This window comes from Bombus vancouverensis, unplaced genomic scaffold (genome assembly GCF_051014615.1).
Source record: "Bombus vancouverensis nearcticus unplaced genomic scaffold, iyBomVanc1_principal scaffold0027, whole genome shotgun sequence".
In the NCBI taxonomy this organism is placed as follows: domain Eukaryota; kingdom Metazoa; phylum Arthropoda; class Insecta; order Hymenoptera; family Apidae; genus Bombus; species Bombus vancouverensis.
In genome coordinates this window covers 752,564-894,889 of record NW_027468918.1, presented here as the reverse complement: position 1 = coordinate 894,889, position 142,326 = coordinate 752,564, and the positions used below count along the sequence as shown (strand labels likewise).

Sequence of the window (142,326 nt, the reverse complement as noted above, 5' to 3'; positions counted from 1 at the left end):
CGAATGGAAGAATATAAATGCTCCCTTCAAAATCATCCAGTCAGTCTAATAAAAAAATTCTTAACTAATCCAAGTATCGAAAGTGTATCATCGCGAACCGAAAAAATTGTATAAATTGAGTAAAAAATAAAAAGAACTTAATCTCCTTTTCGGAAATTAACAAGTTCCTTATTTTTACCTTAATTTTACACGACATTTTTGGCGATCCGTGCCAGGATCTATTCACTTCAGTGCAAACGAAATTACGATTTCGGCGTACGCGCATCATTGAAGATCGAAGGATCAACGGACCCAGTGCGAATCTTTGCTACTACGAGGCCCTGCAGCAACTTTCAACGTTCCATTACGGTGAAACTAGACGAGAGGACTACGGTCAGCGCAGAGCAAGCCTACGAATAAGATTCGGAATCTAAAACCAACCAGAGAGGAAACATCCCTGAGACTCCTCAACGGCCATAGCTACTACGGTAAGCTGAAGAATCTGGATTCATTTTCACGATACCGTGTGAGAAAACCCAGTTTCTCAAGCGCTTCGAGTCCAAATAGCAACAGTAGTTCAGACTCAATAAGCTCAATTAGAATCATGCCCACATCACGAAAAGACAAAGTCGAAACTATTGAAACCGTTTCTACAAACGGAGGTACGGACAATTCGATTCGTGCCATACTCGACGTAATTCAAAAACAAATTGAAATTCTTGCGCAACGTGTAGAAGAGACACAACGGACGGCCGACAGTGAAAATAAGAAGCGTGCAGCGGAAATAGAACTATTAGGCAAAAATATCTCTAAAATAAAAATAGGACGCGACGCTACTACAGAACTAGGCTCCCTTATTACTATGGACGAATCTGTTGCCGCGAGAGATAGAACTTCCCCACCATGCGTTCCAATTCGAACAGAAGAAGACAACCATCCCTCTTACGAAGACCGTCCACCGCAATTCGCCTCTCCGAGCTTACGGGCCAAAGACGCGATAGTATGTATTCCGCAATTAAACGGCGAAGACAATATCGGAGTAGAAGAATTCATACGCGAAAATGATTAAAATCGGGAAAATCACGGGTAAAGCCGCAATGGCCATCTGCAATATATCGATATACGAATACGGACACCTGTACGATGCCCTAAGACGAAACGTAGCCACCCAAGACTCTGTTAGAGAACATCAAGACCAGCTACGCGAAACGAGACAGCGTCACGACGAAAGTGTGCAAAGTTATATCATCAGGTTCCGCAGAGCACTCAATAAGTTACAATACAGTATAACGAACGAATACCGTGACGAAATTACTAGACGAGCTATGAACGACAGGATTTTAAAAGACTCCGTGATCGATTTTATCCGAGGCCTGAAAGGCGAAATAGGACAATTACTACTCGCCAATCCACCATACAATATCCTTGAAGCCGAAAAGAAAGCCACCGACATCGAGCGATTCTTCAGGGAAGATCGAAATCGACGACCAAAACCAATAGAACGATTACGACTCCCTGAGCAGCAACGACTAACAACCAATAATCCTAATCTGATCACTAAAAAACCAACTCCAACACCCAATCCAATGCCAAGAAGCTTCCGACAAACCGAACAAATACCACTTGCCCAAAGGACACAATTAAAATGCTTCAAATGCAACCAGATCGGACATGTCTCCAGTCAATGTAAAAATTTTCGAACACCCAGCCAATTTCCGAGACCACCAGCAGTCCACAATCTCGAGACACACAAGGAAGAAATAGAGAAACCAATAGACCAGACCTACGAATTAACGCCACAACAGGAAGACTACCCACAGTACTTTTACGATCCGACGGACAGCGACATAAATTCCTCATTGACAGCGGAGCAGGAATTAATATACTCAAGCGAAGATGCGTATTACGACCAAGAATAACAAAAGAACGGAAATTCTCGATGGGACACTCTAAATTTAAAACCAACGAACACGCTTTGATAAAACTATTTGGCAAAACTCTAGAATTTTTTGTGGTAGAAGACAACTTTCCAATTATAGAAGACGGCATATTCGGTTTGCCAGCCCTATCTAAATTCAAATTTGAACTCTCGAATCAACAATTAAAACTTGACAATAATATACTTTTATTGCAACAGGAAAACGACGTACCTCCAAAACAAGCAGTGTCAAAAACAGTCTACCTGGAAGGAAAACCGACAACGATATGCTTTATCAATGGTGGTGAGTGCCCAGCCAAAATGACTAATTTTATCGAAAATTCAAATACGTACGATCAAGTCTCCACGTTTAAAGATTTAGTTAGACTTTGGCATATAGAGAAAACCCTCCGTGAACCAATCGAAAAGATATTGCTGTTCTACCTCGACGTATTCAATCTAGAGACCGACTTATTACCATGCACTAACCTTGCTAAACACACAATAACGTTAAAAGAAAATAAAATCATTAACACAAAATCTTACCGACCGCCTGAATGCCATAAAGAAGAAATCAAACGACAAATGGACGAAATGCTACAAAAGAACATTATAGAACCATCTGATTCTCCTTACAATTCACCAGTCTCGGTAGTACCAAAAAAGGCAGACGCCTCAGGGAAACAGAAATGGCGAATTGTAATAGACTTCAGAAAAATAAACGAACTAACTGACCAGGACGCATATCCATTACCTGACATATACGACATACTATCCCAACTAGGCAACGCAAAATTCTTCTCAGCCCTCGATTTATCCTCCGGATTCCACCAAATCCCGATGGACATAGACTCTAAAAAGTACACAGCATTCTCCACACCACAAGGACACTATCATTACAGTAGGATGCCATTCGGTTTAAAGAATGCACCTGCAACATTTCAACGCATGATGGATACCGTGCTAAGAGGACTCATAAATAAACATTGCTTCGTATATGTAGACGACATTATAATATTCGGACAGTCGATTGAAGAGCACAATAGCAACCTCGCGATAGTATTGCAACGCCTACGCGAACTCGGACTCAAAATACAGCCGGACAAGTGCGAATTTCTCAAACCAGAATTAGAATATCTTGGACATATAGTAACCGCCGAAGATGTAAAGCCAAATCCCAAAAAATTAGAAGCCGTTAGCAATTTCAAACAGCCACGTAATCCCACAGACATTAAATCGTTCTTAGGACTAGCAGGTTATTACCGTAAGTTCATCAGAAACTTTTCTAAGATCGCGAAACCATTGACCGAACTTACAAAAAAGGAGACACCATTTCATTGGACAGATAAAACCCAGGAAGCATTCCAGACATTAAAAGACAAACTCTGTTCATCACCCGTACTAAAATTCCCAGACTTTGCGAAACCATTCACATTAACGACTGACGCTGGTAACGAAGGTATAGGTGCAATCTTATCACAGGACGGACATCCATGTTGTTATATCTCGCGAACTCTGAACCCACCGGAACGAAATTATTCCACTACAGAAAAAGAACTTTTAGCAATAGTATGGGCCGTGAAACGCTTCCGACAATATCTGTTAGGACGGAAATTCCTCATCCGAACCGATCACCAAGCACTAAAATGGTTACAGAATTGCAAAGACCCCTCATCACGCTTGATGAGATGGCGATTGAAACTAGAAGAATACGAATACGACATAGAATACACGAAAGGAAAAGATAATACTGCAGCCGACGCACTATCTAGAATACATGTTCTGACCAGACGACGCGAAAATTTGAACATAGAACTCGATAAAAAATATCACGATTGGGAAAAATCTACCTACGCGTTACCCAAAATTCTCAAAATGACTCCGAACCGTAAATCTTTCTATCAATTATCCAAAACAGAGCTAGGAAATTACGACAGAATCGAATGGTTAACCAAATTAAACGAAATTATTCATATAAACGAAAAGATAGGTATAGGCGACGACAGTTTCACAGAGACCGAAAAGAACGCGATCAAACAAATTTTACTATTCCTGAACGACACCGTAAAAGAATTAAATTTTGCATGGGAACCAATTCAAACATATAGCGACGAAGAAATAGACGAATTATTGAAAGAAAATCACGATTTAGTAGGACACCCCGGTATACAAAAGACATACGACCGCATTCGTGAACGGCACAGAGTACCAGATTTGATGAAACGCATACAACAACATATAGAATCATGCGACACCTGTCAAACATCTAAAACTACACGTATCAGACCGCGCGAAGAACCTTGTATCACCGACACACCCCTCGAACCAAACGATAAAATTGCTATGGACTTATTAGGCCCACTGAAAAAGACGAAAAAAGGCAATCAGTACATTCTATCCATACATGACGAATTGACAAAATACTTAATACTCGTACCACTAAAAACTCAGCAAACGGAAACAATTTGGAACGCACTCTTGAATCATTACATTTACATCTTTACCGCTCCAAAAAAGATATTAACTGACCGCGGACAGAATTTTATATCTAGTTTAATGCAACAGTACGAAGACGCGTTCAAAATCAAACATATCAAAACGACATCCTTCCACCCACAAAGTAACGGATCGTTAGAACGGACACACGCAGTAATAACAGACATGTTAAAATCGATACAGCGAAATTCGGATGAAGAATGGGACGATCAACTTAACTTTGTATGCCTTGCATATAACACAATGATACACGACTCTACTGGTTACACGCCATTCGAACTCACATTCGGACACCAAGCCAATCTTCCCTCCACAATATCCAAGAATCCCCAACGCACATACGCAGACGAAGTCACGTTCCGCAAAAAGGAATGGGACTCTAGACTCCGACACGCTCGCGAAACATTGATCAAAAGTAAACAGCGATATCAGCGCGATCAAAAACGTAAAATTATAAAACCTCAATCAGTTTTCAAAGAAGGAGACTCTGTTTTAATACATAACGATCATAAAAGGCATAAACTTGATGTGGAATGGTTAGGACCGTACACGATTGATAAAGTATGTACTCCATACTATCTGATTCAAGACAAAAAGATACACGGTAATCGTTTAAAACCTTACTTTCCAGGTCGACGCTCCTCTTTGCCGGAATAGTATCCGCGCAAATAAATATTACACCATTAGAAGGAAACTCTGTATTCGTAGAAAACATAGGAAAAGGATATTTATACAGCGACACTGCCAATGTAATAGTAGGATTAGACACTAGCGACATATACGAACAGATAAGCGCAATAGAATCATATAAATTAACAATAGACTCACGTGCAATCAGCAAACAATACGTCGAAGAGTTAGGCGGATTACAAAATCGCATCAATAACCTAAAATAACTCGCAAAACACTTGAAAGCGTTAACACATACCCGGAGCACACGAGGTTTGCTTAACATCATAGGTTCCGTATCGAAAAGTCTGTTCGGGACTCTCGACGATGATGATCTTACGCTCATAAACAAAAATATGGACAAACTATTCGATGATAATAATAAAATCAAGACCATAATAGCTAATCAAACAGCACTTATTAGAAAAATTGTAAACTCAGAAAACCTAAACCACTTAGAGAGATCATATAGTGATATATTAAAATTACAACAGCAGGCAAATATCGATAGATCTATGCTTAAGATGATCATGAAAGTCGACACCGCGATGCAAACTTTACACTTCCAATTAGATGAAATACTTAACGTCATGATATTAGGCAAACAAGGAATAATTAGTCCACAAATACTTGACCCCAATGAATTCATAGAAAATTACGCCAAGGCAATAGGTAGCCAGATGTACAACACCGCGATTTCTGCCAAAACCGAACATTTTCAATTCATACTCGACATCAGTGATCTTAAAATCTTCACAATAGATGACAAAATATTTTTCAAAATCATAGTACCTTTAGTCTCTAACACAGAATGGAACATATTACAAGTATATCCTATCCCGAGTAAAAGAAATGGAGTATTTTTGGCTCCAGTAGTCGAACATCAGATATATTTAACTTCAGGTCTTTCATTTATAAACGCTGATATCGAGTATTTCAACAAACTTTGTAAAAATCGAGCCGGAACCACTATATGCAAACAAACACTACCAATCCATGACAGAAATTCAAGAACCGATTGTCGCAGCGAAATAATAAATTTCAAACCACACATTGAACATTGTCAAATAACTGTACTTAAGATTGAAGACATTAGCTTTATACCGCTCAAAACTAGCAACTGTTACATTGCGATACCAGCAAATCCGATAGAAATAGACACAATTTGCCAAACGAAACATACCTTACAAAAACTTGACAAGCCTTCCATCATAAGAGCCAACACTTCTTGCGATATATTCTACAAAGACGAACACACGCGTAAGGGCGAAACAACAAACGAAGTCAAATACGAAATCAAAACAAAAACCCTAGCGCTCAAAACAAACGACAGTTTCACTCATCTATTAGATAAACTCGAGCGAGCACCGAAAATAATAGATAATTTACAAGGCTATAAAACAACGATCGATAAAATAGGCGACGAGATAGAAACTCTTAATTTCGAACACAGAATTAAAAATATACAGTATTGGGGACTAACCACGCTCCAGATATTAGGGTACATAGCATTAGGCATACTAGGTATATATGGATTAAACAAAATAGGGGTATTCAAATGCATCAGGAAATGTATACCGAACAAATTATGTATCAATTTATTTTGCTGCCGAAATGAAACTGTAATCAACAGCCAAAATGCGACAGCCCCACCAGTACCACTCACCCTGGGCTCAACACCCAACATCTATATTCCAACCAACACATACCACTCAGATGAAGAGGAGGAATCAGCTGTAATTTTCAAGCCACGTCAAGTCCGATTCCACAAAAGTCTTCTGAAGAAAACTTGAGGGATCAAGTTCAATCTAAGAAGGGGGGAATGTCACAGACAAAATTCGAGCAGCTGTATATAACAAACCGAAATTCCGAACGCCTTATCGCCTGTGACCGTCCGGTCAGCATCCGTTCTCAGCCGTCTGAGTGGCATTCGATCACTCCAGCCGTTCTCCGAATTTTACACTAAGTATAAACAAAACCTTCTCCCACTCCAACGAATGGAAGAATATAAATGCTCCCTTCAAAATCATCCAGTCAGTCTAATAAAAAAATTCTTAACTAATCCAAATATCGAAAGTGTATCATCGCGAACCGAAAAAATTGTATAAATTGAGTAAAAAATAAAAAGAACTTTATCTCCTTGTCGGAAATTAACAAGTTCCTTACTTTTTACCTTAATTTTACACGACACTCTTAAGCGGTCGAGTGCGCGCGAGAATAGCATCGCGGATCGGCATTTCCACGGTGAGGATTGTAAAACGGTTACGCAGATGATGAATCATACGCATGGACCGTAGAGACTATCGTGAATGATGGATCAGACACACATACGCGTTCTTCGCTCTTCCGATATTCTTCGTAACAACTGCTGCGATCTCGTCATTGGAAACGATCTCGGGAAATTCAATCGAATATCGAGGAAATTTATAGAAAGCTACAGCTGTGTTCGAGTATTATTCTAGAGAAAAGTGCTTAACTCTATGAGACTAACGATACAATACGTCTCAAGATAACTTTTAGGAAAATGATTGTACCTTTAAAATTCTTTCGACACTTTTCGGTATATTCTTGTCATTGATTCTGAAAGTATTTGATTAATTTGCTGGTTAATAGGAAGTTGGTTAAAACCGAAGTTAGTTAAAGAAATAAGTAAACACGAAACCCGTGGGTACTCTAGACATATGATTCTACCTGCACGCGACAAAAATATTCATGATCTGAACAAGGAAAGAAGTATTGTTAGATTCGCGTCATGCTGCAAATGAAAGATTTACAGCTCGAACCCAATTATCTGTCACATTACATTCTCGGGCACGTGTAGGCTGAACGTCATGATATATGAACACAAGTATAGAAAGAACAACATGGATATTTCGCGCGAAGAAAACGAAGCTTCACATATACAGTGTATAACCACTCGACAGTATTTGCTCACGAAAAATAAGAGTTGTTAAAGTCTAACAAAAATTACGTATACAGTGGCAAAGAAGAAAACTGTTATGCCGTTTACTCTTATTTCTAATTGACAGAAAGTCGTCAACGAACAAAGAGCGCTTTTTCTTATTCTCTGTACCTTCGCGAAGCAATCACAGAAATTCTCCAAAATGCTTCGTGTCGACTAAACAAAGAAAAAAAAATGGCAGCTGCTAAGAGCAAACTACCTCCGGAATTTTCTTCGTTTCTAAGTGAACCAAGAAGAAAGAAGGGAAGGGTTAATGACGCCGAAACTGAAGGGTGGCCACGGATCGTTTGAAAGGGGCCACGACAACCGTTACGATTCAGTCGCACCTGTTCCTCTTCCTAGGTTACCACGCCGAACCATTGCGCGCTTTTACGAGCGTTCCCGCGATAGTTTCCTGGCACTTGCTCGTCCTTTCAACGAAGGGTCGATCGGTTAATTTAAACTCTCGAAGGCTTTGTCCAGTCGGTAACATCGATAAGCTTATGTCGAAATACGGATTTCTCGTAAATTCAGAATTTTATTGCCACCAAGATGTATATGGAGGCGACAGATGAAGAACACGATGTAAATTAGATTTCTTGCTTTTATAGAGAAGCAATTTTTAAATTGAACACCAGTCGTCGATCGGTTCTGTAGATCGCTTTTAATAACAAAATAAATTTGGTTAGTCCATAAAGGTTTGTTCGTGTGAATCTTCCCATAGATCATCCGTAACGTAAATACCGCTATAACCGGCTGCAGATACATTTTCCTTGAACATGTGGCGGCACTTGACAGTAAACTTCCCAACAGTTTACGTCGCGTGACGCACGACACAAAGACCCTATACCTGCGGACAAGATGATTGCCAGATGTCGATACATTCGTATCGAATATTCCCAGCTAGCCTAAGGACCGCTATAAATCTTAGGATTTATTTTAGCTAAGGTCCTCCAAAGAGACAAACAGTCTTTGTTTATCAGTCTCGAAGTCGACCACCTACCACGGGGACACACGAGAAATCTGCTATCTCTCACGTACGACGCTGCCCGCTAGCAACACCCTCTCAAGGGCAGCTAGCATCCTTTTCCAACGACCAACACGAATTAGCCAATAAACATTAACGTACATTTCCCTCACTTTCCGAACCAAAGCTTTTCTCAACGAATCCGATGCCCTCGCATCCTTAGACACATCCCAACGAGTCTTCCTCCGCAGCAGCATCGCGACAAAAATGTCAGTCTATTACCGCGAGTTACCGCAGTATATCACGATCGTTATACTTACACGGTTCGAGCCGAATAATTATCTAAGCTCTCGACATCTCGTGCAATCATTGTCCGCACTCGCAGCGTATCTCGAATCGTAGCTATCCAAGCTCTATCTTATAACCGCGCATTCGCGAACCGAATACAATCGCGAATCCTGCATCAAGTGTACTCATTGACATTAGAGTGAATAAACATTTATCGTTCAAGAAATCTGAGTTTTCCTTCCGACCCTATCACGACATACCACCTCAAATTAGTGACCCCGACGTGATTATCCCCGAGTGCTCGTGAAACGTAACACAATGAATCTAAATCAGTTCTAAATGACCAATAACGCCCACTCCGCACGTACGAAGGCCGGCGGGGACAACGCAGACTCGATTAGCGCCATTCTCCGCGTGCCACCGTTCTGGTCTGACGACGTCGACTTGTGGTTCAAGATGCTGGAAGTGCAGTTCGAAACTGCCCGGATCACTAGTGACCAAGAACAATACCAGGTCGTCATCGCGAATCTCGACAAGTCGCACGCGAGATTAATTCGAGACGTATTCGACGCCGCACCGGCGACAGAGCGTTACGAGTACGTCAGAAAGGAGCTCATCAAGCGATTGGGAGAGTCGTACGCCAAGAGACTCCGACAGGTAATCGAGAACGAGCAAATGGGGGACAGGAAGCCCTCTCAGTTTTACCGTGATCTCAAAAGCCTAGCCACCAATTCGTTAGCAGACGATGTCATTTTCACCGTCTGGGAAGGTCGACTTCCACAGCGCATACGGAGCATCCTAGCCTCTGTACAGAACAACGATCCGGACTCCCGCATACAAATTGCCGATAACATTTACGAAGCCACCCTGGAATCAGGGCAGATCGCCGACTGCCTGCGATAACCCTCCCACCTGGCCAGAATAGCGGAATAGGCGACGCCATGGCAGCCTTCGCCAACTTGGTCACCGAGCGGGTAGCGCGAATGGACGCCCATATGCGCGAGATGCGAGCGCTAGTAGCCGAGCAAAGAAGCAATGAACACCGTAGGGCACGAGTACAATCACGCTCGCGTACACGATCCCGCCGCCGTTCGCGCCCTCGCGATACGCTGCGGCAAGACGGGCTGTGTTACTATCACACACAGTTCCGAGAAAGCGCGAGAAAGTGCACACCCCCTTGCTCCTGGAACTCGGGAAACCGGACCAGCCGTCCGTAAAAGCGGCAAACGACGACGGTTTGGCATCTCGCCGCATATTCATAACGGACAAGAACTCGCGGATCTCCTACCTCATCGACACCGGCACAGATGTTTGCGTATACCCGCGCAACAAGCTACACGGACACGTGAACAGAAGCGAGTACGAGCTGTTCGCGGCCAACCTGTCCCTACCTAAACCTGTCCCTACGCAGAGCATTTAAGTGGGATTTTACCGTAGCCGACGTCAAAACACCCATCATCGGCATGGATTTTCTAAGCCACTACGGGTTGCTCGTGGACCCGCGAAACAAAAGGCTTATGGATACGATAACACAGACGTCATCAAGGGGATACACCGCCACAACAGACGAAGCGTCCGACAAGACCGTCATCGGCGAATCACCATACCACCAACTCCTGGCAGAATTCCCGGTCCTCACCCGCCCACCGATCTTCGGAAAAGAGAGAATTCGACACGGTATGCTACACCACATCGAAACTACACCTGGTCCACCAGTCTACAGCAAACCGCGTCGGCTTGCACCTGATCGACTTAAAGAGGTAAAAGCGGAATTCGAACACATGATCGAGCAAGGCGTGATGCGACCACCGAAAAGCCCGTGGGCATCACCCCTGCACGTAGTGCCGAAAAAGGCCGGAAACCTGCGACCATGTGGCGACTACCTTGCGTTGAACGCCCGCACCGTACCCGACAGATACTCACCGCCACATATCGAAGACTTCGCGCAACATCTGCATGGTAAGCGAATCTTTTCAAAAATCGATCTAGTCCGCGCTTACCACCAAATTCCGATTGCGTCCGAGGACATTGAAAAAATCGCGATAACTACGCCTACCGGACTTCTCGAAACAACAAATATGATATTTGGACTTCGGAACATGTCAGCGGTTCGTCGACGAAATCATACGCGGGCTCGATATCGTCTACGCGTACATCGATGATTTTCTCATAGCCTCGGACGACAAAAACCAACATCGCGAACATCTGAAAATCTTGCTCAACCGTCTCAATAATTACGGCGTTGTGATAAACCCCACGAAATGCGAATTCGGCGTGCACGAAATCACATTCCTCGGATACTCGGTAAACCCCGACGGAATTAAGCCGCCGCCCGAAAATGTCGAAGCGATTGTAAAATTGTCGAAGCCCGCGAACGCCAAGCAACTACGTAGGTACCTCGGTATGATAAACTTCTACCGACGTTTCATACCGGGGGCCGCAAAAACACTTAAGCCGCTCAACGACCTGTTAAAAGGCGCGAAAAAGGGCAACGCGCCCATCGAGTGGTCGGAGCAGTAGGAAAACAGCTTTCGCGAATCGCAACGTGCACTCGTGGACGCCACGATGCTGGCGCATCCGATACCAGGTGCGCCTATCAGCCTCACGGTAGATGCGTCCGACTACGCAATGGGGGCAGTATTACAACAACGCGCGAATAACCAATTACAACCGCTAGGATTCGCAACGAAATCTTTGACCCCCGCTCAGCAAAAATATAGCGCGTACGATCGCGAACTACTCGCGATATACACCGCAGTCAAACATTTTCGACACGCCTTAGAAGGCAGAAACTTCACAATATAGCGACAACCGTTGCCTCGGCCCTCCTCTCTACATAGATAGCTCGTTTCGGCGTACCTTCAAAAATAACGACTGATCAAGGACGCCAGTCCGAATCAAACCTATTCAATGAACTATGCCGGTTGCTCGGCATTAAGCATTTACGCACAACAGCCTATCACCCCGCATCCAACGGAATGGTAGAGCGTCTACATCGACAATTAAAAGCAGCAGTAAAATGTCACAATACGAGCAACTGGGTATAAGTCCTACCAATTGCTTTATTAGGCATAAAAACCGCTATCAAGGAGGACCTGAACGCAACGGTAGTCGAAATGGTTTACGGTACTGGCATACGATTGCCGACAGAATTCTTCGTACCAACGAAGCAACAGGCCAACTCGGAATTCGCGAACCGTTTAAAGGAGCGAATAGAGAAAATCAGTCCTCACCCGATTACGCGACAGGGCGAGAAGAAAACCTTCGTGTTCCGCGAGCTCGAAACATCACCATACGTATTTATACGCCATGACGCTCCAAGCTCTATCTTATAACCGCGCATTCGCGAACCGAATACAATCGCGAATCCTGTATCAAGTGTACTTATTGACATTAGAGTGAATAAACATTTATCGTTCAAGAAATCTGAGTTTTCCTTCCGACCCTATCACGACATACCACCTCAAACAAATAAATCAAAATCGTAAAGTATGTTATAAATAAAATCTGACTTCACGAGGTGTTGAGCCCTCATAAAAGAAGTCTTTTATATCTCGCAGATGATTCATAACATGACGTCTACTTTAACTTGTTCCTTATACCTCCTTGTCGAAAAAGTTAATAGTTTACAAATTCGAACATTACATATGTGACGGAAGAAAAGAGAGAGAGAGAGCGTTTCGTCCCGGGACTACCGGTGGACTCGTCAGTAAGGCTATGCCCGGTAGTCCCTGCCTTAGACGTAGAGGGAGTCTCGCTAGGTGCGGTATTTGTATCAATCGCTCGTATATTCGACCGCTAGCGAGTTAAACAGATAGACTCGTTGTCGTCGTAGCCCTCTGGTGTTGGCGGTTGGTACCCGCGGATCGCCCGGGAGGTGTTGCGCCGCGTTGATGCCTCGTCCAGTGAGCGTCCTGTTGATATCGATTCGCCACACAGCCTCCCCCTAGCGCTATAGCGTGACCTCGAAGCCATATAGCGCGATACAAGATAGAGGGAATGGCCCGTCGTCGATGATGGAAGGCTGATCGTCATGGGGGGGACGAGGCGGCTGGCTCCTTCTGACTCCTTCTCCAGAGGTGCGTGTTCGTCGTCGGTGGTCACCAATGAGGCGGATGAAAAGAGAGAGAGAGAGAGCGTTTCGTCCCGGGACTACCGGTGGACTCGTCAGTAAGGCTATGCTCGGTAGTCCCTGCCTTAGACGTAGAGCGAGTCTCGCTAGGTGCGGTATTTATATCATCGCTCGTATATTCGACCACTAGCGAGTTAGACAGACAGACTCGTTGTCGTCGTAGCCCTCTAGTGTTGGCGGTTGGTACCCGCGGCTCGACCTGTCGGCGTCCTATTGATACCGATCCGCCACACATATCTACATAACATCGGCTATTATATTTGCCAAACCAAATTTGTTTTCTTGTAACATTCTGTGATTAATTAATGCTACAACAAACTTAATATAGAGCGTCACGTGCAAAATTTGCACGATAAATCAGATGACTACGATACAATCTTCAAATACGATCGTATCTTTCGTATACAAATTGATAGTTTCCACCTAACTGACAGATTTTTATACCCTTGGAAAAATAACGTCTTGACGAACAATTCACGCCAATCAACGCCAAGAATGAATCACGCAAATTCTACTGGAAGTCCTCTATTCACTTTTTCGATTTATCATCAGCTGGAAACATCAAAATTATCGGCTGGTGATTGGGAATTAATCGAAAAATAAATTACAAGCATTGAGATACGAGAGTGCCCGTTTCTTTCTCTATTTTTCTGTCTGCTTGTTGGGATATTAAGGCGCAGTCACGGCCCGCCAAATTTATTCCCGTTCCGTAGTGCCCTGTGTCGGTGAAAAAATTTGAAATGCCGGATTCGAAGGCGTGGAATGCCAACAGCCACGACAGAGAAGCCCTCTTCTCTCTTTCTGGTGGAAAGACGAACGGGTGCACGCGTATGCTCGGACGCTCTGACGCACGAAGAACCGCCCGTGAACAGAAACCAGACACGCGTGTAACGTTAAACCGGGCTGTCGATGAAAAACGAACAAGACTTTCGCGACCGATGGGCGTTTTCAATGACAGATCGAATCGTTCAGTTTCACGGTTCGTTCGGGGTCACAGTAGCGTTCATCTTGGCATAAAAACGTGCTAGAGACGATTTCTCATACATTGGTTAAAGTTGATGTGTGTTTCGGCGAATTGTCGTTTGGAGGAGCGATACACCTAAAGAAACGCACATATTCATAAGAATCTACGTTTCGTATTCTTCGTATCGATTTATTTATTTTTATTGGTCCTATCATGTTCGATGTAATAGTTGGTTTTTTAGCTAGTGAATTAACAAGATTTAATAAGAAATTTAGTACAAATGCTCCATGCGTCGTGTTTGACACGTCGTTGTTAAACTCTCATTTATAGGAAATTCAAAGCTGTATTTTCTCACCTAGCTTAAACCTTATGAACTCTTTTCACGCGTTTCACCCGTCATTGAACGAAACGATGAAAACGTTCATCCATCCACGTCTCTCCAGTAATAATCCAATTAACCTGTTTCCCCAATAAGTCGAAATCCGCGATCGAAACGTGAGATCGCGAAGAAAAATGCGCGCCTACTTTAGGATCGCGCCATCTAACAACGAAAGAAGAAAACTTCGTGAGCCAGCAACTACTTTGTCCAAAAGTGGCTTTATTCGAAAAGTCTGTTGTTCAGCGTGTTCGCGCCAGCAGCACCAGAGATCCCTTATCACGGACCATTTAAGTAATGAGCCGGCACTTAGCAGCGCCGCTTGTCTTTCATTCTTCTCGTGTCTCTGTGATCGTCGTCGCCGTCGTTGATGTCGTCGTTGGTGTCGTCGTTGGACCTGTGTCATACTTCGGCTTTTTTTTCTTTCATCCTCGCGTCTCAGACTCGGTAGCGTGGTACAGAAGGAGGGACGGGCACCGAGCTTCGAGTGACAATGAGCAAGCGAAGAGGAACGGCCGTCTACTACTGGGACCCACCATTAAAGTTCGTGCTTCTTTCGGAGCACGTCTGCACACCCCAGGGCTCCGTCTCCTTCGCTAACAATGCCACTTTGCAGACTTCGCAGTTATCTTCAGCCGGACGACCTTCGGCTGAGGCTTCCTAGCTGGCGTGCACCAGAGACACTGACCGAGAACCCTTTTGCTTTTGGTCTTTCGTTGCCAGTTGACTCATTCATAGGGAACACCATTGTCGGAGAATTAGTTTCAGAACGAAGGAGAATTGTTGGTGATCTTTAGTTAATTTAGAGCGGAAGGTTTCGTAATTTGTAATTTGTAGTTTACAACAGAAATTCCTATTGTTTATTAGGGAACTTATGCCGCAGTTCCTTACATTTGAGGGAGGTCTATGGTAGAAATTTTTATGGTAGAAAAATATCGTAGGAGTCAGCCTCCATTATTAATAATACGGATACAGCTGTGCATCTTTTACTTTGTAATTTTAACACGAAAATATCCGGTAATCTTCGGAGTATTTGAAAACATTTTGGAAACAATTAATTTGTTAACTGCGGAGTTTATTTCCTTACATATGGGGGAGAGGTCCATGGTAGAAATTTTTCAGGAGCGCGAGTAACCCGGAAAAATATCGTAGGATAATTAATTGTTAATAATACGGATACAGCTGTGTATATTTTACTTTGTTATTAATTTTAACACGAAAATATCCAACGATCTTCGGAGTACTTGAAAACATTTTGGAAACAATTAATTTGTTAACTGCGAAGTTTATTTCCTTACATTTGGGGGAGGTCTATGGTAGACATTTTTATGATAGAAAAATATCGTAGGAGTCAGCCTCCATTATTAATAATACGGATACAGCTGTGCATATTTTACTTTGTAATTTTAACACGAAAATATCCAGTGATCTTCGGGGTATTTGAAAACATTTTGGAAACAATTAATTTGTTAACTGCGAAGTTTATTTCCTTACATATGGGGGAGGTCTATGGTAGAAATTTTTCAGGAGCGCGAGTAACCCGGAAAATATCGTAGGATAATTAATTATTAATAATACGGATACAGCTGTGTACATTTTACTTTGTTAATAATTTTAACACGAAAATATCCAACGATCTTCGGAGTATTTGAAAACATTTTGGAAACAATTAATTTTTAACTTTTTAAAGTTTAATTTCAAAAATGCCTCTATGGGGTGAGCAGGTAAAATCAAGCAATAACGAATAAACACGTCGAACGTAGTTAAGTGGTTAAGAGCACAAGAAGATAGTTCTTCGCATACCCGTCGACACTCGGACTATTCCTTCTAGCTAAACAGCTCTCTAGGAGAAAATCGAGCATTCCAATTCAGCAGAATCTTGAATTGTCTGGAAGCCCCGGAAGCAAAGCAGGGGAAACAACCGTTGAGCGAAAGGACGAGGAAAAGAGAGAAAGAAGGCAAACGAGAAGCGTCCGGTGACGTTGCAATTTTAATCGTCCTCCGGTTATCTCTTCTGGGCACACTGCGATAGTGTGACACAACCGGTAATATTAACTTGGCAGACAGCTGTAAAAGTTAGTCGTGGTGATAACGTAGCATAAAGAATGGCTGTGTCCTGTGTCATCGAACGATCGATAAACCGCTAGTTATCAATGTCCAAGCTAGATCTATTGTTCAGAAAAGAAAACAAAGGATGGTCGACCACAGAAAACGGTACACTTTCTTCCCTAAAGGCCATTCTGCCAGATGTGGTTAATCGAAGCAGTAGCTCAGATGTAAACTGTCCTCTTCTCTTTACTCTTAGTTAACCAATAGTTGGGCGAATCACCAGAAATTTACAACAGGGGCCCCAATCGGTGACCTGGAAATTCTGGGGCCTGAATACCTGTCTAACGAACACCTGTCTACTTCGATCAGTGTTTGCGTTACCGTTGCTTACCACCAGCCAAAATAAATAATTACAAAGCATGATTTAACACTAACTCTACCAGGCCTGGTCAAAAGGCCGTGTTTCAACATTTAATTTAGAATTGTACAGTCATTGTTGTTTCTTCTCTTCTTCTAACTTTATGTAGATTCTTACGTTAACAAAAATTGAGAAATTGATTAGTCGGATAATATAAGAATTTACATAAAGTTGGAGGAAGAAAAGAAACAACGACGAACGCACAATTTCAAATTAAATTTTGAAACCGGTCATTTGACCGGGTTTAGCAAGGCTAGCCTTAAGATAATAAATTCGCACTCTTATAAACCGATTTATAGAATACTGCTCCCACTATAGTAAAATGAAATATACTATAAATAGACGAAGAATTTCATATGTTGCTTAAAAACGTTTCTCGCAAAGAACCAATCTTTAATCTAAATATATATATATCCAAACTCCGGAATATACTCTGCCCGTTCCCAAATCTCATTCTATGCTAATTTGATTATCTGAAATCGCAGTGCACGAGTTTCAAGATCGACAGCTAATTTCGTCCGTGTCCAACCTTCATTATTCTCTTCTTCTCTGTTATTTGTTCTCGAAACAAAAGTTACGATACGTCTCTGTAGTTGCATACATTACAATGTTAACGGCTCGTTCTCCAACATTTCGAACAGCTTGAACAAATCTCGTTCCAACGGCCTGCCAATCAAGCCTAGTTGTGGAATAACGCAACACGCACAATATCAGCCGCATCTTCGTAGTTTGGTACATTAAAATAGTCAGTGGAATATAGTGGCATAGATTTGACTGCGAAATCCTGGGACACTCTATATAAGGAAAGGACCCTATCAAGGGAAGAACAAGATTCGAGTAAAACCTGATCGAACAGTAATATTCGTTGGAAAAACTTGTTAGATGGTAATATTTGCAGGAAAACATCGTCGCACAATTGCGGTCACAAGGGAGACATGGTCACACGGTAACATTCGCAAGAAACTTTAATATGCCAATCACGCACAACGTCTGGATGCTTTAAGAAACAATGATCTTTCTATCTGCCGAAGAGCACACGACATTTTCCCACGCGAATCAAACTCGCCACGCGATAAAAGACCCGCCACTGGCCAAAAAACTGAGCGAAAGAAAAAGGACGGAATTAAAGAACCGAAGAGAAAACTTAAAACGGCGTGTCCGTTGAGGGTAATCACAGTGTTACGACCGTTCGCGGAGAGACGCGGTAGCGAGGAAAACGCGTCAGCGAGAGGCGTAAATTCTCGCTACGATTCGGTGAATCGACGCCGCGAAGTAGTCGTTCCCCTGTTTCGGTTAAGATAACAGAGGTGGTTAAATGAATATGACACAGCAGAGTAAGTTATATTTCACCGTTTATTCCAACAACTTATAACGAAGACAGTTACGCTGGTGCGTATGTACGAGATGAGTGAGTGACTGATCTATGGGTGTGTATACCCGGTTGCAGGATGTTGACCGTTCGAAGGATGTAAAATCAGTACTGTCTTGGGAGACGATGCTGTCTCGGAGGAAAGCTAAGGATGGGTGTGTCTAGCGCACGGGACCATCGGATTTGTTGGTGACGATTTTAGTTAGGAGAGTGAGGGAATAGGCTTCGTTGTTAATTGGTCACACGAAGGGTCTTAACCGCCCTCGAGAGAAAGTGGTTAGTGGGAGGAAAGTTGCAGCGTACGTGAGAAAAACTAACTTTCCCTTGTCACGCCGTGGTAGACAATAGTCTTTGGAAATTCTTCGGAAACAGACGTTTGTTTGGTTTGAAGGACCTTTACTAGGAAATCTATGAGATTTATGGAAGGTACTTGAGACTGTTGAGGGTACGCAGTGAGTATCCGAAGACATCTGGTTGCCATCTTGCCCGCGGTGTGTGGCCTCGGCTAGGTAGAGTGTTACGCGACGTAACACACAGTGATTTGGCCGACGATTTCGGCCAATCTGCATAACTTAACGCGCGTTTCCATTCGCTAGTAATTAGAGTCGGCGATGCTTACTTTGTCTCGGTCGGCAAAGAAAAAGATAAAAAAGAAATCCGATTGACCAACGATAAGGGAACTTCCGAGCAGAAACCACAGATCCCATCTCGAGGATTATGTATCGTCTTTAACGAGCCTTATTTTCGCTTTCGAGTTGCGTGTCACGGGAGGCGAGCATATCTATATTCCCTTTGTAACTTGATCTGCACTGCACTGTGTGTATTCGATAATATTTTTCGCGAACGTGCGTGCTGAATTTGCTGGGAGAATTACTAGGTAAAACGGAGAATATTGCAATTTCTACACAAAGGGCGTGTCACGATCTTTCAGCTTGGTCACAAATTAATATAGCGTAGTCTATATAAAAAAAATCTTACTAATAAAATTATTATACGATTTCCTGCGTGCACGACGCTCGAGGAATAAACGAAAGTGTAATTTTCATTTTCAAGGTTCGCGTCACGAAACATACGCATTTACGGATACATCTCACCACACAGTATCGTATTGTGATTGCAGACACGTGTTTGATCAGTAAAAACGGGACATGTGGTCGGTGAACGCTTGCACGTCAAGTACAGGATGTGAATTTTTGCGTTTCGTCCTCCAGGCCGCGTGAGAAGAAACACTAGACAGGCCTCTGATATATCGCACGGGATACGGGACACTGCGTTTGTTCCAGACGCACACAGATAGGCCACGCATGGACGAATGAGAACTTATATTCCGGCACAAGGATAATGATTGAGGATAGCGTCGCCAGATTATAGAAATTAATGGTAATCATCGTTCGACCGCGAATCCCGCGAATTCCCAGCTACCAGGAAAATGCTTATTTTTCTTTTCTTTATCAATACCTAAGTAAGTTTGAAAAGTTACATGTACAACAGCAACAATGTAAATATGGATGCTGTTGACATTTAGGAGGGAAAATGTCGATGACTATGAGAGTCCTCTTTCCATCATATGTATAGTTCGGATTAAAGGATATTTGTATCTCAACGTTTATTTGCACTTTTAGAAGTTTCTCTTTGTGTATTTTGTTTGACTTCCGGATTTTCAAAGATAACAGTATCTTAAGGATACAAACTTTAAACGTATATATTTTTCACACCTTGTTCGACCTTCGGGTTAAGTAAAGTACGGATTATGTACAAAGGTATTTAAAGCGTTATAAATCACAGATTTACCCAGCGTGGCATAAAACGAAAACTCAACTCACCAATGTCCTTGATACGAAGTCTTGACGAGTTTCACAGTGAAGAGGAACTGTATAGCGCACATGAGAAGACAGCAGAGGTTTAGGGAGAGGGCGAGTGCGCACAGCGCTAACGTCACCTCGTAGACAATCGTATACTCTTCCGGGCTGATCAGGCTACTCGGCGTCACCGTTAACGGTGAGATCTTCAGCAAGAAGATCAACGAGAGTAGCGCCAGTAACAACGACACTAGACACAATAAACCCAAACTGATCAACGTCTCTTTCGCGCCAACCTCGTGGTCCTTGTGATTCCTTGACAGGGACGACGACCAGGAAGCGTTCAAGGGGTACGCCGTGGAACCGGGACCGGTTAACTGTCCCCCGGTAGTCGTACCCTGAAGAGCAGGTGCAGGCGAAGATGTCGCCTGACTGGGTAATCTGGACAGTCTCGAGATATCAAAGCCTCCATTCGCTTTAGGTCTGCTGTCCTGGTGCAGCGGCGCCGGGGATATCACCCCCAATGTAGTCGACAGATTATTATTATTGTTATTGTTATTCCCACCGGCAACAGGACTGACGCTGTTCACAGAATGCTTCGACGTGGACAACGTGGACAGATTAAGAGCGTGCGAGTGATTCAATCGTTGAGAAAGATTGTTCACGCTCAACTGAGAATGATTCAAAGGGTGTCTGTGAGTGGAAGATGGCGTGGTGGCAGCCTGATGCACGTTGGCTCTTTGATGCACCACCGAGTCGTAAACGTCGATTCCCCGTCCTTGGCTGCCCCCTGTCGTTCCACGAACGTTGCTGTTTTGGTTGTAATGATGGTGTTGCTGTTGATCCTATTGGTGACCAGAATGATGGTGGTGGTGGTGGCCGCCGTGCAACGAGCCCGAGCTCGCCTGGTAGTCATTGTGCTGGTGCCTGGAGCCCGCTGACGACGGTTGCCCCGTCAGGATATGCTTCAGCATTACTCGACGCTGGAATGCCTGAGGAAGACTGCGCTTCTTCCTGCTCCTCTACATGGCGCTACGCGGGACTCGCTTCTGAGCACGTCTTTCTCGTTGGAGGCTTAATCTTTCTTTTCTTTTCCAGTAGAATTTTTACACAATTCTTTCTCCCTTTTATCATTAAATTACCTGTAATTCTTAACGATCTTTAATCTTTGTCGCTTCTTCCCTATATATATATTTTTGTTTACTTTTCTCCGTAGCGAATTTTGTCTTTCTGACGCAGGATTAGGTTCCTGGACTTAGGGAGTTGCTACACGCCAGCTCCACCATGGCGACGGCATTCACTAGGCAGCCTAGATAGCCACCTTTCAGCTCACGCTTCGGGACACTTTTTTCGCTGAGATTCTCCGCGATGAGGCATGAAAGCAGAGACCACCGTCTGCGGAGGCATGATTATTCTATTGTTCCTTTTAACGAGTAATCGTTTTACTCGAGTCCTCTTACTAAACCGTAAGTACAAAAGACTATTATACTTAGATAGGTACTTGGTCTCAAGAACCAACTTATTTTGGTCTTTCGATTAAGTTCTTAATTAAATGCTCAATTAGATATTCATAAATATATCTTCATAATATTTCCCTCATCTATTTCTTTGACATTCTAGCAACCTCGTTAAGACGTCCGCCACTTCAACTTCTATCTACAAGTGGCAAAAACTGAAGCTGACCTTCTTCATGGAGAAACATGCCGGAAATGGCATCCGCACGTGTGAATAATTATACTCAGTGTCCAGGTAGTTCTTTCGATCATCCGATAGAAGTCGTTTCTGTTTTTCAGAGTTCGTTCACGCCTCCAGAATGTAAAAATATCCAAGGAAGTACCATTAGGAAGCAATGAAATTCAGAGCTTCTGTGGTTATTCCTTTTTCTGATTGTTTCTTTTCTTTGCCCAAAATGGATGATTTCTATATCAAATTGTTTATTCGTATTTTTTTTAATATTCCTTGAGATTTTCAATCAACTCGATTTCGAATTTCTTAGCACCCGATCTTCTGGTTGACGTCGTTAAGAAAGAGGAACGAGTGCACAGGAAGCATGGTCGGCGTGAGCATGATTAGATCTGCCCGATGACCTTGCCAGTGATAATAGCGGTTCGTTAAGGTGGTTGCAGTCTTGGTTTGCTTCTGTTTCGATTTCCAGCGAACTCGTCAGCCGGCATGGCTTCAGAGATGCTCCCCCTGAAACAAGTCGAAGGGAAATAATTAATGGACTCTCTGTTCGATTGTACGTGGATGACAAGCTGACCGTAAAAAGAAATATACAAATACGATTAGAAAATATAATCCGAACCCCTTTCGGTTTGATCTGAAGGTTTCTTTTTCTAGACGGAACCAAAGATTCTTATCTGGTTTATGGTGAGCTAAGGAACTCTTTGAAAACAGCATTTATAACTTTCGAAAAAGAGACAGGTATTTCTTGCGCGAACAATTGAATAATTAATTCGTTCTCTAAATATCCTTATTTGTTGTTCCTAAAATACATAATGATTGGAAGCTTCTTACGGGAAGCGCAATCAGCCGCTGATATCATTGAAGTCGAAACGCCATTAAAACCATATTACGATTCGCATGCGACATGCTCCATTCATGAAAACACAAAAGCAATAAACAAGTACAAATCAACGAAATAAATCCTCCGAGAACGAGACGTTACAGGAATTATACCATTGCGAGGATACAAAAGACTTGCTCATGAGCTACTTCCTTCAAGTAGTTGAGCGGTGTATTTTCCGGTCGTTAACTTCCATATAATGGGATATTAAAGAGTACGGACACAACGCTGCTATTTTTCAACTGTTCATTATCAAATTACGCAGCGGGAATCGTTGCAACGACAAAACTGTAACGACTCGTACCTGCGTATCTTCCATTTAGCTACGGTAAACGCTGACTTGTCTGCGTTTCTTTTTTCACTTCCTCGTTACGGAAACCAGGAAAAGTGATTCACAATACAGTTTCTAACTGTACTTCTCGCGATTCTTCCTTAGAAACAAGCAATTGCTTCTTTTCAATTTCCTAAACCTATAATAAAACAGTCCATTCCTTGAATAGAAATTAACTTTAAAACTTTAGGCGCATACATTGTACGTATCGTATGTATGTATTTTGATTTGAAAAGAAACGCGGCAAACGCCTTTGAAAAGACGTTAGGTTTTCAACACCTTAACTAACTTAATTCCAGCGAGTCGTAAATCTGCTGCATCTCCAACATCTGAATATCCATCTTTTACAATGACTTGTTCTCCAACTTATTAAAATTACATCTCCCCCGTTGCACCGACCTTCTTTAAAGGTTCCCGCGGCAGGTTGAACCCGCATCACGTATCTTCCCTCTTCCTTCCACCCCTGTTCCCTTTCTCTTTCTATCGGACGGGAAGAGCGGGAACGCTTAAAACGCGCGAATCACGCGAGCGCCTCACGATTTGCGAAACATCACGTGAAAATCACCGATCCGATCTCCGTGCGCGCGGTGCACCGTGGGGGTAACGATTAAATCGACAGGATATACTTTATTGGCTATTCCGTTATTACAGGCTGTAGTTGGCGGGGAAATAGTCATTATGGATCGATGAACTCCATTGTAACAACGCACCTTCGAATTGCATCGGAAACGCTTCTGTATTGCGTGCACCGTATAACCTATCATCGTCTGTTTAGGGTAAATCAGTGGATCGGAAGTTACGTTTCTATGTTTCTCGCCTGTCAGTATAACACTGTGCAAGAGATACAGCAAGATCCTAAAATCATTCGAGTACAAGTAGCGTAAAATGGTCGTTTAAATTTCAATAAATTAACTATTCATACGTTAATTGTACGCGGTCAGGATTAAGGGGTACGGCGATGGAGAAGATTTTGTTAGCTAGATGTTGAGTAAATAATCGAAGATGATAATTTTATAAATGTTTCGTATTTATGATGATGGAAAAGATTTAATTTGAGTTACGTTACGTTTGAATAAGATAGACTTTTCCAAGAGTGGAGGATTTGTAGAGATAGTGGACGTAATAGTAGTATGATTTAATACTTGATGTGTCTTTTTTTTCTTTGACATATAGGTCACTGTGGGGAGTAATATTGATCTAGATATAACTATCTTTTCTGAGAAGTACGTATATGCTTATGGGAACTATGTTTGGTTAATCAATAGAGCCATTCTTTTGAGAAATTGAATCTAGAAGAATTCGACGATACTTTGCCTTGTTTCAATAGTACATCATTTTAAAGAAACGCCTGCGATTATAGTATATAATAGCACATAGGTATATGCAAAATTGCATTTTCAAATAATTAAATCAAAAATATAGGAATGTATCAATGGGAAGAATATTTGTTAAAGATCTTTCCTTTTTAATCAAATTCGTCCAACAACCCCATTCTCGCAAACATAAAATGAACGGTGCCTTTCTCAAAGAAACAAGAAGAAAATTGCTGTCGTTCTAAAGTTCTTCTCCATTGCTAAACTACCGTTCGTGTTTCTAGTTACACTCCAATTATTCGATTGTAAGAAGCAAGCAATCCCTCCATCCAAGGGCTAGATATAGTTTCTCGAGTAGTTCTCTTCAATACCGTTATATCGATGAACTCTTTTTGAATAAAGTTCACATTTATAAAGCAAACACAATAAAATACGACAGGACAATTGTAATCGATAAATAACATTTTATTAGGATATTATAAGAAGCTAAGATATCGAGTTCTAATTGTGAATATCAAGCGCTCGTCGTTCGAGGAGATTACCAATATTTTCTTCCTTAACAATATTAATTACGAAGTTTCGATACCGTTTATGACATTAAGATCTCTTAATAAAGTTGTATCGTTAAAATCTTACTGTTCCTAGGGAAAATATATAGTTAATATATATAGTTAAATATATGTCGGAGATGAAAGGACACCGGAACCTTGGGATAGCCCTGCAACATTGCAATCTAAAGGCCACTATAACTGTAACTAAACTATTGTAGTTATTCAATCCGATTGTAATTGTTCGAGATTAGTGACGGTGAGCTTTGGCTCGAGGTGACAGTCTGTCGCCCAACGTAGCCGCGGTCAAGGGATGAACGCTTTGCCTAACAAAGGTATGGAGTAATTCTATAGCTCTCCTTAAAAGAAATATTCGTGGCGACACGCGACAGTAAACATTCCAACGGTTTCTGTCCCGTGGCTCGCCACACGCAGAGCCTATTCTTCGAGTAAGATGATTGCCAGATGTCGATGCGTCTCCACAGTACATGTTCGGCTAGCCCGAGGGCCCGTTATAAATCTTAAGGTTTAGTTAACTAAAGTCCTTCAAACAGACAAACAGTCTTTGTCCTAACTACGGGAAGATAGGGGAGACATATTTTTCAACGAGCGGCGTCTCCCACTAGCAACTTTCCCTCGAGGGCGGCTAGCATCTTTTTCTAACCACCGATATGGAGATTGACCAATTAGCAGCAACGTCAATTTCCCTTACTTCCTAAACGAAGGCTTTCCTCGACGAATCCGATGATCTCGTGTCCTTAGACACACCCCATTATAGTTTTCCTCTGTGGCATCATCGGGACGGGACGGGCATTCTTTTACGCGCTCCCGTCGACCAAAGAGTAACGTCTTTACGCTCAGCAATTATTTTTACGAGTCAGACTTAGATTCAGCGAGAACGCCCATCTGTCATCCCGTTGGCCGCGGATTCGTTATTGAACCGGAGACCACTGTCACTAGTGCCGCGGACGTCTCACCGCCGTGGTAGATTGTCAAACCTGTGTTATTCATACCTGTGTCAATAAATCGTATCTTCGTTACACCGCAACGATGGCTACCTTCAACGAAGACTCCTCAAATACCGACAACCCTATCCCCCCTGCTTCTCCGACATATAATTAATTAAAAAGGGGGAAATATAATTCTGTAATATCGTAGAATAGCTTTGATTGAAGATCGGCTGAAATTAGAAAACACCGTGTACGTCGTCTTTTTGTAGTTTGTTTACATCCAAGAGCGCCTAGTAACAGTGACGCGAGAAAAGATAAACAGCGTCAAAACAGAAGTACGGTTTCATATTTCAAGGAGTGGCAATCGAGAGGCCAGAGCATGTGAGCCAGAAAGTGTGTGCGTGTGCGTGTGCGTGTGCGTGTGTGCGTGCGTGTGTGTGTGTGTGTGTGTGTGAGAGGACGAGAGCAAGAGCGAGCACGACCGAGCAGGAATGCATTGGCGAGGGTCAGAGTTGATCGAGACGTCGAAGCATAGAGTCGTTAGAATTGTCGAGTGTTAGAGTTGCCAGTGAGAGAGAGAGAGAGAGAGAGAGAGAGAGAGAGTTACCAAATATAAAAAATACGAGCGTTGCATTTAGTTTTCCTGTTAATCAAACATCGTTTCTCTGTCTAACTAATATCTGTATTTTCAATCCATTATTAATAAATTATAATTAATCGGACAAAATTACACCTTTAATATATTCCGATATTACAATAACTTACCTTTTTCTACGTCAATGGACACGAAAGACGTTGAGTGAGGAATTAGAACAAGTGTGGATCGTTGGAAACCACTATGCTGCGGTCTACCATTCGTTTTACCCTATATATACCACGGAACAAAGGATAATTTTCACCGGCTTGGCTATGGCTACTGGTGTGGATCCAAGTATCCGGGCCATACTAGACGCTATGCAGAAGCAGAACGAAATCAAGTTAAGAAAACTGTTAAAGGAGACTATTAAAGCAGCGACTGATTTCCGTTGAGATAATAGGGGTGATTGAGTTTGTATAACACTGTGATTCACTGAATTATAAATTATATATTTCCAACACTTAGATTACACTGACGTAGAGAAATAAATAGTTAACAACTTGTCGCACGAAGATGTGATAGATATGTACGCTAGAGCAGGGCTCTTATAATGGAAATTAATGTATTAATGGACTTAGCACTATAATATATTTAGGAGAGAAGATGTATGTTCGACAACACCGAGAACCGACAAAAGATTTTCGTGAAGTATGCGACTCTCGCGCTATGTGTAGACTGCCGCGTTAGGCGTTAGTTTTTAGACTGTCTGTCGCTCTTTTTCTAATACGGAAGAAAAGTTCGGTGTGGGTGTGCCCCTGTGCCTAAAGAACGCGGATTCGTTGTTCCCACTTTCGTTAGGAAAAGTGAGGGTAACGAACCGCGGTGTCGATTGGTCATGACCTGCACTACTGCTCGAAGGGATGAGTAGGAAGTCTCCTACCATCGTGGTGGATAGATGACTGTGTGCGTGAGGAAAACATAGCTTGTTTTATTAGAGGGCTATTCGGATTTTCCTAATGGGTGCATACCCGCTTTCTCCGTGTTTTAAGTACGCCTAATAAACCCAAGGACCTCTCTAAAAACCGACTGTGTTTCGAGAATATTTTTAAGCTTTAGAAATTCTTCAAGACAAACGGATTGAAGACACATGGCGAAACAATACAGGGAAGTGAAAGTTATGGTGGGTCCTTAGGTTTATTGAGGGTCGAAGTGACGTTACGCAGGCTGGTTGTTGTCCGGTGGCGCGAGCTGGCGCGGGCTGGCGTGCAGATGTTTTAGGCGGCGTAACAACAAGGAAGATCCTAGAAAATGAGAAGGGTGGATTAGAAGAACGAAGAAAACTATTGATCTATTATTGATCAATCATGCGACTCGTTCAGAGGTAACTCGAGTTGTAAAGGCGACAATTTATTAAAAATGGTATATCTGACGTACGATGCATTTGCTCATGTTAAACTATTTAAATAAGTATAAAAATCACGCGAAAAAAAAATCTACTGAAAATAATGTTGAACTAGTTAATAATAATAAATCATATAGTGAAACACAAACCTTAAATCAAGATTTTAAGTTCAAAAAAAAAAAAAAAGAAAGAAGAAGAAAGAAGTTGATAAAATGACAGCAATAAAATGACCAAAAATTGAATTACGATCCCGAGCATCAACTCGCTGATCTTCAAGTAGAATGTTCCGACAAAGACAGGACGACACAAGAGTTCGAGAAGCACATAGAGGACATGAAGGAGGAAGTGCAAAAATTAGAATTGCAACTCGACGAATTACAAAAAAAAGAAAAACACACACGCACGTAAAAAGAGTTCAATCTTTTGGAATACAAATGGAAGAACTAACAATAAAATTAGAAGAAATAACACAGAAGAAATAAGTCACCAATATGAAATTGCCTGATGGCTGATGTTGATCGTTGACGTTTATAATGATTGAATTTCGTCCACGGCGCCATCTGGATCCTTGTTGAAAAATTCAAATAGCCGCAACAGCACCATTGAGCTCATCACGTTTGTTGGTGAGTCGAGGAGCTGGAGGATTTCTCATCCTCAAGGACATAAATTTCACCGGTTCCGGTAATGTTTTTTACATGGTCCAAGCATTCGAAATCACAACATCGCTTTCCAAGACGAAATTTCCTGCATGGCTGTAGTAAACAGAAATCGATCAATTGTACAGATCAATCGTCACTCGACTGCTCGAGAATTCAGGTCATCCAGAGAATAGAATAGAGACGTGGAAAAATGTAGTGCGATCATCGCAGTGGGAGGAAATAGGGGGATAGGGACCAAATGAATGAACGAGATGTTAAGGACAACTGACGACAAGTTCTTCTTTTGTCGAGAATTGCATGTTTGTGAATGGTTTGTGGGTGGTTAGGTGGAGAGAATTGAAGAGTTTGGAGGTGACTGGAAGAGTGTTTTGGGCAAGGTAGATTGCAGAATGGTTGCGGTAGCATTGTGTTAATTATGGGTTTGTACATGTAATCTTTGCATGTATCACTACATAGAACCTAACGTATATTTTTAATAATACATCAGAGTTTTAGTTATTTCATAGCTATGAATTTTATACTCTATAATCTTGACGTTTTATTTCACAGAAGCGTTTGAATATCCATAAAAATTAAATGAACCAATGTATTCATTATCTTATAGAGAAGATATATTATTTTTAATTATGTTCCAATTATTTATCATGATCCTGATTTCCTTATTCTGAAAATTTGAAAGGAAGTTTTGTAGTTTGATACTTTCAGCGACAAAGGGTCAATATTGCTTTAGTATATTTCGTCACATATACATGTATATCTATATATCCACCGAAAATGCGCTCTTGTAGACAAACGCTCGATTCGCGTCATAGCTTTTAAAGCTTGTCGCATCTCAATCAGTTGGAAAAAGTTTTTCCTGTAGCATATTTTATTTTTACGAACCAACAAGGTCTTTGTTTATTTCCTTCTTTTTTTTGCTCTAATTCCCCCATTGTTTTTTCAAGGATAGTATTTCAGAGCCATTAGTCAAGTTCATTGTAACAATAAACGTACGTTTCGGAAACATTTTGTGCTGTGAAACAGAATACACTAAAGTTTGAAGGTCACATCGATTTTCGAAAGTTTATAAATGGAGGTGTATGACAGTATCACCAGCTGTTGCGGTCCCCAAGCGCCAAAATACGTTCTGACTACTATTTTATGTATCTCACAGAAGTATGTCTTCATTCATCATCTCCCATGCCATCCACCAACGTGTTCTTAACATGTTATCTCCTAGTAAAATATTGATGTTGAGTCAGATATCCAACTGAATAATCTTTTCGGTGTCTACTATAAGACATTTAAAACCAAGGCTCGTACACACGTGTGCTTATACGTCAGATGTAATACTTAACAGGAAACCTGCTTATATTAATATTAAATTTATGCATAGTAGGATGTTCGACCTTTGTAAAAATGAAATTATAATACATACAGTTTCACCGTGGAAAAGTGAATCTTTCTAGCATGTCCACGCAAATGCAGGGTAGGGGAGGACTGTGCATGCACCAAACAACTTTACGTTCGTAATTTTTCACACAAATGTACAACTGTAGGGAAAAAATTATCTCTGATTTTTCGGATGTTAGGAATCGACAATATCGCATAACGGAATGCTGTGTTCTACGTATTCTATTTTTGTTACGAAAGTGGTACAAACGAAGTCCACATAAGAATAGTACAACAAAATCGGTTGAGGTTAGGTTATCGTGCAGATATCGCGGCTTTTGCATTGGAAATCACGCAACTGCCAGTCTCGTCGTTCCTTGTAAACGAAAGAAAGGTATTGTAATCGGTCGGAATTAACATAAAACTAGTCGCATGCGACCATATGGCCTGAATGGTGAATAAACGAGAGTAGAGCGCGAGCTATGTGATTCTAACCGTTTAGGCGGAAACTAATGATTGTAACCAGAGCCGAGATATATGCCAATATTACTTTGCTCGACAAAGCGTATAAGATGAGGAGAGAATCGCGATAAGGTAGAACAAGAGACAGATATTCTCTACGTAAAGCAAGTCTGTCAACTAGATTGAAATCCTATAGCTATAACTACAGTGAATCCATATTCTGGCGAATTGTCTTTTCACAAATGAAGCTTCTGAAGAACGGAATTGATACAATAACTACTGTTCATTCGTAACTACTGTTGTAAGAATCTATATATTTGTCTATCTATATCTATATATATCGATCTATATATATTTGTCAGAATGTCATTTTATCAAAAAACCCATTCTCTGTAATCATAGTTTAACGAAGCATAATTAATAGAAGAGGTAGAGCGTTAAGTGGAGATGATTTAATCACAGTTAAGTAGATAAATCTCTATATTAGTCTCTTTAATTAAAATGTTCTACGTTTTATTTGCGTCATTTTTTTCCTTCATCCAATTTAAAATGTTTAAATAACAATAGCCTATACAATATAATTTTATGTAAAAAAATTGATTGTATCATGTTTATTACAGATATTTAACATTTTTGTGTACATACAAAATTTAAATTATACCTCGCTTGAGAACAAAAATTCTATTTGTTTTCCTAACATGTACTAATAATTATTGATCAAAATAGAAAAAGCTGGAGGAGATTACTTAGGAAGATTACTTAGCATCTCATATTCCTGTCAAGGCTCGAACGTTTTATCTTCCTTTAGATTTTCCTAAGTTTCCATTTCTCTGACTTGCTATTTGAGTTAGCTTAGTATACGTGCTATACATAAGTATGTATAGTGTCATGATCGCGACAGTCTTGAGTTACCCACGCTTTATCCTCTGTAAACTATTTATAAAAGAAGAACAAATTACATGTTAGAACTTTCATTCAATTTACCAATACAAATAATTTTAAACAAGAAAAAAGACCTAATGCAGTGGTTTCAACTTAAACATATCCAACAGTTATTTACGAATAAATAGTATAAATCTTTTAGCAACATGAAATTCGCGATATTTATTCAAATATTTATGTTTACAGTGCGGCATCAGCAAAGAAAACGTGTTTATCGAAACGTGCGCTATCGATTTTATGATTTTGCCACGCAAACAGGGAAATTGCAACTCAAAATTGAATTCGCACTGCAAAGCGTTGACGTTACGATATCAATTACATACTTCAAAAACACCGAAGGTATCACACGGAATCAGAGAGATTCTATGAGAAGTTAAACGCATAGTCACCCTATTGGGAATAGGATTGCTTTGATTCGAGCTCAAACATAGGGAAAGCTGAAAGAATCTTTTGCGGATCTTCCTTCTTCTCTACATTGGATTTTATACAAAACGACTTTAACCTTTTCAAGGAAATACGGAAATAAGGATTTTAGATAGAGAGATTTATCTGGAAGGAAATGGATAGAAAACGTAGAACCAGTTCTTGTTGGTTGAAAGATTTTTTCTCTTCGCAGAGATTCAAGCTTTAAAGAACGATCAAATATGTGCGCAGCTGACTTACGAGTGAAGTTATTATTAAAAAAAATTGTTAGTTCAATTATCATAAGTTTAAAGATATGTAGATATTGTATTTACATATCGAAAATCAGACAGCAATATTAATTAACACACCTAGTCAAACGCACACGTACTTTAAAACCGTGCTTTAAAATCGATATTCGCTGAAACAATACATCGCTCTGCGCTTCCAATTTGTTTTCGCACGAAGAATCAGTCCACTCATTGTTACCGTCACCATCTCTACCGTAATCTATATTACTCGAATAAATTCTATATCTTGATTGGAAAATCACATATTTTAACGAACTTCCCTATTTTTTGTTTTTTATGACTTTAACTGGCAATTTCCATAATGTTCTATAACTTGACAACAGACTGATAATATTTCAGGATATATATACATACATCATGTTTTTGAGGATTCTGTAGTAAAATAATTATAGTTGGGGAGTCCAACTTCCCAAACCGCGACAAACATATTTCACACATCCACGACGACTTTACAAGCAGACCCCTCGCGGTTTTGGGAAATCGATGAAGGACCCTCAATTAAACATATCTCAGAGGGCAGATCGACGATGCGAAGAACACTTCCAAGCCCACACCCGACGCACCAGCGAAGGACGATACATCGTCGCTCTACCTTTCAATGATCAGCTTCAGTCACTCGGATCCTCTAAAACGCTGGCAATTAAACGACTCGCCTCACTCAATCGCCGATTCCAGCACGACAAACGCTTCGAATCAGAATATCGAACGGTAATACAGGAATACCTGGCATTGGGACACATGACGAAGGTCAATGTCAACCACTCCGACGACAACGGATACTATTTACCCCATCATGGCGTGACCAAAGCATCGAGTCAAACCACCAAACTCCGTGTAGTTTTCGACGGATCGGCACCAAGCACTGCCGGAACCTCCCTAAACGATACACTTTACACAGGACCCAAGTTACAGGAAGATTTATTTTGTATATTAATTAGATTCCGCGCTCATCAGTACGTACTGACTGGCGACATCGAGAAAATGTATCGGCAATTCCTCGTACGACCAGAGGATCGGAAATATCAAAGGATATTATGGCGCAGCGCGAGTGGAGAAACAGAAACATATGAGCTTAACACCGTAATACTCTTATCATAGAAATAGAAGCAGTCCTCAATTCCCGCCCGCTAACTCCTATCTCCACCGATCCAAATGATCTCCTAGCCCTCACTCCCGGACATTTCCTCATTGGCGATTCATTAATGTGCTTACGTGATCGAGATTTCAGAGACATTCCATCGAACCGACTCTCCAAATGGCAGCATATCCAACAGCTTAAACAACATTTTTGGAACCGCTGGCATAAGGAGTATTTGAACGAGCTAACCAACCGCAATAAATGGAGCAAGGGTGGACACAGCATCCAAAAGGGCACAATCGTCATCCTCAGAGAGGACAACGTTCCCTCCATGCATTGGCCTCTGGGCCGAGTTATCAAGGTTCATCCAGGCGCCGATGGTGTCATCCGGACAGCTACAGTTCAGACGGCAAAGAGCATTTTGGATCGGGGCGTCAAAAGGCTTGTCCCACTGCCAATTCAACCCGATCTCGAGAAACCCGAACAACTAGCCACCGAGACGAAATAAGATGGGAATTTCAGCCACACCTCGCTAGTTTGATCGGTACCCTCTCAACGGGGGGAGAATGTTACGCCATGCGGCTTACCATAGGTCATATTCTTAACTATCGATAGCGCCACTATAATGTCGCAGACGGATCGTCGCGTCTGCCCGGCAAACAAACATTGTAGTGGCAAGCGCGTGGTTCATTAAGCAGGGCGACTTCCAGAAACGTCGACTCGTGGCCCGTATTTTACCTCGCAGTAAAAGAATGTGGCGTGATCCGAACGTAGTGGGGGTCGCCTTCCAGAAAAAACGAAAAAAATCGAAAGGCGTTCAGAACTTTTCGAGAAGTCGAACCGTCAACACATGTGGTATGTCGCGCATTACTTATCAACCAAAACGCAGTTACATTTTTTTTGTTCCTTTTATATCTTTCTAGTTAATAAGTTGTTGAAATAAACATTAATTTATTTGTGTTAATTCTGTGGAATTTCATTGAACTACCCTTATTATCATAATCGAAATAAGGGGATCGATCAGTTCGTGGCGTCGATTATTTAATCGTAACGGGAACTTACAACTCTCGTTGACGTGCTATCTCGCGATCGCGTCTCTCCGCGAACGGTCGAAACAAAATGATTCACTAAAAACTGTCCTGAATTCCTAAGAATTTATTTACCGCAAAACTGACAAAGTGTTTATTTAAAAAATGAGGTTGAAGGTAGTCCTTTTCTTTCATTTCATTCATTTTCATTTTCTTTCTTAAGTATGGCTAACACAATATCTAATCAATTAAAATTTTATATTTTCACGTGGAAAGTTTCTTTAGATAATTATTATCAACATGTTGACTAACTCTTACGGATTAATACGTGTCTGTAGGGCAATCCGGTGGACTTGATCGGCTTTTTACTTCGAAAGTTGAGTAATCGGTGTCGCTTTCTTACGCATCTTTGAACTGTATAAATGTTTTAAAATTGTTTGATCCAGAATGTACCACACCGGACAATCAAGAAGGCAGGTGCCTTGACTACAGAAAATGTAAACCTCTGCAAGAAATATGGCAGATACAGTACCGTACAGCCACCGATTTTTATAGACGATCAGTGTGCAGATACCAGGGCAATGTTACGATCGTTTGCTGTCCGAACGATCCAAACAAAGAGAAGAGAGAAATTTTAATAAAAACTGTGTACAAGTATAAGGCTTTGCGACCACCATACTGTGGTTTTAGCAACGTCTCTCATACCAGGCTGGTCGATGGTAAACCAGCTGAACTTGGTACGTTTTATGTCTTTCTTTCCGATTAATAATAAGCCATTTACTGCAAAGAATGAACTTTAAAGGCATTAAACAGCACATCAATGTACATTTCAATTAGACTAAATAATAATGCTATGATTTCATCGGTAGTAACTTTACTTATTAACTTGAATTATTTCTTTCTTTTACTTCATGTTAGGAAGAGTATCTTTTTGCTTGAAATAAAAAATTGATATAGGAGTAATAATATGGATAGAGATCAAAAACTGTTAGGGCAGAAATTACACGTTTGAACTTTATAGTTCAGTATAGTTCAAATAGAAATTATATAGAATTATTTGATAATTTGTATTTCACTGGAATAAAAATTTAATTTCTGTCTTTATCAAATCTCTATTTCAGAGTATTTGTACGTATGTACTTATCGTCTGCTGTATGATCGAATATCGAATAGGTAATAATCGTTGTTACTCGTTATGTGAGAAAAAATTATGTATATTCACAACTATGACTATTGCATTTTAGGCGCTTGGCCATGGATCGCTGCATTAGGTTTTCGTAATCCCCGAAACCCAGACAAACCACTATGGAAGTGCGGAGGTTCCCTGATATCGGCTAGGCATGTTTTGACCACAGCACATTATGCACATATGGATGGAATAGAAAACATACACAATCATAATATTGCCATTCTTAGATTGGTGGAGGAATTGCCATTTTCGAGTAAGTCCTCAAATATATATATATATATATATGCTATTGAGTATTACTGAAGTATCATATCCTGAAATTTCTTACTGTACACATATATTGTGTCATAAAGCATGTACAATTCTTTCTCATACTTTTGGTCATTCGTTTCCTGCATTTTCATTTATTCTTTTATTTTTCAGGGTACGTATATCCCATTTGTACGAAAGAGCCCCTACGAAAGAGCAACTTCGTCGGCTATAACCCCCTTGTTGCTGGATGGGGAGCATTAAGATATAGTAAGTGATATCAATTTTATAATAAAATTAAACAGTTCCAGTCTTAAATATCTTTCTTATTTTCTTCGTAGGACGACCACGACGTAATGCATTAATGGAAGTACAAATGCCAGTGATTAAGAACGCCGAATGCAAAATAGCTTATTCCAAATTTCCTAATGCACCTGATATCACTGATGGTATAATATGCGCCGAACATGCTCAGGGTGGAGAGGATTCTTGTACGGTAATTAAGTTACAGAGTTACTACAAACTATACGGTATCTGAAGACACGTCAATTCGAATTAACATCAAATCGACGTCTTAAACATTAGAAATAATAGATAAACACAATTTAATAGTCTTGCCCACTTCTCACACCTCATTGTGGTATTTAATCTAATTTCCTTCTAATCTTAGTTTTGCTCAAAATACATATAACATGTACATTATAAATTGGAGTATTTCAATACACAAATCAATAGAAGATTATTACTGTATATAAGTATAATTTCAATACAATTCGATCGATATATTTCAGTATCTTTGATTAAAAATTTAACGATCCTTTCAGGCTGACCGCGGCGGACCACTGCTGATACAACATGAATGAACCTCGTATTTAATAGGTATTGTGTCTTATGCTTATAAGTGCGGCACAGCTGGGTATCCCAGCGTTTACACTAGGGTCACATCGTACCTTGACTTCATTCTCCAAGCGATGCAATAATATGATATTACTGTTCCATAAATATCATTGTGTAAAAAACGTAAAGTTGGATTTTCTTATTGTGGAGATAAGAAACAGCTCAAATTTACATTGTTTTGTACGTTACAAATTATAGGCTTAAAATGTACGAAATGTAACTTTGAAACGACACTAATTTTTTACGCACGATAAACCTCCACGACTTAGGTATGTAAAGATGATAAACGTATATTAATTCTATTAATTTGGTAATAATAAACCAACTTTCTGAGAAGTTCTGTAAATTTCGTTTCTGTTGTATCAAGAGAATAATGGAATATTCCACTTAGATCGTATACTTCTTGTATGTACATACAAAATTTTCCGGCTAATCTAAAACACTTCATAAGATAGAGAGCTTCTGGAAATTCGGACACAGAGAGTACATAAAATACAAGATAAGTCTCGTGTCTTTCAAAATTATTTTTTATTCGCTAAAAACGTCCTGTGTATTCATGCAATCACATGCAACCTCGAAACTTCACTTATTTTTTATCACTTTCCAATTCAATACACTGTTTCTGCATTTTTGACTATATGTAAGAGAAATTTCCATTCAGCCAAAGGTGTACTTACAGATTATAGATTCCTATACGACTCTCGGTAAAAATTTATCCGCACTCCAGATAGTTAAAACTTCTGTCGACCGTATTGATCCATCTGCACTCTTCGTATGACGTCAATATCTGTTCAGTGCTGCTGCGTAGGTTTCATTGTGTTACGTCAATTCGTTTGTGACCGTTGCGCGAGTAATGGCGCTTTGCAATGGCGATTTGCATGAAAACGGTGCAGGATGCTGTGATTCGTTTCTTGCGGTCGGAGGTTTTGTTTGATGCCTATATTTATCAAAGATTTAATGCACATTATGGAGAAAGTGTTTTGTCACGAAGTGTGTTTGAATGGGCACAAAAGTTCAAAGAAGATCGCACAAGTGTTATGAAAAAACAGCTGGACGCCCGTCCACATCCACGATGACAACATTGAACGTGCTCATGAACTTATGCTCTATGGAATAGACGAGTGACGCTGGATAATGTGGCAAATCATTTGCAAATCAGCCACGGCTCTGCTTATGCAATAGTGCACGACAGATTTGGGTTTTAAAAAGTTTGTGCGAGATGGATGCCGAGAAAGCTGATGAAAAGGTGAAGACGACGATGCATTCGTGGTTCGCAGCTCAGCCCAAAACATTTTTTAACGAGAAAATACGAAGGTCCTTCAGCAAATGGACAAAGTGTATACAGAAATTGAGTGATTATGTCAAAAAATGATGTATGTCTTTTTTGACAATTGCTTAAAATAAATTCTACACCGACAGAGCGGGTAACTTTTTACTCACCCTCGTAAGACACTTAAATTTCCAATCTATTATGATGAATAAAAGAGCTTATACTATTAAATCTAATTGTATTTTGTTGCATGAGAGTACACGTGTATGTGATGTACATTACCTTTATATCCCCTTGAACGCTTCAATATTGCGCATATATACTATATTTTGTACAGCTTCTATAAAATTTTGTATGTTTGTTTAGGCTGTTAATCCAGAGGCTGGAGTACAAAGAAGTGACACAATGACGTGGGCTGATGACATTTATAATTATCAAGGAATCACCCCTACATTCGCTCAGGTATATATCGTTGACTATAATGTATTTAACATATATGATTGTTAGAATATTAATAATTAATTTTTAATTCTATCAGAATTTTAATGAAACTGTCCCTTGGGAAGGAAGAACTGATACCTTGATATCACGGTTTGTACATCCTATATGTACGACAAATTTTAGAACATTATATAACGAAGAACCAGATCGTCGTGGCCATGTGATGTGAATAAAAGGACTTGAATTTGATGATATTTTTATAATGTTAGATAACATAACTAAGTATCTTCACAGTAAGATAGGATGACATGGTTTACATGATCTTAATGTTGTTCACTTGAGTGATGATATTATAAGGAAAAGTGTAATATCACAGGTAGGATGATTCATAATTTAGAACTACTAACTCATGTATGTATTAAAAATTAAAGAAATATATTAAATTTTATAGGATATTTATGTTTAGTAACCAGTAATTCAGAGATTGGTATTCATTACTATATATTGGTATTCGTTACTATAACGAGGCTGTAGAAACGCACCCTTCCTTCTTTGCAAATGGTCCTGTATTTATGTCTAAGCCGAAACTGGAACCTCTGAATAATTTAGATTTATTCTTGTCATTTTCTAAAATACTTATCTACAGTATACCATAAGGAATGATACCGTATCACACCTAATCAAGTGCCTTAAGAAACATCAACAGGATATCACAGTAATCCCTTATCGACTGATATGTAAGTAAAAGTTATGTGTCATTGTTATACACAGTTATGTGTTAGTGTTATACACAGTTATTTATCATTTTCTATTAATTCAGTTGTAGCCACTACAATATCTATGACACCGGTAGTAATTATAAGATCAATAATGATGTTCTATAAGAGGAAATGATGATTAGGAACAAAAACTTACAGGTAAGTCAAAGTATATGTTATTTGCCATTTGAAAAGAAAGTTACTAACTTAGAATTTTTTGATAAATAACAATTGTGCAAAATATATTGGATTTCAAATTTGTCAAAAATTGAAATTTAAGAAGCATTGTAATAATATAACATTAATATTTTGATTTTTCAGGAGATATCATGCGGTGGATGGATAATATGTAAAAAATATTAAGCAGTATATGAATTTTCATATTGCGTAGAGATAACAAAATGAATTTTAAAAAATGTCGACATGGTAATAAGAAATAGCATCATGACAAAGAATATATAAACACAGTTTCATTTTTTATAAATAAAAATTTGTTGTTCCAGATTTTGAAATATAGTGAAACGTTTAATTAGTATCTTAATATCTTTAAATAATTATTATTTTAGAATCAATTGTAATTGTATCATACGTACTTTTGAATTCGTGCAAGAACATATGTAATTTTGAAGTAGTTATTATTAGGAAATTGTTAGACGCGAACAGTATGCGAAAAGTTAGTATGCAGTGTAATAATTATCAATCAAAACACAAGAATTAAATTCTTGAGGAAAAAATTTCCGGAATTTCTTATTTACATGATTATAAAGAAATCCATAATAAAAAGGAGCTGCTTTCTAATACTTCTTTTCCTTGTAGTGCCTACGTTAATAATAACGAGGTTCGACTTTTTGTTTTTAGAGGGATACTGGAAAATTTGAAAGTACAGTACCATTGGGAAGAAAATCACGATATTGAAAACGATATTTGCAAGTAAATTTCCAAAAAATCTGTTTTCAAATTTTCGCTTTCTATTTCACATTAAAAGAAAGGGCTGCCTTCTTTCTCTGCAAGACAAAACAAACATTCTGAATCTCGTATCAATGAATGATGTCAATAAGTTATTTTTCTTTTCAGATTGAACAATATTCCAGATTTATTCATAACTTCATACTACGCGAAGAATAGACTTTCATAGGTATATAAAGGAAATATTAAGTATAGGGAAACTCTTTTTCGTTGTAAGTGACATATGCTTCACGGTTGAACACATGTATTTTTGAACACATATAAATGAAAAAGTACTCTTATGGAGAAAAAGAATTGATACCTTCGATTGACATTAGATAATGTATATAAACTTATGAACAATCACTATCAGTTTGTATTTTAGGTGCACACGCAGATTTGTTGGAGTTCTTATAAAATGTACATCCTGTACGAACGTTTTATTCTTCCAAATTTTACGATACTATGTCTCATATAATAACTATATGGATTAAACGTAATATAAATGATCCGAAAATAGACTCGAACGACATTAATTGTCTTTCTATTTATATCAATATCGAAAATACAAGTAAAGCTGGAACAATAGTATGCAAGAATGGACTATTTATTATTTTAAACCAAATCATAGCATATTCAGAATGCACAGTATTATCATGAAATGTAAATGAATCAGTTGTAAACGAACGATTTTACTGTAAAATCGTTGCCTCCTTTTTTTCATCTGAAATATAGCAGCAATGAGTACATTCTTTTAATATATAATAAAACGAGATATCTTTATAAAGTTACATATGTCATCACTGGTAACTGTTATCTCGTATGACACCAAATATACCGTTAGTATGGAATGATATTTTTATGAAGATATACTTTAATGATAGATTTTATGAATGAAACGTTATATAAGAAAAATTATCTCTTGTTATTCTATGATGTGTAGTAGCTAATGAAGATTAATTTTACAAAGTATTGGAGCAAAAGAGAATTAAAAAATTAAAAAGATCTAAATAAGATTGTTCGTGTGGCTTAATTATCTCAATTCTGGTACACCACTTGTTACATTCTAACTAATTAGCGCTAAACAATAACTTGCAAATATTAAAGATATTAACACCTTAATATTAACACCTAAAGGTTTTCAGGAAATTTTATAATATTTGATTATTGTATATCTAGTCATTGATTGATAAAATTTCTTGTATAAGCATAGATCGAGGTTGACGTCATACGCAGATTGCATATCATTGACAGGTATCGTTTTAATTTATTTTATGGCTAGAATCATTTGAATATTATACGAATAATTATTTCCATTCGAACGATTAATAAATCACGTACCTATAAAAGATATATTATGAAAAAGACGTGACGAAACAAAAAAATATTGGAAATTCCGTTGTCATTAGATCAATTATTTTTGCAATGATTTTTATTTCCATGTAATTACATATGAAATGGGTAATTCATTAACATCTCCTCGAATCGAATATAATTCGTTACACTTCACAACGATTCAAATAATGGATGGGAAATATATAATAAGTTTCCTGTCCTTGCGTTAAAATAGTACTGTACAAATCAGATGATACAGGAAATACCCAAAAAACCCAATTACATCCACATTGCATGACAGCACACTTGCAATGGATTTTTGTGATTTCAATGTCACAGACAATGACACAACTAATCAGAACACGTTCGAGGCTATAGACATTGAAATTACCGCGTGTTTAATACGTTTAAAGCATAAATCTAAATTTCACGCGATTATTTCTTTGTACATTGTGAAACTCTTAAATTATCTTAATCGAATAAATAATCCTAATGTAATAAAACATCTTGAAATAGACCTAGATATCTGAAACAGAAACTCGAAGGATAAGAAATCCTAAAAGGTACTAATCCTAAAATAACAAACTCCTAAATAATAAACAAGTGATAAAACCTGTTATAAATAATAAAGCTTACCTGGAATAATCAAATCCTAACTAATCGAAAATAAAATAAGGCAAGCAATTCTTAATCTTTCAAGTAATTTTTCCGAAAACACAGAAAGATAGAGAAATTAAAAAGACGCAGCACAAATTGCAGCACAATGAAAGTTTCAGAGCGATGAATACGATCGTATTAAACTAAATAATTTTCAAAAGTGAAATTACACTGAAACGTATATCGATGATATTTGTCATTTCTACGATCTGTTTCGCTTGATCGTGCTTCTTTTCTGATGTAAATTCAATTTATAATACGAACTAAGTTTCCTTTATTATTATTAGTCCTGCGTCTTTTTAATTCGTCACTTCTTTTATTTCAGAACAATGACGGGCTCCAAGATGCTGTTCGGATGTTTGGCGTTAATTGCTTTTCTGCATCCATTAGTTCACGTTTGTACTTCGAGTAGTACAGCTCAAGGTTTGTACTTCGAGTTGTCTTTTTCCATGCACTTCAAATTCCAATACGATCTGGTCACGTGGCCTTCGTACAATTTCGAAATTTTACCTGTTTGGTAATCGTCAATGAAAAAAGAAGTTATGCGTGACCTCAACACATTGAAACAATTTTTATGATTTTTTATTTGCCGGTTGGTCAGCAAGTTAATGGAAACATTTCACTTAACTATTCGCGTTAATTTCTTCGGTTTAACTTTTGGGAAATGCTTCGTTAGCTTCGGGAATATTCCAACGATTCGTTTTACGATAAGCATGATAAATATTACATCACGGTAATGTAATATCGGAATATATTAAAGGTGTAATTTTGTCCGATTAATTATAATTTATTAATAATGGATTGAAAATACAGATATTAGTTAGACAGAGAAACGATGTTTGATTAACAGGAAAACTAAATGCAACGCTCGTATTTACAACAAATAACTTGACAACTATTTGGTAACTCTCTCTCTCTCTCTCTCACTCTCTCTCTCTCTCACTAGCAACTCTAACACTCGACAACACTCGCAACTCAATTCTAACGACTCTATGCTTCGACGTCTCGATCAACTCTGATTCTCGCAACACGCACACTTTTCGATTCGCCTTGAATAGCGAAACAGTCCTTCTTCTAACGTTGTCTATTGTTTCCCTCATACCTATGTAAGAACTACCAACTACGTGCCTTCAGTCACGTAAGCACTCTTAAATGTAAACGAACCACAGAAACACGACGTACACGGTTTTTCTATTTTCAGCCGATCTCCAATCAAAGCTATTCTACGATATTACAATCGGCCTTTCCTGACAATCACATCTGCCCTCAGATGTGCTCATCATCGCCGCTCGCACTTACATCACTATCGTCAGCATTCCACCATTTCATGTGATCGGCTGCCGTGGAAGTTGTACGTGGCCCTTCGTGCTCCCCCTCTCGCTGCACTATGTATCGGTCATTTCGCAGGACTTTTATCACCCGATACGGTCCAAGAAACTTCGGATGCAGCTTTAGCCCGGGACCCCTCTGCATCCTCTCGATTGCCACTAGATCTCCCGTCCTGTATGCTGTCGCCTTCTTGCGTCTCCTGTTATACGCCCGCTTGTTTCGGATTTGGATCTCCTCAATCCGTCTCTTTGCGTCCGCACGCAGCTGATCTCGTTCCTCTTGGAACACCGCGGCCTGTTCGTCCTCGATGCTACTGCTCCTCTTTCGCTCTTCCTCTATCTTCCTCTCCGTTGTTTGTTTACCCATTTCACTCTTGTCAGGGGCTTTGATCGTCGTGGCAGCATCGTGACATTTTCGTAGGCTCGGTTCGTACATGGAAGACGTTAACAACTTACCATCTACCGAAACTATGATCTCTTCTTTTTCGAAGGTCTTCACGTTCATCGTGTCCTCGACAATCCCATCGTCGTCCTCGTCATCCACATCCTCTGTATATCGAATCTTCGTATCGATATTATTGGAGGGATTTCGCGCGTGCGACTTCCCTTGTCTTTTCGTTCGCCTTGCATTCACTCTCTTCGAGTCTATCCGAAAACTTGAAACAACCCTCACACCCGCAACGCTATCCTTCTCAGTAAATTCGCAAATATCATCAATAACATCCTGTTGCTGTTGTTTAGCCAGATTCTTCCTCCTCGTGATGTTCGCTAAGTCCTCCTGCTGGCCGCAAGAATCCGACGAGGACACCATCTCGTGGTCCACTTTACCAATCACCACGTGTCTTGCCACTATTCTCCGTTCCTCCGACACTTGCTGCACAGCTGCCCGATACTTCTTCAAAACTTCTGCCAACTCTTCTTTATTTTCTTCCAATTGCGACAGTAGCTCAGTTCGTTCGCGACTAGCTACATTAACACGATCTTCTGCTTCGGAACGTTGCCGCAGTACTTCCAGCAGCGAAGCCTGCGTCTTATTCCGTTCTTGCTCCAGTGCCTGTTTCGCTTTAACTGCAACTGCTCTAGCGCATTCTGCATCTTCTAACTGGTTCTTCAGCTGTCGTAAAGCTGCTTTACCCGTCGAGTCACCTTTCGATCTCTCCAGCATCGTTTGAGCGTCTCTTAGCAATGCTTTGGTTCTCTTCAAATCTCTTTTTAGCCTATGTTGCATGTCCTTAACGTGTGACAAATCTATCTCACTCGCCTGTGTCTCTACATCTATCTTGAGGACTTCCGAACACTCATCGGGATTTTCGTCCTTTATTCTACTAATAAAAGATTCTCCCCCTTTTATACTTATTTCAACAGTGTACAAAAAGTCTGCGCCAATAATAAGCGAATGTTGCATCACTGTGTCTGGAACTACGTGTATGGTTATACAGTACGACTCATTGTCTATAATAATGTTCGTCGAAAATTTCCCGAGCGTAAAATTCCTTCCGGAACCGACACCGCCAAATCCAACGATTTCCCGACTTAATCTGGGCGCTCCGATTTTCACATGCTGATCTGCTCGCATTAGAGTCAGCTCACTACCGGTGTCTATCAACGCGCTCAATTCGAAATTTTCTATCTTAACATCCTTACCACGCCTTGTTTGTAACGACCGAAACACGCTGTAAACTTTTTTTGTGTGCTCACCCAAATTGTCGCAACTTGATGCGATGTGTCCGTACTCCCTACATTTGAAGCATTTAGGTCCTCTCGACTTGCTCGGACACTCCGCACACACGTGCTCCGCATCACCGCAATTGTAGCATCGCGCCTTCCTCGCATCTCCAGATCGACCGGGTTCCTTGTTCCTCTCGGTTTCGGACAGCTTCGCCACCGGCTTTACCCTGCTACTCTTCGGCTCCTCAAATTTCGTCCTCATCTCCATATCTCTTTTTATCGCTTCGTAGCGCCTGAAACGCTCTTTTAATTGCTCGATATTCCTGGCTCCGTATAGCACAGTCTTGTTCGCGACCTCGTCGGGAATGCCTTAAATAATGTAGTCTATCAAGGATTGCGTATCAACCCTTCCTTGTTTTGCAATCCCGCACATTTGATACATATATTGTTGCAGACTCTCATCTGCTTTCTTCTTTCTATGGGATAACTCGTGATGTATCTGTTGGTCGCTTACTACATTTTCAAACTCATTCCTCAACGCCTTTTTTAACTTTGCCCAGGACTTCGCGCATCGTTCTTGTCGTACGAAGGCCTGAGCGGAGCCTGCGAGTAATTTCTTAGCATAGGCCACCATGTGGGCGTCTGACCAACCCCACACCTCTGCCATTTCCTCGAAGTCTTGCACCCACTGATTTACACTCAGCAGATCATCCCCGCTGAATTTCTCTAATGAGTCTTCTACGTCTTTAAGACTCAACATCGAACCGACGCATACCTTCTGGTGATACTCATCGCGGTCCTGATACACCACTCGCGTGCCTCTCCTGTATTCTCGCGCGCCTTGTTTATCGTCCTCGCCTTCACTTTCGTCGGAGCTCTCTTCTTCCGACGATACATCGTTTCCTTCTAGGGCCGCCTGTAGCCGCGCGCGTAGTTCGGATTTTCTTCCCGTTACCTTCAACCCCAAGCTAACGAGACGCGCTCTCAGCTCTTTCGTCCTCAGCTTCTCGAGGTCTTCCTCTCCCTCTTGACTGCGTTCGGCTCTCTGCTTGCTTCTTAGATCTTTTGTTTGCTGGTTCTTCGCCACGCTTCGAATCCTTAGGAGTAGATCGACCAGGTTTGCACGCTCTGTTCAACCTGGCAACCAGCACTGATCTCGCACCGGATATAGGCAGATTCATCTGTGCGAGCTTACTCCTCAGCTCTTCCAGCGTCAAATCCTCTTCACCCGACAATCGTTCGTCTTCAACGTTTGCCATTTTATTCTATTCTTTTCTACTCCCGCACAAATAGCTCCGTTAAATCGTGTCGTTCTCTGTCTTATTCAATCCCGGACGAGCCCCCATTTGTAATATCGGAATATATTAAAGGTGTAATTTTGTCCGATTAATTATAATTTATTAATAATGGATTGAAAATACAGATATTAGTTAGACAGAGAAACGATGTTTGATTAACAGGAAAACTAAATGCAACGCTCGTATTTTTTATATTTGGTAACTCTCTCTCTCTCTCTCTCTCTCTCTCTCACTAGCAACTCTAACACTCGACAATTCTAACGACTCTATGCTTCGACGTCTCGATCAACTCTGACCCTCGCCAATGCATTCCTGCTCGGTCGTGCTCGCTCTTGCTCTCGTCCTCACACACACACACACACACACACACACACACACACACACACACACACACACACACACACGCGCGCGCGCGCGCGCGCGCGCGCGCACGCACACGCACACGCACACGCACACGCACACGCACACGCCACGCCACGCACACACTTTCCGGCTCACATGCTCTGGCCTCTCGATTGCCACTCCTTGAAATATGAAACCGTACTTCTGTTTTGACGCTGTTTATCTTTTCTCGCGTCACTGTTACTAGGCGCTCTTGGATGTAAACAAACTACAAAAAGACGACGTACACGGTGTTTTCTAATTTCAGCCGATCTTCAATCAAAGCTATTCTACGATATTACAGAATTATATTTCCCCCTTTTTAATTAATTATATATATATATATACATATATATATATATACATATATATATATATATATATATATATATATATATATATATATGTCGGGTTTACATTAGAATTAGGGTTAGGGGCGTGAAACGAATCTTCGTTTGGGTTAAACGTTGTCGTTATGCAATAGAGAAGACATTGACAAGTGCAAATACGATTATTATAGAACCGGACAAGTAACCGTGGTAGTTAGGTACTCGAGAAACTAATGACAATGATCCTAGGTTCAATAACGATTCCGCGGTCGACGGGATGATAGATGAACGTGCTCACAAAATCTAAGTTGGACGCGTAATATTCACTGGTCGTAAAGGGTTACTCTTTTCATCGATGAAATCGCGAGCGAGAATGACTTTCCCGTCCTGATGATGCCACAGAGGAAAACTATAATGGGGTGTGTCTAAGGACACGAGATCATCGGATTCGTCGAGAAAAGCCTTCGTTCAGAAAGTAAGGGAAATTGGCGTTGCTGCTAATTGGTCAATCTCCATATCGGTGGTTAGAAAAAGATGCTAGCCGCCCTCGAGGGAAAGTTGCTAGTGGGAGACGCCGCTCGTTGAAAAATAGGTCTCCCCTATTTTCCCGTAGGTGGGACAAAGACTGTTTGTCTGTTTGAAGGACTTTAGTTGACTAAATCTTAAGATTTATAACGGGCCTTCAGGCTAGCCGAACATGTACTGCGGAGACGCATCGACATCTGGCAATAATCTTACTCGGAGAATAGGCTCTGCGTGTGATGAGCTACAGGACAGAGACCGTTGGAATGTTTACCGTCGCGTGCCGTCACAAATATTTCTTTTAAGGAGGGCTATAGAATTACTCCATATCTTTGTTAGACAAAGCGTTCATCCCTTGGCCGCGACTACGTTAGGCGACGGACTGTCGCCTCGAGCCAAAGCTCACTATCACTAATCTCAAACAATTACAATCGGATTGAACAACTACAATTGTTTAATTACAGCTATAGTAGACTCTAGGTTACAATGTTGCGGGATTATCCAAAATTCCAAAAGCTCCGGTGTTCTTTCATCTCCGACAAATATAAGTACTGTCGAGAGACGCTCGTACAAACGTATTCGTAAAAACAGTGTATGATTGCTCGCATATGACTCGATAACTCGTATAACTCCTTTAATTACCGTTAATAACTCGTGAAACTCGAATTATAACTGACTCGCTCGCGACTGCTTCCTCTTATTGATAAATGATTTTTTGTCTATTACACGCCTGTCAGATTTCTTTACGAGCAGAACTGTAGCAAGTGCTATTGTAGCAGAATACAAAAAAATGATGCGTGCCTATGTGGGTGTCACGTTTATCTGCAGTTACGGAAATCTGAACTTTAGAAAGAGAACGTTGTTGTGGAAGTAATGATAAGTAAAGTGCGAGTGTTTGTGTAAATTCATATTTTTATAAATTGAAAAAATTAAATCTGAGCAGACGATTGTTTTATTATAAATGTTATAAGGAGTACTATATCTTGTATATTTCATACCTCGTTCGGTCTAATACTTCATATATGAAACCTATAGTGGTCATTGTTATCTATATTCATTCAATTAATATTTATTATTAATATTTATATTGAAACAATTTATGTTTATGTCTATGTATGTAGCATAAAAGTTTCAGCAACTATATGGTACGTGGTATTAGCATTATGCTAGGCATTATTTTACATTAGTCTTTGATTCCCGCTCTCTCGCTTGCGCGAATGAGAAGGATTAGGTTCTTACTTCGTTGGAATTGAAACTTATAACTCAACTTAATATGCCTTCGCAATTACTTAACTTGTGACTTAGAGAGTACACGTAGATACCCCGACCATTACACTAAACGATTGTATGTGCCAGTTTATAAAATATGTACGTTGTCATTTACTATATAACATTTAAACCTGGCGACGTGGTAAATGTAAAGATTACAAATATTGATAAACTGAATGATTTCGTTAATGTACAACTTGGTAAATTTAACGTTCAAATTCCACCAGATCATATATCTGACGAAGATCTAAGTCCCTTACAAAAGCTGAAAGTCGACAAAGAAGTAGAAGCAAGAGTCTTGTTCCTTTATATAGGCCGAAAAAAGTATATCTCACTTTGAAAAGGTCTTTAATAACGAGTGACTTGCCCATTTTAGGAAACATACAAGACGCGAAAATTGACTCGAAACACCACGCAACTATCGTTCAAATACATAAGCGTGGAATATTGGTAAAGTTTTTCGGGGATGTCAAAGGTTGGATTCCACATACTGCCCTCGAGCTGGAAACATCTAACGTAAATTGAAACTATTCAGCTGGACAAACAATTTTGGTAAAAATTCAAACAGTGAACACAGATTCGGGAAAAGTAGTTCTAAATGTGGCTAATCAAGACATAAAAGTTGAAGAAGCAACATTCGATATTGGTGAAGAAGTAGAGGGCACAATAATAGAATCATCCGCTCAGGGATTATATTTAAGAGTCAGTAGATATAAAGGACAAACTGTTAGTACAGGATTTTTACTAGATGGTCACATGTCACCTTGTATGGAGATTGCAGCTCTACTAGCATCAAAATATGTTCCTGGTCATACACTTTCAGCTCTTCTATTTGCTACAGTACCTAATTTAATTTTAACTAGGACTTTTGCAACTCAAGGAAGGTACAGGAATTTTGAAAAACTGAAAATAGGAGACTGTATACCTTGTACGATCAAGGATATGGGTATAAGACTGGTATAAGACTTATTTTTCCAGTTGCAGAATATACGCCATTTGGATATGTGTCCCATAGTAACGTTAGTAATTTTAATCTACTGCACATAAACCAAATTTTATTGGCAAAAATATTTTCTATTAACAGGAAAGAACAACAATTAAGACTAACATTACCGCTAAAGAAAATATACATTGAATCCATTGATCCTGTATTTTAATAAATTAGTAGAACTTTCAAGGAATTCATATTACAAAAACAGACCCATTGCATCTGTCAAATTAGGGCAGAGAGTTACTGGAGAGATTGAAAAAATTACGCCTGATTGGTTGGTTGTTCAATTGCAGAATAACTTGCTAGGTATAGTGTCTAAGAATCATTACTCTGAGAATAAAAAAATAGGGGACAAAATTTCTGGGACGATTATATGGAAAAATTACGTACACGAGCTTGTCCAATCGACCACGTTATCGTTAATAATGCATAAGTGCCAAAATAAGTGCCAAACAAAATAAGCAAATACAATTTCCTGACGGTAAATTGCTACGTGGTAGAATCTTAATGGTGACAAATTGGTTTATCCTGATGCTCCTTCAAGGTATTGGCAACGGAACTTTAGCTGCGATACCTGTACGTCGTCACATAAATAGTTTACTGCCAGATCTAACACCTTATACTATTCATTCTAAAATTAAATGTTACACCTCATTAAATTTCAAAAAATCCGATATTATGCCTCTCAGCGTCATAAAATCTGCATTTGAAAAGAAGTGTTGTGTGAGAGAGAAATCGGATGATAATAATAACTTAAAAAGAAAGAAGCAAAATCAAGAGTACGTGGCACTCGCCAAAAAAATAAAAATTGAAAAGTTACGGGAAGACGAAACATGAAAAACAAAGGGAAACGAAACAGAGAAAAACCAGAGAAAGATTTAGAAAAGGAATATTCAAAGAGAATGTGTGTTGAACAAACAGGAGAAGAAAAGATTAAACTGGAAGATACCAAAGCTTCCGAAGAAGATTTGAAATATGCTGACTCAACTCTCCTTCAGGATAAAGAGTCATCTTGCGATAGTGAAGATGAAGTAGAAGAAAAACCAAATCTGAGAAATAAGAAATTATGTGCCGCTGAACGTCGAGAACAAAAAAGACAGGAGAAACGTGAAATACGTCAAAGAGAAGAAGCACTCGCCAATAACCAGTTACCAAATTCTGTACATCAGTTCGACAGATTAGTTTTAGCTAGTCTAGACAGTTCAATAGTATGGTTACAGTATATGGAATATCATTTACAAACAACAGAAATCGAGAAAGCAAGAGCAGTTGCAAGAAGAGCGGTGAAAACGATTAATTTCAGGGAACAGAAGGAAAAATTAAACGTTTGGAAGGCTTGGTTGAATTTGGAGTCTAAATTCGGATTTCCTAAAGCACTGAATGATGTTTTTCAAGAGGCAGTGAAGTCTAACGATTCACTGAAAGTATACAGTCACATGTTGACTGTTCATGTCGAGGCTAGCAGGCAGATGGAACTAGAGAAAACAATTAATACCATGATTGGAAAATTTAACTGTATTCCCGAGATGTGATTTAATTGTGGAGAAGGGTTGCTAAAAATGGGTTTGAGGGACAAATCGAGGTATATTATGCAGAGAGCATTCCAATCTTTGCCAGCATCTGAACGTATGTACACTACAGAAATAAAGAGAGAGCAGTAACTCTGTTTGAGCAAATTCTAAGTTCTTATCCGAAACAGGTGGATATATGGTCTTGTTATGTCGATTCTCTAGTTAAATCTAATGATACTGATATAGCAAGGTAAAAATATTTTTTCAACTATATTTTGTCTTTTTAATTTCATACAGAATTTATCTTCTAATAATTTGTATTTACAGGAAAGTTCTAGAGAGAGCAGTTGTTCAGGCATTACCGCCTAGAAAGGTAAAGATCCTCTTTAAAAAGTTCATCAATTTTGAAGAACGAGTTCTGCCCGAGCAGTCGAGCTATGCGTACGTAAAACATAGTGCCTCAGACATTGTGCGACAAGAGTAGAGCAACAGAACCAATCGAGGATGGAAAAAGTACCATCAATAAGAATACTAAACAAAGGAGAAACATACACTATAAGCAGGGCAGTAGACCAACAGAGCCCAATTAAAACAACAAGAGAAGTACAGGACTGCGCAAATACAAAAGAAATAGAAATGGAAATAATACAAGAAGACGACGTAAAGAGCAATACTAACAAGGATCTACCACAACATAACGAAAGTTGGAGAACTGTAACTCCCAGCAAAAAAAGAAAAATAAACACAAACACAAACGATAGGAGGACCACAGAAACAGAAAGTCAACAATGGCTACAAGAAATTCCTACACAAAACTCCTTCAGCTCACTGACAGAAGAGATGGACACAGACCCTACAGAAAAACCAAGAACACTCACTCCCAAGCCACCACCAATCTACATAGACGCAAAAATAATAGACCCCCTCATTGATCTGCTAAACAGCACGGCAGGAAAAGAAAACTGCACTATCAAACAGCTCAAACTGGACCAGGTAAAAGTACAAACTAATACCCCAGAAACCTACAGAAAAGTAACTAAAGCGCTAAAGGAAGAAAACGCTGGGTATCACACTTACCAACCCAAATCCGACAACAGCTGCAAAGCAGTAATCAGAGGTCTACACTCCAAAACAAATACAAACAAAATATGCGAGGAATTGGCCAAGATCGGACACCAGGTAAGAACGATCAACAATTTAGCCAGATTTGACACTAAGCAACCACTACCGCTATTCCTAATAGAGTTAGAACCGAAAAGCAACAACAAAGAAAAATTTGAAATTAAAAAAATCTCAAACACAATAATCACAGTCGAGCCACCCAGACATAGAAAAGATATACCACAATGCATGCGGTGTCAACAATACGGACACACAAAAAACTACTGCAACAGAAGCCCGGCGAACACAAGCCAGCTACAAAGGCTGCGTAGTCAGAAAACAACTACAAAGCAAACTCTTCCCGCCGATTCGAAACAGGACACACAACAATTTCCACACGCAACAAGAAACACAGAATCTATGTCAGCACCAAATACACAGCATGTAATGAACAATAACCACACTAACACCAATACCGTCAAAAACCGAAGCTACGCGCAAATAGTCAACCGGTCGTCACCCCTAGATAATCAAGAATAGAACAACCACAGCAACGACGCTACAGAAATCAAAGAGTTAATAAAACATTCCATAAAAAACACCGAAATACTCACAAAAATGATAAGCGAACAAAACGAACTCCTCAGACAGCAAACACAGCAGATAACAGACATGTTACAATTACTTACTAACGTGATGAGCAAAAAATAAAAATAGACACGCTTAAAATAGCAACCTGGAACTCTAACGGCCTACAACAAAGGGCCCTAGAAACTAAAACATTCCTGTATAGCAACAACATCGATATACTACTCGTTTCAGAAACACACCTCACAATGAAAAGCTATATAAAAATACCGCACTACACCATATGCGACACCAAGCATCCTCCAGGGAAAGCACACGGAGGGATGGCAGTAGTAATAAAAAACATTAAACATCACCTACACAGTCAGGTCAGTAAGGAACATATACAAGCAACCACCGTTACCGTACAGACTAACAGCAACCAACTGCAGTTGTCAGCAGTATACGTACCGCCGCGACACAAAACTACAACGCAAATGTGGGAAGAGTACTTTCGACACTTAGGTGACAAGTATATTGCAGCGGGAGACTACAATTCAAAGCACACACTATGGGGATCAAGAATCACTACACCTCGAGGTAGAACCTTGGAAAAATACATTAGAAACAATAACCTCAATATATTATCCACAGGAAGACCGACATACTGGCCGACAGACCTGAGCAAAATACCTGACCTGCTAGACTTTGCAGTTACAAAGGGACTAAACGCAAATAAACTAAACATAGCACCCAGCCTCGAGCTTACCTCCGACCATACGCCCATAATAATTGAATACAGAAACAAAGCAATACTTTACAGCAGCACAGAGAAGCTATGCAATAAAACCACCAAATGGCAAATATTCAAAGAAATAATAGAGAGCAAAATCAGCTGCAACATCCCACTGAAAACACCTGAACACATCGATCAAGCAGTAACAACATTCACAGAAACTATCCAAGAAGCAGCAAGGGCAACCACTATACCTGAAACAACCAACAGACAAACAAAAACAGTTCCACTAGACATCCTCGAAAAAATTAGAGAAAAAAGAAAAGCGAAAGCAAAATGGCAAAAACAAAGAACAAAAGAAAACAAAAAACACCTAAACAAACTCACAAAAGAAATAAAAGACAAAATAAAAGAGCACAATAACAACGAGTTCACAAAGTTCATCGAGTCACTATCTGCTCACGAGAACTACAACTACTCCCTATGGAAAGCCACAAAAAAAATAAAGAAGACAATAAAACTGGTACCAGCAACCAGAAGAATGGGCAAGAAGCAACGAAGAGCAAGCTGAAGAATTTTCCAACCACCTATGCAACACATTCACCCCACACAACATCAACAACAGCAACCACAATAGCCATACGGACGAGGACGCGCTAACTACTAGTACACCAACTGACAATCACTACACCATACCCAAAGCAACAGCACAAGAAATCAGAAACATAATTGAGAAAACAAAAAATAATTAAGCACCAGGAATCGACCTAATTAACGGCAAAATCTTAAAAAACCTTCCGCCAAAAGCAATAAGACAAATCACAATAATAGTTAACGCAATACTAAGAATACAATACTTTTCAAAAACTTGGAAACTGGCACAAATCATAATGATACCCAAACCAGGCAAGGACCCACACGAAATCAAATCCTACCGACCAATCTCACTACTTCCGATGTTCTCTAAGATACTAGAGAAAATAGTTTACTATTTGGGGATAAACCCCATAATAGAGAAGAATCAACTAATACCGGATCACCAATTCGGATTCAGAAACAAACACTCCACAATAGAACCAGCGCACAGACTCGTCAATGAAATCTTACAGGCGCTGGAAACAAAACAATACTGCACGGCACTCTTTATGGATATCGAAAAAGCATTCGATAAAATAAACCACACTAGCCTACTTCAATCAATCAGGAAACAGTTCCCGGAGCAGAGATACCAATTAATCAAATCATACTTAAGAAGCTTCATAGTAAAAATCAAAGACACATACTCTGAAGTTAAAGAAATCAAGGCAGGAGTTCCGCAAGGAAGCGTCCTAGGACCAATTTTATACACATCATACACGGCCAACATACCAACAACTAACAATAGCAAAATACTGACATTCGCGGATGACACAGCTGTACTAGTCAGGCACACTAACCCTGCAACAGCAGTTACACTACTACAAGAACATATCGCAAAAATAGAAAAGTGGCTTCAAGCAAAACAAATTAAAGCAAACCCCGATAAATGCAACCATATTACATTCACACTGCGAAAACAGAAACCACCAAACATTGTACTAAATGGCACACACATAATACAAACAAGGCAAGTCAAATACTAAGAATCCAATACTTTCCTAAACTGTGGAAACTAGCACAGGACATAATGTTACCTAAACCAGGCAAAGAACCACACCAAACTGCATCTTACAGACCAATATCATTACTTCCTGTGTTTTCCAAAATACCAGAGGAAATAATATGCAACCGCATAAAACCAATAATATAGAAGGAAAAATTAATACCAGATCACCAATTTCGATTCAGAAACATACACTCCACTATAGAGCAAATGCACAGGCTCATTAAAGAAATAATACTAGCATTAGAAAACAAACAATACTGTACAGCCCTCTCTATGGACATAGATAAAGCATTTGACAAAATAAACCACGAAAGCCTACTACAAACAATCAGGAAACAATTTCCGGAGCAAATATACCAATTAATAAAATCTTACTTAAGCAGCAGAACCTTCGTAATAAAAATCAAGGACACATACTCTGAAGTTAAAGACATAAAGGCAGGGGTTCCGCGAGGAAGCGTCTTAGGATCAATACTATAGACAAAACATACCAACAACTACCAATAGCAAAATACTGACACTCACGGACGACACAGCTATACTAGTCAGGCACACTAACCCAGAAACAGCAGTCAAATTACTACAAGAACATATCACAAAAATAGAAAAGTGGCTGCAAGATAAACAAATAAAAGCAAACCCCGATAAATGCAACCATATTACATTCACACTGCGAAAACAGAAACCACCAAACATTGTACTAAATGGCACACACATAATACAAACAAGGCAAGTCAAATACTTAAGACTCCACTTAGATACACGACTCACATGGAAACAGCATATTAAAGCAACAACAGACAAAATACAGATGGCAAGGAGACAAATGTACTGGCTAACAAGTCGAAAATCCAAACTAAGCATAGAAAACAAACTAAAAATATATAAAATGGTCATAAAATCAATCTGGACGTACGGAATAGCACTATGGGGAACAGCAGCAATGAGCCATATAACCAAAATAGAGGCAACGCAATCTAAAATACTCAGAACAATAGTAAACGCGCCATGGTACGTTAGAAACGAGAACATTCGGAAAGACCTGGGAATACCAATGGTCAAGGAGGAGATTAACAGAAGTGCAAGAAGGTACAGAGAAAGAATACCCAAACAAATACAACGCACCCAAACCGGCTGGCAGCGGAAACGGTCGACACATCAAGCATAAAAAGAAGATTAAAAAGGAAACACCTAACAGATCTCACAAGGACATAACCTAACAAACACGATAATGGTACCCCGCTGGGGGTAGTCACCCACATGTTATATTAGTATACCGCTATAATATTTTACCAAATGTCCTACTGGACAAATTGTAAAAATTTAAATAAATAAATAATAAAAAAAATTTTGAAGAGCAGCATGGTACTGAGGAAGACATGACTCGTGTTCAAGAAATGGCTGTAGAATATGTAGAGAAGCAGTGTACAAAATGATTAAAAATAATAAAACATTTTGACACATATTTCATTACATCACGTGAGCAAAACCTATGTTACGTGGCGCAAGATGATCCGTGCGACGTCCTTCATTGTCGGACCGTCAAAACCCAAGCACCATTAAACAGGCCCTCAATAAATCTAAGGCCCCACCATAAAACTTTAACTTTTTAACGTCATTATTTTAACACATGTTTTAAGTTAATCCTTTTGTCCTGGAGGACTTTTTAAGCCTAGAAAGGTTTTCGGTTTATAGAGGGTTATTGGAAAGGTCCTTAGGCTTATTAGGCGCTCTTAAAAATTACGGAGACTGCGGGCAGTGACCTAACGGAAAAAGTGGATATTTATCTAACGGAAAATCCGGCTTTTTCCGGATTTTTTGTAAACAATGACACCCTCTAGCAAGGTTGGTAGGAGGTTTCCTTCTCCTCTCACCACTCATTAACATGACTGAAACCAATAGGCATCACATATCGTTACTCTCACCTTATTAACGAAAAGTGTGAGAAACGAATCCGCTTTCTTCGTTCAAGAAAACACACCCACACCGAGCTTTCCTCCGTAATTGCATGAGATCGGAACATCAGTCTCCTCTATTGCTACGTCAACTACAACAAGAAACTCAACTGTAAGGGCCTTGCTGTATTACCAAAGAATACTGTGCATGTGTATCGCATCTTCATACGCCAAATCGTCGTCTACGACATATATCATACGCAACGGCGTAAGTTCGTTGTATCAATTTGTTGAAAATATATAGTTTATAATCCTGTTAATCGCAGCGCTATATCACCTCAACCACCTCTATTATCTTAACGGAAATCAGGAGATCGATCTATTCGCGACGTCGATTATTATAATCGTAACGGGAATTTACGACTCCCGCTGATGTGTTTCCGCGCGATTACGTCTCCCCGCGATTGATTGAAAATACAACCTTAATTACACAATACCTAAAACAGTCCAGTTATGTAAAGTTTTCTACCACATATACAAAATACTATTAATATTGATACAGATAAAAATGAAAAAAGTAATAATAAATTGACATATTTACAATTTCTCTGATCTCAAGTGCGTCCTTTTTATTGATTATTCTGTAATGACAAAAACAGGAATATGTCTAATCAAAAATCTTTTAGTACGTTTGGGACGCAACTGCTCCATTGTGCAGCAGTAGTTTTAGCTAATCGATCGTTACAACCATGTCCGCGCTATTGACTTCTTCAGAGGTCTCGGCGACATTTGAATTGTGCCTGAAATTGTACAATTTGGTTTTGTAGGTACCCAGGTAAATACCCTTGTCCAAGAAGTCTTCGTTTTTGTACTTCCCGTTCGTGGTTATTATGTTTTGCGTCTATCTTCTTAAACATATTTTTTGAGGTAATCCATGCTGCATCATGAAGACATTAAATAATGTAGATTTATATTGTTTCGACTCGAGATCTCTACCGATTCATTTATGTGATGCTCTGTATGAAGTGTATCATCGATCAATTTGAAGAGAGACACGATTTGAATTTTTGGACGAACTACAAATTTTTAATAGTTAGTAGCCAAAATTGAGAAGCTAAATCAAAATCCGCGCGGTCACCGTCTACTTTTTCATAAATGTAGTCATAGACTATGGACATAAAAATATGGATCGTACCATAGGTCTATGGTTTATTCATCTCTGGATATAATGTTCTTGATTCGTGATGTATTCGCGCGTGGGTTGCCTCGTTGCTTATTGCCCCGGTGTAGCTGATTCCTCCATCTGGTTTAGGATCAGTTGCCTGCAGCTTGTGAAGCAAAAAAATCAGAGACTGTTGAAGAATTTTGAAGATAGATCTGTCTTATACTGTTCATTCTAAAATAAAACGATATATTTCATTAAGTTCCACAGAATAAATTATTGCGCCTATTTGCATGGTAAGATTTGCTTTCGAAAAGAAATACTATGTAAAAGACAAGTTGTGCGATAATAATAACCAAAAAGGGTTGATATTTCTAATTTCATAGTGTGCTTACTTCATAAATGAAATTTTGGGGGTGTCCTGGAGAAAGTACTTGTTACGTTCGGATACTGGCAAAGATTGCAATGCTCTCTGCATAATGTGCCTCGATTTTTAATAATCCTTCTCCACTATTAAATCATGTCTCGGGAATATGTTTAAACTTCCCAATCATGGTATTAATTGTTTTTTCTAATTCCATCTGCCTGCCAGCCACGACACGAACAGCCAACATGTGACTGTATATTTTCAGTGAACCGTTAGACCTCACTGCCTCTTGAGAAACATCATTTAATGAGTCAGGAATTCCAAATTTCGATTCTAAATTCAACTAAGCCTTCCAAACGTTTAATTTTTCCTTCTGTTCCCTGAAATTAGTCGTTTACACCGCTCTTGTCGCGACTGTTCTTACTTTCTCTATTTCTGTTGCTTGTAAACGGTATGCCGTATACTGTAGCCATACTATTGAACTGTCTGGATTAGCTAAAACTAATCTGTCGAACTGATCTACAGAATTTGATAACTGGTTATTGACGAGCGCTTCTTCTCTTTGACGAACTTCACGTTCCTTCTGTGTTTTCTGTTCTCAACGTTCAGCGGCACTTAATTTCTTATTTCTCAGTTTTGGCTTTTCTTCACAATCGCTAGATGACTCTTTAGGCTGGAGGAGAGTTAAATATCCTTGGCTTCCGCTCGTTATCGTCACCATTATTAACATTGTTAAGCGCATATCTCAAATCTTGTTTGGAAGGTTTGGTATATTTCAGTTTAATCTTTTCTTCTCCTGTTCGTTCAACACACGTTCGTTTTTCTCTGTTTCGTTTTTTATCTTTGGTACTTCTTGTAACTTTTCAATTGTTATTCTTTTGGCGACTACCATGTTCTCTTGATTTTGTTTCTTTCTTTTTAAGTTATTAATATCATCCGATTTCTCTTCCACACAATAATGGAAGATAGTGTCACGTAGAAAACACAGGAAATCACGAAATTAACGGATCATGTCTTGTGAATTTGAAGTGTGTAGGACGTAATAGATGCCAAAAAAAAAACACTCGGAGATATTTAAACAGTATATTTATCAACAATTCTCTCTTTCGACACTTTGCGTAGAACTCGCGATTACACTTGACGATTCGCAATTCTCGGTTACAACTGATAGACGATGAGTTAAGGTGGCGATTGAGCAAAGTGCGCGATATAAATTAAGATGATGACTACTCAAGGAACGTAGAGGAACTGTCCTTCTGTGACGATGACGCTGCGGAGGTGTGACTAAGGGTACGAGATAATCGGATTCGTTAAGGAAAGTTTTCCTTAGGAAAGTGAGGGAAATGAACGTCGCTGTTAATTGGTTAATTTCTATGTTGATGGTTGAAGAAGGATGCTAACCGCCCTCGAGAGAAAGTTGCTAGCGGGAAGCGTCGTCCTTGAGGAAAACAGATTTCCCGTATCTTCCCGCAGTAGGTGTTAGAGATTTAGGGACTGTTAGGATAAAGACTGTTTGTCTGTTTGAAGAACTTAACTAGTTAACTAAATCTTAAGATTTATAACAGGTCCTCAAGCTAGCTGAACATGTACTGTGTAGATGCATCGACGTCTGGTAATCGTCGCACCCGGAGAATAGGGTCTGCGTGTGGCGAGCCACGGGACAGAAACCGTTGGAATATTTACTGTCGAGTACCGCTACAACTATTTCTTTTTAAGGAGAACTATACTATTACCTCATACTTTTGTCAGGCAAAGCGTTCATCCCTTGACCGCTGCTACGTTCGGCGACTGGTTGTCGCCACGAGCCCAAGCTCATTATCACAAATCTCGAACAATTGTAATCGAGTTAAGTTATAGAGGCTAAAATATTGAGGGTTTTCCGATGAATTCCAAAGGAAGGCTCCGGTGTCCTTTCATCTCCGACATATATATTTTGTGGCATGCTTGTAAAATCTAGACATCATTCTTTTGGTAGCTTTTTATGATTGTATCACAATTTTAAGATTAATTAAACGAATATTTAATAATGATTTTAATATCGAAAGTAACGATTATTATACTACGAATTTTTATATGAATAGAGTATGTTAGAATATGTGAAACATAAGATCCGGTCAAGTAATAGGAACAAACGAAAAACAGTTTTGTACGAAGAAAAACAAGAAAGATATAAAGAATAACAGGCTTTGTTTTCGAGAAAATTGATCTTGGAAATCTGTTTGAAACATGTAAATTTGGTTAGTTACCGATTAAGCAGAGGGAAGTTATTCGACGTGCAAAAATAAGAGAAAAATGTGGAATAAGATCTTTCCATATAAAGCTTCATTTTCAAGAAAAACGAATTTCTTCGTGCTCAGTTGATAACACTGTTCAACACGTAATTTTGCAACCTTCAATTTCTTTTACCACCGTTCCTGGTATGCCATCTACACCAACCGCTTTATTCCGGTTCATCTCAGCTCCGGCATCCAGTAGCGCTTCCTTCGTGATCAAGCCCTCGCTGACACTAATACTCCCGTGGGTTCTACTTATATTTCCCCTCGGTCTCGTTAAGAAAAGCTACGTCATGATAGCCCTGTACGCCCTTCGCTATGGATCCCTGCCCAACGAGGCACAGAACTCCTTTCAACCCTTCTCCTTGTTGGTTCGAATCAGTTTCCTCATCTGCCTCTTCTTTTTCCGCAACTCCTAAATCCACTGTGCCGCGTCTCCAGTTCCTCTCGCCATTGCTCTCTAGCTCTTCTTCTCGTCGTCATCACCTCCTTTCTTAACTTCATCGACTGTTCACTCCGCCAATAATTATGATTTTTCTTGCTCATCGGAGGATAAACCCTTTTTAATTCGGAGGTACATGAGGTTTCCACTGTAACAGCATACATCGAGCCCTCCTGCATAGATGTCCCTCGGTACATGTTACTAAGCTTTCCTAATTAACCATTGCCACCAGGTGGCCCACTTAGCCAGATTGACACATACCATTTCATATTGAATAATACTTCACTTCATACATGTAGATGGCACCACTCCTTAATGTATCATAAAGCCCCTAAAGAAGGGGCCCGCTTACCTATTGGCAACCGTATGACACGTGCGCGTCTCATCACGTCGTTCAAATTATTATGTGAGCCCTACTTCCTACACTCCATTGCATATAAGCATTTGCATTTGCATTTCCCCTATCCCATCAACTCACAGTTGACCCTAGTGACAAGAAAACCTCACCTTGCCCCAATGCTACCACCCACATGTATCTTCTTCAATTCATCGATCTACTAATATTCATGTGCCAATCCAGCAGGTATTAATCGTGTCGAAGCCACCCAAAGGGCAGTGTTAGTGTATTATTGTGTTCCATCGTGTGCAATTGCATTCTCTATCATACTTCATAATCTTACCATTTAAATCTATTATATTAATTATCATCTCGAAGCCAATATTAAATACTGTTGCGTTGAAAATTAATACAAAACCATTCTCGTTATTCAATTAAAAGTAAAATAAATAACGACTAAAACAAAAACAAAACACGATAAACAGACTTAGCGTGATGAGTTATTGTTATTAAAGGCGTTTTTAATCTTTCCATTCTTAACCATTAATTTAATAGTTTGTAATTAATTAATTAATTAATTTGTAGTTATGAAGCTATAATAACTCATCAATAAATGCGAACAACCAACGTCCTTTCGAATTATCTACAACAACGTACTCACGCATATTAAACATTTACTAATACGTTATATACATTAATTTATTACTTTTTAAATTATCTACTGTTTCCTATTAATTCCTTTCTTTCTAATTCCACTCTCTAATTCTTTCACTGTTTTCCATTATGAACTGACTTTATCTGATGAGTCATTATAGTTCCAAACATATTTATCCTAAGCTATTGTATTTAAATTACTTAAGGTTGAAAATAAATTTCTTCTTAAAACTTTATATTTATATAGTTCTTCAATTATATTATGTAGTATTCTACGTAATACTCCTTCATTATATTACCACTCTTTATTATATTTTATTGAACTCTGGCTTCTCCTAATTCAATTCTAATTTTATTTCCTTTTAAAGTTTTATCATTTAAATTGAGATTCGTAATTGCATTTTCTATAGATACTCGACTTTACCAACTCCTCTTCATATTTTAATTCAATAATTCAATAATTTATTGCCTTATATTCTTTGATATTGTTCATCTATGACTCATCACGCCACGATTATCGAGCATTACACTTCTTGTTTCTCTCACATTTAACATTAGATCCTCCAATTATTCCATTTATTTTTGTTCAGCGAAGATATTACCATTTAATTATACCCAAACATATTGTAACTCACTCACTCGATCATAATCCACGTCGACTCCCTTGTAATATACACCCTTTTTTTTTTATTAACGTGGAGGAAATCCGCACTGACACCAGGTCGCTTCTGGGGAAAAGCGGCGTGGTAGTGCCGGACTCCAGCCGACTAAAACCTCCACGATGACCGCCCCAGCTGCGATTGAAAGGGGCCCGGGAATTGGTGTGAGCGATACACCGCCCCCCCCCGCCTAATACCACCGCTTGATGGAGCCATGTATCATACACCCTGATATTCACTTAATACTATTCCACTCACACCAATTCTCCTATCACCTCATCCCACTTCACACCCCTTACAATTTATCGTAATAATTCATTGCACTTCCCTCCCCCTTTGTAATCCATTGTAACCCATTGCAATTTTGTTGAAATTCGCACAAGCATACTGTATTTTCGACCAGTCGTGGGGAGACGCTTTTGCTAGGAAATGCGTCAACGGAAGTCGTAAATTCCCGTTACGATTGTAATAATCGATGCCGCGAACAGATCGATCCCCTGATTTCCATTGAGATAATAGGGGTGGTTGAGGTTGTATAACGCTGCGATTAACAGGGTTATAAAGTATGTATTTCCAACAACTTTACACAAGATAATAACGCCGATGCGTAAGAGGTAAGTGAAGAATAAATGGATTGCTCTTAGATGAGAGAATCAGTGTAGAGACGATGATTGATCTAAAGACAGAGCTCGCGTCCTGGTAGATATGTTGTCGTCGACGAAGTCTTGAGATGTTGGGTATGTTAGAATGGAGAGTTAACTGAACTTCCGCTCTCATGTAATTACGGAGGAAAGCTCGGTTTGTAGGTATTTTTTGAACGAAGGAAGGGGATTCGTTGTTCACACTTTTCGTTATGAAAAGTGAGGGTAACGGTCCGCGATGCGGCTTGATTATAACCCACGTTAATGCATAAAGGTATGAGGAAGAAGCCTCCTACCAACGTGGCTCATGGGTGACCTTGTTCATGGGAAAAACCAGCTTTGTCGTTAGACAAACATTCGTTTTTCCCATTAGGTGACTACCCGCTCTCTCCGTAATTTTGAATAGCGTCTAATAAACCTGACGACTTGTCTAAGAACCAGCCATAAACCGAAACACTTATAGGATTAGAAAATCCTTCCGGATAAGCACATTAACTTGAAAACATGTGCTAACAGTTAAATTAAAAAGTTAAGGTTTATGGTGGGTCCTTAGGTTTATTGAGGACCGGAATGACGGTACGTGGACCATAGGCTGCCAGGCATTGTCGTGACCAGTTTCGACCATTTTGTTTATTGACGGTCGGACGAAATGCGTCGTCTCCAGGTTTTGCGTGGCGCGTATCCCAGGATGGGAAAGTCCCTGGAGCGAATTATATACGCTGTGCCGCAAGGGTTTCAATACAAACGGTCGTACAATATCGCCTGATACGTCGTAATCAGGAAAACGTATCTTCCTTAATTGTAATGCGGATGTATCGGACTTGATGATGTTGCGCAGCTCGGTGTCGTTTTCTTGCGCTGCGGCGAGAGTTTTATGGTCCACAGATTTCCCTATCGCTTCGATGCGAGATAGAGCGTCGGCTACATTATTGTCCAAACCTTTAATGTATCAGATGTCGGTCGTGAACTGTCCAATGTAGTCAAGATGGCGAAATTGTCGCGGTGAACATTTGTGTAGATATTGATTGAACGCGCACATGAGGGGTTTCTAAAGCGTTTAACTGCGGTGTACAGAGCAAGAAGTTTGCGGTCATATGCTCTATATTTTTTCGCTGCGCGGAGGTCAAGGATTTTGTAACAAATCTTAACGACTGCCATTTGTCGTTTACGCGTTGTTGTAGTACTGCTCCTATGGCGTAATCGGATGCGTCTACCGCGAGGCTGACGGGCCCGCCTGGTATCGGATGCGCTAGTGTCACACGCTCAGTAATGTCACATGTTGAGAAGCAGTAATAGGGTGGACAAAACATACTGCATGCCACAGCTATCGATACAATAACCAGATAGTAACGGAATAGCCGTCTCTGATATACACTCGGGGATAATCCCTACAGGGGGACTAAAACCTCAGCATAAAAACCTTTCCAAATTAGCGCTCGATATCTTTTTTATTATAGCACTCTGAACCCTCACTATTTTGGATTCGTACAATAAATTTTACTACTGTTAGGTAGATGATACATTTACACTGTACATGTGAATGTGTGTGTAAGCGTCAGAGGGCGTCCAGGTATCAGTTGAGACAAAGACGATTCGAAGCTGTTAGAAGAATCTGGTGGGGTCGGTTGACAACAAGCGTGCGTACAAGAGGGTTATCGAGGTCTTCGGAGTGTAATATATGTCGGAGATGAAAGAACACCGGAGCCTTTGGAATTTTGGATAATCTCGCAACATTGTAACCTAGAGTCTACTATAGCTGGAATTAAACAATTGTAGTTATTCAATCCGATTGTAATTGTTTGAGAGTTATGATAGTGAGCTTGTGCTCGAGGCGACAGCTAGTCGCCGAACGTAGCCGCGGTCACGGGATGAACGCTTTGTCTAACAAAGACATGGAGTAATTGTATAGCTCTCTTTAAAAATTAAATAGTTGTAACACACGGCAATAAACATTCCAACGGTCTCTGTCCCGTAACTCGCCACACGCAGACCCTATTCTTCGAGTAAGATGATTGCCAGATGTCGATGCGTCTCCGCAGTACATGTTCAGCTAGCCTGAGGGCCCGTTACAAATCTTAAGATTTAGCTAACTAAAGTCCTTCAAACAGACAAACAGTCTTTGTCCCAACTACGGGAAAATAGAGGAGACCTATTTTTCAACGAGCGGCGTCTCCCACTAGCAACTTTCCCTCGAGGGCGGCTAGCATCTTTTTCTAACCACCGATAGGGAGATTGACCAATTAGCAGCAATGCCAATTTTCCTTACTTTCTGAACGAAGGCTTTTCTCGACGAATCCGATGATCTCGTGTCCTTAGACACACCCCATTATAGTTCTTCTTTGTGGCATCATCGGGACGGAAACTCACTCTCTCGCTGCGATCTCATCGACGAAAAGGTTGACACCTTACGGTCAGTGAATATCACCAAAGAATCTGACATAGAGTACGTACACCTACCATCCCGTTGGCTGCGTATTTGTTAGTGAACCTAAGACCATTGTCACTAGTGTTGCAAGTGTGTGATCATCGTCAGTTTGCGTCAACTCTGTAACCTTTTTGTTTGTGTCAATAAAAGTCACTTCCGTGGTCTAAGAAGATGGATAGCTTCAGTGAAGAATCATTACCTACCCCAAGTCCTCACCGTGATAGCGACTCGAGCCCGGACTCGGATCGTGACTCGACATGTCAATAGGAAAGGATGTACTTACTCTTAATAGGTGTGTACCCCTACGAGGTAAGACTTGGGCGAAGTGCGGTGATGTGTGAAGAAGGTTTCGATTTTAGGAGGTAGAACAGGATATCCTGAGAAGTGGAGTTTTATATTAAATTATATTAAAGTTATATTAATTTTATAATAGTAATATTATTATTATGGCAATAAACATTGTGCAGGTACGATGAAGTTTAGCGTTTTTTACCTATTTAACAGCAGATAGTTTATTGTAATTGACTATAGAGTTTATACGATTAATTGTTTACTAATATCGACTACAGAAGGAGGTTTTTAACTCTCCATATATCTATCAATGTTTATGTGTTTTATTAATTATTACTTGGTTGTAAGCATATATGAAGGAGGTACTTACTTGCTTTTACTAATGTACTTACTTGAGAGGTAAGTCTTGGCTTGCGTAGTGTTTAGGGAACGAGGTTTTTGATATCTAAAAATTGACTTTGAATTATTATTCATGAAGTGGATCTCGCTAGGATATCTATGCTCATTTTAATAATGGACCATTGTTACTTGATTTGTAGAGAGAGTTAGTTTATATTTAGTTTTTATATGTCGGAGAACAGTCAGGAACAGGGTTGTGGGCGTTTGATAGACCTCCCTTGGAGTTGGCCATCGTTGTGTGATAACGAAGATACGGCCTGATGCTACGAGTATGGACATTACCGATTCGACAATCAACAGCGGTGGTTGGGCACTTGTGATGTTAGTGACGTTGGTCTTAGGTCCGATGACGAATCCACGGTCAACGGGATGAAAGATATACTTGCTCTAACTCAAACTCACTGATCGTCAGGCGCTGCTCCCTTCGTCGGTGGGATCTCAGGAAAGAATGAATTTTCGTTTCAATGATGCCACAGAGGAAAACTATGATGGGGTGTGTCTAAGGACACGAGACCATCGGATTTGTCGAGGATAGCCCTCGTTCCGAAAGTAAGGGAAATTGACGTCGCTGTCAATTGGTCAGTTTGGGACAAAGACTGTCTGTCCGTTTGGAAAATCTTAATTGCCGGAAAAACCCAGGTTTTGTAGCGGGTCCTCGGGCTAACTGGATTTGTGCTGTGTACGTGCCTCAACATCGGGTATTCATTGTCCGAAGGAACCGTTGGAATGTTTTACTGTCACGTACCTCTATTGGTATTTCTTTTAATGAGGGTCATACTATAACTCCACACCTTTGTTAGGCGAAGCGCCCGTCCCGTTGACCGCGGCTACGTTCGGCGACTGGTGGTCGCCTTGAGCCCAAGTTTATTATCACAAATCGCAAACAAGTACAATTGGGCAGGATGACAGCAGATTGTTTAATTACGACTGTAAACTTTAATTACAATTTTACGGATTTTCCCGAAGTTCCAGAGGGAAGGCTCCGGTGTCCTTTCATCTCCGACATATATGTTTGATTCTACTTACTATATAATGACAATAAATTTATATTTTATGTATTTATGTATATGAGGTACTTACTTTGAGTGATAGTGATAAATTGATGATGGCATGTGTCTAGCGAAGGAGGTTTTGATGCCTGTAAGCAGGCCTCGAGTTAGTTTTGTTAAGAGGATTATTATATTCTCTTGTTTGATTTTGACTATGTGATTGTTATGTTACGCTTTATGCTTTATATTTATTTTGTCTATTCAAATAGATGTACTAGGAATGATGTACTTACTTCTAATAAGTGCGTGCTCCTACGAGGCAGAGAATTGGGTGATGAATGTGTTGAGGAGCAAAGAAGGAGCTGATCTTAGAAAGTAGAATGAAGAATTATCCTGCGAAGAGGAGTTTATTTTAATTATATTATTATATTAATTGACATTGAGTAGGTATTATGGAGTGTAGAGTATTTTTACTTATTTATTAGGATACTGTTATTATAATCGACTTTTGATTTTAGAGTTGTACGATTAAATTGTGTTATTAATAATTGACTAGAGAATAAGGCTTTAACTTTCCATATATCTATCAATGTTTGTGTGTATTATTAATTATTACTTCGTTGTAAGCATGTATGCAGGATGTACTTAGTTGCTTTACGTACTTATTCTTACTTGAGAGGTAAGCCTTGGCTGGCGTAGTGCTAGGTGAGCGAGATTTTTCGATATCTGAAAGTAGATTTGAATGATCATTTAGTAAGTGGACCTCATTATCATATAATATATATTTTATTTATTAATGTACTATTAATATGGTACTATGAGATTTATTATATATTAGGCTATTTTACTATAATAGGTGACTATGTATTAGGTATAGTTATTATGTTTTAATAATTGACTAGTGATATAAAAGTATGGAGTTTGGTTTTTGTCTATAGTATTATAAGGGATGTACTTACTTTAAGAGGTTGTGATATTAAGTGGGTTGCTTACTTACTGATTTAATTTATTTAATGGTTAACTATTGATATATAAGGAGGTAGTACTTACTTCAAGAGATAGGGTTAATTCGAGGATGGTCTAACGTCATGCGAAGGAGGTCTTGATGCCGGTAGTGATAAACTAGTTTGCGATCGTTAGTGCTTTTAGCGGTGATTGATATGTTTATTAAGTGGTGAATTGCTGGTGGACGTGAGCGCACCAAGCCTGAACCTCACCGAGGGGCGCGGCGGGCCTAGCGCGCTTCGCCAACGCCACACGGAGTTCCCAGGCGATCACCCATCCAAGTACTCTCCGTGTCCGGCGCTACTTAACTTTCGTGATCTGACGGGAACGAGTGCACTCAGCGCGGCCAGGGCGTTGGCATTTCTATTTTTTACTTAACATGTTTGTAAGTAGTTGTAGCATGACTGTAATTTGTTGTGTTTGTTGTCTGAGTACTGCATTTTGCTCACATATTTTTGTTGACTGCAGCGTCGTTATTGTTGTTGTTTTGATTTTGGTTGTTTAAGGGTGGTGTTTAGTTAGTTACTTGTGCATAACTTCGGCTACCAAAGGTGTTGATGGGGTAGAACTGATGCCGATGGAATTTGACGAAATCGTTATTGTGTTTAAATGTTACATTCGTCCATTAATTGTCGTAGAATATCGAGACTACGTGATAAGTAACACACATTTTGAGTCGATCCGTTAATTTTCCCACGATCAATCTATCAAGTTACGAGACGAGAAATTTTTAATTTATAATAAAAATGTATGAGATTACGCTTTTTCGATGTACGCTTTTTCGAAGATCTGTAGCGCAAAGAACAATTCTCTCTCCAACGGTTTCTTTGATACATATTATAGCATCGCCGGAATACTGTTTACGAAAGGCCGACGAAACACATACAGTGTCGCGATAAAGCGTAGGTGCCGACGGGCCGAAAGTGTCGGGAAACTTCAATAGGCCTAATGGCCCACCGATATCCCTTTGGTCCTTCCGTAAAATAATCGGAAGAAGGCGTATATAACCAAAATAGCAGACGGTTACGAACACGTGCGTAGCGGGGATATTGAAAGATGACAAAGGGAAGAAAATTATTACTGGACGTCTAGGTTACATCATCGAGAACACAAAAAGGAAACAAATATGTCCTGACCATACAGGATCTATTGACCAAGTGCTCCCTTAAAATTCCTACTGTAGCGGTTCATGGCCATAAAGAAAGTTCCAGGGCTCAAGCGCACGTACTGGCCTGTGAAATGTGACGTCCGAGGTCAGGACGTCGTCAAAGAATAGACCCTATGATTTACAATAAAGCGCAAGTGCTTTCGATAAAGGAAACTGATTCCCTATCCCAGAAGAAAACATTCTGTTTCAGGCACCTCGGTATCCTATATGAATGGCAACGAGGAAAGGCTAGAGAGACGCAGAGAGATACAACTGATCAGTGAAGTCGAGTAAACGGTGAGTATGCGAAGAACAATACCAGTACGGCCCAGGTAACGCGTGCTGGTAAAACTATCAGGTCTTCCACGTATAATTAATAAACTCATTGTTAAATCAATCCGCGGAGTATTTCTTTGGCACCGTACACGTCCTACCACCTCACTGATAAAATCGAAAATAAAATCTAAGGAATATTACAACAGACGGATCAATAAACAAAATTTCAAAATGGTAGATTTGTTACATTTAATGAAAGAACTTAGTAGAGGGAAATCTCAAACGGATATACAGAACCTCATAAAGTTCCCAATATTTTCAAGTACCATAATATTGAAATCGAAGTAAAAGGAATGCCATGGTCAATACATATAAATAAATTAAAATTAACGCGCTCGCAATAGATAGTGACGAGCATTCAAACAGGCGGACCAAACACAACAAACAAAAGCAACACGTTAATAATGAAAACTTTTCCTATTATATACAGTACGGGCATCGTTTTTTATGAACAAGAACAAGGAGAGGAACTCTACGGTCCTTGGGATGGCGAACTTCCTGCCTATCACCCGGAGGTGTATGGATAATTACTCACTTACTGTTACCAATTACTCCAACACGCTTATTAAAATATCTTCGACCGTATCATTTGTCAAAACTGTTATTACAATGTAGATGAAATGCCAAAAGCAAAAAGGAATCGTAGACGTAGAGGCTATAATCCAGAATGATCGAGCTCTGTATACGACTGTTAAACTCGATATTTTGTTATCGAACTCACGATAAGAATAAATATAATGACCGAGCCCTTCTCGCTGGGGCATTCGATTGTTGCATATTCACTACCGTAATCTCCAGGTCGCATTGACAAATTTTGAACAGATGTTACGATAATAAAATGAGCCGTGACACTTTAACAATTTATGATTTTACAATCCGCGGGAAAATAACATACTCAATATTCTGATTTGTGACTCAACAAAAATAAAGAAACACATTTATACGTCCTCTGTACTGCATATCTCGTTGAACATGTGGAAAATCGCTAGTAGCACATAGATTATGAAGATACATTTTGCTTGTTATGATATAGTAATCCTACTTTTTCAGCACTGTATCATATTTGGATTTAGGCTTGAAGAACGCTTCTACTTTACTAGTGTTGCTGTTTTTAAGATCTGTTTCTCGTAGTAGGTCTATAGAATTGTATTATATATTCAATATTACTTTATGAATATATTATGAAAATTATGTAAGAAAATTTAAATAAAAGGCAAATTTGAGGTAACAAACTGATAGAGCATGTTATATAAAATATGTTGTAAAACGAATAAACTCACTTCACTTCACTTTTCGTTCACTTTTTATAACACTTCGTGCTTTGCTTTTTTGTAAAATGTTTCGACGTATTCATTTTTTTATTATTTTTATGCAAAATTATGTTATTCTGCCAGAACTTTGTAATTTAATTCTCTCAAGTTAACTTACTGTTTGAAACTGACTCCCTTCTGCGAAAACATTTTTTGACTAAATTTACCCAGATATTTTCTGTATCCAATACTCAGATCCGATGAATATTCGGAGCAGTTCAAGGCTTGAATTTCGAAAGAGGTCCCGGTGCACCTTTATTAAGCGTCAAGTAGGCCAAGGTGAAGAAATTTACCTTTATATATGATAAGAGAGTTTATTATGCAGATCTAACAGAGTAACGGTACAAAATGTTACAGAATGATTCAAAGTATTACAAGAGACTGCGTCAAAATATTTTAACAGATTGATTCGAGCGCTTATTTTGGGGGGTTTTTATATCGTGCTTTCTATACTGTGTGACACTATCGTGGGGTTTTAGTCGGTAAGTCCGACACTACCCCGACAGTGTCCATGAGGATCTCCCCACGAAAAAAAAGTTCAAGGCTTGAATATTTTTAGAAAAATAATAATTTCACTGATCTTAGTATTAATTTCAGTGATTTCAGTAAAAATAAATGTAATTTTCAGTATTACTAACAATTTGTTTTATCCCCTTCCTACCACATTTTGAAATACAAATTTTTAAACCTAAAGTTCAATCTAACAATGAAGGTCATCATCGAGGTTGATACATGTTCCAGTTTCGAATATACATCAAAAGAAGTATTTCCTTTCTTAAGTTGAGGTCACAATAAGCATCTTCAATCAGCATTTTATTCTTTTGTCTTAATGGTGAAAACAAGTGATCGAAGAGATAGTACGCATCAAAATATAATACAATATGCTCAAATATACTACACAACCTGCTACAATATACTGCAAGAGTAATTGAGACCGAACACGGAAGACCAGGAACGATAGCGTCATAAGCAGCTTGTTCCTTTTTGTTCTTTATTTGGAGTTTTAGATTTCTTCCCTTACAATAAGTAGCTCTTTGTGATCTATCTGTTTCCTCTCCTTTTTCCATCTACTTAGGGACTCATTTTTTGGAATCCGCGGACACAGTACGTAATTGATCTTCATCGAGCAATCTTGTCAATACGCATCGTCATTTGCCACTCCCTCATTTGAAGAGATTTGATGATAGTATTCCTATTACGGCATGTATATATTTCATGATATGGAGCAATATCATATGATGGTAATAAAAATTTCTCGAACGATAATCCATTTATTTATATTTTTCAATATCTGTCCTTACGATTGCGTATTTATTTGTTCCACGTATCATATTTATCCATTTGCATAACTGTAGGTGACATTTTTTTAAACAATTTTGCTAATATTTCATAACTTTTTAATTCATATTTCAAAGTGGTAACAGGTGTTTCTTTCTTTTCAAGTCTCCTCCATATCGGGCTTATTTCTAGTAGCCACGCTTGCTTACAAAGCAATTTTATATCTGCACAAGAATATCTTTCAGTACATTTTACTATGTGGTTTACAATATCTGTATTTTCTAATAAGTGGTTGCTAAGGTATAATTTGAATATACCAAGTCGAGCAACTTCATTGGGTAATGATACGTATATTTGCTTTTCGAGACGCCTGAGTAAAGCTGCATCAATGCCCCTAATAACATATTTACAATAAATATTATCGTTCTATTATACTAATAATAATGAAGGAATACTTCAAACAACACAATAACATATTTGGAATTTGGAGAAATATTACGATATTTTCTACTTAGAAAACATTGAAATATACGTGATATACGTACCAAGGGGAATTAGTTGTAGCCAGAAGAACTACATTAGAATTCTCATTAGACACTAATCCATCCAATCTAGAAAGAAGTTCTGACCTGAATCTCTTTGCAGGTTCAGACAATATACAGTCTCCTTTATTTGTGGCGATCCAGTCAATCTCGTCGATAAAAATAATTGTAGGCGAATGACTATAGGCAAGTTCAAATAAAACCTGTTCAGTTTAACAAATGTATTATTCATTAAATATTATATTCGAAATTCCTTAAATTCATTGCCTCATCACGAATATGATATCATTTCGTTTTCCAAACAACTATTCTATTTATATATAAATGACGAAAAATAAAATCAAATCTTTTTATACCTAGAATCTCTCCTTCATAGACAAAGGAACAAAGAAACTTACATAGACAAAGCAACTTACACGTATATACTTCTCGGAATCGCCTCTCCATTTGCTGACCAATGAGCTGGCAGTTATGTCAAAAAAAGGTGCAATGGCATTCTGTCGCGACTGCCTTCGCTAACTTCGTTTTCCCTGTTTTGTATATTTCTTGTAAACACGTACAGAAATGAAAAGAATACGAGTATCTTACCTGTACCAGGTGGGCCGTACAGCAAAATACCTTTCCAGGGGGAAAACGGGCCATCAAAAAAGATATGATACTTAAGGGGATACACAACGGCCTCCTTAACAGCGGTTTTACATTCCTCTAGGCCTATAACGTCATCCCAATGTACATTTAATTTGTTTACTATGATCTCCTGCGACGATACAAAGATAAAATGGCGTCTTCTCTATATTAAGTAAGTGTTACGTAATTTGATATTTGAAGCGTTACTGAAATCACGTCATTGTCGATATACGTTGGACGGTTTATCGACGGGAATTTTATCGTTTAAAAGCTTTACGATACGTATATTAATCGAAAATAACTTACGCATGAGATGTCCTCAGCAATCTTTCGTAATTCCGGATTATCTGAATAAAGCTTTGCAATGCATTTCAATATCTTCGATTGCATGGATTGTTCCATTGGGACGTTAAATAGCTCTTCTGATGAACGTCCATCACTCTCATTGGGGAATATTGACGTCACTGTCATTGCGAGATTAATATGATTCGCATTATCATCAGTTATCTTCTGCTGTAGATTCGTCTCTTTCACAGGCTCACTTCTCGCTTGTTTACTAACAGATTTGGCTTTTGTCTCAATACTTCTACAAACACTGGATCATATTGTAATACGATACGTTGAATACGTTGAATACCGTTTAATATCGTTAAATAATTTAAATTCTTACGTTTTGCTTGCATTTGTCACTTCCCTCGTCATTTCCCTTCCAGTTATTTTCTTACACAATATGGGATATTTTTGAAATTTCATCTTGTAATAATTTTCATACTCTGCAACGATAATTTCCAAATCGATGTTGTCGCAAACCCGATGTTCGGGAGATAGACGAGCTTCCCGGAATAATACATCGCTAACGTCTATATACATAAAAAAATGTAGTTTTTAATTAATTATAGTTTTTAACTAATTAAAAATATTTTTCGCAATGACTGAACACTATAAGATAACCATCAAACAACTGTTTTATCTCTCGGTAAGACAGGCAAAAGAATGTATTTACTATATAAATCCTCGAAGATAATTTCTTGTCTTCTGCTTTTTAATTTCCAATTTTTAGATGGATAAGAATAATTTGAATTTATACTTCATATATTTGTTTATAACTAGTTAATCTACATAATCGATTGAGTTATTCTTAACTACTGAATTACCGATGTCGAATTTTCAAATTTGGTTTCGCCTTCTCTTTCCATGATGTCCACTGATTTCTATTTCGATTGGTCACTGACACTATTCAAAAGAATTGGAACTAGGAATATATTTTAATTATAATATACTCACCCATTGTGTTCCAAATAATCACATACAAGGTATAATATGTTCCGATGACGTTCCGAAATACGACTCTCCTCCTAATGCAACATGGATATAGAAAGATGGATGCAACATGGAAATAGAAAGAGAACACCATGTATAGATACTTCCTGTCCATGTTTAATCAGGCATGCACACTAGTGGACACTGACGCTGCTCGTATACCGCTGTTACATATTTCCTGTACAAGTGCGCGTCATTAGACAAGGACGGAACATCCTCTCTCTACTTCTCTATCGCGTTTTTAGTTCGCTCACGCGCTCTGTACTCATATCTATTACATTTCCACCATAGGCAGCGGCCGTGCAGTGACTTACAAAAGTTCCGAACGGTTCCATCCTGGGCGGACGGTTAATTGCGTTCGGTACTTCGAGGCAGGAAGGTGAGTGCAGAATCGCTCCTCTTAGTACTCTTATTAGAAGTGTTATCATCGAATATAAGTTTTTTCAATAAATTCTTATCGTTTTACAATCTTTCTAGAATACAATGACGTCAGCAATCGATCATTTTCGCGAATTTATTGTAAATTAATTGGGGGAATATCTGGAGTTCTTTATCGGTTTCGACTGTAAAATCAGCAACTATTCGAATTTTTCATTCATAATTGTGACATTTTCGACACTTCCGTTGCCAAGACCCTCTTGAGAGATTTTTGGCACGTTCCATCACCCTTGTTAAACGAGTGCACATTGGTGGATATATTGATTTTAAAAACCAATACGTGTACGAGATTTATTATCTCACTGGGACAAAGAAATCCGTTTTATTCGCGAATTTTCCGTGTTTCTTCTTAATTTTCGTGAGTGTCTGGCGCGGAGCATTATTTGAATGAACTTTTCATCGTTCAGATTATATTTCGTTTAAAAAGATTGAAATTGATGTCGAGAAGAAATGAAACAAGGTGCTCGGGCATTCCATCGTTTCCCGGGGAAAGAGAAATATGAAAAAAACGGTCGTTCTTCCTTCTGCCATTTTCGTCCATTACCAAAATGGTATGACCCAAATGTCCCGGGCCGTGAATCAATCAAGCGAATTTTGAATAATTTTTGAATAATATCCAGTTAATAATTTGTGAAACAAATTAATTTCATTTTATTGTTGGAAACAAATTAGTTGGATTTTTCTTTCTTTAGCAGTTTTCGCCGGAGTTGACCTGACGTGCTACTTCAGTTTCCATCATCGCTTCTCGAAACTTCCAACGTCCTTGGTGTTGGAGTCTCCTTGACCAGGTGAGTACATAGCTTCTAGATACTCGTCGCTGTTCATCCTTACGAGCCTCTCGAGAAAAATCCGCAGTTAATATTCTGCTAATCCCTGCTGCTTTTAAAGACCATAAGTAGTCGTCCGTAAGGTTTAAAAGATTTCGAGTAGATTTGTATTACGTATTTTATCTTCTAATTTTTAAAGAGAGGGTCGTGTTTAATCAATAGAAAATGACGAAACTGTAATGGGACATTATTATCAAATATTAAACGTGGTTCCACTGGGTACTTTTATGGTCTTTGCGAGATATATATGCATTATACGTTGCTACTAGCAACGCGTAGCGATGAACGATGGAGAGCAGTACCTTCGTTATCTCGTCTCGGTTGTGTACATATCAGTAATGCACAGTACTCGTACTAAATATCTTACAAATTCCATACAGATTTTCAGATTAGTTTCGAATAATACCAACACGACCATGATAGTCACAGTACAGTATTAAATGGTGCCACTATGCATAATACACTCCTAAAATGTTTCTACAAATATATTTGTCCGAATATTTTTGTCAGCTACTATATCCTAACCACGGTTTATTAAACAATATATAGATTTAAAAAAGAATATATAACGACATTACTTGTTTAGGCTAGATTGGTTTAACTTGTATAGTTTTAGTAACTGTGTAAGATCAAACAAGAACTTATCGTTAGTTTGGCGAGATCTGATTACACGAAGCAACATAATTGCTTTGAAACTCAGGACAGAAAACAATGTCAACCGGTAGACGCGTTTGTCTGGTGAACGTGTAACGCGTGAATAATAGATAGCGACAATCACGCGAACGCTAGTTACAGCTGACTTGGCTTACATTGTAGCATTCAAACTAGAGTATACGAGCCGTAAGCACTATTGAAAGTTCAAAGGCCGACTAGTGAGCTTCATCCTATCTCATTTTTTAATCAGGCGATGGATCGACGAATCGTATTGATTTCGAGGATTATTATAATTCTGTGGAAATTTTAAAGCGTGGTTTGTCTAATCTTGTCTCGTTAGCTACAGACTCTTTGGCGAGCAGCCTGAAACTTGATCCAGTTTCGAGAAAATGAAAAATTCGTTTCTTCTCTTTGCTTCCCTGTTCCTTCTTTCCTCCTTTTTCCCTTTTTACATCGCGTTAGGACCCGTTAAATAATATTGACTGCCGTGGACGCTGGCTGAGAAGTGCACTTTATAACTAGCTTTAAAATCACTGACGTCGATGAGGACAAAGGTAAGTTAGAGGGTCATTTATCTGAGCTGGTGTTATTCGACCTGAACCCTGCAGCTTTTCAGAGTTTCTTTCGTTTTTCTTTTAAGAGCAGAGATGTTAACTGGTCTCTTGTTACGTGTAAGAAGTATGTACTAAAGCTTATTTATCACCAATTGGTTGCTCAAAGTCGAGATATACATACCTATATTATATTAATACGTTACAGAAGATTACGCGTTAGTTAGCTTATGAGAATTTATAGTGTGTCACAGATCACAAAAGCAGAATGACTACTTTTTCATAAACGATATATGTATATGAATTGAAAGTTTAACTATTACGTCACATACTTCTCTCGATAAAGGTCGTCGAGTGCATATTGTTAAAGAATATTAGCCATTTGAATTCAATAGTTTCGAAGATACTAATGCTTCTGTGAAGTTTTTGCAGGCTGTTAATTTTTTATTGAGATACTACAAATTTTAAATAACTTCGATTAGAAATAAAAATCACATTACATTAACGCATAGAATGTAACGTAACGTAGATAATGTAAATATAAATTATATTACAAGGAAACAATACGGGTAGGTAATGTGAAACATTCTGGTTAAAATTGCATCCTTTGAAGGCTAGGACACACAGTACTTACGAAGTAGATTAAGTACCAAATGGGGTACTTAAGAAAATTCATGTTGTCATTGTTTAATAAACATCTTCAGCTAATAGCTTTCTGCAAAAGCTGGTTTAAGTTATGCTAACTTATTCCTTATTAATTGTAATTATATTGTTCGTATCTCCTAGAGGATTAACAATCCATTTTTATAATGGATAATAAAAGTAAATTCCTATTAGGTTGTCCCAAGTTTCTTTCGTTTTATAAAGAAATGACAGTTATGTTATTCTATATTATTTTATATTAAATTGGAAAAAGGTGGATCACACGTAATTCAATAAAATAATATAAAACGAAAAATGTTGTACATCTATTACTTTCTTATAAAACGAAAGAAACTTTTGGAACAACCTAATATTTCTCTACTACGATGCTTCTACAGTGCTAAAATATTTGATAAAAATGTTAAGAAATTCTAATATTGATTTAAGCGTATCGATTTATCCACTCTTCATATTTGATCAAACAGAAATTGTTAATTATGATTTACACTTAAAAGCGGATTGCATATTATGAGGATAAATTATCAAATTCATCTCTAATATACACATTAGAGAATCATTCATAGCCGCAATCCTGTTTACCGCTAACATTCCTGGTACTCAATAATTCATTAGGTGTCTGCTTTAGCCGCACAGAATACACCTGTAAATAATTAATCGCCATTAATATTCCATCGACTTTTGAAAATCCCTCGTGTGATCTATTTCATGCGATGAGAATACGTATAAATTGAGATTGCGATCGACCATCCTCAGTCGGATAAATCGAGTGATTCAAATTATAACACAAAAAAAAGTTAAAACTAGTTACATTATCTTTTTCAATTTTTATGTATTATTTGGCGGAAGAAACTTTGGTAATTGGTAAGTAAAGTTCACCTCCTTAATGTTAATGATTTTAATATGTTATTAAGCTCAAAGTTCTAAGGAATTTTCTATATATATATATACATATACATAACTGTGTGCGTATATATATAATATACGTATAACAGCCAAAGTTCAGCTCTCAAGTGTACGCAAAACTTTTATGTTCATTTTACGCTATACCAGTATGTTTCATGAATTTGTTTGCTAACAGTATGGAAACAAATAACAAGCAGAGGACGAGCTATTCATGAATTGTTTTGCCAGCGTGTACGCTCCCAATATTTTCTATTTGAGAAAACATACTTGTTGCTATTGCAACTACAAATATCTTTACAGTCGACGCTTTTGCCGCGAATCATTGGCTAACATGTAAAATCGAGAAAAAACATGGTTTATTGTGATGGAAATGTGGAAAACCGCAAAACCGATATAGAAGGGAAAATAAAGGAAAGGAAGGTAGGGATAAGTAGAAGCTTGGGGCCAAGTTTAATTCACTGAAACCGAGCTGCTTGTATTATCGCAAAACAAAATTGCCAGTACGTCATTTCCGTACTCTCGTCCTCGCGAAAATGGTTTTGCTCGTTAAGAAAAAACGAAGAGACAGGGAAGAGAGGAAAAAGCAAACGGAGAGCGCTTTTAAAAAGCTGGCGAACCGTGTGTTACCACAACGAGATACGCGGTGCTATTTGTCGCTTTAAATTGTGTCGCAACTCGTTTTTGAGATCTTTGCCAGGGACGCGTTAAAACACGCTGCAAATATATTTCTGGCTTTTCTGGGGTTTAACTGAAATATGACAAATAACGTTGTAAAACATATGTACTTATGACTTACAGAGTAATTGAGTGTACAAAATATAATAGCCAGCGATTTAGGGCTTTAAAAGATCAAAAGAAAAGAAAAGAAAAGAAAAGAAAAGAAGAAAGATAATATGTTGCGGCAGTTTAAGTCGATCTAAGAAAATAGATAACGGGAGGGGGGGGGAGGGCAAAGCTAGTTAATCTGGAAAGAATCCAAGCGTCAATTTCAAGCATTTACAGAGAATCAAGCGGGCTGGTTAAGGTCGTGAGTTGAGCAATTATCCCGCGTTAGGTTCAATCAGGTTAGTCCCACGCGAAATTGATCCAACCATGCGAAAACGAGTGTATTCTGATTTCTGTCGCAGATACTTCTGGCTAGTGCAGTACCTACACGGTGGTTGTTGAAATAGCCGCTTCTCATCTATTTTCCGCAGCGCGGACATCATCCTTTGATCCCTTACGACTAACGAAGTTTTCAAAGATGTACGGCAGTTTGAGATTCTACTTGAAAATGATCATGATTGCGGTCTGTGTACCGCCTGCCCTTCTTTTTGTTCTTCCGTTAAAGACTGGTAAGTTGATACTGATTAATTATGCGATCGAAATCCTATATAATGGCTACAAAAAATATTTGCATCATTATTCTCGTTTCCTAATGAATCGCTGTTTTAATCAAGTTTTATATTGCATCAAATTTCTGTAGTTACACGAAAGTACTAAATTATAGAAAACTTGATATACACGGATTTAATTAATTGATAAATTAGTCGATATATAGGCATTATTATTTATTATATTATATATTATAGGCATTATATATTAGTAATGTATATATACACTTTTGAATTTTAGCCTTCTATTATTCTTATATCCTTTAAACGTCATTTCAAGCTACAAGCGACTTTAACTCAAATAGCTCGATTTCAAGTTCTAACGTATACTGTAAAGCACACTTGCGAAGTGAAACAGTAAACACGATATGAAAACTCTCTCCCCAGTAAGAAATCGAATATCCAATTTCAATCGTGCTTCATCGATAAAGCATCAATGCTACGTAGAAGCATCGTGGCAGCCGCAATGCGGATCCGTTGATCAAAAATTTCCTGGCACGATCGTTTTCGTAACGCTATTAGCCGTTTCAGTATCAGGGATGTTTTAAAAATCCGTATCGGATTGTACCATGAAGCGCAATAGCGCTTCGTTTATTTATTTACGAGAAGTGCCGATCAACTCGATTGCACTGCTCTTTTTTTTTGTCGAAACATACCTTTCAACGCGTTCACGCTTCACTTCATCAGCTATATCAGAAACGTTACACTAAAGAGTCAAAAGGTTGCCAAATATTCGTGTTTTACCTTTTGTTTGTGTGACGTTCTGTAATTGGTTTTCCAATTCAAGAGGTAATTTATACATTAGTTTTTTCTTTATTTGGTTTACGATTATTTGAAAGAAAAGTAATTACGAGAGGAAACTCTGATAGACTAGCGACAAGCTACGTTCGGAACCGAGCGCGCTGTGAATTGACAATCGTAACCAAACATCGCGACACAGTTCACCACACTATGCGTACAGCATGATCACGCTGAGTGGCGTTGAAACGGTTAACGTAACTGCGCGTACGACCGTCGAATGGCAAAGATATTCAAGCTGAGAATCGTTTTCAGATGCTATAAACAACCGCTGTGCTGACTTTCAAGGAGAAACCATTCGACATGATCTTACGTTTGAGCCGGGGCCTTCGGTTTGCAGTTTCTGCGTCTGCTACAATTCGAGGCTGAAGTGGTGCATATCGATCGTATGCAACCCGCCCGTAGTGAGTATATGCTCATTACTTAAACACTTAACACAACCAGAGAGAAACTAAAGCACACCGTTAATGCGAATAGGGTACACAGCGATTCATCTAACTTGCCTTGAATTACTTTTACAAAGAGAAACATGGACAGGAATAATTCTTTGTTACGAGTCGTTTAATTTATTCGTTCGTTAGAACGATTGGTCTGACAAATTCAAAGTCTTGTTCCGTATAAATATTTTTAAACAAGCACGTCATAAGCTTAGTATATTTTTTTTATCGCAACGAAACTGTTCAGAGAAATGTTGAAATTATTAATTACAAAAGAAGACATTTACGTTGTAAAAATGTTAGCGAAAACATTTGTGAAAAAGTTACTTTGTTTAAAAATTCTACAAAAAGAAATATTGAAAATCACGCCCCATTTATTCAGTTGCACGTATGAAAAGTATTTTGCATTCGCGCAAAAAAATCCCTTAAGGATACATATTTTATAATAATTGGAGTGTCAAAGTTATTACGCGGATTGGCGTACACGTGCCTTTTAATGAAACTAGGTTATTCATTTGTTATTCGTTCCTAACTTTCAACTTTATGATTTTTGCGGAATAAAATTTTATATTCCGGTTCAGTTTATAAATGATTCATTTTGAATTTAATAAAATTAGAGTTACAGCAGTGTAATTTAACAAAGAACAAATAATCATTTGTACTTTATTAAAATGTTCTTTTAGCGTCTCGTTTTAATATTTCTCTAATAATATTTTGTTAACCGTTATATTTAAATGAAGGTTTTCAAAGCAGAGACGTACTTTAACGTAGGAAATGGACGTACATTTATAATGAGAATTCAGAAGCAAAAATATTTCATACAAAAATAAATATTCCCCATGTGTAAATAGCTACGTTATGACTTTTATATGTATCTAACGTTTTTCCATGCAAGGTAACGTATATTTGCTTCTTCGCTTCTTCGCTTCTGAGTAGTAAAACCTGGCATTCATGCGGCTGATAGGTAGTTACGCGCTGACAACGAAAAGCATAAAATGAATAAAAAACATGAGCCATCCTATAAAAAAAATAAAGCTGCTTTTATCTTTCATTACATATTCGTCAGAATATTGTTAATAAATATTTAAGTTCAGATTTCAGCTTAAATAAATGCATAGGATTGGACATTTATTTATATATGTATCTGCGAACGCTTTTTGACATAAAATTTTTATAACGACTAAAATGACATATTCCGATATTAAATTAATTTGATGAGAATAAAAACTGAATTTTTTAAACGAGATTTTGTATGAAGTTACATTTATTGGGAAAAATTCATTCTTTTATAATATGATAAAACGAGACTCATAGTCTGTATAAATCATTTCATGGAATATTATGTGTATGTACATGTGTTCTACGCTTTTATTATAAAAATGCTAAATGAACATAACGATCAAATGCATCGACAAATGCATTGAACATATCGATTGTTATTTTGAAAAATTGATTATCTTTTATTTGTTTCGAACTACAAATTGATTGAGACATTCGTGTTTGCTAAATTGCGAATTTAACGCAATGAAGTCGTCTGAATCCCTTGCGAGCATGTAAATATAGCGTCGAATTAACAGGTCAATTACTTGAGGTTGGAACTGAAAGAAAGAGAAAGATGGAGGAGGTCTTGCCTTTGAATGCTGGACACTTCTAAAGCCCACAGTTCGCTGAAATTGCCAGAGAATTCAATTAAATGGCAAATTAAACCATTGAACTGAATCTGTTTCCAATCGTGAGCTTGGAGGTTCTACCCTTTGAATTTTTAAACCAGTCAACCTTCTTTTGTACGTATGGTAACGAATATAATTCATAAACTAATGAAGTGTGTAATTCAATTGAAAGCTCTTTTCACTGAATTCAGTTTAGACTAAGAAAAATGATATAATAACGAAATTATCAATTTACAATTTATAGAGCGTATACTTTATTCGAAAGTGAAGTTTATTACTGCAAATATTAGTTGGCTATTTATAGCCTGTTTGAAAAGGTGATTTAATTTCGATTGATTTTCGATAAGTTTTTGTTGGTTTACTCAGGTTAATTAATCTCCAATAAAATAGAAATACCAATCCGGTAGTATAATTGCTTTCTTGCTTATTATTTTTTTACTAATTAGCGATGCACGATTCCAGACCAGTAAATATTTTTCCATCGGGAGAAGTCAGGTCGAGAGATGCAAGATTTATACGCTCGTTCTGTCAGTTATCCCAGTGTCTGTTACGCGATAGAAAATGAACGAACTGAATAATAAATGCATTATCGGCATGAAGATTGCTTGATGTAGGCCACCGCTTTTTTTCTATCCTTCCGATACCATTTTTCTTTACTTTTTTTTTTTTTTTTTTTTGCGAAACACTTTGCTAGTCGTGAGAAGCAGCAATTCCCTTCTGCGAATCAATTACGGTTCACGAGAAATTGTATTATAGCCTGGAACGTATTCAAATTATCTTCAATTATTCTCGGCTGTTTCCATTTCCATTCGTCTCTTACGTAAGTACTCGTTTGATGTACGTACATAGTGAGACAATAATCGTTAACACCTTTAATGTCTTCAGTATTATAGAATAAGACGCGAAAATACGTTGAAACCTGACTTTTAGATTCGCGAGACACTATAAGGCTTCGAAAGTCTCTTGTTTCAGGCCGAATAAAAAATTGTAGATGAAGCATTACATTGCGAGGTCTGTTAAGGAAAATTTTAAATCGTATCGTTGTAATAGGATTATTTCAGCGAGGGAAATTACGTGTTGCGTGCGAAGCCACGAGCTTTCTTTCAGGCTAATATATATAATTGTCCTATCGAACTTTCCATCTAAACCGTTGCGCTCACACGTGGATTTTGCATTTCAATTTTCTTACTTACAGTCCAGTCCAGTGAGACCAAGTTAAATTTTTCAGCCCTCCGAGGTAGAATATGTTTTATAGAGAGACGTACAACGCCATGAAAGGGAGACAGATCAATAAATTGGGTTATCTTTAAATTACTGACAATCATTTCATCGACGCGGTTTCACCGACACCGAGTCCCCCGGCAACGTCTGTCAAAGCTTATTTACCGATACACTGAACCACAATCATTTTACCGACCTCTTCCTTTGCTGACAGTTATTATACTCGCTGTCATATGTTATCGTTGATTATACATCTTTATTTACAAATTCGTTCCTGTGTATAACGAAACAAAGGAAGAAACGAAAATGATACGTTTCATGACGCATTGTTAAATTATTAATTAACGAGAGTTACATATCTACATGAATGCTTTGAAATGTCAGTTATAATTCATGAAAATGGATACAAGCCATTTTACTATACATAAATATAGGAATATAAGATGCTAAGTAATCTTCCTAAGTAATCTCCTCCAGCTTTTTCTAGTTTGATCAATAATTATTAGTACATGTTAGGAAAATAAATAGAATTTTTGTTCTCAAGCGAGGTATAATTTAAATTTTGTATGTACACAAAAATGTTAAATTAATAATGATTATAATAATCAATAAACTATGATTACAGAGAATGGGTTTTTTGATAAAATGACATTCTGACAAATATATATAGATCGATATATATAGATATAGATAGACAAATATATAGATTCTTACAACAGTAGTTACGAATGAACAGTAGTTATTGTATCAATTCCGTTCTTCAGAAGCTTCATTTGTGAAAAGACAATTCGCCAGAATATGGATTCACTGTAGTTATAGCTATAGGATTTCAATCTAGTTGACAGACTTGCTTTACGTAGAGAATATCTGTCTCTTGTTCTACCTTATCGCGATTCTCTCCTCATCTTATACGCTTTGTCGAACAAAGTAATATTGGCATATATCTCGGCTCTGGTTACAATCATTAGTTTCCGCCTAAACGGTTAGAATCACATAGCTCGCGCTCTACTCTCGTTTATTGAACATTCAGGCCATATGGTCGCATGCGACTAGTTTTATGTTAATTCCGACCGATTACAATACCTTTCTTTCGTTTACAAGGAACGACGAGACTGGCAGTTGCGTGATTTCCAATGCAAAAGCCGCGATATCTGCACGATAACCTAACCTCAACCGATTTTGTTGTACTATTCTTATGTGGACTTCGTTTGTACCACTTTCGTAACAAAAATAGAATACGTAGAACACAGCATTCCGTTATGCGATATTGTCGATTCCTAACATCCGAAAAATCAGAGATAATTTTTTCCCTACAGTTGTACATTTGTGTGAAAAATTACGAACGTAAAGTTGTTTGGTGCATGCACAGTCCTCCCCTACCCTGCATTTGCGTGGACATGCTAGAAAGATTCACTTTTCCACGGTGAAACTGTATGTATTATAATTTCATTTTTACAAAGGTCGAACATCCTACTATGCATAAATTTAATATTAATATAAGCAGGTTTCCTGTTAAGTATTACATCTGACGTATAAGCACACGTGTGTACGAGCCTTGGTTTTAAATGTCTTATAGTAGACACCGAAAAGATTATTCAGTTGGATATCTGACTCAACATCAATATTTTACTAGGAGATAACATGTTAAGAACACGTTGGTGGATGGCATGGGAGATGATGAATGAAGACATACTTCTGTGAGATACATAAAATAGTAGTCAGAACGTATTTTGGCGCTTGGGGACAGCAACAGCTGGTGATACTGTCATACACCTCCATTTATAAACTTTCGAAAATCGATGTGACCTTCAAACTTTAGTGTATTCTGTTTCACAGCACAAAATGTTTCCGAAACGTACGTTTATTGTTACAATGAACTTGACTAATGGCTCTGAAATACTATCCTTGAAAAAACAATGGGGGAATTAGAGCAAAAAAAAAGAAGGAAATAAACAAAGACCTTGTTGGTTCGTAAAAATAAAATATGCTACAGGAAAAACTTTTTCCAACTGATTGAGATGCGACAAGCTTTAAAAGCTATGACGCGAATCGAGCGTTTGTCTACAAGAGCGCATTTTCGGTGGATATATAGATATACATGTATATGTGACGAAATATACTAAAGCAATATTGACCCTTTGTCGCTGAAAGTATCAAACTACAAAACTTCCTTTCAAATTTTCAGAATAAGGAAATCAGGATCATGATAAATAATTGGAACATAATTAAAAATAATATATCTTCTCTATAAGATAATGAATACATTGGTTCATTTAATTTTTATGGATATTCAAACGCTTCTGTGAAATAAAACGTCAAGATTATAGAGTATAAAATTCATAGCTATGAAATAACTAAAACTCTGATGTATTATTAAAAATATACGTTAGGTTCTATGTAGTGATACATACAAAGATTACATGTACAAACCCATAATTAACACAATGCTACCGCAACCATTCTGCAATCTACCTTGCCAAAAACACTCTTCCAGTCACCTCCAAACTCTTCAATTCTCTCCACCTAACCACCCACAAACCATTCACAAACATGCAATTCTCGACAAAAGAAGAACTTGTCGTCAGTTGTCCTTAACATCTCGTTCATTCATTTGGTCCCTATCCCCCTATTTCCTCCCACTGCGATGATCGCACTACATTTTTCCACGTCTCTATTCTATTCTCTGGATGACCTGAATTCTCGAGCAGTCGAGTGACGATTGATCTGTACAATTGATCGATTTCTGTTTACTACAGCCATGCAGGAAATTTCGTCTTGGAAAGCGATGTTGTGATTTCGAATGCTTGGACCATGTAAAAAACATTACCGGAACCGGTGAAATTTATGTCCTTGAGGATGAGAAATCCTCCAGCTCCTCGACTCACCAACAAACGTGATGAGCTCAATGGTGCTGTTGCGGCTATTTGAATTTTTCAACAAGGATCCAGATGGCGCCGTGGACGAAATTCAATCATTATAAACGTCAACGATCAACATCAGCCATCAGGCAATTTCATATTGGTGACTTATTTCTTCTGTGTTATTTCTTCTAATTTTATTGTTAGTTCTTCCATTTGTATTCCAAAAGATTGAACTCTTTTTACGTGCGTGTGTGTTTTTCTTTTTTTTGTAACTCGTCGAGTTGCAATTCTAATTTTTGCACTTCCTCCTTCATGTCCTCTATGTGCTTCTCGAACTCTTGTGTCGTCCTGTCTTTGTCGGAACATTCTACTTGAAGATCAGCGAGTTGATGCTCGGGATCGTAATTCAATTTTTGGTCATTTTATTGCTGTCATTTTATCAACTTCTTTCTTCTTCTTTCTTTTTTTTTTTTTTTTTGAACTTAAAATCTTGATTTAAGGTTTGTGTTTCACTATATGATTTATTATTATTAACTAGTTCAACATTATTTTCAGTAGATTTTTTTTTCGCGTGATTTTTATACTTATTTAAATAGTTTAACATGAGCAAATGCATCGTACGTCAGATATACCATTTTTAATAAATTGTCGCCTTTACAACTCGAGTTACCTCTGAACGAGTCGCATGATTGATCAATAAGCCATGAGTAATTATGCAAATTCAGTATTTTTTTCATCTATCTATCTGAATATTATAACAAAGACTTTACATTGAATATTTTATTAAAATTGTAAGTTTTTCATAAACGCTTCAAAATCCACAGTCTATTGATCAACTCCTCTATCCTTTCTCTTTCTCCTCACTAAAATAGATAAATTCCTAATGTAGTTTGTGGATAATATTTTTTTTTTTTTTTTCTAAAGCAAATCACATTTATCATCTGATATATTTTTTGAAATAATTTCTGTCTGTACATTTTCTTCTTTCCCCTTACTCCTCTTTCTCTTTCTAATGAATTCTTTTTATTCCGTAAAATAGTTTTTGTATATTCAATTTTGTTAAGTGCAATCCTTATTTCTGATAACTTACTTTTATTAGATAATTCTTGTGAATCTTCTACTACATCTTCCATATCATTTTGAGTGCGGCTTCTACCTTCAGTAAATTTAATATCTTGAACCGTATCATTAATTTCAATAGCTCTTTCGGTATCAAGTAAATCGCACTTATTATTTAATATACCTTTTGAATTGACTTCTGTCTCTGTAGTTTCTTCTTTTGTATCTTCTTCGAGTTTTCTTCGTTCTTCTAATCCACCCTTCTCATTTTCTAGGATCTTCCTTGTTGTTACGCCGCCTAAAACATCTGCACGCCAGCCCGCGCCAGCTCGCGCCACCGGACAACAACCAGCCTGCGTAACGTCACTTCGACCCTCAATAAACCTAAGGACCCACCATAACTTTCACTTCCCTGTATTGTTTCGCCATGTGTCTTCAATCCGTTTGTCTTGAAGAATTTCTAAAGCTTAAAAATATTCTCGAAACACAGTCGGTTTTTAGAGAGGTCCTTGGGTTTATTAGGCGTACTTAAAACACGGAGAAAGCGGGTATGCACCCATTAGGAAAATCCGAATAGCCCTCTAATAAAACAAGCTATGTTTTCCTCACGCACACAGTCATCTATCCACCACGATGGTAGGAGACTTCCTACTCATCCCTTCGAGCAGTAGTGCAGGTCATGACCAATCGACACCGCGGTTCGTTACCCTCACTTTTCCTAACGAAAGTGGGAACAACGAATCCGCGTTCTTTAGGCACAGGGGCACACCCACACCGAACTTTTCTTCCGTATTAGAAAAAGAGCGACAGACAGTCTAAAAACTAACGCCTAACGCGGCAGTCTACACATAGCGCGAGAGTCGCATACTTCACGAAAATCTTTTGTCGGTTCTCGGTGTTGTCGAACATACATCTTCTCTCCTAAATATATTATAGTGCTAAGTCCATTAATACATTAATTTCCATTATAAGAGCCCTGCTCTAGCGTACATATCTATCACATCTTCGTGCGACAAGTTGTTAACTATTTATTTCTCTACGTCAGTGTAATCTAAGTGTTGGAAATATATAATTTATAATTCAGTGAATCACAGTGTTATACAAACTCAATCACCCCTATTATCTCAACGGAAATCAGTCGCTGCTTTAATAGTCTCCTTTAACAGTTTTCTTAACTTGATTTCGTTCTGCTTCTGCATAGCGTCTAGTATGGCCCGAATACTTGGATCCACACCAGTAGCCATAGCCAAGCCGGTGAAAATTATCCTTTGTTCCGTGGTATATATAGGGTAAAACGAATGGTAGACCGCAGCATAGTGGTTTCCAACGATCCACACTTGTTCTAATTCCTCACTCAACGTCTTTCGTGTCCATTGACGTAGAAAAAGGTAAGTTATTGTAATATCGGAATATATTAAAGGTGTAATTTTGTCCGATTAATTATAATTTATTAATAATGGATTGAAAATACAGATATTAGTTAGACAGAGAAACGATGTTTGATTAACAGGAAAACTAAATGCAACGCTCGTATTTTTTATATTTGGTAACTCTCTCTCTCTCTCTCTCTCTCTCTCTCTCTCTCTCTCTCTCTCACTGGCAACTCTAACACTCGACAATTCTAACGACTCTATGCTTCGACGTCTCGATCAACTCTGACCCTCGCCAATGCATTCCTGCTCGGTCGTGCTCGCTCTTGCTCTCGTCCTCTCACACACACACACACACACACACGCACGCACACACGCACACGCACACGCACACGCACACACTTTCTGGCTCACATGCTCTGGCCTCTCGATTGCCACTCCTTGAAATATGAAACCGTACTTCTGTTTTGACGCTGCTTATCTTTTCTCGCGTCGCTGTTACTAGGCGCTCTTGGATGTAAACAAACCACAAAAAGACGGCGTACACGGTGTTTTCTAATTTCAGCTGATCTCCAAACAAAGTTATTCTACGATATTACATTATCGTATAATAATAAGCTTTTAATCGTTTAATAATAACTCGTCAAGTAGAAATTCCACACGAAGCATTGTGAAGAATAATACTTGAAGAAGATCTATGTTCTTACGAGATTGGCTGTGTACAAGAACTTTGTTGGATAGATTGTATCGTTTGACGAAAATTTTATTGTTGAAAGTTAACAAAGTTGGAAAGAAAACCCACGCTGTCTCGAAGATGTCTTGTTTTTCAGATGCTGTAAATTGACAAATAACTAGATATTAGTATTGACATTATTTGATGTCATATCTGACCTTAAAGTATAAATAAAATCAATCTAGGAATTAATGAAATTTCAAACATTTTTTCTAAGAAAACAGAAGTTTTGTTCCTCCTAATGAGTATCACATGATGCAATAGAAAAATAATTTGACATTGAAAATCGTGTCAAGATGAATTTCGAAGCTATAAAATCGTCTTAAAAAAACGCTGTGATAAAAAATTTTTTGACACCTTGTACAAAGGTGTATATCAACGTAACTGTACCTGTATGTCTATATTCGAGATTATTTATCTATTCAAGATAGCAAAGTAAAAATACTATATAGAGGATTTAATTAATGTGTGGATCAACGTATGTATCACTATATGTAACAATAATATTGACTGTATATGTACGTGTATAATAAAAGATTTCCGGTTTACAATGTTTACGATACTGATATAAAAATACCATATAGAGGATTTAATTAACGTGTATATCTACGTATATATCATTATATGTAACAGTAACATTATGTGCATGTGCGTATAATATTGGTTAAATGTTAAATGTTAATATTGGTTAAATGCGTTAAAGTGAAATGTTATTTACCTATTCAAGATAGCAAAGTAGACATACCATATAGAGGATTTACTACTGTTAACACTCGGTATTCTCGTATTCAAAGTATTTAACCAAATAATTTGGGAATCCAGCGGACGAGCTTGTATTTAATATGATTATATTTAATATAACAACTTTACTCAATATACGCGTAGGATTTTAAATGTCATGAGGGTTGCAGCGGACTCAATTTTAATGTACCTCGATATCTTAGCTTCTTATAATATCCTAATAAAATATCATTTATCGATTACAATTGTCCTGTCGTATTTTATAGTGTTTGCTTTATAAATGTGAACTTTACTCAAAAAGAGTTCATCGATGATTATCCATTACAGGTTGTTAATAAACCTGAATTATGCACAAAGGAATTGCCGTTAATAACTTAAGATTCTCTGCCCGTCGTACAGGGTACACATAGTAATTATTCTCGACGATCGTAACGTTTAAGTCCAATTCGAGCTTATAGTCCCATGCGAGTTAAACAACGACAATAGTTTGAATTTCTATTTGTTCGTTTGTCGTCTGTTTATACCCGGAGCACCTGCTGTAAACCAATACAAAATTTATTAGATCTATAAATAACACATATAAAACTTATTAATTTATAATTAATATAAAATAGGAGAGCACGAAACTTCCTATTTTATGGATATGTTAAATCTTTGTAAAAAATACCATATCATTAGTATCATTTTAATCGTTCTAAAGGATTTAGCCGCATAAAGCTGTGACCCTTGGAAGAATCGATGTTCACGCGTGACAAATTGAAATTGTGCGAAGGTTCCGGTACGAACATCACAAGCCGAACATCGATACCAGGGGCACAGGCACATGTTCTGGGTTCATTATATATTTATAAAAGGCTGACGATTCAGTAGATGGTCCGGGTAAATTTAAATTGTAAATGAACGCATTGCTGGTTTCAAGTAAAAGCCTGGATAAGAGCGGATATGGTATGAGAGTCTGTCGTGGAAAGGGGAACAGGCCGCTTTTATTTGTAAAGTTTGAATCTCCTCGATATTGAAGATGTTGAAGCTGCAAGTATGTATTTCATTTTAATCCATTCGAGACCGAGATTTAATTGTAAAACGATACCTAGGTGTCGGTACGATCTGAATGTTTAGTTGGAATGATTCTGTGTTTTACTCTCTCCAGGGTATCCTTTTCATACTTTGATTTTAAATCGATGACAATCTTAAATAGTATGCCTCATATTTTTAAAATATAAAATTATATACTATGTTATTCTATAATGTATTATGTACAGTTATATATATATATATATATATATATATATATATATATATATATATATATGTCGGAGATGAAATGAAAACCGGAGCCTTCCCTATGCAATTTTGAGGAAGCCTTTTAATGCTTTAGCCCAGATCTTATCATAACTGTAATTAAGTAATTGTCATCTGTAATTGTTTGACATTTGTGAAAAGCGAAAGTGGGTTCGAGGTGACAACTGGTCGCTGAACGTAGCCACGGTCACGGGATAAACGTTTTGCCTGACGAAGGTGTGGATCGGTTGTATTGTTCTCCCTAGAAATCACATAGAATTGTACTTTAGAGATGTCGATATAATGGGACACACGTTGTATGAGGAATCAATCTCCAGACAGAAACTGCCTAGCAACGGCGTTTGGATCTTTCTCGATGTTTCCAAGGAGTATATAACAAACTTCTGACAGATATTGCCTAGCAACAACGATTGGAACCTTCTCGATGTTTCCAGCGAGAATATAACAAACAAATGCAGTCGGATTACGAAAAAGATTTGAATCAGAGAGGCATTCGTGTGATCGCCTTGGAAAGTGATACATCGAGTAATTTTTCCGAGTGATTCGGCAAACGTATTTTTTTGTGTTATAAAATTGTTTAAAGTTTTCCCGTTGACCGTGGATTCGTTTGAACCCCGGATCATTGTTTATAGCGTAAATTAAATTCAATATTTGTAAATTTATCAATCGTTAATTTTCATTATTCGTTAAATTAGTAAATCGTAAGATATATTATTCGTTTCTTTTATTGTTCGATAAAACTTATTATTCTTTAATCTAATTAATAATTTAATTTATCATTTGTTAATCAATCATATCATTTATAAAAATTCATTATTCATAATATTTGTAAAACCTTGTTTATTCGTGTAAATATACTCTCTGTTTTGTAAAACAATGGCTAATTCAAACGAAGAATCGTTACGCGCCTTAAATCCTAATGTTAACCCGACATATATATATACATATATATATGTCGGATCATCACTGGGAATGGGGTTGTGGGCGTCAAATGAATCTTCTCGAGGATTAGCCATTGATACAGTACACACAGGCGTAGTTTATTGCAATGATAGAATTATTACAGTCTTAACAGTTGATCACAGCGGTTCGGCACTCGCGACGCTAGTGACGATGTTCTCGGGCTCAATAACGAATCCGCGGCCAACGGGATGACGACAGAACGTTCACACAAAGTCTAAGTCTGAAAATAATCACTGATCGCGAAGGCGTTACTCCTTGATCGATGAGATCGCGAGCGAGAATGCCTTTCCTGTCCCGATGATGCCACAGAGGAAAACTATACTGGGGTGTGTCTAAGGACACGAGATCATCGGATTCGTCGAGGAAAGCCTTCGTTTAGGAAGTAAGGGAAATTGACGTTGCTGCTAATTGGTCAATCTCCATATCGGTGGTTAGAAAAAGATGCTAGCCGCCCTCGAGGGAAAGTTGCTAGTGGGAGACGCCGTTCGTTAAAAAATATGTCTCCCCTATCTTCCCGTAGCTGGGACAAAGACTGTTTGTCTGTTTGAAGGACTTTAGTTAACTAAACCTTAAGATTTATTACGGGCCCTCGGGCTAGCCGAACATGTACTGCGGAGACGCATCGACATCTGGCAATCATCTTACTCGAAGAATAGGGTCTGCGTGTGGCGAGCCACGGGACAGAAACCGTTGGAATGTTTACTGTCGCGTGTCGCCACGAATATTTCTTTTAAGGAGAGCTATAGAATTACTCCATACCTTGTTAGGCAAAACGTTCATCCCGTGACCGCGGCTACGTTCGGCGACTGACTGTCGCCTCGAGCCCAAGCTCATTATCACAATTCTCGAATAATTACAATCGGGTTGAATAACTACAATTGTTTGATTACAGCTATAGTAGACTCTAGGTTACAATGTTGCGGGGTTATCCAAAATTCCAAAGGCTCCTGTGCTCTTTTCATCTCCGACATATATATTTGAGGACTTACTCGAAAATGGCACCTCCTCCACCAATCTAAGAATGGCAATATTATGATTGTGTATGTTTTCTATTCCATTCATATGTGCACAATGTGCTGCGGTCAAAACATGCCTAGCCGTTATCAGGAAACCTCCGTACTTCCATAGTGGTTTGTCTGGGTTTCGGGGATTACGAAAACTTAATGCAGCGATCCATGGCCAAGCGCCTAAAATGCAATAGTCATAGTTGTGAATATACATAATTTTTTCTCACATAATGAGTAACAACGATTATTACCTATTCGATATTCGATCATACAGCAGACGATAAGTACATACGTACAAATACTCTGAAATAGAGATTTGATAAAGACAGAAATTAAATTTTTATTCCAGTGGAATACAAATTATTAAATAATTCTATATAATTTCTATTTGAACTATACTGAACTATAAAGTTCAAACGTGTAATTTCTGCCCTAACAGTTTTTGATCTCTATCTATATTATTACTCCTATATCAATTTTTTATTTCAAGCAAAAAGATACTCTTCCTAACATGGAGTAGAAGAAAGAAATAATTCAAGTTAATAAGTAAAGTTACTACCGATAAAATCATAGCATTATTATTTAGTCTAATTGAAATGTACATTGATGTGCTGTTTAATGCCTTTAAAGTTCATTCTTTGCAGTAAATGGCTTATTATTAATCGGAAAGAAAGACATAAAACGTGCCTTCTTGATTGTCCGGTGTGGTACGTACATTCTGGATCAAACAATTTTAAAACATTTATACAGTTCAAAGATGCGTAAGAAAGCGACACCGATTACTCAACTTTCGAAGTAAAAAGCCGATCAAGTCCACCGGATTGCCCTACAGACACGTATTAATCCGTAAGAGTTAGTCAACATGTTGATAATAATTATCTAAAGAAACTTTCCACGTGAAAATATAAAATTTTAATTGATTAGATATTGTGTTAGCCATACTTAAGAAAGAAAATGAAAATGAATGAAATGAAAGAAAAGGACTACCTTCAACCTCATTTTTTAAATAAACACTTTGTCAGTTTTGCGGTAAATAAATTCTTAGGAATTCAGGACAGTTTTTAGTGAATCATTTTGTTTCGACCGTTCGCGGAGAGACGCGATCGCGAGATAGCACGTCAACGAGAGTTGTAAGTTCCCGTTACGATTAAATAATCGACGCCACGAACTGATCGATCCCCTTATTTCGATTATGATAATAAGGGTAGTTCAATGAAATTCCACAGAATTAACACAAATAAATTAATGTTTATTTCAACAACTTATTAACTAGAAAGATATAAAAGGAACAAAAAAAATGTAACTGCGTTTTGGTTGATAAGTAATGCGCGACATACCACATGTGTTGACGGTTCGACTTCTCGAAAAGTTCTGAACGCCTTTCGATTTTTTTCGTTTTTTCTGGAAGGCGACCCCCACTACGTTCGGATCACGCCACATTCTTTTACTGCGAGGTAAAATACGGGCCACGAGTCGACGTTTCTGGAAGTCGCCCTGCTTAATGAACCACGCGCTTGCCACTACAATGTTTGTTTGCCGGGCAGACGCGACGATCCGTCTGCGACATTATAGTGGCGCTATCGATAGTTAAGAATATGACCTATGGTAAGCCGCATGGCGTAACATTCTCCCCCCGTTGAGAGGGTACCGATCAAACTAGCGAGGTGTGGTTGAAGTTCCCATCTTATTTCGTCTCGGTGGCTAGTTGTTCGGGTTTCTCGAGATCGGGTTGAATTGGCAGTGGGACAAGCCTTTTGACGCCCCGATCCAAAATGCTCTTTGCCGTCTGAACTGTAGCTGTCCGGATGACACCATCGGCGCCTGGATGAACCTTGATAACTCGGCCCAGAGGCCAATGCATGGAGGGAACGTTGTCCTATCTGAGGATGACGATTGTGCCCTTTTGGATGCTGTGTCCACCCTTGCTCCATTTATTGCGGTTGGTTAGCTCGTTCAAATACTCCTTATGCCAGCGGTTCCAAAAATGTTGTTTAAGCTGTTGGATATGCTGCCATTTGGAGAGTCGGTTCGATGGAATGTCTCTGAAATCTCGATCACGTAAGCACATTAATGAATCGCCAATGAGGAAATGTCCGGGAGTGAGGGCTAGGAGATCATTTGGATCGGTGGAGATAGGAGTTAGCGGGCGGGAATTGAGGACTGCTTCTATTTCTATGATAAGAGTATTACGGTGTTAAGCTCATATGTTTCTGTTTCTCCACTCGCGCTGCGCCATAATATCCTTTGATATTTCCGATCCTCTGGTCGTACGAGGAATTGCCGATACATTTTCTCGATGTCGCCAGTGAGTACGTGCTGATGAGCGCGGAATCTAATTAATATACAAAATAAATTGTGAATTGATTCGAGAATATAGGATTTCCCCATTTTCATGATTATCGTGATTTTTGTATAAATATATTTTTTAACATACTAATAATTAGGTACTTATAAATTAGTATTATCAATTATTTTGCATTTATAATTCCGCCTCTAGTATAAGTATTAATTGAAAACTAACTTTATGTTTCAAAAAGTACTAGCAAAGTCGTTGAGTAACAAGCCACTGATGCTAACACAAATAGCATTGTCGTAATTAAATATTTCTAAATATTCATTTTTCATTTTGGACCTATAGAAACAATTTATTATATATACTATTAGCTAAGTAATTGCATATTTAATTAAGTCGAAATATAAAACTTAGTTATTTTAATAATTTAAAAATAAAAAACTGACAAACATTTCAATTTAATTTATGGTTGGAACAAAAGACAGTTATTTTTCATTAATTGAAATATTGCAATGCAGAGTACTTTCCAAAATACGCCGAGAGTATTCCTGATGGTGAAACGAGCGTTGCTTCATCGAACGCAGCTAAAGAAAACAACATCTATGTAGTTGGTGGTACGATGCCTGAAATAGAGGGCGATAAATTGTACAATACCTGTACTATTTGGGGTCCCGATGGAACTTTGATAGCAAGACACCGAAAGGTAAGTAATATATTCCTTTATGGCTTTGAATTTGAAAATATCGGGGTGAAGAAAGTGACTCTATCTAGGAATAATTTAGGAATATACATATGTACATACGTATACTATAACCAATTCTATAATTTACGGTTTATAAAATACGTTATGATACGGGAAACGCCCATTTTTGTTGTAATGTGTTTGTTGTTGTATAAATTTTTCACATACTTAAAATATTATTATACTTATTTTTTCTCCTTTTTAAACATTATTAAATGATAAGATTTTTTAATAAAAGAAAGTGATAAAAACGCTGTCAGTTATTAAATAAAAAATAATTAAAGTTTAGGAGTTGGTAACTTTGATATTAAATTACAAAAGTTGCAGCAATATAATTAGCGACCACATTTTTATGTTATTAGGTACATCTATTCGACATCGACATTCCTAATAAGATTACTTTTCGAGAGAGTGATTCACTCAGTCCTGGTAACTCCCTAACGACGTTCGATGTGAAGGGCTGCAAAATAGGTATTGGCATTTGCTATGATATTAGATTCGAGGAAATGGCACGCATTTATCGGAACAAAGGTACAGTAACTTAATCGATCAATACTTAACTAGCAAAAAATTAAATATCTTTCTTAAATATATTCTATATAAAATTAATATAATCTGTAACTCTGTATAAAAAGAAGCTTAATTTAAAAAACCAGTATATTTGCTGAAAATGAAACAAATAAAAGAATTAAAAGCACAATAAGAGGACTGTCCTCGCATATTCAGAAATGATGGAATGTGAACCGTGCAACTACGAAGTTAATTGGTATTCGGTGGCTTCATATTTCCTGCTTCTCTGGGTTAGGTTGCCAAATGCTGATATATCCAGCGGCATTCAATATGACCACTGGACCACTGCACTGGTCATTACTTCAGCGTTCCAGAGCGAATGATAATCAATTATACGTTGCCTGCATATCACCGGCTCGTGTTCCTTAAGCAAGTTACGTCGCATGGGGACATACACAGTTGACCAATCCCTGGGGAAAGATTCTTTACGATTTGGAAACTCAAGAGAATATGGCAGTCACCGATATCGGTAATTTACAGCTTAAAATTAAAAGCGAGAGATCCATGATGTAATTAATTTTTAGTCTCGTTAATTTATCGATTTAGCCATCTTCCTCTGTATTTGTTGAATTTATTAGTAAGCATTACTTATTACTTCGTATGTTTCTTTTTTCTATCAGATGTAAAAGTTGTTGAGGAAGTAAGGGCTCGGATACCTACATTTTCTCAGAGACGTACAGATTTGTACGACACTGTCTGTAAGAAGGAGTAACTCTACACTAAAACAGAAAATGTTTTTTTATAATATTTCTACTACCATATCCTTTTTTTGTGAATTATTACTAATTTCTTATCATTTGTACTAAATGAATGACTCAATTAAGAAAACCAAAACGTTATAAATAATAATCTGTATATCTTGTGTATCAACATGTAATTGGATATTATAATAATATAGGAATGCTATAATAATATAGGATAATAATATAGGAGAATAATAATATAGAAAAAAATACATGCTTTTAAACACCTTTAATATCGATCACATAAATTGTTATAATTCACAATGATTACGCATACATAAAAGACCCCTTGATAGTAAAATTTACGATCAAAAGGCAATTACGTATCGTTTAACAACATTTAATTTATAACACCTTTTAAACATTTAGACAGATTAACACATAACACTTCTTATATATAAACATCAATTCGAAGTTATCAGCTTGGAGAAATTGGTCGATTAATACCTGTAGATTATCTGTCTCGATGAAAGAATTAAAGAGAGCAAAAACATGATAATGCCGCTAATATAATATTCCTTCTTTCTTGTATCTGTCTGCCTCTCAGGTCGTTTTACTAATTACAATAAGTAATTTCGACTTCTTTGCGCTCTCTTTTAACGCATTCGAGACCGAAAGAAATTCATATCAGTCAGTAGGCAAGGGTATAATATACATATTTTATATATAACTTATGTAGTAATGTATATATCATGTTAATTTCATATTTTTTTCAATATAGAATTATTATATATATATATATATATATATATATATAACTGTACATAATACATTATAGAATAACATAGTATATAATTTTATATTTTAAAAATATGAGGCATACTATTTAAGATTGTCATCGATTTAAAATCAAAGTATGAAAAGGATACCCTGGAGAGAGTAAAACACAGAATCATTCCAACTAAACATTCAGATCGTACCGACACCTAGGTATCGTTTTACAATTAAATCTCGGTCTCGAATGGATTAAAATGAAATACATACTTGCAGCTTCAACATCTTCAATATCGAGGAGATTCAAACTTTACAAATAAAAGCGGCCTGTTCCCCTTTCCACGACAGACTCTCATACCATATCCGCTCTTATCCAGGCTTTTACTTGAAACCAGCAATGCGTTCATTTACAATTTAAATTTACCCGGACCATCTACTGAATCGTCAGCCTTTTATAAATATATAATGAACCCAGAACATGTGCCTGTGCCCCTGGTATCGATGTTCGGCTTGTGATGTTCGTACCGGAACCTTCGCACAATTTCAATTTGTCACGCGTGAACATCGATTCTTCCAAGGGTCACAGCTTTATGCGGCTAAATCCTTTAGAACGATTAAAATGATACTAATGATATGGTATTTTTTACAAAGATTTAACATATCCATAAAATAGGAAGTTTCGTGCTCTCCTATTTTATATTAATTATAAATTAATAAGTTTTATATGTGTTATTTATAGATCTAATAAATTTTGTATTGGTTTACAGCAGGTGCTCCGGGTATAAACAGACGACAAACGAACAAATAGAAATTCAAACTATTGTCGTTGTTTAACTCGCATGGGACTATAAGCTCGAATTGGACTTAAACGTTACGATCGTCGAGAATAATTACTATGTGTACCCTGTACGACGGGCAGAGAATCTTAAGTTATTAACGGCAATTCCTTTGTGCATAATTCAGGTTTATTAACAACCTGTAATGGATAATCATCGATGAACTCTTTTTGAATAAAGTTCACATTTATAAAGCAAACACTATAAAATACGACAGGACAATTGTAATCGATAAATGACATTTTATTAGGATATTATAAGAAGCTAAGATATCGAGGTACATTAAAATTGAGTCCGCTGCAACCCTCATGACATTTAAAATCCTACGCGTATATTGAGTAAAGTTGTTATATTAAATATAATCATATTAAATACAAGCTCGTCCGCTGGATTCCCAAATTATTTGGTTAAATACTTTAAATACGAGAATACCGAGTGTTAACAGTAGTAAATCCTCTATATGGTATGTCTACTTTGCTATCTTGAATAGGTAAATAACATTTCACTTTAACGCATTTAACCAATATTAACATTTAACATTTAACCAATATTATACGCATATGCACATAATGTTACTGTTACATATAATGATATATACGTAGATATACACGTTAATTAAATCCTCTATATGGTATTTTTATATCAGTATCGTAAACATTGTAAACCGGAAATCTTTTATTACACACGTACATATACAGTCAATATTATTGTTACATATAGTGATACATACGTTGATCCACACATTAATTAAATCCTCTATATAGTTTCTCGAGTAGTTCTCTTCAATACCGTTATATCGATGAACTCTTTTTGAATAAAGTTCACATTTATAAAGCAAACACAATAAAATACGACAGGACAATTGTAATCGATAAATGACAGTTTATTAGGATATTATAAGAAGCTAAAATATCGAGTTCTAATTGTGAATATCAAGCGCTCGTCGTTCGATGAGATTACCAATATTTTCTTCCTGCTCCTCTACATGGCGCTACGCAGGACTCGCTTCTGAGCACGTCTTTCTCGTTGGAGGCTTAATCTTTCTTTTCTTTTCCAGTAGAATTTTTACACAATTCTTTCTCCCTTTTATCATTAAATTACCTGTAATTCTTAACGATCTTTAATCTTTGTCGCTTCTTCCCTATATATATATTTTTGTTTACTTTTCTCCGTAGCGAATTTTGTCTTTCTGACGCAGGATTAGGTTCCTGGACTTAGGGAGTTGCTACACGCCAGCTCCACCATGGCGACGGCATTCACTAGGCAGCCTAGATAGCCACCTTTCAGCTCACGCTTCGGGACACTTTTTTCGCTGAGATTCTCCGCGATGAGGCATGAAAGCAGAGACCACCGTCTGCGGAGGCATGATTATTCTATTGTTCCTTTTAACGAGTAATCGTTTTACTCGAGTCCTCTTACTAAACCGTAAGTACAAAAGACTATTATACTTAGATAGGTACTTGGTCTCAAGAACCAACTTATTTTGGTCTTTCGATTAAGTTCTTAATTAAATGCTCAATTAGATATTCATAAATATATCTTCATAATATTTCCCTCATCTATTTCTTTGACATTCTAGCAACCTCGTTAAGACGTCCGCCACTTCAACTTCTATCTACAAGTGGCAAAAACTGAAGCTGACCTTCTTCATGGAGAAACATGCCGGAAATGGCATCCGCACGTGTGAATAATTATACTCAGTGTCCAGGTAGTTCTTTCGATCATCCGATAGAAGTCGTTTCTGTTTTTCAGAGTTCGTTCACGCCTCCAGAATGTAAAAATATCCAAGGAAGTACCATTAGGAAGCAATGAAATTCAGAGCTTCTGTGGTTATTCCTTTTTCTAATTGTTTCTTTTCTTTGCCCAAAATGGATGATTTCTATATCAAATTGTTTATTCGTATTTTTTTTAATATTCCTTGAGATTTTCAATCAACTCGATTTCGAATTTCTTAGCACCCGATCTTCTGGTTGACGTCGTTAAGAAAGAGGAACGAGTGCACAGGAAGCATGGTCGGCGTGAGCATGATTAGATCTGCCCGATGACCTTGCCAGTGATAATAGCGGTTCGTTAAGGTGGTTGCAGTCTTGGTTTGCTTCTGTTTCGATTTCCAGCGAACTCGTCAGCCGGCATGGCTTCAGAGATGCTCCCTCTGAAACAAGTCGAAGGGAAATAATTAATGGACTCTCTGTTCGATTGTACGTGGATGACAAGCTGACCGTAAAAAGAAATATACAAATACGATTAGAAAATATAATCCGAACCCCTTTCGGTTTGATCTGAAGGTTTCTTTTTCTAGACGGAACCAAAGATTCTTATCTGGTTTATGGTGAGCTAAGGAACTCTTTGAAAACAGCATTTATAACTTTCGAAAAAGAGACAGGTATTTCTTGCGCGAACAATTGAATAATTAATTCGTTCTCTAAATATCCTTATTTGTTGTTCCTAAAATACATAATGATTGGAAGCTTCTTACGGGAAGCGCAATCAGCCGCTGATATCATTGAAGTCGAAACGCCATTAAAACCATATTACGATTCGCATGCGACATGCTCCATTCATGAAAACACAAAAGCAATAAACAAGTACAAATCAACGAAATAAATCCTCCGAGAACGAGACGTTACAGGAATTATACCATTGCGAGGATACAAAAGACTTGCTCATGAGCTACTTCCTTCAAGTAGTTGAGCGGTGTATTTTCCGGTCGTTAACTTCCATATAATGGGATATTAAAGAGTACGGACACAACGCTGCTATTTTTCAACTGTTCATTATCAAATTACGCAGCGGGAATCGTTGCAACGACAAAACTGTAACGACTCGTACCTGCGTATCTTCCATTTAGCTACGGTAAACGCTGACTTGTCTGCGTTTTTTTTTTTTCACTTCCTCGTTACGGAAACCAGGAAAAGTGATTCACAATACAGTTTCTAACTGTACTTCTCGCGATTCTTCCTTAGAAACAAGCAATTGCTTCTTTTCAATTTCCTAAACCTATAATAAAACAGTCCATTCCTTGAATAGAAATTAACTTTAAAACTTTAGGCGCATACATTGTACGTATCGTATGTATGTATTTTGATTTGAAAAGAAACGCGGCAAACGCCTTTGAAAAGACGTTAGGTTTTCAACACCTTAACTAACTTAATTCCAGCGAGTCGTAAATCTGCTGCATCTCCAACATCTGAATATCCATCTTTTACAATGACTTGTTCTCCAACTTATTAAAATTACACCTCCCCCGTTGCACCGACCTTCTTTAAAGGTTCCCGCGGCAGGTTGAACCCGCATCACGTATCTTCCCTCTTCCTTCCACCCCTGTTCCCTTTCTCTTTCTATCGGACGGGAAGAGCGGGAACGCTTAAAACGCGCGAATCACGCGAGCGCCTCACGATTTGCGAAACATCACGTGAAAATCACCGATCCGATCTCCGTGCGCGCGGTGCACCGTGGGGGTAACGATTAAATCGACAGGATATACTTTATTGGCTATTCCGTTATTACAGGCTGTAGTTGGCGGGGAAATAGTCATTATGGATCGATGAACTCCATTGTAACAACGCACCTTCGAATTGCATCGGAAACGCTTCTGTATTGCGTGCACCGTATAACCTATCATCGTCTGTTTAGGGTAAATCAGTGGATCGGAAGTTACGTTTCTATGTTTCTCGCCTGTCAGTATAACACTGTGCAAGAGATACAGCAAGATCCTAAAATCATTCGAGTACAAGTAGCGTAAAATGGTCGTTTAAATTTCAATAAATTAACTATTCATACGTTAATTGTACGCGGTCAGGATTAAGGGGTACGGCGATGGAGAAGATTTTGTTAGCTAGATGTTGAGTAAATAATCGAAGATGATAATTTTATAAATGTTTCGTATTTATGATGATGGAAAAGATTTAATTTGAGTTACGTTACGTTTGAATAAGATAGACTTTTCCAAGAGTGGAGGATTTGTAGAGATAGTGGACGTAATAGTAGTATGATTTAATACTTGATGTGTCTTTTTTTTCTTTGACATATAGGTCACTGTGGGGAGTAATATTGATCTAGATATAACTATCTTTTCTGAGAAGTACGTATATGCTTATGGGAACTATGTTTGGTTAATCAATAGAGCCATTCTTTTGAGAAATTGAATCTAGAAGAATTCGACGATACTTTGCCTTGTTTCAATAGTACATCATTTTAAAGAAACGCCTGCGATTATAGTATATAATAGCACATAGGTATATGCAAAATTGCATTTTCAAATAATTAAATCAAAAATATAGGAATGTATCAATGGGAAGAATATTTGTTAAAGATCTTTCCTTTTTAATCAAATTCGTCCAACAACCCCATTCTCGCAAACATAAAATGAACGGTGCCTTTCTCAAAGAAACAAGAAGAAAATTGCTGTCGTTCTAAAGTTCTTCTCCATTGCTAAACTACCGTTCGTGTTTCTAGTTACACTCCAATTATTCGATTGTAAGAAGCAAGCAATCCCTCCATCCAAGGGCTAGATATAGTTTCTCGAGTAGTTCTCTTCAATACCGTTATATCGATGAACTCTTTTTGAATAAAGTTCACATTTATAAAGCAAACACAATAAAATACGACAGGACAATTGTAATCGATAAATAACATTTTATTAGGATATTATAAGAAGCTAAGATATCGAGTTCTAATTGTGAATATCAAGCGCTCGTCGTTCGAGGAGATTACCAATATTTTCTTCCTTAACAATATTAATTACGAAGTTTCGATACCGTTTATGACATTAAGATCTCTTAATAAAGTTGTATCGTTAAAATCTTACTGTTCCTAGGGAAAATATATAGTTAATATATATAGTTAAATATATGTCGGAGATGAAAGGACACCGGAACCTTGGGATAGCCCCGCAACATTGCAATCTAAAGGCCACTATAACTGTAACTAAACTACTGTAGTTATTCAATCCGATTGTAATTGTTCGAGATTAGTGACGGTGAGCTTTGGCTCGAGGTGACAGTCTGTCGCCCAACGTAGCCGCGGTCAAGGGATGAACGCTTTGCCTAACAAAGGTATGGAGTAATTCTATAGCTCTCCTTAAAAGAAATATTCGTGGCGACACGCGACAGTAAACATTCCAACGGTTTCTGTCCCGTGGCTCGCCACACGCAGAGCCTATTCTTCGAGTAAGATGATTGCCAGATGTCGATGCGTCTCCACAGTACATGTTCGGCTAGCCCGAGGGCCCGTTATAAATCTTAAGGTTTAGTTAACTAAAGTCCTTCAAACAGACAAACAGTCTTTGTCCTAACTACGGGAAGATAGGGGAGACATATTTTTCAACGAGCGGCGTCTCCCACTAGCAACTTTCCCTCGAGGGCGGCTAGCATCTTTTTCTAACCACCGATATGGAGATTGACCAATTAGCAGCAACGTCAATTTCCCTTACTTCCTAAACGAAGGCTTTCCTCGACGAATCCGATGATCTCGTGTCCTTAGAAACACCCCATTATAGTTTTCCTCTGTGGCATCATCGGGACGGGACGGGCATTCTTTTACGCGCTCCCGTCGACCAAAGAGTAACGTCTTTACGCTCAGCAATTATTTTTACGAGTCAGACTTAGATTCAGCGAGAACGCCCATCTGTCATCCCGTTGGCCGCGGATTCGTTATTGAACCGGAGACCACTGTCACTAGTGCCGCGGACGTCTCACCGCCGTGGTAGATTGTCAAACCTGTGTTATTCATACCTGTGTCAATAAATCGTATCTTCGTTACACCGCAACGATGGCTACCTTCAACGAAGACTCCTCAAATACCGACAACCCTATCCCCCCTGCTTCTCCGACATATAATTAATTAAAAAGGGGGAAATATAATTCTGTAATATCGTAGAATAGCTTTGATTGAAGATCGGCTGAAATTAGAAAACACCGTGTACGTCGTCTTTTTGTAGTTTGTTTACATCCAAGAGCGCCTAGTAACAGTGACGCGAGAAAAGATAAACAGCGTCAAAACAGAAGTACGGTTTCATATTTCAAGGAGTGGCAATCGAGAGGCCAGAGCATGTGAGCCAGAAAGTGTGTGCGTGTGCGTGTGCGTGTGCGTGTGTGCGTGCGTGTGTGTGTGTGTGTGTGTGTGAGAGGACGAGAGCAAGAGCGAGCACGACCGAGCAGGAATGCATTGGCGAGGGTCAGAGTTGATCGAGACGTCGAAGCATAGAGTCGTTAGAATTGTCGAGTGTTAGAGTTGCCAGTGAGAGAGAGAGAGAGAGAGAGAGAGAGAGAGAGAGAGAGTTACCAAATATAAAAAATACGAGCGTTGCATTTAGTTTTCCTGTTAATCAAACATCGTTTCTCTGTCTAACTAATATCTGTATTTTCAATCCATTATTAATAAATTATAATTAATCGGACAAAATTACACCTTTAATATATTCCGATATTACAATAACTTACCTTTTTCTACGTCAATGGACACGAAAGACGTTGAGTGAGGAATTAGAACAAGTGTGGATCGTTGGAAACCACTATGCTGCGGTCTACCATTCGTTTTACCCTATATATACCACGGAACAAAGGATAATTTTCACCGGCTTGGCTATGGCTACTGGTGTGGATCCAAGTATTCGGGCCATACTAGACGCTATGCAGAAGCAGAACGAAATCAAGTTAAGAAAACTGTTAAAGGAGACTATTAAAGCAGCGACTGATTTCCGTTGAGATAATAGGGGTGATTGAGTTTGTATAACACTGTGATTCACTGAATTATAAATTATATATTTCCAACACTTAGATTACACTGACGTAGAGAAATAAATAGTTAACAACTTGTCGCACGAAGATGTGATAGATATGTACGCTAGAGCAGGGCTCTTATAATGGAAATTAATGTATTAATGGACTTAGCACTATAATATATTTAGGAGAGAAGATGTATGTTCGACAACACCGAGAACCGACAAAAGATTTTCGTGAAGTATGCGACTCTCGCGCTATGTGTAGACTGCCGCGTTAGGCGTTAGTTTTTAGACTGTCTGTCGCTCTTTTTCTAATACGGAAGAAAAGTTCGGTGTGGGTGTGCCCCTGTGCCTAAAGAACGCGGATTCGTTGTTCCCACTTTCGTTAGGAAAAGTGAGGGTAACGAACCGCGGTGTCGATTGGTCATGACCTGCACTACTGCTCGAAGGGATGAGTAGGAAGTCTCCTACCATCGTGGTGGATAGATGACTGTGTGCGTGAGGAAAACGTAGCTTGTTTTATTAGAGGGCTATTCGGATTTTCCTAATGGGTGCATACCCGCTTTCTCCGTGTTTTAAGTACGCCTAATAAACCCAAGGACCTCTCTAAAAACCGACTGTGTTTCGAGAATATTTTTAAGCTTTAGAAATTCTTCAAGACAAACGGATTGAAGACACATGGCGAAACAATACAGGGAAGTGAAAGTTATGGTGGGTCCTTAGGTTTATTGAGGGTCGAAGTGACGTTACGCAGGCTGGTTGTTGTCCGGTGGCGCGAGCTGGCGCGGGCTGGCGTGCAGATGTTTTAGGCGGCGTAACAACAAGGAAGATCCTAGAAAATGAGAAGGGTGGATTAGAAGAACGAAGAAAACTCGAAGAAGATACAAAAGAAGAAACTACAGAGACAGAAGTCAATTCAAAAGGTATATTAAATAATAAGTGCGATTTACTTGATACCGAAAGAGCTATTGAAATTAATGATACGGTTCAAGATATTAAATTTACTGAAGGTAGAAGCCGCACTCAAAATGATATGGAAGATGTAGTAGAAGATTCACAAGAATTATCTAATAAAAGTAAGTTATCAGAAATAAGGATTGCACTTAACAAAATTGAATATACAAAAACTATTTTACGGAATAAAAAGAATTCATTAGAAAGAGAAAGAGGAGTAAGGGGAAAGAAGAAAATGTACAGACAGAAATTATTTCAAAAAATATATGAGATGATAAATGTGATTTGCTTTAGAAAAAAAAAAAAAAAATATTATCCACAAACTACATTAGGAATTTATCTATTTTAGTGAGGAGAAAGAGAAAGGATAGAGGAGTTGATCAATAGACTGTGGATTTTGAAGCGTTTATGAAAAACTTACAATTTTAATAAAATATTCAATGTAAAGTCTTTGTTATAATATTCAGATAGATAGATGAAAAAAATACTGAATTTGCATAATTACTCATGGCTTATTGATCAATCATGCGACTCGTTCAGAGGTAACTCGAGTTGTAAAGGCGACAATTTATTAAAAATGGTATATCTGACGTACGATGCATTTGCTCATGTTAAACTATTTAAATAAGTATAAAAATCACGCGAAAAAAAAATCTACTGAAAATAATGTTGAACTAGTTAATAATAATAAATCATATAGTGAAACACAAACCTTAAATCAAGATTTTAAGTTCAAAAAAAAAAAAAAAAGAAAGAAGAAGAAAGAAGTTGATAAAATGACAGCAATAAAATGACCAAAAATTGAATTACGATCCCGAGCATCAACTCGCTGATCTTCAAGTAGAATGTTCCGACAAAGACAGGACGACACAAGAGTTCGAGAAGCACATAGAGGACATGAAGGAGGAAGTGCAAAAATTAGAATTGCAACTCGACGAATTACAAAAAAAAGAAAAACACACACGCACGTAAAAAGAGTTCAATCTTTTGGAATACAAATGGAAGAACTAACAATAAAATTAGAAGAAATAACACAGAAGAAATAAGTCACCAATATGAAATTGCCTGATGGCTGATGTTGATCGTTGACGTTTATAATGATTGAATTTCGTCCACGGCGCCATCTGGATCCTTGTTGAAAAATTCAAATAGCCGCAACAGCACCATTGAGCTCATCACGTTTGTTGGTGAGTCGAGGAGCTGGAGGATTTCTCATCCTCAAGGACATAAATTTCACCGGTTCCGGTAATGTTTTTTACATGGTCCAAGCATTCGAAATCACAACATCGCTTTCCAAGACGAAATTTCCTGCATGGCTGTAGTAAACAGAAATAGATCAATTGTACAGATCAATCGTCACTCGACTGCTCGAGAATTCAGGTCATCCAGAGAATAGAATAGAGACGTGGAAAAATGTAGTGCGATCATCGCAGTGGGAGGAAATAGGGGGATAGGGACCAAATGAATGAACGAGATGTTAAGGACAACTGACGACAAGTTCTTCTTTTGTCGAGAATTGCATGTTTGTGAATGGTTTGTGGGTGGTTAGGTGGAGAGAATTGAAGAGTTTGGAGGTGACTGGAAGAGTGTTTTGGGCAAGGTAGATTGCAGAATGGTTGCGGTAGCATTGTGTTAATTATGGGTTTGTACATGTAATCTTTGTATGTATCACTACATAGAACCTAACGTATATTTTTAATAATACATCAGAGTTTTAGTTATTTCATAGCTATGAATTTTATACTCTATAATCTTGACGTTTTATTTCACAGAAGCGTTTGAATATCCATAAAAATTAAATGAACCAATGTATTCATTATCTTATAGAGAAGATATATTATTTTTAATTATGTTCCAATTATTTATCATGATCCTGATTTCCTTATTCTGAAAATTTGAAAGGAAGTTTTGTAGTTTGATACTTTCAGCGACAAAGGGTCAATATTGCTTTAGTATATTTCGTCACATATACATGTATATCTATATATCCACCGAAAATGCGCTCTTGTAGACAAACGCTCGATTCGCGTCATAGCTTTTAAAGCTTGTCGCATCTCAATCAGTTGGAAAAAGTTTTTCCTGTAGCATATTTTATTTTTACGAACCAACAAGGTCTTTGTTTATTTCCTTCTTTTTTTTGCTCTAATTCCCCCATTGTTTTTTCAAGGATAGTATTTCAGAGCCATTAGTCAAGTTCATTGTAACAATAAACGTACGTTTCGGAAACATTTTGTGCTGTGAAACAGAATACACTAAAGTTTGAAGGTCACATCGATTTTCGAAAGTTTATAAATGGAGGTGTATGACAGTATCACCAGCTGTTGCTGTCCCCAAGCGCCAAAATACGTTCTGACTACTATTTTATGTATCTCACAGAAGTATGTCTTCATTCATCATCTCCCATGCCATCCACCAACGTGTTCTTAACATGTTATCTCCTAGTAAAATATTGATGTTGAGTCAGATATCCAACTGAATAATCTTTTCGGTGTCTACTATAAGACATTTAAAACCAAGGCTCGTACACACGTGTGCTTATACGTCAGATGTAATACTTAACAGGAAACCTGCTTATATTAATATTAAATTTATGCATAGTAGGATGTTCGACCTTTGTAAAAATGAAATTATAATACATACAGTTTCACCGTGGAAAAGTGAATCTTTCTAGCATGTCCACGCAAATGCAGGGTAGGGGAGGACTGTGCATGCACCAAACAACTTTACGTTCGTAATTTTTCACACAAATGTACAACTGTAGGGAAAAAATTATCTCTGATTTTTCGGATGTTAGGAATCGACAATATCGCATAACGGAATGCTGTGTTCTACGTATTCTATTTTTGTTACGAAAGTGGTACAAACGAAGTCCACATAAGAATAGTACAACAAAATCGGTTGAGGTTAGGTTATCGTGCAGATATCGCGGCTTTTGCATTGGAAATCACGCAACTGCCAGTCTCGTCGTTCCTTGTAAACGAAAGAAAGGTATTGTAATCGGTCGGAATTAACATAAAACTAGTCGCATGCGACCATATGGCCTGAATGTTCAATAAACGAGAGTAGAGCGCGAGCTATGTGATTCTAACCGTTTAGGCGGAAACTAATGATTGTAACCAGAGCCGAGATATATGCCAATATTACTTTGTTCGACAAAGCGTATAAGATGAGGAGAGAATCGCGATAAGGTAGAACAAGAGACAGATATTCTCTACGTAAAGCAAGTCTGTCAACTAGATTGAAATCCTATAGCTATAACTACAGTGAATCCATATTCTGGCGAATTGTCTTTTCACAAATGAAGCTTCTGAAGAACGGAATTGATACAATAACTACTGTTCATTCGTAACTACTGTTGTAAGAATCTATATATTTGTCTATCTATATCTATATATATCGATCTATATATATTTGTCAGAATGTCATTTTATCAAAAAACCCATTCTCTGTAATCATAGTTTAACGAAGCATAATTAATAGAAGAGGTAGAGCGTTAAGTGGAGATGATTTAATCACAGTTAAGTAGATAAATCTCTATATTAGTCTCTTTAATTAAAATGTTCTACGTTTTATTTGCGTCATTTTTTTCCTTCATCCAATTTAAAATGTTTAAATAACAATAGCCTATACAATATAATTTTATGTAAAAAAATTGATTGTACCATGTTTATTACAGATATTTAACATTTTTGTGTACATACAAAATTTAAATTATACCTCGCTTGAGAACAAAAATTCTATTTGTTTTCCTAACATGTACTAATAATTATTGATCAAAATAGAAAAAGCTGGAGGAGATTACTTAGGAAGATTACTTAGCATCTCATATTCCTGTCAAGGCTCGAACGTTTTATCTTCCTTTAGATTTTCCTAAGTTTCCATTTCTCTGACTTGCTATTTGAGTTAGCTTAGTATACGTGCTATACATAAGTATGTATAGTGTCATGATCGCGACAGTCTTGAGTTACCCACGCTTTATCCTCTGTAAACTATTTATAAAAGAAGAACAAATTACATGTTAGAACTTTCATTCAATTTACCAATACAAATAATTTTAAACAAGAAAAAAGACCTAATGCAGTGGTTTCAACTTAAACATATCCAACAGTTATTTACGAATAAATAGTATAAATCTTTTAGCAACATGAAATTCGCGATATTTATTCAAATATTTATATTTACAGTGCGGCATCAGCAAAGAAAACGTGTTTATCGAAACGTGCGCTATCGATTTTATGATTTTGCCACGCAAACAGGGAAATTGCAACTCAAAATTGAATTCGCACTGCAAAGCGTTGACGTTACGATATCAATTACATACTTCAAAAACACCGAAGGTATCACACGGAATCAGAGAGATTCTATGAGAAGTTAAACGCATAGTCACCCTATTGGGAATAGGATTGCTTTGATTCGAGCTCAAACATAGGGAAAGCTGAAAGAATCTTTTGCTGATCTTCCTTCTTCTCTACATTGGATTTTATACAAAACGACTTTAACCTTTTCAAGGAAATACGGAAATAAGGATTTTAGATAGAGAGATTTATCTGGAAGGAAATGGATAGAAAACGTAGAACCAGTTCTTGTTGGTTGAAAGATTTTTTCTCTTCGCAGAGATTCAAGCTTTAAAGAACGATCAAATATGTGCGCAGCTGACTTACGAGTGAAGTTATTATTAAAAAAAATTGTTAGTTCAATTATCATAAGTTTAAAGATATGTAGATATTGTATTTACATATCGAAAATCAGACAGCAATATTAATTAACACACCTAGTCAAACGCACACGTACTTTAAAACCGTGCTTTAAAATCGATATTCGCTGAAACAATACATCGCTCTGCGCTTCCAATTTGTTTTCGCACGAAGAATCAGTCCACTCATTGTTACCGTCACCATCTCTACCGTAATCTATATTACTCGAATAAATTCTATATCTTGATTGGAAAATCACATATTTTAACGAACTTCCCTATTTTTTGTTTTTTATGACTTTAACTGGCAATTTCCATAATGTTCTATAACTTGACAACAGACTGATAATATTTCAGGATATATATACATACATCATGTTTTTGAGGATTCTGTAGTAAAATAATTATAGTTGGGGAGTCCAACTTCCCAAACCGCGACAAACATATTTCACACATCCACGACGACTTTACAAGCAGACCCCTCGCGGTTTTGGGAAATCGATGAAGGACCCTCAATTAAACATATCTCAGAGGGCAGATCGACGATGCGAAGAACACTTCCAAGCCCACACCCGACGCACCAGCGAAGGACGATACATCGTCGCTCTACCTTTCAATGATCAGCTTCAGTCACTCGGATCCTCTAAAACGCTGGCAATTAAACGACTCGCCTCACTCAATCGCCGATTCCAGCACGACAAACGCTTCGAATCAGAATATCGAACGGTAATACAGGAATACCTGGCATTGGGACACATGACGAAGGTCAATGTCAACCACTCCGACGACAACGGATACTATTTACCCCATCATGGCGTGACCAAAGCATCGAGTCAAACCACCAAACTCCGTGTAGTTTTCGACGGATCGGCACCAAGCACTGCCGGAACCTCCCTAAACGATACACTTTACACAGGACCCAAGTTACAGGAAGATTTATTTTGTATATTAATTAGATTCCGCGCTCATCAGTACGTACTGACTGGCGACATCGAGAAAATGTATCGGCAATTCCTCGTACGACCAGAGGATCGGAAATATCAAAGGATATTATGGCGCAGCGCGAGTGGAGAAACAGAAACATATGAGCTTAACACCGTAATACTCTTATCATAGAAATAGAAGCAGTCCTCAATTCCCGCCCGCTAACTCCTATCTCCACCGATCCAAATGATCTCCTAGCCCTCACTCCCGGACATTTCCTCATTGGCGATTCATTAATGTGCTTACGTGATCGAGATTTCAGAGACATTCCATCGAACCGACTCTCCAAATGGCAGCATATCCAACAGCTTAAACAACATTTTTGGAACCGCTGGCATAAGGAGTATTTGAACGAGCTAACCAACCGCAATAAATGGAGCAAGGGTGGACACAGCATCCAAAAGGGCACAATCGTCATCCTCAGATAGGACAACGTTCCCTCCATGCATTGGCCTCTGGGCCGAGTTATCAAGGTTCATCCAGGCGCCGATGGTGTCATCCGGACAGCTACAGTTCAGACGGCAAAGAGCATTTTGGATCGGGGCGTCAAAAGGCTTGTCCCACTGCCAATTCAACCCGATCTCGAGAAACCCGAACAACTAGCCACCGAGACGAAATAAGATGGGAATTTCAGCCACACCTCGCTAGTTTGATCGGTACCCTCTCAACGGGGGGAGAATGTTACGCCATGCGGCTTACCATAGGTCATATTCTTAACTATCGATAGCGCCACTATAATGTCGCAGACGGATCGTCGCGTCTGCCCGGCAAACAAACATTGTAGTGGCAAGCGCGTGGTTCATTAAGCAGGGCGACTTCCAGAAACGTCGACTCGTGGCCCGTATTTTACCTCGCAGTAAAAGAATGTGGCGTGATCCGAACGTAGTGGGGGTCGCCTTCCAGAAAAAACGAAAAAAATCGAAAGGCGTTCAGAACTTTTCGAGAAGTCGAACCGTCAACACATGTGGTATGTCGCGCATTACTTATCAACCAAAACGCAGTTACATTTTTTTTGTTCCTTTTATATCTTTCTAGTTAATAAGTTGTTGAAATAAACATTAATTTATTTGTGTTAATTCTGTGGAATTTCATTGAACTACCCTTATTATCATAATCGAAATAAGGGGATCGATCAGTTCGTGGCGTCGATTATTTAATCGTAACGGGAACTTACAACTCTCGTTGACGTGCTATCTCGCGATCGCGTCTCTCCGCGAACGGTCGAAACAAAATGATTCACTAAAAACTGTCCTGAATTCCTAAGAATTTATTTACCGCAAAACTGACAAAGTGTTTATTTAAAAAATGAGGTTGAAGGTAGTCCTTTTCTTTCATTTCATTCATTTTCATTTTCTTTCTTAAGTATGGCTAACACAATATCTAATCAATTAAAATTTTATATTTTCACGTGAAAAGTTTCTTTAGATAATTATTATCAACATGATGACTAACTCTTACGGATTAATACGTGTCTGTAGGGCAATCCGGTGGACTTGATCGGCTTTTTACTTCGAAAGTTGAGTAATCGGTGTCGCTTTCTTACGCATCTTTGAACTGTATAAATGTTTTAAAATTGTTTGATCCAGAATGTACCACACCGGACAATCAAGAAGGCAGGTGCCTTGACTACAGAAAATGTAAACCTCTGCAAGAAATATGGCAGATACAGTACCGTACAGCCACCGATTTTTATAGACGATCAGTGTGCAGATACCAGGGCAATGTTACGATCGTTTGCTGTCCGAACGATCCAAACAAAGAGAAGAGAGAAATTTTAATAAAAACTGTGTACAAGTATAAGGCTTTGCGACCACCATACTGTGGTTTTAGCAACGTCTCTCATACCAGGCTGGTCGATGGTAAACCAGCTGAACTTGGTACGTTTTATGTCTTTCTTTCCGATTAATAATAAGCCATTTACTGCAAAGAATGAACTTTAAAGGCATTAAACAGCACATCAATGTACATTTCAATTAGACTAAATAATAATGCTATGATTTCATCGGTAGTAACTTTACTTATTAACTTGAATTATTTCTTTCTTTTACTTCATGTTAGGAAGAGTATCTTTTTGCTTGAAATAAAAAATTGATATAGGAGTAATAATATGGATAGAGATCAAAAACTGTTAGGGCAGAAATTACACGTTTGAACTTTATAGTTCAGTATAGTTCAAATAGAAATTATATAGAATTATTTGATAATTTGTATTTCACTGGAATAAAAATTTAATTTCTGTCTTTATCAAATCTCTATTTCAGAGTATTTGTACGTATGTACTTATCGTCTGCTGTATGATCGAATATCGAATAGGTAATAATCGTTGTTACTCGTTATGTGAGAAAAAATTATGTATATTCACAACTATGACTATTGCATTTTAGGCGCTTGGCCATGGATCGCTGCATTAGGTTTTCGTAATCCCCGAAACCCAGACAAACCACTATGGAAGTGCGGAGGTTCCCTGATATCGGCTAGGCATGTTTTGACCGCAGCACATTATGCACATATGGATGGAATAGAAAACATACACAATCATAATATTGCCATTCTTAGATTGGTGGAGGAATTGCCATTTTCGAGTAAGTCCTCAAATATATATATATATATATATATGCTATTGAGTATTACTGAAGTATCATATCCTGAAATTTCTTACTGTACACATATATTGTGTCATAAAGCATGTACAATTCTTTCTCATACTTTTGGTCATTCGTTTCCTGCATTTTCATTTATTCTTTTATTTTTCAGGGTACGTATATCCCATTTGTACGAAAGAGCCCCTACGAAAGAGCAACTTCGTCGGCTATAACCCCCTTGTTGCTGGATGGGGAGCATTAAGATATAGTAAGTGATATCAATTTTATAATAAAATTAAACAGTTCCAGTCTTAAATATCTTTCTTATTTTCTTCGTAGGACGACCACGACGTAATGCATTAATGGAAGTACAAATGCCAGTGATTAAGAACGCCGAATGCAAAATAGCTTATTCCAAATTTCCTAATGCACCTGATATCACTGATGGTATAATATGCGCCGAACATGCTCAGGGTGGAGAGGATTCTTGTACGGTAATTAAGTTACAGAGTTACTACAAACTATACGGTATCTGAAGACACGTTAATTCGAATTAACATCAAGTCGACGTCTTAAACATTAGAAATAATAGATAAACACAATTTAATAATCTTGCCCACTTCTCACACCTCATTGTGGTATTTAATCTAATTTCCTTCTAATCTTAGTTTTGCTCAAAATACATATAACATGTACATTATAAATTGGAGTATTTCAATACACAAATCAATAGAAGATTATTACTGTATATAAGTATAATTTCAATACAATTCGATCGATATATTTCAGTATCTTTGATTAAAAATTTAACGATCCTTTCAGGCTGACCGCGGCGGACCACTGCTGATACAACATGAATGAACCTCGTATTTAATAGGTATTGTGTCTTATGCTTATAAGTGCGGCACAGCTGGGTATCCCAGCGTTTACACTAGGGTCACATCGTACCTTGACTTCATTCTCCAAGCGATGCAATAATATGATATTACTGTTCCATAAATATCATTGTGTAAAAAACGTAAAGTTGGATTTTCTTATTGTGGAGATAAGAAACAGCTCAAATTTACATTGTTTTGTACGTTACAAATTATAGGCTTAAAATGTACGAAATGTAACTTTGAAACGACACTAATTTTTTACGCACGATAAACCTCCACGACTTAGGTATGTAAAGATGATAAACGTATATTAATTCTATTAATTTGGTAATAATAAACCAACTTTCTGAGAAGTTCTGTAAATTTCGTTTCTGTTGTATCAAGAGGATAATGGAATATTCCACTTAGATCGTATACTTCTTGTATGTACATACAAAATTTTCCGGCTAATCTAAAACACTTCATAAGATAGAGAGCTTCTGGAAATTCGGACACAGAGAGTACATAAAATACAAGATAAGTCTCGTGTCTTTCAAAATTATTTTTTATTCGCTAAAAACGTCCTGTGTATTCATGCAATCACATGCAACCTCGAAACTTCACTTATTTTTTATCACTTTCCAATTCAATACACTGTTTCTGCATTTTTGACTATATGTAAGAGAAATTTCCATTCAGCCAAAGGTGTACTTACAGATTATAGATTCCTATACGACTCTCGGTAAAAATTTATCCGCACTCCAGATAGTTAAAACTTCTGTCGACCGTATTGATCCATCTGCACTCTTCGTATGACGTCAATATCTGTTCAGTGCTGCTGCGTAGGTTTCATTGTGTTACGTCAATTCGTTTGTGACCGTTGCGCGAGTAATGGCGCTTTGCAATGGCGATTTGCAGGAAAACGGTGCAGGATGCTGTGATTCGTTTCTTGCGGTCGGAGGTTTTGTTTGATGCCTATATTTATCAAAGATTTAATGCACATTATGGAGAAAGTGTTTTGTCACGAAGTGTGTTTGAATGGGCACAAAAGTTCAAAGAAGATCGCACAAGTGTTATGAAAAAACAGCTGGACGCCCGTCCACATCCACGATGACAACATTGAACGTGCTCATGAACTTATGCTCTATGGAATAGACGAGTGAAGCTGGATAATGTGGCAAATCATTTGCAAATGAGCCACGGCTCTGCTTATGCAATAGTGCACGACAGATTTGGGTTTTAAAAAGTTTGTGCGAGATGGATGCCGACAAAGCTGATGAAAAGGTGAAGACGACGATGCATTCGTGGTTCGCAGCTCAGCCCAAAACATTTTTTAACGAGAAAATACGAAGGTCCTTCAGCAAATGGACAAAGTGTATACAGAAATTGAGTGATTATGTCAAAAAATGATGTATGTCTTTTTTGACAATTGCTTAAAATAAATTCTACACCGACAGAGCGGGTAACTTTTTACTCACCCTCGTAAGACACTTAAATTTTCAATCTATTATGATGAATAAAAGAGCTTATACTATTAAATCTAATTGTATTTTGTTGCATGAGAGTACACGTGTATGTGATGTACATTACCTTTATATCCCCTTGAACGCTTCAATATTGCGCATATATACTATATTTTGTGCAGCTTCTATAAAATTTTGTATGTTTGTTTAGGCTGTTAATCGAGAGGCTGGAGTACAAAGAAGTGGCACAATGATGTGGGCTGATGACATTTATAATTATCAAGGAATTACCCCTACATTCGCTCAGGTATATATCGTTGACTATAATGTATTTAACATATATGATTGTTAGAATATTAATAATTAATTTTTAATTCTATCAGAATTTTAATGAAACTGTCCCTTGGGAAGGAAGAACTGATACCTTGATATCACGGTTTGTACATCCTATATATACGACAAATTTTAGAACATTATATAACGAAGAACCAGATCGTCGTGGCCATGTGATGTGAATAAAAGGACTTGAATTTGATGATATTTTTATAATGTTAGATAACATAACTAAGTATCTTCACAGTAAGATAGGATGACATGGTTTACATGATCTTAATGTTGTTCACTTGAGTGATGATATTATAAGGAAAAGTGTAATATCACAGGTAGGATGATTCATAATTTAGAACTACTAACTCATGTATGTATTAAAAATTAAAGAAATATATTAAATTTTATAGGATATTTATGTTTAGTAACCAGTAATTCAGAGATTGGTATTCATTACTATATATTGGTATTCGTTACTATAACGAGGCTGTAGAAACGCACCCTTCCTTCTTTGCAAATGGTCCTGTATTTATGTCTAAGCCGAAACTGGAACCTCTGAATAATTTAGATTTATTCTTGTCATTTTCTAAAATACTTATCTACAGTATACCATAAGGAATGATACCGTATCACACCTAATCAAGTGCCTTAAGAAACATCAACAGGATATCACAGTAATCCCTTATCGACTGATATGTAAGTAAAAGTTATGTGTCATTGTTATACACAGTTATGTGTTAGTGTTATACACAGTTATTTATCATTTTCTATTAATTCAGTTGTAGCCACTACAATATCTATGACACCGGTAGTAATTATAAGATCAATAATGATGTTCTATAAGAGGAAATGATGATTAGGAACAAAAACTTACAGGTAAGTCAAAGTATATGTTATTTGCCATTTGAAAAGAAAGTTACTAACTTAGAATTTTTTGATAAATAACAATTGTGCAAAATATATTGGATTTCAAATTTGTCAAAAATTGAAATTTAAGAAGCATTGTAATAATATAACATTAATATTTTGATTTTTCAGGAGATATCATGCGGTGGATGGATAATATGTAAAAAATATTAAGCAGTATATGAATTTTCATATTGCGTAGAGATAACAAAATGAATTTTAAAAAATGTCGACATGGTAATAAGAAATAGCATCATGACAAAGAATATATAAACACAGTTTCATTTTTTATAAATAAAAATTTGTTGTTCCAGATTTTGAAATATAGTGAAACGTTTAATTAGTATCTTAATATCTTTAAATAATTATTATTTTAGAATCAATTGTAATTGTATCATACGTACTTTTGAATTCGTGCAAGAACATATGTAATTTTGAAGTAGTTATTATTAGGAAATTGTTAGACGCGAACAGTATGCGAAAAGTTAGTATGCAGTGTAATAATTATCAATCAAAACACAAGAATTAAATTCTTGAGGAAAAAATTTCCGGAATTTCTTATTTACATGATTATAAAGAAATCCATAATAAAAAGGAGCTGCTTTCTAATACTTCTCTTCCTTGTAATGCCTACGTTAATAATAACGAGGTTCGACTTTTTGTTTTTAGAGGGATACTGGAAAATTTGAAAGTACAGTACCATTGGGAAGAAAATCACGATATTGAAAACGATATTTGCAAGTAAATTTCCAAAAAATCTGTTTTCAAATTTTCGCTTTCTATTTCACATTAAAAGAAAGGGCTGCCTTCTTTCTCTGCAAGACAAAACAAACATTCTGAATCTCGTATCAATGAATGATGTCAATAAGTTATTTTTCTTTTCAGATTGAACAATATTCCAGATTTATTCATAATTTCATACTACGCGAAGAATAGACTTTCATAGGTATATAAAGGAAATATTAAGTATAGGGAAACTCTTTTTCGTTGTAGGTGACATATGCTTCACGGTTGAACACATGTATTTTTGAACACATATAAATGAAAAAGTACTCTTATGGAGAAAAAGAATTGATACCTTCGATTGACATTAGATAATGTATATAAACTTATGAACAATCACTATCAGTTTGTATTTTAGGTGCACACGCAGATTTGTTGGAGTTCTTATAAAATGTACATCCTGTACGAACGTTTTATTCTTCCAAATTTTACGATACTATGTCTCATATAATAACTATATGGATTAAACGTAATATAAATGATCCGAAAATAGACTCGAACGACATTAATTGTCTTTCTATTTATATCAATATCGAAAATACAAGTAAAGCTGGAACAATAGTATGCAAGAATGGACTATTTATTATTTTAAACCAAATCATAGCATATTCAGAATGCACAGTATTATCATGAAATGTAAATGAATCAGTTGTAAACGAACGATTTTACTGTAAAATCGTTGCCTCCTTTTTTTCATCTGAAATATAGCAGCAATGAGTACATTCTTTTAATATATAATAAAACGAGATATCTTTATAAAGTTACATATGTCATCACTGGTAACTGTTATCTCGTATGACACCAAATATACCGTTAGTATGGAATGATATTTTTATGAAGATATACTTTAATGATAGATTTTATGAATGAAACGTTATATAAGAAAAATTATCTCTTGTTATTCTATGATGTGTAGTAGCTAATGAAGATTAATTTTACAAAGTATTGGAGCAAAAGAGAATTAAAAAATTAAAAAGATCTAAATAAGATTGTTCGTGTGGCTTAATTATCTCAATTCTGGTACACCACTTGTTACATTCTAACTAATTAGCGCTAAACAATAACTTGCAAATATTAAAGATATTAACACCTTAATATTAACACCTAAAGGTTTTCAGGAAATTTTATAATATTTGATTATTGTATATCTAGTCATTGATTGATAAAATTTCTTGTATAAGCATAGATCGAGGTTGACGTCATACGCAGATTGCATATCATTGACAGGTATCGTTTTAATTTATTTTATGGCTAGAATCATTTGAATATTATACGAATAATTATTTCCATTCGAACGATTAATAAATCACGTACCTATAAAAGATATATTATGAAAAAGACGTGACGAAACAAAAAAATATTGGAAATTCCGTTGTCATTAGATCAATTATTTTTGCAATGATTTTTATTTCCATGTAATTACATATGAAATGGGTAATTCATTAACATCTCCTCGAATCGAATATAATTCGTTACACTTCACAACGATTCAAATAATGGACGGGAAATATATAATAAGTTTCCTGTCCTTGCGTTAAAATAGTACTGTACAAATCAGATGATACAGGAAATACCCAAAAAACCCAATTACATCCACATTGCATGACAGCACACTTGCAATGGATTTTTGTGATTTCAATGTCACAGACAATGACACAACTAATCAGAACACGTTCGAGGCTATAGACATTGAAATTACCGCGTGTTTAATACGTTTAAAGCATAAATCTAAATTTCACGCGATTATTTCTTTGTACATTGTGAAACTCTTAAATTATCTTAATCGAATAAATAATCCTAATGTAATAAAACATCTTGAAATAGACCTAGATATCTGAAACAGAAACTCGAAGGATAAGAAATCCTAAAAGGTACTAATCCTAAAATAACAAACTCCTAAATAATAAACAAGTGATAAAACCTGTTATAAATAATAAACCTTACCTGGAATAATCAAATCCTAACTAATCGAAAATAAAATAAGGCAAGCAATTCTTAATCTTTCAAGTAATTTTTCCGAAAACACAGAAAGATAGAGAAATTAAAAAGACGCAGCACAAATTGCAGCACAATGAAAGTTTCAGAGCGATGAATACGATCGTATTAAACTAAATAATTTTCAAAAGTGAAATTACACTGAAACGTATATCGATGATATTTGTCATTTCTACGATCTGTTTCGCTTGATCGTGCTTCTTTTCTGATGTAAATTCAATTTATAATACGAACTAAGTTTCCTTTATTATTATTAGTCCTGTGTCTTTTTAATTCGTCACTTCTTTTATTTCAGAACAATGACGGGCTCCAAGATGCTGTTCGGATGTTTGGCGTTAATTGCTTTTCTGCATCCATTAGTTCACGTTTGTACTTCGAGTAGTACAGCTCAAGGTTTGTACTTCGAGTTGTCTTTTTCCATGCACTTCAAATTCCAATACGATCTGGTCACGTGGCCTTCGTACAATTTCGAAATTTTACCTGTTTGGTAATCGTCAATGAAAAAAGAAGTTATGCGTGACCTCAACACATTGAAACAATTTTTATGATTTTTTATTTGCCGGTTGGTCAACAAGTTAATGGAAACATTTCACTTAACTATTCGCGTTAATTTCTTCGGTTTAACTTTTGGGAAATGCTTCGTTAGCTTCGGGAATATTCCAACGATTCGTTTTACGATAAGCATGATAAATATTACATCACGGTAATGTAATATCGGAATATATTAAAGGTGTAATTTTGTCCGATTAATTATAATTTATTAATAATGGATTGAAAATACAGATATTAGTTAGACAGAGAAACGATGTTTGATTAACAGGAAAACTAAATGCAACGCTCGTATTTACAACAAATAACTTGACAACTATTTGGTAACTCTCTCTCTCTCTCTCTCACTCTCTCTCTCTCTCTCACTAGTAACTCTAACACTCGACAACACTCGCAACTCAATTCTAACGACTCTATGCTTCGACGTCTCGATCAACTCTGATTCTCGCAACACGCACACTTTTCGATTCGCCTTGGATAGCGAAACCGTCCTTCTTCTAACGCGTTTTTAAAACGCGATGGCGCTATCACTTTCTAAAAGCGTCGTTTTTACATTTCCGATGGCCACGGGCACATCCGACTGCCAGATATACAATGTATTATAAGAGTATCATTACCATACTTTTCATGAAAAGAGCAATTTTTCTTGATAACTATACTCTGTAACATAGATTGAAGTCGCTGATTTGATCCCTCTGATATCGTTGTCTTATGAGAGTCTCGCCTGGTCTTGATTGGTTCTGTTGACTCTTATCGTTGTGAAAAATCGATTCGTTGTGTACCTTTTTTGTATAGAGAATTATTTTGTGGTAGAATATAATGTTGTAATATTTGTGGTCTTTACTTTACTAATTTTGTCACTGAGCCGCGTCACTGAGGTTCGTTGAGCGATTCATATTCCGCATATATTCCGTACTTGCTTCGCTTGGTACTTTTATAATTTTCGCAGTTACAATAAAAAATTTAATTCTTAACAGATTAAAGATTTAACCTCTTGCTTTATAGTGTACAATAATTTTTTTTTTTTTTTTTTTTTGTATAGGTTATGTGATCCATAGTTTGAGTAAGTAGTACATATATATATATATATATATATATATATATATATATATATATATATATTACGTGACAAGCTTTCATTTCAATCTATATTTAAGATTAATATTTTATCAGTTTCTGTTCGTAACAACATCGAAGTAGTCAATAAGTTTGAAGAGTATAATTAAGGAAGTTATGAAGCAAGAGGTTAAGAACAAATTCTGAAAGAGGTTATGTACAACTCAGTAGTACTGCTTTACATTACTTTGCGAATTACTTTTCAAGCATAAAAATAGTTTAACAGCCACTTATAGTTACTTCCTTACCATTACATTCATTAAATTCGTTTGATTTTGGAAACAAAATAACCACGCTGACCAGTCTCTCATTTAAAATAGAATTATTTTGTCATATATCCAACAGTTTACTTTCTCTTCGTAAATATTATTAATAATTTTATCAATTTCGTATACTTCCATCCTTCGTATAAGTGACAATGAATCAGAAGAGTTTCATAGCAATATTGAACAACATACAGTCAACTACAACACCATTAGATAACAGCAATACAATAGATTATAATTTTCTACGTGTCATTGATTCATCATCATCATTTTCCATTTTTTTAGCATATGTAAAAACCATCCAATTTAAAATGTTTAAATAACAATAGCCTATACAATATAATTTTATGTAAAAAAATTGATTATACCGTGCTTTAAAACCGTGCTTTAAAATCGATATTCGCTGAAACAATACATCGCTCTGCGCTTCCAATTTGTTTTCGCACGAAGAATCAGTCCACTCATTGTTACCGTCACCATCTCTACCGTAATCTATATTACTCGAATAAATTCTATATCTTGATTGGAAAATCACATATTTTAACGAACTTCCTTATTTTTTGTTTTTTATGACTTTAATTGGCAATTTCCATAATGTTCTATAACTTGACAATAGACTGATAATATTTCAGGATATATATATACATACATCATGTTTTTGAGGATTCTGTAGTAAAATATATTATAATAAATTATAGGAAAAACAAACTATTTAAGAAAAAATTACCACCTTCGAGTAATAAATTATAGAAGGTTACCAATGTAATTTAAAACTTAAAACTTAAAAATAATCTATTACACGTAACAAAGAAAAGGATTTCTTCGCAAACGGTAACTCGAAAATTACAGCCATTGCTGTAGAAACATAGTTTTACAGGGAGAAGAATTTCGCTAGAAACTCTCGACGATGTCACATCAAGCGAAAATTCAATAAAGCGATTACTAACCATACTACCAGCGGCAATCGTGTTACGGCAATTCGTAAATAAGTTAGTCTTCTATTTGCAGAAACGTCTCTGGCAATATCGTCACACTCTTGATTACGTCGGCGCTATCAAATGGTCTTTGGAAGAAAGTTTTCCATTATTTACTTTTGCCCATGGCGTCGTTCCAACAAATGAATTCGAGTTCTGAATCGCTTTGTCTCGTATTACGACTTTATAACGGTGTTTCTTTAAACTTTAAACGATCGTAATAAATGTATTTACCCTGAATCATTTATAAACTGAACCGGAATATAAAATTTTATTCCGCAAAAATCATAAAGTTGAAAGTTAGGAACGAATAACAAATGAATAACGTAGTTTCATTAAAAGGCACGTGGTTAAGGTACGCCAATCCGCGTAATAACTTTGACACTCCAATTATTATAAAATATGTATCCTTAAGGGATTTTTTTGCGCGAATGCAAAATACTTTTCATACGTGCAACTGAATAAATGGGGCGTGATTTTCAATATTTCTTTTTGTAGAATTTTTAAACAAAGTAACTTTTTCACAAATGTTTTCGCTAACATTTTTACAACGTAAATGTCTTCTTTTGTAATTAATAATTTCAACATTTCTCTGAACTTTCTTCGTTGCGATAAAAAAAATATACAAAGCTTATGACGTGCTTGTTTAAAAATATTTATACGGAACAAGACTTTGAATTTGTCAGACCAATCGTCCTAACGAACGAATAAATTAAACGACTCGTAACAAAAAATTATTCCTGTCATTGTTGAATGGCGGAAACCATTTATAACACGTCCCATACAGCGTAGATCGCATACACGTCTTAGGGTGTATTTTTGGTACTTATATATACTCTATATATATTCTTACTCTATATATACTTATATGTACTCTATATATATTCTCTATCTTAGATATACCGTAAAATATTTCGTGAAATCGCGTATTCGTGTCTAATGTCAGGGATTCTCTTTCCATAAGTCTGCGTTTTCTATATTATCTTTCTTCCTTATCAGTAGGCATTCTCACAATTTGTGATTAATACTGCTCGTACAGGAATGTTAGGTTTTTGACGTTGTAAAATTTCACGTGAAATAATAATGCCTATATATTGACTAATTTATCAATTAATTAAATCCGTGTATATCAAGTTTTCTATAATTTAGTACTTTCGTGTAACTACAGAAATTTGATGCAATATAAAACTTGATTAAAACAGCGATTCATTAGGAAACGAGAATAATGATGCAAATATTTTTTGTAGCCATTATATAGGATTTCGATCGCATAATTCATCAGAATCAACTTACCAGTCTTTAACGGAAGAATAGAAAGAAGGGAAAGAAGGGTCAAAATGCCGTACATCTTCGTTAGTCGTCAGAAGTAGCGATGAGAAGCGTAAGAGAAGTGCACTAGCCAGAAGTATCTGCGACAGAAATCAGAATACACTCGTTTTCGCATGGTTGGATCAATTTCGCGTGGGACTAACCTGATTGAACCTAACGCGGGATAATTGTGTTAGGGAAGTGATACATTTACACTGTACATGAGAGTGTGTGTGTAAGGGCCAGAGGGCGTCAAGGTCTTAGTGGAGACAAAAGACTGTTGCCAGATGTTAGAAGAATCTAGGATAGTCGGTTGGCAACAAGCGTGCGTGCAAGACGTTCTTCAGAGTGTAATATAGATGTATAACTGTTGTGTGGGAAATATAGTTAATTATTTGTATTCCCAAATCCTCGAATTTCCTTAACATGGTAGCAGAGCGTGGTTACTAGTTTTGCAAGATATTTAGTGCGTGGTTACGATCTTGCGAGTGAGTTTTCAGTAAAGAAAAAAAAACTTTCAGAGGAACAAAATATACTTCGAGCACGTAGGAACGCTTGAGTAAGAAAAGAAAAAAAAGAAGAATCAATTAAAATGGAGAGATCGGAAATCATGATACCTATATTCGACGGCGAGGATTATGGAATGTGGAAGCAAAGAATCACGATGTTTCTCAAATATAAGGAATGCGAGGTTGTTACAACTAGAATGAAGAACGAAAGAGACGATGAAGACTGGGACAAAAAGGATTTGAAGGCGATTAATATAATTTATAGTGCAATATCGAACAGACAATTGGAGTATGTTAGGGAAGGAAAAACGGCGTATGATATAATAAAAAGGTTCGATGAAATGTACTTGAAAGAGTCGACGGCACTGCAGATCGTATGCAGAAGGAGATTGGAAAACATAAGACTGGAGAACTACAGTGATTCAGCATCATTCTTTAACGACTTTGAAAAATTAATCAATGAATTAAAAAGTGCGGGCGCACAAGTAAGTGAGAGGGAAAAGCTGAATTACATGCTGAATACGTTACCCGAAGAATACAGCTACATAGCGGACATAATAGACGCATTGAAAGAAGAGGATCAAACGGTAGCGTATGTAAAAAATAAAATAGAGATAGCAGAGAAGAAAAATAAATCCAATCGAGGAGAAAGGCAAACCAACGCCTTTTCTGCAAAAAAGGAAGGATGCTTCAGATGTGGAAGATTAGGACACTTTGCGAGAGAGTGTCAAAATGGCGTCCAAGCGGGAAGCAGTAACGGCTATTGGCATGGGCCAACACGTGGTCGAAACAGAGGAAGAGGGAACAAAGGCAATACGAGCAGAGGACGTGGAAACTTTCATCGTCAATCAGCAACCGGCACGGGCGAGCATGGAAACTCAAGAGCAGGCATATGGACAGCAACGGCGCACGCAGCAAACAGCAGTGAGACGAATGAAATAAGTAAGAACGAAATAGTGTGGCTATTAGATAGCGGTTGTACCGATCACATAATTAATAATATAAATTATTTCGATAAATCTATCGACCTAAAAGAACCGGTAAATATATATTTAGGCGATAATAGACCGATAAAAGCGACAAGAGTTGGGAATGTTATAAGTTATTTTGAAGCATTCGGAAAACAAAATGAAATAAATATGAGGAAAGTATTTTACGCGAAAGAAATGTCCGCAAATTTGATTAGTTTAGGTAAACTAACAGACAATAAGAATACGGTTATTTTCAAAGGAAATATTGCGAAAGTAATAGATGAGGATAATAAACTTACAGCTGTAGCGTTCAAAGAGAATGGGACATATAGAATAAAAAGTATATTGAAAGGGAAGAAGCACTTAGTAAACAGCGCCGAACGTAGTGGTATGAGTTAAAAGGAAAGATGGCATAGGATGCTAGGACACGTAAATTTTAAATATTTAGAGATTTTGGGTAAAGAGCAGCTAGTGACTGGCATACCGAATGAATTTGAAAAGGAACTTTTGAAATGTAGGGTGTGTATAGAAAGCAAAATGCATAACTTACCTTTCAAAAATAATCGAACTAAGGCTAAGGAAATAATGGAAATTATTCATACGGACGTATGTGGTCCCTTTAAGACTACCGGATTCAATGGAGAAAAATATTTCATTTCATTTATCGATGATTATAGTAAAATAGCTAGGATCTATTGTATAAAATCAAAAGATGAGGTCTTTGATTCTTTCGTACAGTTCGTAAATGAAGCCGAAAATTTAACGGGCAAGAGGTTAAAAATATTAAGATGCGATAATGGTAAAGAATATTTAAATAATCGAATTTATAAATTTGCTAGGGATAAAGGTATAAGAATAAATAATTGCCCAACATACGTACATGAATTAAACGGGACAGCGGAAAGGTATAATAGAACAGTGATGGACATGGCGCGTTGCTTGTTAGCGGAAGCGAAAGTACATAAAAGGTACTGGCCGGAAATAGTTTATACAGCGGAATAACACCAGCTCAGATAAATGACCCTCTAACTTACCTTTGTCCTCATCGACGTCAGTGATTTTAAAGCTAGTTATAAAGTGCACTTCTCAGCCAGCGTCCACGGCAGTCAATATTATTTAACGGGTCTTAACGCGATGTAAAAAGGGAAAAAGGAGGAAAGAAGGAACAGGGAAGCAAAGAGGAAAAACGAATTTTTCATTTTCTCGAAACTGGATCAAGTTTCAGGCTGCTCGCCAAAGAGTCTGTAGCTAACGAGACAAGATTAGACAAACCACGCTTTAAAATTGCCACAGAACCATAATAATCCTCGAAATCAATACGATTCGTCGATCCATCGCCTGATTAAAAAATGAGATAGGATGAAGCTCACTAGTCGGCCTTTGAACTTTCAATAGTGATTCTCTGTAAATGCTTGAAATTGACGCTTGGATTCTTTCCGGATTAACTAGCTTTGCCCCTCCCTCCCTTTATCTATTTTCTTAGATCGACTTAGACTGCCACAACATATTATCTTTCTTCTTTTCTTTTCTTTTCTTTTCTTTTCTTTTCTTTTCTTTTCTTTTGATCTTTTAAAGCCCTAAATCGCTGGCTATTTTGTATACTATATATTTTGTACACTCAATTACTCTGTAAGTCATAAGTACATATGTTTTACAACGTTATTTGTCATATTTCAGTTAAACCCCAGAAAAGCCAGAAATATATTTGCAGCGTGTTTTAACGCGTCCCTGGCAAAGATCTCAAAAACGAGTTGCGACACAATTTAAAGCGACAAATAGCACCGCGTATCTCGTTGTGGTAACACACGGTTCGCCAGCTTTTTAAAAGCGCTCTCCGTTTGCTTTTTCCTCTCTTCCCTGTCTCTTCGTTTTTTCTTAACGAGCAAAACCATTTTCGCGAGGACGAGAATACGGAAATGACGTACTGGCAATTTTGTTTTGTGATAATACAAGCAGCTCGGTTTCAGTGAATTAAACTTGGCCCCAAGCTTCTACTTATCCCTACCTTCCTTTCCTTTATTTTCCCTTCTATATCGGTTTTGCGGTTTTCCACATTTCCATCACAATAAACCATGTTTTTTCTCGATTTTACATGTTAGCCAATGATTCGCGGCAAAAGCGTCGACTGTAAAGATATTTGTAGTTGCAATAGCAACAAGTATGTTTTCTCAAATAGAAAATATTGGGAGCGTACACGCTGGCAAAACAATTCATGAATAGCTCGTCCTCTGCTTGTTATTTGTTTCGATACTGTTAGCAAACAAATTCATGAAACATACTGGTATAGCGTAAAATGAACATAAAAGTTTTGCGTACACTTGAGAGCTGAACTTTGGCTGTTATACGTATATTATATATATACGCACACAGTTATGTATATGTATATATATGTCGGAGATGAAAGAACACCGGAGCCTTTGGAATTTTGGATAATCCCGCAACATTGTAACCTAGAGTCTACTATAGCTGTAATTGAACAATTGTAGTTATTCAATCCGATTGTAATTGTTCGAGAGTTGTGATAATGAGCTTGGGCTCGAGGCGACAGTCAATCGCCGAACGTAGCCGCGGTCACGGGATGAACGCTTTGCCTAACAAAGGTATGGAGTAATTCTATAGCTCTCCTTAAAAGAAATATTCGTGGCGACACGCGACAGTAAACATTCCAACGGTTTCTGTCCCGTGGCTCGCCACACGCAGACCCTATTCTTCGAGTAAGATGATTGCCAGATGTCGATGCGTCTCCGCAGTACATGTTCGGCTAGCCCGAGGGCCCGTTATAAATCTTAAGGTTTCGTTAACTAAAGTCCTTCAAACAGACAAACAGTCTTTGTCCCAACTACGGGAAAATAGAGGAGACCTATTTTTCAACGAGCGGCGTCTCCCACTAGCAACTTTCCCTCGAGGGCGGCTAGCATCTTTTTCTAACCACCGATAGGGAGATTGACCAATTAGCAGCAACGTCAATTTTCCTTACTTTCTGAACGAAGGCTTTTCTCGACGAATCCGATGATCTCGTGTCCTTAGACACACCCCATTATAGTTTTCCTCTGTGGCATCATCGGGACGGGAAAGGCATTCTCGCTCGCGATCTCATTGATGAAAGGAGTAACTCTTTACGACCAGTGAACATTACGCGTCCGACATAGATTTTGTGAGTACGTTCATCTATCATTCCGTCGACCGCGGATTCGTTATTGAACTTAGGATCATTGTCATTAGTTTCTCGAGTACCTAACTACCACGGTTACTTGTCCGGTTTTATAATAATCGTATTTACACTAGTCAATGTCTTCTCTATTGCATAACGACAACGTGTAACCCAAACGAAGATTTGTTTCACGCCCCTAACCCTAATTCTAATGTAAACCCGACATCAGAAGTGGGATCAGTGCCGGTTATAACAGTGCAAGAGCTTACGACCATCGTGCGCGAGTTAATTCCGTCGCTAGTGCAAAAAATCGAGTGTGGAATCTAACAATTTTTCGACTCCGCTGCATGGTGCGCAGCTACCAATCTGATTATGGGGGAAAATCCTTTACAAAGCAGTGCCCTGAATATAATTTCAATACCGAGTGTCGAATCGACTTCTACGTAGTGGACGCGCTAACTGGTAGATCAAGCCATCCGGGTGAGTCGTTTCCATTTTACCCCGATTTCGGAGCCGAGTGTTCGCTAATTAAAGAATCCGTAGTCATGAGAATTTCTGGCAAAAGAACGATTGATATAGTAGTAATGCGAGGAATAAGAGATGTTGGTACTAAACGTATCGCTCAAATCTTGTCCGTTGCAGGTGTTAGTGGTTAGAGATAAATTTTTCATGTCCTGGCTGATAGTTATTTAAAAATACGATATCGCGATTGCTCGTCAAATTTTAAGCCAAGATCTTGACGTAATATTACACAAACTAGCCTCGCTATGTGTAAAACAAAAATAATTCATGCCCGTAATAAAACCGCTGAAAACGAGATCGACGTCAATGAAGTTGACAATGAGGTACGTGGTAGTGATAAAAGTCGATTAATCTTTCTTTTCAAAAATTCAGAGATTCATCCGTTACGGGTTCCCTACGTACTTGTACAAAAAAAATACAGGACAGTTAGAAGTACAATTAATTGATCCTAACATCGCCGTACAAGGAGTCCTAATAGACTTCGCGAGCGCAGAGTAGTACGTGATAGAACAAGCGACTTAATTACAGCCAAAAATCATAAAGCCTAGTAATTCACCGTTCGCGAGCCCCGTGTTACTCGTGAAGACGAACAATGGTTCAGATAGATGATAGGCAGATTTTCGAGAACTAAATAAATATACGGTCGCGGATCGGTATCCTTTACCCCTCATTGCGGATCGAGTCGCGAGATTGCAAAAGCGAGATATTTTATTATTCTGGACATGGCCGGTGGGTTTCTCCAAATCCCTATTCATCCTAATTCTAGGAAGTATACAGCATTGATTACCCTCGATGAACAATTTGGATAATAAGTTGTTGTTTTCTTCGAATTCTTTTGTGCCTTTGTTCGATCCATTCTAAGTCGATCTAAGAAAATAGATAAAGGGAGGGAGGGGCAAAGCTAGTTAATCTGGAAAGAATCCAAGCGTCAATTTCAAGCATTTACAGAGAATCAAGCGGGCTGGTTAAGGTCGTGAGTTGAGCAATTATCCCGCGTTAGGTTCAATCAGGTTAGTCCCACGCGAAATTGATCCAACCATGCGAAAACGAGTGTATTCTGATTTCTGTCGCAGATACTTCTGGCTAGTGCACTTCTTTTACGCTTCTCGTCGCTACTTCTAACGACCAACGAAGATGTACGGCAGTCTGACAGTCTACATGAAAATGATCATGATTGCGGTCTGTGTACCGCCTGCCCTTCTTTCTGTTCTTCCGTTAAAGACTGGTAAGTTGATACTGATTAATTATGCGATCGAAATCCTATATAATGGCTACAAAAAATATTTGCATCATTATTCTCGTTTCCTAATGAATCGCTGTTTTAATCAAGTTTTATATTGCATCAAATTTCTGTAGTTACACGAAAGTACTAAATTATAGAAAACTTGATATACACGGATTTAATTAATTGATAAATTAGTCGATATATAGGCATTATTATTTCACGTGAAATTTTACAACGTCAAAAACCTAACATTCCTGTACGAGCAGTATTAATCAAATTGTGAGAATGCCTACTGATAAGGAAGAAAGATAATATAGAGAACGCAGACTTATGGAAAGAGAATCCCTGACATTAGACACGAATACGCGATTTCACGAAATATTTTATGGTATATCTAAGATAGAGAATATATATAGAGTACATATAAGTATATATAGAGTAAGAATATATATAGAGTATATATAAGTACCAAAAATACACCCTAAGACGTGTATGCGATCTACGCTGTATGGGACGTGTTATAAATGGTTTCCGCCACTCAACCGCATTTGAATTTGTGAACACGATCGAACAATTGACACGAATTATTAATTCCCGTCTCTACTCTAGTAACGATTTGCTTTGGAACGAGGTCGAATCGTTCTGATTCCGCGCATGATTAACAAATAATTACAGAGGACATCAATTACTTGGATGGTCTTCCTGAAACTTGATCCAGTTTCGAGAAAATGAAAAATTCGTTTCTTCTCTTTGCTTCCCTGTTCCTTCTTTCCTCCTTTTTCCCTTTTTACATCGCTTTGTTTTACATCGCAATTTACATTTATTTGTAAAGTTTGAATCTCCTCGATATTGAAGATGTTGAAGCTGCAAGTATGTATTTCATTTTAATCCATTCGAGACCGAGATTTAATTGTAAGACGATACCTAGGTGTCGCTACGATCTGAATGTTTAGTTGGAATGATTCTGTGTTTTACTCTCTCCAGGGTATCCTTTTCATACTTTGATTTTAAATCGATGACAATCTTAAATAGTATGCCTCATATTTTTAAAATATAAAATTATATACTATGTTTCACTATCTGAAATTGATTTTTGTTTAACACCTCTTTTTTCTTCTTTGGCAAATTTATTTTCTACATTTTCCGATGCCTTTTGTTTATTAATTATTTCAGACTTGTCTTCGATTAATTTCGTCTTTAAAGCGCTTCGCAAAATTTTATTTGTGTTTGATTGTCTGGTTTGATTATAAACAATTTCTTCAAATTTTGGCGAAGTAGCAGGCTTTGCAGCAACATTATAACGACTGCTCCGTTTACTACTATCTAACATAGATGGAGATGGATTCTTGTCATCTTTATTCTCTAAAGACTTCTCTTGTGTATTAGCATCTAAATTTCTCGACATAAGATCTGCTGAAGTTTTTGATTCTGTAGTGTCACACGCATTTTTCGCTGTCATCATTTGGTCTTCTTCTATAAGCAAATGTTCATTATTGTAAGCATTATCTCTTGCTTTTTGTATGGATTCTAACGATATATTTTGTTCAACGTTGTCTATTGATTTTGTATCATTTTCAGCAGTTGATTTACTAACTGCTTCTAATTCCTTCGTTTCAATTTGGTTTTCTTTATTTGTATCGCCGTCCAAAATATTTCTCATTGAAATATTATCCTTCTTGTTATGATCTTTTTCTGCTTCTCCTAAACTTTTACTTTTTTTGTCAAACCATTCTTGTAAATTTTGAGTATCTTGTGACGAAGATGGTGATAAATCATTATACAATACTGCAATATCTTCTTTCCTTCGTTTCACAGACTCTTTCTGGTATTCTGTTGAGCTATTGACATCAAACATTAAGTCTGTTTTAATGAAAATATAATCCTGTGAAGCGGTGTCAATTGATACTTTCTTTTCATAAGAATTTTCTACATTAGACTGCAATTCTTTTGAAAATTCTTTCAAAACCATTTCTTCATTTCCCACAGTAACGTCTGTTTTCTCCAAGCTTTTGTTCAAATTATTAGAAACTAAACTACCCTGATAACTCCGACTAGTCGCTGCTTTAATAGTCTCCTTTAACAGTTTTCTTAAATTGATTTCGTTCTGCTTCTGCATAGCGTCTAGTATGGCCCGAATACTTGGATCCACACCAGTAGCCATAGGGCTAACAGAAGATGTGTCTTCTGATTTTTTGCTCATAGTGGTTATTGTACTGTTGTTGGAGTCTGTACTAGCGAAGCTATTGCGACGAGTACGATAATATTTAAAAGAATCCAGTTCTTTACCTGAATATTCTTCTTTTCGTGACCAGTTTCAATTTTGGTGATGACCGTAGTCCGCTTTCCGTAGAAGTCGTTTTCACGCAAAGTGAGCTGATCTGCAGAGGTCCGCTGATCCCTCAATCTTCAATGATGCACGTATGCCGAAATGCGTAATTTCGTTTTCTTGAAGTTGATGGATCCTGGCACGGATCGCCAAAATGTCACGTAAAGTTGGTACTTGGGTTGCGAGAGAAAAGAAAGCTGAGTCGTAGCCCAACTATTAATTCTCTTTTATCGAACTTTATTATGACTTTGGCACTTACAGTAGAATAACGTTGAACAGAGAAAGGGGTGTTGTACAAGAACAGCAACTAGAACGAGAACTCCCCGGGCTGGGTGAAGTCTCGGCTTATATACACCCTGGCTTGGGGATGTTGGGGGGTTTGGTGTGGATTCCAAGGAGTCCGAAAGTCGGGGTTGGGGCCTTATCTCTGATGGGGACTAAGATGCGTCGCAGCGTTGGCGTCCGACAGTCGGGAGTCGATGTCTTTTCTCTGAGAGGTAATTGGTGTCACACGGTCAACGGGACGAACTCTCCACCTAACAAAGGCATTAAGTAATCCTATAGCTATCCTTAAAAGAAAGATTTGTAGCGGCACATGGCAGTAAACATTCCAACGGTTTCTGTCCCGTAGCTCGCCACACGCAGATCCTATTCTCCGGGCAGGATGTTTACCAGATGTCGACGCGTCTCCACAGTACGTGATCGGCTAGCCCGAGGACCGTCATAAACACTAATATCTAGTTACCTAAAATCCTTCAACAGATACACAGTCTTTGTCCCAGTTACGGGAAGACAGGAGAGACCTATTTTTCCACTAGCAACCCTCCCTCAAGGGCGGCTAGCATCCTTTTCTAACTACCGATATGGAGATTGGCCAATTAGCAGCAACGTCAATTTCCCTTACTTTCCGAACGTAGGATGTCCCCGACGAATCCGATGATCTCGTGTCCTTAGACACACCCCGTCATATTTTTCCTCTGGGGTATCACCGGGTCGGAAAGTCTCTCTCTCTTGCGGTCTCATCGACAAAAAAGGATTAACTGCTTACGGTCAGCGAATATTAACACAGAATCCGACTTAGATTTTTTACGAGTGCGTACGACTACCGTCCCGTTGTCCGCGGATTCGTTATTGAACCTAGGATCATTGTCATTAGTCTCTCGAATATCTAATAACCACGGTTACTTGTCCGGTTCTATGGTAATCGTATTTGCACTAGTCAATGTCTTCTCTATTGCATAACGACAACGTGTAACCCAAACGAAGATTCGTTTCACGCCTCTAACCCTAATTCTAATGTAAACCTGACGTATATATATATATATAAATAAATAATTATAAATTAATATTACCTATTATTAATAATAATTTAATTATATATCTCAAGATAATAAAATATTTATAATTTATATTAATTTTTATATATAAATACTTAATTATATATAATGCATTTTTTCAATTTAAAGTTAAAATATTTATATTTATATTTTAATTTTTTTATAAAATTAAATATATGTATAAAGATTTTAAAATTAATATATTTAAAACTAATAATTATATATTAATATATACTTATATACAAGATAATTCAATTTTTATCAATTTTATTAAAAAATTTTATTTTATTACGTTAAATATTTATAAATTATTTTAATTTAATTATCTAATTAAATTATTATTAATTAATTATAATAGCAATATTTATAATAGTATTGTTAATTTTTTATTTTTATATTTTAAAATATATATATAATGTACGTATCCATTATGTATTTGCAATGTACGTACAGCAGATACTCACAGGAAAAACCAACGAGACTAATAATAAAATCAACGAATTAGAAAAAAAGAGCTATAGACAAATATCTTATAATATACCGTGGCATAATCTGCAATTTATTATAAAATAATTGATCCGAGCAGTATCAATTATAAAAGAAGATGGCTGAATATGATAGACACTGTCGAATACTAATCAAATATAATCATTTAGTTAATCTTTAAGATTTAAGTTAAGATACATCTTGGAGGAATCAATAAGTCTTTCGCTAATAGCCTAATAGATCTCTTGATAGATCAAACGAAGAAATACCTAACCGCGATTACAGCCAATTGGTACATATTATTCGATACATAATTAATATTTGTATCACGTACAGCGATGCAAGTGGTATTGAAGAAAATAGCCATTTTATGTTACAACTATAACGAGTAAATTTACTCGTTTAACTTGAGAGAAATTAAAAAGGTACCTGACTTTTAAATAAGCATTAAATAAGAAATTTAAATATCGCAGACGGTGATGTAGGTGTTATTCAAGAAAAGAGAACATTTTATTTTGTAATTAGCACGAGTAAATGAACGAATATCGATAATATAATATAATGATTAATATGAATTTTATCTGGCTGATTATTTAAATACCATAACATATTTCACAGTAACGTCATCGACTGCCGTTAGGCTCCTTTCCCTTTTTGTTCAAACTAATTGATAGTCGAAAACTAGTATCAAGGAGGTGTGAATTTAGTCTTAGTTTGTAGAAACTATTAAAATGATAAAAATGGATACCGTATTAAATCGTCGAAGGCGCCAATTTACGATAAAAATTAAGAAATTGTTCAATTTGATTTTGTTATCATGGAAAACCCGTCCTTCGCTATGTCAAGAGATCGTTAACGTTTTATTGACATCTCGACACCTTGTCAAGATATATAAGGAACGCGGAAGTCGCGCGCGAGCTCTTTCGTGCCTGAAATTCCGGACAGTGAACATCCAAGAAGAATTTAAATATAAGGTAAATAAAAAAAAATATCAAATAACAACATTGTAACTAGTAATTTATAACGTCTAAGCCATTAATTTACAATACTTGAGAAATTAATTTATAATATTTAAGCTATTAATTTATAACATTTAAGCCATTAATATATAACATATAAGCAATTAATTTATAACGTCTAAACTATTAATTTATAACATTTGTTGAGATATGTATAATTTTCTGTGTTGGACTGGGTTAAATGTGTAGTAGAGATACTTGTATGTGAATATCAGCGTGTGGATGTATGTGTGTGCGCGGCGTCTCGAAAACAGATGAATGTAAACTGTTCAGTCGGTTAACAGTCGGGTATAGAAGAAAGTGCTGAGACGCGTGCAAGTGTGTATCGATGAATATATAAGAAATCGTCCATGAAATAAATATATTACTATTTTAAAATTAATCCTCAGTATAAATTTAGTGTTCTTATAACATTATTTCGACTTCAAAGATCCACAATTCTCAACAACATTTGTGCTATTAATTTATAACATTTAAGTTATTAATTTACAACATCTAAGCCATTAATTTACAACATTTGAACTGTTATTTTATACATTTAAGTTATTAATTTATAACATTTAGGCTATTAATTTACAACATCTTAGCCATTAATTTACAATACTTGAACTATTATTTTATACATTTAAGCCATTAATTTATAACATTTAAACTATTAATTTATAACATTTAAGCCATTAATTTATAACATTTAAGCTATTAATTTTCAACATCTAAGCCAATAATGTACAACATTTAAACTGTTATTTTATACATTTAAACTATTAATTTATAACATTTAAGCTATTCATTTATACCTTCTAAGCCATTAATTTATAACATTTAAGCCATTAATCTAAAACAATTACATCATTAATTCTTAACAGTTATACCAATAATTTATAACAACATTTTCCCATTAATTCAATGTAATTATGCTCTTAATTTATAACAGTTGTACCCTTAATCGGAAGTAACTCTACATTCATTGATTTTAATCAATACCATAAATTCGTAGTGAGTGAATTAAAGATTTATTTTGCTTTATTTTATTAACGAAATCTATCAAGTTTTTGAAGTGCTATTTCATTTCCATATAGCATTATATTTTAACTCTGAATACAGTATTCAATTTCCAATTTCACTATTTCGTATAAAATCTGTGGTAACACAGAGTGTCGATGTATGTGTCACGTAAAATAACAAAATAAAAAAGGAATTTGAGGTAAAAAATAAAAAAAGAAAACTTTATTTTTTTCTAACATCAATACACTTTACAATCTACTTCCGAACTCTAGACGTGACTTTCTAAGACTGACTCTTATGATTTTACTTTCGATCGGATCCGATTACTTTCTTTTGTCATCCCTCAACATCCCCACCGTCCATGCATTTGCTAGGCGTCCGCGATCGTTGCCACGTGCTCTTTCTTCTAGAACCTTCGGTGGAAGGACCGTTGGGATGTTGATGGTTCATTAGGCACTTCGGCGATATACATTGTCGCCGAGTGCTTTATCTCTATCGTCAGTCCGTCGGATTTGAAGTATGCCGGTCGTGACACACGCGAAAAGTGACTGACCAAAAAAGAACTGAATGTTTTGACGACATTAAGAAACTGCAGCCTTGTATTTCAGCAATATCATACCAGCAATAACAAATTTTGAGAAATATCTTTATGTTCTATTCCTGTGGCGTACTTTGGATAACGCTAATCCCGGCGACACACTAAATTTTGAAATCCATACGACTGATTCTACAGAAGCGGGGATTCTACAGCAGCGATTTCGCTTGCACAGTTGTTCATTTAATTTGTGAATTGTAAGAAACCTCAAGTATGTCAGAGGACATAGTGATATTGCTACAAAAGCGACTAGACAAATAGAGAGCTACATGTGATTTTATCGCATTTTTTTAACCCTTTCGCTTCGGCAATCCAGTCCGCCGAAGTACTGTCACTGAACGGAAACGCGCGCCAGAAATACGCACAGTGTGCGTGGCTACTGTATATACGTTTTCCTAAGTCTTAAATAATAATAATTCTTGTAAGAACCGTATACGAAATATCGTTTCACTGTCAATGGATTTAGTAGATTCTTTAGCACGAAACAATATACGATTTTGATGTTGTTTCAAGAACGAGTAACTTAAAGAAGTGATTAATCCAGTATGTCAATAAAATCAAGGGAAAATGTTCTGTCGATAACGAAAAAATATATTAATGACCACAGATAGAATTTGTATATGCATTTTTGCATTTTTGTCAAATTTTGTCTTCCAAACACAACTTTTTAATATTCCTATTTTATCTACTTTTGCTAAAATACATTAAACACATTTCAATACTAAACTAAAGATCTTTAAACTTAAAAATGACTTTTGCTTATTCCCATGTCACAAACAATTGGCTTTAATAATTATCGATCAATACTCTCTTATTCGTAAGCACATCAGCATATTCGATCCATGCAAATTCACGTAAAATGTTACTACTTCCTGCCTTTCGTTACATGTATCTTAATAAATTGTATCTTATTAAATCTTAATAAATATGAGTCTTAATAAAAAGAAGTTACTTTTTACGTAGACCAAACCTAGTTCTATTATTAAGCGCGTAAGCGGATAAGATGAAGATCAAATAGAGGCAAAGCTAAAAAATAACGACTATATATTTTCATGTTTCAGCGTTGAAAACTTATGTGGGTGAAACGCTAGAATTGACTGGAGTTCTTCGACAAGAAATGGGCACTTGTCTTTGCATAGACAGCAACAATGTGCCTCCGACAGTCAGCAAACGTTACTCTGTACAAGTTCACTGTATGTATTATTAAGCGCTTGTCATAGAGTTATTATACAAATATATTTGCAATTATCATTCTTATATATTATACAAGGTGAATCAGAACACGTGGAAAATATGGCAGAGGTTGATTCTGAATACTGAAATAAGAAGAAAATTTTATATAACATAATATGCCTAATATGACCATACGTTCCGCTTATAGCTTATTTTGCGATGCTAAACATTACACAGATGAACGATTTCTTGGAAAATAGATAAATCGTGCTGGCCTTATTTCCGGACCAATACGCTCTTCGGATCCGAATCCGTTCGATTATTAAATACGGGGGAGTTTAAAATCTCTTACTTATAAAACGTTAGTTGACGTGACGATCAAAATTTTCGACAAATTCGTGTAAGCTGTTCGAACAAGATGGACGATCTATGACGCATTCGCGTTTCCGTAGAAACTGAAACTGGTCGATTCGAGTAATTTTTCTAAAGATAGGTAAGAAAGTACTGTGACACAAAGCAAGCGTCTACTCGAAAAAGTTTATACGAAATTTTCTTCTTATTTTAATGCGCTG

At 37.4% G+C, this 142,326-nt stretch overlaps 2 protein-coding genes, 6 long non-coding RNA genes and 3 pseudogenes across 14 annotated transcripts; 7 read left to right on the top strand and 4 right to left on the bottom strand.

The window, feature by feature from the left end:
- Nucleotides 1–37,506: 37,506 nt before the first annotated feature.
- LOC143304223 (uncharacterized) lies at nucleotides 37,507–41,108 on the top strand. 2 transcript variants are annotated; one of them, XR_013060926.1, is made up of 5 exons: nucleotides 37,577–38,372; nucleotides 38,449–39,088; nucleotides 39,172–39,268; nucleotides 39,431–40,039; nucleotides 40,184–41,108. It is a non-coding gene; the product is annotated as an uncharacterized LOC143304223 (long non-coding RNA). The 2 variants fall into 2 exon arrangements; XR_013060925.1 differs by lacking the exon at nucleotides 40,184–41,108 and having other exon boundaries at nucleotides 37,507–38,372; nucleotides 39,431–39,907.
- A 7,605-nt stretch (nucleotides 41,109–48,713) lies between these two features.
- On the top strand, nucleotides 48,714–51,827 carry LOC117162256 (rRNA biogenesis protein RRP5-like; annotated as a pseudogene).
- Nucleotides 51,828–67,800: 15,973 nt separating this feature from the next.
- LOC143304238 (uncharacterized) lies at nucleotides 67,801–69,089 on the bottom strand. Its single transcript, XR_013060935.1, has 4 exons — nucleotides 68,977–69,089; nucleotides 68,589–68,652; nucleotides 68,220–68,319; nucleotides 67,801–68,075 (listed from the first exon to the last, which is right to left on the bottom strand). It is a non-coding gene; the product is annotated as an uncharacterized LOC143304238 (long non-coding RNA).
- An 82-nt stretch (nucleotides 69,090–69,171) lies between these two features.
- On the bottom strand, nucleotides 69,172–69,290 carry LOC143304243 (5S ribosomal RNA; annotated as a pseudogene).
- On the top strand, nucleotides 69,183–71,578 carry LOC143304237 (uncharacterized). The gene is made up of 3 exons (XR_013060934.1): nucleotides 69,183–69,316; nucleotides 70,290–70,375; nucleotides 70,845–71,578. It is a non-coding gene; the product is annotated as an uncharacterized LOC143304237 (long non-coding RNA).
- A 461-nt stretch (nucleotides 71,579–72,039) lies between these two features.
- On the bottom strand, nucleotides 72,040–75,746 carry LOC143304225 (katanin p60 ATPase-containing subunit A-like 2; annotated as a pseudogene).
- Nucleotides 75,747–75,782: 36 nt separating this feature from the next.
- Nucleotides 75,783–90,034, top strand: LOC143304224 (uncharacterized). 6 transcript variants are annotated; one of them, XM_076626617.1, is made up of 5 exons: nucleotides 75,783–75,870; nucleotides 76,622–76,717; nucleotides 80,655–80,861; nucleotides 81,954–82,102; nucleotides 89,222–90,034. In XM_076626617.1, the coding sequence occupies exons 3-5, from the start codon at nucleotides 80,771–80,773 to the stop codon at nucleotides 89,246–89,248; spliced, it is 267 nt and encodes an 88-aa protein (XP_076482732.1). In that variant the 5' UTR covers nucleotides 75,783–75,870; nucleotides 76,622–76,717; nucleotides 80,655–80,770; the 3' UTR covers nucleotides 89,249–90,034. The 6 variants fall into 6 exon arrangements, with proteins under 6 accessions (XP_076482732.1, XP_076482728.1, XP_076482731.1 ...); XM_076626613.1 differs by lacking the exon at nucleotides 89,222–90,034 and adding an exon at nucleotides 87,783–88,532 and having other exon boundaries at nucleotides 76,625–76,717; XM_076626616.1 differs by lacking the exon at nucleotides 89,222–90,034 and adding an exon at nucleotides 87,783–88,532 and having other exon boundaries at nucleotides 80,724–80,861.
- Nucleotides 90,035–97,764: 7,730 nt separating this feature from the next.
- LOC143304232 (omega-amidase NIT2-A-like) lies at nucleotides 97,765–101,359 on the top strand. Its single transcript, XM_076626618.1, has 4 exons — nucleotides 97,765–98,055; nucleotides 98,457–98,625; nucleotides 98,900–99,133; nucleotides 100,889–101,359. The coding sequence occupies exons 1-3, from the start codon at nucleotides 97,972–97,974 to the stop codon at nucleotides 99,031–99,033; spliced, it is 387 nt and encodes a 128-aa protein (XP_076482733.1). The 5' UTR covers nucleotides 97,765–97,971; the 3' UTR covers nucleotides 99,034–99,133; nucleotides 100,889–101,359.
- A 694-nt stretch (nucleotides 101,360–102,053) lies between these two features.
- LOC117162583 (uncharacterized) lies at nucleotides 102,054–103,102 on the top strand. Its single transcript, XR_004465271.2, has 3 exons — nucleotides 102,054–102,382; nucleotides 102,537–102,665; nucleotides 102,913–103,102. It is a non-coding gene; the product is annotated as an uncharacterized LOC117162583 (long non-coding RNA).
- Nucleotides 103,103–107,697: 4,595 nt separating this feature from the next.
- On the bottom strand, nucleotides 107,698–118,716 carry LOC143304226 (uncharacterized). Its single transcript, XR_013060927.1, has 2 exons — nucleotides 118,464–118,716; nucleotides 107,698–109,948 (listed from the first exon to the last, which is right to left on the bottom strand). It is a non-coding gene; the product is annotated as an uncharacterized LOC143304226 (long non-coding RNA).
- An 881-nt stretch (nucleotides 118,717–119,597) lies between these two features.
- Nucleotides 119,598–122,254, top strand: LOC143304227 (uncharacterized). The gene is made up of 3 exons (XR_013060928.1): nucleotides 119,598–120,234; nucleotides 120,318–120,414; nucleotides 120,577–122,254. It is a non-coding gene; the product is annotated as an uncharacterized LOC143304227 (long non-coding RNA).
- Nucleotides 122,255–142,326: the final 20,072 nt, after the last annotated feature.

Coding starts and splice junctions, on each gene's coding strand:
- LOC143304224 (XM_076626613.1), top strand. CDS start 80,771: ATGTACGGCAGTTTGAGATTCTACTTGAAAATGATCATGATTGCGGTC. Junction 80,862..81,953: donor TGTTCTTCCGTTAAAGACTG/GTAAGTTGATAC, acceptor AATCGTTTTCAG/ATGCTATAAACAACCGCTGT. Junction 82,103..87,782: donor TCGTATGCAACCCGCCCGTA/GTGAGTATATGC, acceptor TGTTTACTACAG/CCATGCAGGAAATTTCGTCT.
- LOC143304232 (XM_076626618.1), top strand. CDS start 97,972: ATGCCTGAAATAGAGGGCGATAAATTGTACAATACCTGTACTATTTGG. Junction 98,056..98,456: donor TGATAGCAAGACACCGAAAG/GTAAGTAATATA, acceptor TTATGTTATTAG/GTACATCTATTCGACATCGA. Junction 98,626..98,899: donor ACGCATTTATCGGAACAAAG/GTACAGTAACTT, acceptor TCTCTGGGTTAG/GTTGCCAAATGCTGATATAT.